The sequence below is a fragment of the Ceratotherium simum genome, chromosome 16 (assembly GCF_057802395.1).
Source record: "Ceratotherium simum simum isolate JZ-2026a chromosome 16, ASM5780239v1, whole genome shotgun sequence".
NCBI lineage: Eukaryota > Metazoa > Chordata > Mammalia > Perissodactyla > Rhinocerotidae > Ceratotherium > Ceratotherium simum.
This window is the reverse complement of record NC_141915.1, coordinates 49,875,777-50,019,955: the sequence shown is the minus strand read 5'-3', so window position 1 is coordinate 50,019,955 and position 144,179 is coordinate 49,875,777. Positions and strand designations below refer to the sequence as shown.

Below are 144,179 nucleotides of genomic sequence, written 5' to 3'. Positions count from 1 at the left end.
CAGCAGGTCAGTCAACCAATGGGTACTAAGAGGCTAGTGTGCGCAGAGCACTGCCCTAGGTACTGGGGTACAGTGATGAACAAAGAAGGCATGGCCCTTCCCTCAAAGGCCCCTGAGGCTCAGTGACCCACCCAAGGGCTGCCCAGCTGTGGGGGATGTGGGCTGACTGAGGACCGGACCCATCACAAGGGACCTTAGGGCACCCCTCATCAGATACACTGACTTTCTGGAGGAGCCAAGCTCACTCAGCCGGCTACTGGCAGAGCTGGAGGGAGATGGTATCAGATGCTGTCAGCATCCTGCCCAGGTCCAGATACTTCCACTGCAAGCACCCAAGCCTCTCTGCTCAGGGGCTTTTCTCTGCCCATAGGAACGTGACTGGCACGTGTGTGGCCAGAGTGCCAGGAAGTGGATGCCGCCCCTCCCCGCCCATCAGCCTGAAGCTGACAGCAATAGGGAGTCGCTCAATACAGAGCTTCCTCCTCTCTCAGTGGGACTGTTCTGAGGGTGTTCCACTCTGTTTCTCTCAGAGGCCCCCAAGAGGATAGAACTCCAGTGGCCCACAGGGGTAACCTGCTCATGAGTGCACCCTCTTTTGCCCTCCTTTCTTTCCCTGGCTCTCCCCAACCCCATACTACTGCTTCCCAGGATCAATCTTGCCACCAGTACTATGAGGTAAGTTCAGTTATTACCCCCATTTTACAGGAAAGGAAACTGAGGCTAGTAAGGGCCAACCCTAGAGGAACTGTCGGTGTGATACAGTGAAGCTGGTCTCTATTGTGGTAGAAACATAAAGTACAGTGTGCAGTGGGAAGGAGCTTCCAATTCTACCATTCTACGTGGGGAGTAGGGGGAGGCACCCCGGAGGAGAGAGCTTTGAAGCTGAGACTGAAGTGTGCCGGGGCTTCCGCTGGGCTGGGAAAAGGCAGAAGGAAGACCCGGCCGTGGGAGCGGCACGTGCCAGAGCAGAGGTGTGTGCGAGTCTGGTGTGTTGGAGGCAAGCCGCTCGCTGTTGCTGAGCTTCCTACACAGGAGGAGTGTGAGCCTGGATGGGCAGGCAAGGATGGGTCATAAAGATCCCCTATGCCTTACAAAGGTCATCTGATTTTTCCCCAAAGAAGCCACTGAGAAATTTGGAGCAGGTGAGTGATGTGGTCAGATTCAAGTTCAAAAGACCACTCTGATGTGAGCAGGAGGAATGGATGGGTGTCTTCTTTTCCCTGAGCTAAGAGAGTTCACTCAGGGTCCTCCTGTGTCCTTTACAACTCCAGCTGCCTAGGAAATGACAGGCTTGTCACAGGGCCTGGGAGAGGTGCTGGTCAGAAGGGCCCTTCTTTTCCTGTGACTCCTATGCCTCTATCTCAGGCCCAGTGCAACCCTGGGTAGACAGGCCCGCCAGCCACACTGCCACCATCTCTGATTTCTGTTGCAAGGCCTGGTGACTGGCACCCCACCAGGAGGGGTCCTGGGCTTGTTTAAGATGTGGTGGACAGAGGTGGAGGGTCCACAGTCCAGAAGCTTTGCCTCGGAGAAGTTAGCTGATGACACACAGTGGACCAAAGAGAATGGCTAGACAGCCTGCTGTGGCCTCTGGCTCTGTTCCACTTCTGGCTTGTTATCTCCTATGTCCTGGCGGCCTTGACCGTCTAGGGGTGAGGTGGGATAGAAGTTCCTCCAGCCCTCTAAAATGCTTTCCTCTTCGGGCTGGCCCCGTGGCTTAGTGGTTAGGTGCGCACGCTCCGCTGCTGGCGGCCCAGGTTCGGATCCCGGGCGCACACCAAAGCACTGCTTCTCCAGCCATGCTGAGGCCGCATCCCACACACAGCAACTAGAAGGATGTGCAGCTATGACATACAACTATCTACTGGGGCTTTGAGGGGGAAAAATAAATAAAAAAAAATAAAAATAAAATTAAAATGCTTTCCTCTTCCATTTAAGGAAACAGTTGGGCCTGAGTGAGGACTACAAGGAATAGGGATCTTCAGGAGGCTTGGGCACATTTAGAATTTCTTCTATCATTTTTATACATTCTTCCATGTAACAAACATTTATTGAGCACCTACTGTGTGTCAGACATTGTTAAACACTGGGATAACAAATATATTCAAGACATGGCCCCTGTACTCAAGTGGCTTCTAGTCTAGTAGTGGGAGACAGCTGCATACCCCAACCCACTGGCACGTCACAGGTGCCATGACAGACACCTGAGGGTAGAGGAAGTGCCTAAGTGGGGGCATTCACTTTATCCTGGGTGGAATATGATGAAAAAATGCTGGTAGTTTCGGTGGTGGTTTAGCTGGGTCTTGAAGGATGTGAGGGTGTTCTTGAGGCACATGGGGTGCTGGAAGAGGGCCTAGACACAGGAGGAGGGACGTGCATTTACCAGTGGATCTCTTGTGTGTCAGTTGTTGACTGAAGCCAGGTGGTGATGGCCAATGGGCAATTCTGTTTCTGGAGGGATGTTCTGGAAGATTTGAGAAGGGTGCTCAATGGTTATTGAGAATGGAACAAAAACGAGGACTTTTTTGAGGCTGGACACAGCCAGCAGGGCATATGGGACTTGGGCATTTGGACTGTCACTGGTAGTTGGGACATGAGCTCCTCCTGGGAAAGAGAGTGCAGTGGTTTTAGATGCTGTCACATCTTTGCATAGCAAAGCATGCGATTGGTATTGTCCCCAGGGAGCCCTCTCTGGTTTGTAGGAGCACTCAGCTCCCTGAGATCTTATGGAGAGTGACAGTCACTGATTGTGAGAAGAAACCGTGAGCCTGGGTGGACCGGATATGGAGCCATCGCTTTCTGATACTTTTAGTAACTGTCTGGATTCTTTGAAATGCTTGATGTCACACCTCAGTCAGCTGGAATCTGAGAGGGGAAACGCGAGGCCTGCTGTGGGGGCCAACGATGACCTCTTTCTTGCAGCTTTTGTTTGTGGCCTCAGGAAATAGTCATGAAGAAGTTGGGATTCTGAGAGAGCCAGGAAGCTGTGGCTGTGGTCTGGTCAACAGTATGTGTGTGTGTGTGTGTGTGTGTGTGTGTGTTGGGGGTGACAGTGGGGAAGGGCCAGGGGGTCTTCACTGGGTCTGATGAAAGGAGATACCTCAGGAGGGATGCACACAGAACACAAAGATGAGAGGGGCCCAGAGAAAGGCCACAGCAGCCCCCTTTCTGGAGAGCTTTAACATCATGGTAGATTTTCTGTTGTAGGTGGACGGGGTTTCCGTGTAAGACAAGGAGATGGCCAAGATCACCTCTTCGAGACCCTACGAGTCAGTCATATTTTTTGCACTTTAGATTTATTATGTTTTTTTAGCGAACCACTTCAGTGAATTTACATGGGAATAAGTCTGAGGAAAATTGTTCTGTACCGTGATAGGAAGACTCCTGTCTTAGTCTGTTCAGGCTGCTATAACAAAATACCACAGGCTGGTGGCTGGGTGGCTTATAAACAACAGGTGTTTATTTCTCACAGTGCTGGAGACTGGAAGTCCGAGATCAGAGGGCCAGGGTGGTCACGTTCTGGTGAGGGCTCTCCTCCCAGTCACAGACTTCTTGTTGAGTCCTCACATGGTAGAGGGGGCGAGGGAGCTCTCTGGGGTCTCCTTTATAAGGGCACTAATCCCATTCACAGGCCTCTGCCCTCATGACCTAAGCATCTCCCAAAGGCCCCACCCCCAGATACCATCACATTGGAGGTTAGGTTTGAACATATGAATTTCAGGGACACGAACATTCAGACATAACCACCCCCTATAAACATACACAGCGCACATGTCCCCTCTTCCTGGCAACACCTTCCTTTGTACAAAGTGGAATCCCCCCTGCTGGAAAGAAATCTGCCTCTGTTGTATTTTTAAAAATAGTTCTTCTTGATCTCCTTTGAAGGTTAGTTTAGTTTCAAATTCTTCATAGGTTGATATGTTTTAACACAAAGGGAAAGGAATGAACGTACTGATGTTTTTATCAGAGAAGTTTGAATTTCTAACTGGCAGAGCAGCTCAGACCCCTCCCTCCACTGTTTAGCTCCCTTGACTCCCCACTGAGAAGATGGTCGTTTCACCCAGTGAAGCACTGCATTTCAGTGAACGTTATTTATAACCCGAAAAGTTACGAGTGAAAAGAGGAGGAAGTTTTAAACCCTGTCATCAGAAACTAGCATAACAGGGTGTGTGTGTGTGTGTGTGTGTGTGTGTGTGTTGGGGAAGAAGGGACAGCTGGCTGCTGCTGGAAGGAGTGACTCCCGCAGCCCGTGGCTCCCTGGTCCCCTGGCCAGGTCCAGGAGAAGGGGGCCGCCTCCCGGCCCCCCACACCCTGCTGGGGTCATCTCTGCCCCCTCGCTGCTGCGGCCTCTCGGCTGCCCCAGGGGCCCGAGACGCTGCCGGGCCCTGACGATGTGGAAGACAAAGGCATGCAGCTCTGAGTGGAGAGTTTCTGTTCCAGAACAATTCTGTGAGCCAAGAGAGTGTCGGTGCGGGTGAAGCTCGCAGTCAGTGTGCACGAGGAGCCCCGGCCGGTCTCCCCGTGGGCTGAGCGGCTGGCGCTGGGCCCGGAGCGGCCTCGACCGCGCACCTGAGCCTGGCTGTTCCCGAGACCGTGGCTCAGCTGCAAAGGCTGGGTTAGCAGCAGAGGTTGAAAGAGGAATCCCCGCCCTCAGCGCTAACTTAGGACATCGTCCCTCACCCCTTCTCTCCTTGGGAGAGTGGGAGCCTTCCAGCTTCAGGAGCAGGCTGGCTGAGTGGGAGGTGGCAGGTGGAATTTTCCAAATCAGGGCTCCCCTGCATGACCCTTCACCTCCAATGCAGCCAGGTCAGTGTACACCTCCTTCCTCTCTACCTGCCTACATCATGGGCTCCCTTCAAAGTCCACTTCCTCCAGGAAGCGTTTCTTGACCATCCCGATGATCTCTGCTCCCTTTGAGCTCCTGTGCAGTTCAGATCTGTACGACCCACATGGGGCATGCTTTATCCTGGGCTGTGTGTTAATCTCTGTCTGTCTACATACTTGGCCTCTCCGGCTCCCAGAGGACAAAGATTATGTTGTTTATTTGTAGCAATCATAGAATTGGATCCATAAGAAGCATTCCACTAAATCTCTCTCTTTGGATGAGGTTGTCTAGCTGAGTTTTTGTTATGTAGCTTTATTGACTGGTCCCTAAAGGGCATATTGTGACAATAACTTCCATCACTCCCACCTCCATCCCAGCTGTCACCGTTCCTATATTGCCCTAGAGATTATAAACTGTTTCACATTCAATGTTTTCATTTGATTCTCACAACTACCCTTTTAAATAGATGGGGAAAGTATTACATTTTTTTCCCCGGTGGATGGAAATACTGAGGTTCAGAGAGGGTATATGACTGGCTCAGGGTCACACAGCTGACATAGAAAGCTTCCCTGATGCTGGGAAAACCAGTGGTCCCATGCAGACCACAGGTACGTTCATGCATGTAAAAGGGCTTTGTGAACGAGGGCTCATACAGTGTTGCATAGAATTATGATAAATTGCAGGAAAATAGCTCCTATAAGATGGAAACAGTTAAATGAAGAGGCAGCAATCTGTTTGGATGGTTCTGGGTTTGATTGGCAGGAGTCAGGGTGTTGGTTGCATTTAGGGCCCTCCGGGTGGATATGGAGCAGGCAGGAGGCAGTGGCTATGAGGAGGGCGGGAAGGGCTGAGGTCACAGGCCAGGAGAGACCTTTGTTCTTACTGTAGTTGTCTGCACGTACCCTGGTGTTTCTTGCCCCTGTCCCTCAGCTGTGCCCTCATCCTGGGCTACCCTTGCTCACTCACCAGAGCTTGAGGTTGTATTTCCAGTTGTTTCCCAGACATTTCTGAGTGTATGTTCTAGCAACAGGGCACAAACAGAAGTCTTTCTCTTCCCAAACAGGCTACTGCTTTTGTGTTTCCTATTTTGGATACTGATACCACTCTTTGCTCAGCAGGGAGGCCGGAAACCTTGGAATTATGATCTCTTTCCCTCACCGAATCGTATCCAGTCATCGAGCACAAGAGTCCACATCTGCGGTGCTCCTAGTCTCCATTCTCTCCTGTTCTCACTGCTTCTGCCTGCACGGTCACTGTCACCAGCTCTCTGGGCTCCTACTCTGCATGCCTTCCCTTTCACTACCATCTATAATCTCATATAACAAGGCAAACTATCATGCTTGTCTCTGACAGCTGCCTATTGTTATGGGCTGAATTGTGTCCCCCCCAAATTGATGAGTTGAAGCCCTAACTCCTAGTACCTCTGAATGTGACTGTATTTGGAGATTGTCTTAGTCTGTTCGAGCTACCATAGTGAAATACCACAGATTGGGTGCCTTAAACAACAGAAACTTATTTTCTCACAGTTCTGGAAGCTTGGAAGTCCAAGATCAGGTGCCAGCAAGGTAGGTTTCATTCTGAGGCCTCTCTCCTTGGCTTGTAGGCAGCTGCCATCTCGCTGTGTCCTCACATGACCCCTTTGTGTATACACAGACAGAGAGGGCTCTCTGTGTCTCTTCTTATAAGCCCCAATCCTATCAGATCAAGGCCCCATCCTTAGGACCTCATTTAACCTTACTTACTTCCTTAGAGGCCCCATCTCCAAATGTAGTCACAATGGGGATTGGGGCTTCAACATATGAATTTTGGGGGGATGCAAACTTTCACCATAACAGATAGAGCCTTTAAAGAGGTGATTAAGGTAAAATGAGGCTGTTAGGGTGGGCTCTAATCCACTTTTACTTGTGTCCTTATAAGAACAGGAGATTAAGACACAGAGAGAGATACCAGGGGCATGTGCACAGAGGGACGACCATCTGCAAGCCAAGGAGAGAGGCCTCAGAAGAAACCAGCCCTGCTGGCACCTTAATCTTGAACTTTCCAGTCTCCAGAACTGTGAGAAAATAAATTTCTCAGGCTAAGCCACTCAATTTGTGGTATTTTGTTATGGCCACCCGAACTGACTAAGACATCTGTGAAATGACATTCAAGACCTGTTGGGTTCTAAATCTATTTGCTCTTCTCCAGGCATATAATGCATTTTTATCCATTTATGCCTTTGCACGTTAGCTCCTCAGTCTGGAATGTCCCTTTTCTCTGTGGCAGAGGCAATAAATTCTCACCAAATATTCCATGTGCTCTCCTAGAACCAACAGGCCAGGAGCATAAGTGATGGGTGTGGCTTCCAGGCTGAAGGCACTGGAAGACAGGTGCGAATTCTCCACATTTTTGTCCCTTCCCCTGCATAGTGACGGTGAAAGCATGTGATGGAATGAGGGATCGGGGTGGTAGCAGCCTGGGTGGCTGAGTCATGACACTGAGGGAGTGCCCTGGACATTGCCCCACTTGAATTAGCATTTGCATAAGAGAAATAAATCTTTGTTGTGTTAAACTTTTGTTATGGTGGCATAACCAAGTCTGTCCTGACTAATATACTCTCATTTTCTGCCGGTTAAAATCTTCATCTTTTCAGTCCCAGTTTAAATGCTACCTCTTTCTCTAAAAGCCTTCCAGAACCAACCCATCCCCAGGCAGAATTAATCTCTTTCCTTTGTGCTTTCACAGCATGTAACTTATGTGTATTTGACACTAATTGCTTAGTATTATGGTTATTTATGTAGATGTGAATTGGTGACACAGAATGATGAAGAGTATGAATTCTGGAGCCAGACTGATTGGGTTCACATCTCAGCCCTGCCATTTCTCAGCAGCGGGACCTCTGATGAGTTACTTAATCTTCCAGGACCTTGGTTCATATTTGGCCCTCTGGTACCTACCAGAGTACCTGGTACAATAATTAATTGTTCAATAGTACTTGCTTGCCAGCCTCCTTCTGTTTTGTCTTGCAGATTCAAGCATCAGTAAAAGACATGCTGACCAGAGATGGGGATCAAAATGCAAAGCGGGAGGATCCTGTGATTTGAGAATCAGGAGCCCTTGCAACATAACACATGGTACAGCCTATGGCTCAGGCCAGGCCTGGAACAGACTACGGTCTTCCACAAATTAATTCAAACTAGAAGGACAGAACTCAGAGAGAGGAAGAAAAGAGGAATCCATTGTCACTTCTTGAAACTACTTTCCCTGAGGTCATCATTTTCATATATCTATCAGGATAGTTTTATGATTTTACTTTTTTTCTACTAATGTGATGACTTACTTTGATTGATTTTAGAATACTGAATCATGCTGGCATTCCTAGCATAAACCCTAGTTGGATGCTTGATTTTATTTGCTAATATTTTATTTAGGATTTTGCATTTATATTCACGAGTGAGGTTTTTTTCTTTCCTCCTGACACCAAGCAAGTCTCCATTCTCTGACGCCAACTGGGTGTCCAACAAGTCAATTTTGACACTAACTTCCTGGACTCATCTGTTTTATGTTCCTTCTTTCTTGCATTCTTTTGGATTAATACAATATTCTCTCTTACTCTACTCTCCACCCTAAACTTGTACGTTAATATTCTGTTGTTACACATTATTTTCTTTTAGATGTTATCCTAGAGATTAGACAACATGTAATCTTGTCTTATTTCTGTCTAATAAAATGAATACTTTTATTAGTTTCCCACTACTGCTAGAAACTTAGAAAACTTTAGCTTCCTGAAAGTTCATCCTCTTCCTCATTTTGTGGTGTTGTCATACATTTTTAATTCTGCACATATAAACTCCATAAGACATGATAATTGTTGGGTTGACATTTAATATTCATTAATAATTACCCATATTTTTGTCCTTTCTGATATTTTCCATTCTTTCTTGCATTTCCATGTTTCTGACTAGGATCGTTCATTTTCATTCTGCAGACCTGTTGAGAATGAATTCTCTCTGGCCTGCTGTGACTGGGAAATTATTTTAAAAATCTTTGCTGGTTGTTTTATGAAATTAATTATCAGAAAAATTACATTTGGCCAAAATATTTGACCCTTTTCTTATCCCCTTCCCTATTCACATCATTCTCAATCATAAAATTAGGGAACAGTGTAAAGCCTCTTATGGGGTAAGGATAAAGGGCCTGGAAAACATCCACTGAGAATCCTGAATGAAGGCGAGGGAGATCAAAGGAAAATGCATTAGGATTAATATGTCGTATGTATGTATATATTTTTATTGAAATATAATATTCACTCAGAAAAGAAAATATGTACAGATTTTTCTGTACATGTTTGCACAAACGTGCTTTTCATAAACAGAATGTGGCACATGTATTTTAAATCATTAAATTCCGTTTAAAGAAGCAGAATTTTGCATAGCATGAACACATTACTTACTGTTCAAGCCGATGGCTTCCTGAAGAAATGGGTGTGAACTTGCACTATGTGGCTGTCTTCATCAGACCTCCCTGACTGCCCTATCACAGTCTCCCTCCCCTCCCCTCCTCTCCTCTCCCTCCACTTCCTTCTTGTCAAGGTGCCTTCCACAATTCAATTCACCTCTGGTTCAGGTAAACTGAGCCAGGGTCTCCCAGTCAGCGTTTGGCTTCCTTTGCCCCTAGGGAGGAAAGTCTCCATCTGACCCCCACTAGCATCTCTTTCTGCATGCTCTTCCCAGAGTCAATTTGGAGCCTTCTCTGGGCTGCTCTGAGAAGTTGCCTAGTCATGGCAGCAAGGCCTCCCTTTGAAGGCACTGTTGTCCCTTGTGCTTCTGCCTCCTGTGGAGAAGGGCTAGAAGGAAAGGCTGGTGACACTGATGACTAATTTGGCAACAAGAGCCCTAAGCTCTTTGGGAGGGAAGACTGAATATTAAAATTTCAGCATTCATTAAGCACCTACTGTTGTTAGGTTCTCTGCCAGAGACTTATGTATGGTGTCACATTAATCGTCACAACAATTCTGTGAAGAAAATGCTATTACTATCCGATTTTACAAATAAGGAAATGGAGGCTCAGAGGAGTTAAGTAATTTGCCTAAGGTCATACACCCAGTAAACTGCAGGGAGCGTTTGGACCAGGCCTAACTCCTGCTCTTTGCTCTATGTCTAGCTATGTCTTCCACTTGTGTCTCAGCTGCTGACACTCCGACTCAGCTATCCCTGGACATTTTCCCTGGAAGTGCAGGAGTGAAAGGGACCTCAGAGGTCATCCAGGCCAACCTTGTCATTTCACTGAGGAAGAGACTGAGACTTGGACCAGGTCAGCGGCCTGACCGTGGTCACACTGCAGACAGCGGCAGGGCCTGTCCCCATCTCTCTGGACACCCTTCTTGTCTGCTCTCAGTTGTGTTCTCCTCCTGGTGGCTGTTGTTGGACGACTACTTCCCTATTGGGGACTTTGTGGATCTAATTATATTCCCAGGGCACAGGAAGCTTGTCAGTCTCTATCTCACCTTCTCACTTCCTTACTCAGAAGGGTGTTAATAATTGTTCACCTTGGGTCATTAGTGCAATGGCTGCTTCTCTGACTCTCAAGCTGGAGTGCTCAGCCCTGACCGTGACCTTCTTTTACCCCATCTTTGGCTTTCTCCACTGCCTTTCTCCTCTTTTGCAAGAGGATGGGGTGAAGATGGCAGCCTTGACCCAAGCTTGCCTTTCTCTGACACTGAACTTCAAGTGTGCCCAGCAGCTCTGGACTCCAGGTCATGCCAGGTTAGGAATGGAGGTGGGGACTGCAGTTTCTCCCTGGGATGTCACCTGTCCTCATCTTCTTTAGGGTGCTGGCGCCTCCCCCATTTTGCTGGCAGTTGCTGAGATTGCAATGCTGGTGCCATCAAGAGTGCCTGTTCCTAAGGCCTGCCTGACAGGACCCAACCAAACCAGAATTACTTGGTCTTTGCTTAATTACCCAGCAAGTTATTCTATGCAATAATACTTTTTGTGGCTTGACAAGAGCTGTAAAAGTGGCATATTGAAAGTGATACTATCCTCTTTGTACCAATGGAAAAAGGGTTCAGTCTCTATCATATTCAAATACCTTATTTTTCAAATTTTTTACAACAAGAAATACATTTTCCCTTGTCATCCAGTACACATAAAATTGAAACAAAGCTTTTATGAAATAATACTTTTGATGTACTTACATGTGACACACTCCAATCCATTAACAAATGCTGGCTCCAAGTTAATTTCAGGACCCATTAATTGAAATTGCACACTAGAAATGGTTGCCTCTGGGTGGTGGAAGCTTGGGAAGGCTTTAGAGGGAAATGATGCTTGGAGTGAACCTTGAAAGCTAAAGAGATAATTAACAGCTTGAAGAGAGGAGAAAGGGGGCTTTAGGCAGAGGGAGCCTTGTTAGCAAAGACAGAGAGGTGGGGAGAACTCGATGCATTTGGAGAAGTGTGTGTAGTGGGGTGGCTGGCACATGGATATGGGGGAGATATTGTGAGAGAGAAGGTTGGCGAGGTCGTCAGTGACCAGATCACGGAGGACTGAGTGTGCCCTGTGGGACTAGACAGGGGTTAGCTGGATGGCTGGAGGTGGAGAGAATTCCAGGCAGAAGGAACAGCGTATGCGAAGATGATGATGGCATGTTCAGGGAACTACAAATATTTGGTATGACTGGAGTGAAGAGTATCTGTGGGGATGTGCTGGAGGCCTGATATGGCTTTCAGCTTTTTTTTTTTCCCGCTAAGAAAATAGACAAGTATATTAGAGCAGTGTTTTCAAAAGGAGAAAGAAACGTGAAGGCAAAACTTTGGGGAGACTGGCACGACAATGACACAAAGGTATGTGCTACGAGTGGGGTCTAGGAAACCCTCTGCCCTAGAGAGAATATTGTTCCTTACTTCTCTTTCCACCTGGATGGAGTTCTCTGTATTCATACTGGATAGTCTCTCACCTTAACTCTTCTCAAAGCAGTCTTTGCTTCTTATCTGTAATGCTTAGATAGAGCTGGGGGTCCTGAAATTCTTGTTTCCATTGGCTTGGGACACATACTTGATGACACATGAGTCTTTTCCAGAAGCAACAACTTCTTGTCCATGCATAGGGAGACTGTAAACAGGTAGTAATGTTGTGCTTGTAAAGGAATCAGCATAGAATTGTAGTGAAAACTCTAGAAGAAAACACAATATCTCCAAGGATACAAGAAAAAAGAAAATGAAGTCAGAATCTTCATTAACTTCCAAGGGCAGTAAGCTTTAGGGCAAGCTTTAAGGGATCAGAGAGACCAATACTTTCAGTCCGGCCTAGCAGAGACCATTTTAGCATCTCTCCTCTCATTATTGGGACTATACACCTTGCTCGAGCTTGGTGGTCCGAGCTCCCTGCACCCCCTCCCTTCCTAACTCTCCACATGCTCAAACCTCCTGCCTTTCACCACTATCCTGCATCATGCTGCATCTCCCCAGAGCTCCTAACACAATCACAGCTCCCTCTGTACTTGCTGGATGATGTTCCACAGGAGTCTGGCATCCTTTGGCAGAATGGTGCAGTGTGAGCAGCTCCAGTATCTGCTCTTCTGTATAAATGTCTGGACTCGGCCTTTCATGACACAGCTCTTGGAGTCTGCTCAAAATCTCATGGGCTGTTGGCATCACCTGTTATGAGAATTTCCTAAAGTTCTGACATAAGATCTCTTGGCTGGCGTTATTTTCTTGGCTGCATTTCCGCCCCCAATTGTCGTCCTTTCCCATCTTCTCTATACCAGGCCCCTCTTTCTCAGGTGGAGCAAGGGGATCCCAGGTTCTTGGGTCCTTGAATTATTCACTTGTCCCAGATGGGTTCTGCTGAGCTCAAACCCCACGAGTTCTTCAAATTCCTGGTGACTTCTCTTTTGGGCCACTCTTCAAATATAATAAATTATTACCAATATAGATAAGTGACAACTGTTGTTGGGGGCACGTATAAAATATACACAAAGCCAGTCACTACTGGAATTTATAATTAGAAATGGAGAAAATACCTAAAAGGTACCAAAATAATGATAGCTATAATATCCCAACAATGAACAAAATGGGTTTTGACCATCTGTCCTGTGGAGTTGAAGGGTATTATTTCATTACAAAGTTATGTGCAGCTAATCTTAACATCAAGTACAATGTCACAGAGGAAAGGAGATTATTAAATAGATTAATACAGGTCTTGGTTCTTGGATGGGTTATATGGGCCCATAGATACTTAAATTTTAGAAAGAGACCAAATATATAGAATGAAATCAGTCATCAATAGAAAGGACCCAAGAGACTGTCTATGAACACCCCAGATCCAAACTTGGTGACCTTCAGGGAGGCACAGCTGGATAGGGGCTATAAAGAGAAAAGGTTAAACTAAGTCAACTGCATTGTACGCTAGCTTGAGAAAGAATATGGGGAGAGCATCTCTGAAAGGGATGTTCAAAGACAAAATGACTTATCTCACCTCGCTTTTTACCCATGAAAATGAATATCTAGCCAAACTGACAGGTACATCTGTAGAGTGAAGACACCTGATGCCATTAGACTTGGTTATCATTCTCCCTGTTCTGGTTCCATGCCGTGTGTCTCCAATGTAATCTACCATAGTATAAGACTCTGGACTCCCATGTAGATCTTCCTTCAAGAAGGAACACACTGTTGGCAAATACAATTATCCAGCTGACTGACAATTGTATTTTTCACCAGAAAAGAATTAATTCACACTCTAGATTTATACATTAGTCCCTTTTGAGTTTGGTTAGCATTAGTGTGTCTTCTGAAGCCTGCTTACGTATGTGAACTAATGCAACTAGGTTTCCAGCCCTGAAGAATGGGTGATCAGACACTGGAACAAGGGCGCTCCAACGTTACTGTCATCCTCAGGCAGGTCTTGCTTGAACCTAAGTTTAGTAACAAACTAGGAAGTCACTTCAAAGCTCTCCTTGACAGAAGTTTGTGCCAAGCATGTGAAACTATCTCAGTAAGAGCTTCTATTGTTACTTCAGTAACTAAGCGATCTTGAATGAAGTTCAAGATAATCCTTTTACTAAATTTTATTTCATGATGTTAGGGCAAGTTTCCAGTGAATGTCACTTAATACAAACATACAACACATTTAAATAGTTTTTAGCTACATTCTATTTATAGGAGAAAATGTTAATCATGTCTTACTCCCGTAGGTCCTTCTAGCAGTCCATGAACAAATTTCCTACGTTTGTCATTAGAAGCCCTGAATTGTAGAATATCCACTTGGAATAATTAATATTTTTTTTCCAAATATTTCAATTGTTTTATAAATAATTATATATTGATCATATTTGCTCAATATTGAGACATCATCTACTGTCCATGATGTATACAGGAGGAACAGCAAGGAGGGCTCACTTCCCTTTCCAAATATTATATGGCTTGTTAGTGCTTCATTAATTATATACCATTTTCTCTAACGTTTGTTAAAACTGAAACTATCCTTACTGAAATCCAGTCGCATGATTTTCAAAAAGTAGTTCTGAAATGTCTCGTGAGAAGTGAGAGTGCCTTTTGAGCAAGTCTGTGCCCAAAGGAATGAATGATTTCTTTATGTGAGCATTTCCCAAAATGTGTTCTGGGAAAAACCAAGTAGCCGAGATATTAATAGGGTGTTACTCAAAAGTTTCTGTGGTCAAAATGCTTGAGCAACACCAGGCTCAACAAAGTTAGGCGAGTTCCCTTAACCGCAGGGCTTCTCAGAACAATTTAATATTCTATTATTAACTGTGCTAAGAGACCATAGCCCAAATCCCACACTTATTTGTCCATCTTTTATTTTCCCCTCAGGAACACAGGATGGTAAAAGCTTCTTTGTATGAAATATTCCCCAACACAATCTTATAAAATAGTGTCAGAGAAGGTAAATCCGTTTATTACAAAAGAACATATACCACCGTACAATCACACAGAGTGGGATAGGATGGCAGACATTATCCTCATTTATACAATTGAGGGCACTCAAGTTCAAAAAGTTTAGGCAGTGAGCGCCTGTGGCAAGTGGCTGCCCTACAAGGCAAAGAACCCAGGCCGGTATTCTGCAAGTAACCTAAAATTGCGATAATCCCATTTCTCCTTGGTAAGAGACCTTGATTTTAATCCACAGGGAGGGCGTTCCGACCCTTTCCACCCAGGTATCTTCTGTCCTCTTTTCAAATTGCACTCTGCGTATTCCCCCTTTACCCCATTCTTCTGCCAGGGCCATAGTTTCTCTTCGTTTGACCTAACTCCGCTCTCCCTTATCTGGCCGCAATCAAATACTAAGGTACATTTTTTTGTTTCAGTTACTTGACTGTTCTTTCTTTCTTTCTTTCTTTTATTGAGGTCATATTGGCTTTTAAACGGGCAAGTCGGTCGTTCTCCCAGATACACAAAAACGGGCCCCAAATTACGTATTTTTAAATTGAGGTGTCGCCATTATTTTCTGCGAGCCAGTCGGCCTCGAGCAGTTACAAAACGGAAATAAGTCCACAGCTCTGAGTATTCAGAGGCCGATCCCGGGGCATCACTCCCGGGAAAAGGATCCCGGCCGTGGCTTCGAGGTGGCGCCTCCGTGAAGCCTCCCCCCCCGCCCCTCAACTCCGCGGCGTGCGGGTCCGGTGGAGCAGGCGCCGCCCGCGGTCCCGAGCCCGGCTTCTGGGGCCGCGCCCACCCCGCACCCTTCCCAAAAGGCCCGAAATACGGACACAGCCTCCCGCCATCAGCCCCAGACAGTCGCAGCTGGGGAGCGGGGCGGGGCCGGAAGTGGGCCGCTAGCGGAAGTCCGTCTCCCGGGAGCCTGCGTTTCCTCTCTAGGAGTTTGGAGGTATCCGCACCTCTATGGTCTGGACCCCGCGCTGCCCTACGCCGGGAAGGAAGGAAAGCTGGTGCCCGGGCCGACGGGGTAGAGCGCCGGTCAGTGTCTTCGGGACACTTTGCTACGCTTTTCTACTTGTGTGTACTTGGCAGCACTACTAGCGGAGAGTCGGAAATTACCCTCCTCAAGACTCTTGAAAATGGAGATACAGGAACACAATAGGACACCCCAAAACTCCTCAACAGTTTTTTTAGCCGTTTTTAATTAGTGTATGCGCACATACATTTTTTATTAACTTTCATGCAATAACACTGCTAAAATGACCCAAAAGAGGCTTTGCATTTGAAGTACCTTTTAAACTTGAACCCCAGGCTGGGCTGGACCTGCTGCTCCTGACACTTCGCACAGACCCAGCTCTCTTGTCGCCTAATACTGCAGGGATGATGGGTACACCTGCTCTTCCCCTCACCTTTGGGGCCCCAACTGGCTCATCTGTTGATTCAGAAGTTCATATTACCAACTTTTATGTACTCTGTTATTTGGATTTTCTGCTCTAAAAAGAGAAAGGGAAAACTATGCAAATATAAATACAGAGTCTAGTAAAATTAGAATTGTCTAGGTTTAAAAAATGTAATAGCATCCAATACAGATAAGGGTGTGGTGAAATTAGTTCATTCTAGGCTAACAGAATGTAAATATGCAATCCTGTTGAAAAACTACTTGGCATTCGATATCAAAACTCATTAAACTTGTTTAGGTTGTGACCAATGAGATATAATCTGTTGTTGGGGAAGAGGGAGAATACCCACCCCCACCTCCCTCCACCCTTTCCTTTAAGGTTCTTATGGTTGGCCAAATAATTAAAAAGGCAGATTACCAGGAGAAAATAAAACAACGTTTAATAGCATGTATACATGGGAGTGACCCAGGGAAACTGAGTAACTCCACAAATGGCAGAGGTTCTCATGCTATTTATCTCGTCATAAATAGCATGTTCAGGTAAAGACAAAGGAGGATGTTGGGGGTGCGGGGAGTCAGCTATGGGAGACTACCAGGAAACCACAGTAAACAAGGGTATGCAGATTTAAGTCCTCGCCTTCCACACTGATAAGAATTTCTACAGATAAGGTCATCCCCCCTTCTTTCTGGTACAGAGAGAGAGATACCTTTAGAAATGGAGATTTCCCTTATAAATGTAAATGTCTCTTACAAAGGGTAACTTATAGTTTTACTTGGTTTTCAGAGCTTTGATAAGAATGGGCTTAGCAAGGACCCTCCCAGTCTATCCATACCCAGAGTTAGCTATGGTAATGGTGCGTACCCAGGAGAATTTGTCCTAAACAAATAATCCAAGAGAAAGGAAAAGCTGTATTTCTGAAGTGATTCTACAATGGACAACTGTTGATTTTGCTTGCCCAATATCCAGTTTTCTTTTTCTCATTTTATTTATTTATTATTTTTTTGTGAGGAAGACTAGCCCTGAGCTAACATCCGATGCCAATCCTCCCCTTTTTTCTTGAGAAAGATTGGCCCTGGGCTAACATCCGTGCCCAACGTCCTCTACTTTATATGGGATGCCGCCACAGCATGGCTTAACAAGTGGTGCATCAGTGCGCGCCTGGGATCTGAACCTGCGAACTCTCGGGCCGCTGCAGCGGATCGTGGGCACTTAACTGCTGTTAAGTCGGCCACCAGGCTGACCCCTTTTTTCTCATTTTAACACAGTGATTTTTCTGTGGGAAACCAGCTAGCTCTCAATCCACTTCCAGGATGGGCACGTGACCCAGGCCTGGCCAATCAGAATATCCCAGAGGGGCATGGAGGTAAGGTATGAAGTCGGAGGCCGGGCTGCCTGGGTCCCAATCCTGGCTCTGCTGCTTAATAGGTGCATGAACTTCAGCTTGTTTTTTATCTTCTCTGAGTCTCAATTTACTTGTTTGTTGAATGGGGATATTGATAATGGGGCTATTGATAGTAGATATCAACCTCATAGGGTTAGGGTGAGGACTAAATGCATGAAGCAGGTATGCTAATACCTGTCGTGTACTGCTATTATCATTTCCTATCTCTATGCCTCTGAACAGGCTCTCACCACCCTTCCTTTATTTACTTTTCTTTTTGCCTTCCACATACTCCACTATCATCTACTGCTTTATCTCAGAATTATATTTTATATCTTTCTTTCCTACTGGAAATACCCTAAAGGCAGGACTGTGTTTTATTCACCTTTATACCTGGGTGCTTAACACAGTTCCTACCCCAGAAACAGTGCCCAATAAAGGTTTGTTGAACAAAACTGAATACTCTCTAACACAAAGCAGAGAAAGTTTGAATAATTAATGAAAATGTAGTAAATCCTGGAGGATAAACAAAAGGGTAATAGAACTACATGAAGCTAGAACAATTTTCTTACCAAAAATGGCTTGATCCCTGAGGATTGCAGACTGCATTTCTTCCTGGCCCTGGACTTGCTCTCATATGGTGGGCAGATGAGTTCCAGCAACAGACTGGTACCTAAAGCCAACTTGCTGAATTACTGCTTCCCTTTTCTGTCTTAGAACCCATCTCTTCCCTTGGGGATTGGCAGGAGAAATGACCATTGCTTTCAGAGAGATCAAATCTACACTCAGGATATCAGATGCCACACTGCAAGCCCAATATTCATGTGTAAAAATTCACACATACAGTGCAAAGTGGAGAGGGGGCTTAAGAGGACAGGCTTCGTTAGGTGCATGGAGGGGGTGGATCGGGCCAGCCAGGAGACCCTTTCCAATGGGTGATTGCCTAGCCTCTGATGATGATACTGAGTGAGTGAGATCAGCATCTATGTCTCTGCCATATGAGACTCCCTTGGAGCCACACCCATCTGAGACTCAAAAATTCTTAAGAGTTGGTAGAGATGGAGAGGAGCATTTGAGAGTAGCGTAGATCTCATCTGCAACATCTTGGGCCATGGCCTCTATGAACACTCCAATGACACCCAGTTCCCTGGTCCATGAGATAACCTATTTAGTTTATGGGACAGTTCTAGTCACTAGAAAGTTTTTCCACTGAGTCCTAAATGTCTTTATGTAAGGATGTCCCAATTCAGGTTTTGCTAATCCTTAGCAATCTTTGGTGCTGCAACATGAATCTAACAGATACAGAAGGACCTCCAACTCCCATCCAGTGACTCTGTGGTCAGCGATGTCACATTAGTAGTATTTACACCACAGAAATCAGCAACGCCACAAATCAGATCTACCCCCTGCCAAAACCAAAACCAAAACCCAGAAACCACTGCTTACAAGCCACTGGCTGCCCATATCCTTGGTGAAACTCACTGATTGGGCGGGATGTAAGATATGCACCAGTTATCACAACCCAAGTCGTAAATGGAAAATGCCACATGTGTGGCACAAACTCAGAGCCGAAGGAGTGAGGGGGAGGGAGGCACGTCCTCAGAGAGTGTACTTGATTTGGGTTCTGAAGCAGGGGCAGCAGAGATAGGATTTCATTTGTCAAAAATACGGATGAGGGGATTTTCAGCAGAACAACTGGCAAGAGAAAAGACCTGAAGGTGAGAAAATCCACCACATGCTGGAGAAAAAGCAAATTTCAGGCCTAGCTAGAAAAGAGACTTCATGTTAAAGAGGAGTGAAACTATGGCTGAAAAATCAGATTGGGCCAGACTCTGAAAGAATGAACCTTATTAGGCAGAGACTGGGAGCCACTGAAGATATTTGAGAAAGAGAGGGGCATTACAATAGCAATGCCTTTGGAAAATTAATTCTCTGAGTTTGCACTTTGAAAAATTGAGATATAATTCACATACCATAAAATTCACCCTTTTAAAGTGTACAATTCAGCAGTTTTAGTATATTCACAAGGTTATGCAGCCATTGCCACTATCTAATTTGAGAGCATTTTCATTACCCCAAGAAATTTCATACTTATTAGCAGTCACTTCCCATTCCTTATTCCCCTAAAGGTTTGTACTTTTTATAAAACACCAGATTTGGTGTCTGTAAAGTGGCTTGAATTTTGAACCCAGAGGGGCTGTCTACCAAAGATAAAGAGAGAAAGGTAAAGAGCAGAACTAGCTTTTTCCAAGGTTCAAGTGATATAACCAGACATCTCTGTCTCTATGCCTCTGTATCTCTTTATCTATTGAGAGAGAGAGAAGAGAGAGAGGAGAGAAAGCAACATTAGATCCATACACAGGAGCAGAGAGAAATGAGCATGGGTGAAGTTGATCTTCAAATGCAACGTTTGAATAAAGTGGAAGTTATGAATGTTAAAAAAAAATTCTTGCAAGGGTTAATGTTTTTATTTTCTTTGCATCTCCTGTATCAGCCGTCTTCCTGTACCCTTCCAGACATTGCTATTCCTGGGAAACCAAGGGAAAAAGCAGAAGGGACAGTTACTTTGGAAAATCCCTTGCTTTGGAAAGCCTTCAGCAAGACATGTGCTCTCTGCTGCCCTCTGGGCTCTCCACAAAGGGCTTTGATGGCTGCTGGAAGCCGGAGGAGGGGCTGGGAACCCGGGGCTGTGGTGCCTGAGCCGCCCCACGTAGGCCGGGGAGTGTCTGGGCGTCAGTAGAGGATCCTCAGCTGGCGTGCAGTCTGTTTAAGCATCCTTCGTAGGATGGGCATGTTTGACAAAAGAAGAGGACTTCACAAGACTAATACAAATGGGGTACACCAAGTAGTGCATTTTCTTGGGGTCTCTTCTCCTAAGATGGGTGCTTCTTGCCCCTCACCCCACTCCTGTCTGATCACTGGTGGTAGGAATAGTTGGGCATGTCGACAGGAGTGCTCGGCTCTTTTGAATGTCTGTCACATGGAATCCCATTTTGGGGTGGCTGGTCGAAGTCCAGAGGGGCCTCGCTTTGTCGGGAGCAGAATCCCACTCTGCCAGCCTTCAGGCTGATTGATCTTTTTATTCTGCTTAGAATACTGAAGTCATATATTTTTAAAATCGGAGAGGACTTTTGAATTCATCAAGTTTGATTCTTTTTTATTACTAGTGAGAAACTAGAGAACCAGAGAGATTAGGTAACTTGATCAAAGTCACCCCTCCAACTAATCCATGGTGACAGAAAGCAGATCAGTGGTTGCCTGGGGATCACAGGGGGAGGGATCAGAAGGACACAAGGTGGCTTTTGGGGGTGATGGATATGTTCCCTATCTTGATCGTGGGTGTAGTTTCACACATATATACACATATCAAAACTTATCAAATTGTACACTTTAAATACGTGCAGTTTAGTATATGTCAATTATACCTCCATAAAGCTGTTAAAAATAGTCACGCATCTGGTCAGAGGCGGAGCAGGGATAGAACACACATCTTGTGCCTTGAGGCCTTCACACTTCCCCTGAACCCCAGCGCTGTCTGAAAACCAAAGCCTATTTCAGTTGTGAAAATGCCTTTTCCCCAATGTGATTTTTTAAAACGTCATAGTTCCAAATTTTCTATAATGAAAAATAGTAACACCCTTGACAAAACAGCAGCAGGTGCCATCCAGCAGTTCCACCCTGACCTGGTCCGTAGATAGAGAGAAGTGTACCCCACGGGGTTGGGAGGAGAGTGGGGCAGAGCAGGGTGTGATTTTGTTCCATTTGCCTATGTTTATCTCGGGCAATGCTTATGAAATGTATCATCTCTGGATGCATCCAGACAATTTAGGAGAAAAAAGATAAGGATGGGTTTTTATAGGACTGTACTTTGTGGTGTAGCTGGTGGCCCCCACTGGGCCAAAATAATTTCTGAACAATCCCTGGATGAGGAAGAGGCAGGAAACCTTCCAGAAACGTTCTAATTCCTCTTTTTCTCCCTCTCTCCCTAGTCAAACGCAGCCAGGGCCATCAGGTGTGGCCAGCTTCCGAGATTTAAAACAGCTTCTTTGTGGGAAAGGTTAAAGAACAGGGAGAAGGGTGGGTGTACTCCACCCACACTTGGCTTTATTGCCGAACTGGCGCTGACCAATGGGTGCCCAGAGAGAGTCTGTCCAGCCGGCCCAGTGTGCTCACTGCATGGAAAATAAGTCTTCTGGTTTCCCTACCAGAATATGTTTTCACGAGCATTTGCCTCTCTGCAGGAGCTAGGAAGAAACATGCATGCATTTTCCTATTATTTTTTAGAATTGCGAATGTAACACACACTTGTAACAAATTCAAACAACACAGAATCATGTGAAATGCAAACAGGGGATAGAGCATGAGCAATGAATGGCCCAGGGGGTCAGATGAATTCACCATGATTTCTGTCCATGTCAGGGAGTCAGGGAGACATTAGCGCAGGCGTGGGAGGTGCTGTTACCAAGTTGTCCGAAGTGCCTGGGGATACAGGATCAACTCTGAGAGCTGTCCTCTGGGTGTCCACACTACCAAAGACATTTAACTCATTGTGCAGCTTCCTCACATTTGCCTCCCCTGAGTCTCCCACCCCGGATCCTTTGCCCTTCTCTGCCTTGCTCTGTGCTCTAGAAGACTGACCCTAACAGATGGCATCACCGGGACTCTATTGCCCTCTGGCACTTGGACTGAACAATGGGAGGCACCAGAAGGAGAGAGAGTCGGGGTATTTATTCCCCCTGTGTCCTCTCTAACAATGGCTGTGTCCCTTCAAGACGACGGCCCTGTGTGGCAGCCCCTTCACCAGGGCTCCAGCCCTCCATCCCTTTGGGCCTGGGTAATGGCAGTGGCTTCCCACAGTTGCTATTCTCTGGTCATCTCAACATCCCTTAGTGTTCCTTAACCCTGCCCCACCTCTAAGAAGGTCTCTGCTTGGAAGTGGTCTGATGCATCCATCATGTTGCAATTAACTGTTTAAGATTCTTCTCCCCTCCCAGTCTGGGAGGAAGACACAAGAGCTGGGAGTGTGACTCTTTAAGCTCTATCTCCTCAGCACTTAGCACAGGGGACTCAACTAACTGTTGAGCTGCCCAGGGGTTTGGGACATTTTACTGGAAGGTGACCTTAGACCTGGGTTTTAAAGGGCACTGCTGTGTGGATGACCACATCATTGTGCCTGATGAGGTTTATCCTACAGGGGACAAGGTCTAGGCCCACCCAGATCTCATTGTATAGTATCCAGGGCAACATGGCCCTAACAATTTAGGTCCTGAATCACACACTTTTGTTGATGATGAGGAGGACACTGACGCCAATAGTGATGACGATGACAATGACGAAGTCCACTTACCTGAATGAGTCACGGGAGATTTCATTTTAGCACTGTGTCCCTCTGCCATAGTGCAAGATATCTGCTTTTTTGGTCAATCTTTTTACTGAGGTGTAGTTTACAGACAATGTCATGTTCCAATTTGAAGAGTACAGTTGGATGAGTTTTGAGAAACTTATTTACTGTGTAACCACCACTCCCATCAAGATATAAGGCATTTCTATCACTCCAGAAAATTCCCTTATGCCCCTTTTCATTTAATCCCTGATCCAAACTCTCCAAACTCCTCTACCATCAAAGCTAACCACTGTCCGATCCCTCCCCACCTCCCTCTCCCCAATCTCCCACCACCTCGTGTCCAACAAATTCCTTGTTGCCACTCTCAAACCGTAGTGATCCCTGCCTCTGTGCCTATTCTTGTGCTTTTCTCTGTGATGTACCTGAATTTTTCCCTTTTCACTGGTTAACTCCCCATCTTCCTTTAAGAATCCTGCTCTAGGAAGTCTCCCTGATCTTCTCTTCTGCTCAGGCTGGATGAGGTGCCCTGCTACAAAGTCCTGTAATGCAGGGACTGGATCTCCACCATATACAGATTGTGTTTTATAACATTTTGTTCAAATGTTCTTCTCCCCTGTAGCCTGTGAGCTCCTAGAGACAGGGACTGGGTCATATTCTGCTTTGAATTCCTGACTCTAGCACAATGCCTGGCATGCAGTATGTCTGTTGTTTAAATGCATAGGGAATGAAGTCAATTATTTTTTTCAGGACGCTAAACTTTTAACACCACATTATGCATTAGGCCCTTTTGATTGCAAGAAACAAAGACTCAAGATATGTAGGAGGATTCGTGAAGATATATGTGCCCTTGGAAAGGCACGGAGCCAGGTTAGCCCCGGGGATGCTCTGTTGGCCTTGTGGCCCCTCGGCTGCTCTCGGACTGTTTAGTTTGTTTGCTTCTCTTTTCTGATTGGCTTCCTCTGCTCACCTTTAGTTTCTGCTTCCTCGTGAATTCACCTTGCATTCGGCCTCAGCTTCCTCCAGTCCCAACTAGACCTCTGCCTGTCTCCAGCTGACATTTGTGAAGGTAATAATCTAACAAGCTCATGTAAGCTTTTCAGATCTATATAATGGTCACATTATGGGCCGGGGACTGGCTGCTGGGTCACATGCTCAGCATCCCTGGTCCAATGAGCTAAGGGGGGGGGGGGTCCCACAAAACGTGGTTGCTTGGAGAGCACGGCCTGATAGAAGAAGCAGTGTGGAGGAGAGTGGCAGGCACTCTGGGGGCCCTCCTATCCTATTACTGAGCAAAGTCCCCTGTATTTTTGCCCCTCTTTGCTCCTGAATAATTTAAATTTTCTCATCCTTGATCTTAGGAAAGCCACTTATCTCCTTTCTGCTTAGGTTTTATAGAATTTAAGGAACGTTGAAGCTGGAAAGAAGCTCATAATTCATCTGTTCCAGCATATCCCAGTGTGTGTTCTTTTTTTTTTTTGTGAGGAAGATCAGCCCTGAGCTAACATCCATACCAATCCTCCTCTTTTTGCTGAGGAAGACTGGCCTTGAGCTAACATCCGTGCCCATCTTCCTCCACTTTATATGGGACGCTGCCACAGCATGGCCTAACAGGAAGTGCGTCGGTGCGCGCCTGGGATCCGAACCCCGGCCGCCAACAGCGGAGCGCATGCACTTAGCTGCTATGCCACCGGGCTGGCCCCCCAGTGTGTGTTCTATATAACACTAGGCCCAAAAGATGCTGCATAAAATAAGTCAGGATATTCCAGCACTTTCCTTGGAGCTTAGCTCACACCAGGAACATACTTCTCAGTGGCCTAGTTTGCTTGGCAGGATCTCTGGTCTTCTGCATGGACGGACCCCTGTAGGGTCCAGCATCCTCTGGATGAGTGAGTGTTGTGTGAATGTGTGTGTGCACACGCACACGTGAGTATGTTTCCTGAGAAAGCATCCATAACTTTCATCAGATTCTTATAGGTATGTATGACCAAAAATATGGATGAGAACCACTCATCTAAAGTGGACATCCATTGACTATGCCTTTCTGAGTCAAAGTCTTCTTTGTTAGCTTCCAATGTAAACTTTTTATCTGCCCCAATTGATAGCCATCCAACTTGTATAAATAGGAAAAGGTGCTTTATATGGCAAAACTGGAAACGTCCTGTTGATTACTTAGGAGGGTCATCCTTTTATTTTCTAGATATGAAAACACTAAGGACCAGAGAAGTAAAATATAATTGCCTAGACCAAGTAGCTGGCCCAGCAGGGACTACAACTTTCTCCTGTACCTCCTTCCTTTCTTTTATTAACCAACATCTCACCAATTCCACTTATGATTTATTTTCTCTATATATTTCCAAACATTTGTTGAGGGCCAAGCACTGTGTTACACATTTCCCGGTTAAATGATATAACCATTCTTCTGTTGGATATTATTATTCCACTTTTTATTGTTACTTTTCAGACAAGGAAATTGAGGCTTAGGGACTTTAAGGAACTTGCCCGAGGTTGCCCAGCTGGCTAGCGGCAGAGCCGGGATAGGAAAGCCCGTTTTTCCCACCGCGCTAATTAATGAGCGGCTTTGTCTCACTTCTGTGCATAACTCCACCCCAGGTTAAAAGGCTCGCCCTCTGCGACAGATCCTTCACTCACGAGTCCGGGACACGCGGGTCTCACCTGAGGCTCCCAGTCCGGGCGGAGCCGGACGCCGCCCCCTGGCGGCAGGTGGGCGCAAGCGCAGCGCATGCTAATAAGCCCGCGGCGCGGCTCGCTGATTGGCTGGCGCGGATTCCAGCTGCTCTCCGGGGGCGTGTGCCGGGCGGGAGTAAAGGGGGCGCCGCCAGCAGCAGCCGCCCCGCCCCGCGCAGCCGGCTCCCCCCGGACGCCAGGGCGTGTGCGGGCTCGCTGGCTCTTGCACTTGGGGGCTTTTCCTTTCCTCTCCCGTCTGTGTTCTGGTTCTGAATTCATCCAGGGTCCAGGATGACAATCCGACACCAGGGCCAGCAGTACAGGCCGAGGATGGCATTTCTCCAGAAGGTGAGCGTGGTCCCCTCTCCGGGACCCTGGGAGGTGCGCAGGGACCCAACTCTGGGAAGTGTCCGAGGAGATGTTGGGAGGCTCGGAGCGTGTGGGCCGCAGTGGAGGAGTGGAGGGCATCCCCTGTGGTCCGTTAGTGTTATTGATGCTATTAAACGACTTATTTGCTGTGTGTGTGTCTTTTAAAGACTATAATGATTAGGTTTCCTTGTAACCTGTTTTTAGTGAAGAACCTGAAGCCAGAGGCGATGGTCTGCTGGAGGCTGAGAACAACCTGTTACTCTGGAGAGGAGGGTGCCAGAAGGCAGTTCCGCCGAGGCTGTGTCAGATTTGAGCCAGTCTCCTGATATTGTTATAAGGCACCCAGATGTTAAATTAACATTTTTGCCATTTTTCTGATCCCAAACTGCAGTATTTTAGAGTAAATGTGTGGTGTGGTGAGTGCGTACACATAGACCATGAAAAAATGGTGTGATTTGTGGGATAAAGGGACACCCCACTTCCAGCACCCCCAGATCCCACATTCGAGTATGTGTGTTTGTGTATCTCCGGTGTCTCTGTGTTGGCAGCAGATGTCAGAACCTTTTCCCTTCTGTTGCAAAGGCTTTCTCAGACCTAGTGGCCAGGCACAGGTGTCCTGTGGACATGTGGGAGGTGGAATGCACCTTGTAGGGTGGTGTGTTTGGGGACGAAGTGGCTCATTTTGTTCTGGGCTTTTGAGATAACCAGTGTCGAAAGAGATTGACAGAGGATTAGGTCCCAGGTCACTTGTCTACCCGTCCCTTCACAGCCACTTTTCACAGTGCAGTGTCCACCTTCTTAGGCTTATCCTGTTGAGTAGAATTAGCTCAATGCTTTGTGACGAGCTGAGCCCTGCCCTGGGCCCCTGGGGCTCAGCAAATTGGCTGATTTACCCAGGACTTTCAGTGCTAAAACCTGGACACTCTCAGGCACATTGGGCAGTTGGTCACACTCGGTCCACCTACTTCCAGAAGCTTGTGCTCATATTCCAGGTGGTAGAGGTGTGGGGATCATCCATAAAATGGAGAGGCGGAGTGTTGTCTCACTCAGAAAGAACCCTTAAAGCCTGTATTGCAGACACCACTTCCTAAGAGCAGAAGAAAGCGCCCAAGCCCAATATCTGCAAGCCATAAGTCACCTTCCAGGATTTTCTCAGGGTCCTTTCTCTCCCAGGCAGAGCAGCTCGGGCTTGGAGGCTCAGAGAGTGATTGTCTGAAGTCCTTCTGTTTGTTTTCTGAATCTTGGACATTCTTTTCCATCATTTTTCTCTCTTTACCTTGGCCTTCTGACTAGTGTCTTGGTCTCCAGCCTCCTCCTCCCACCCCAGCCTCTCCTCCTCTACCCCAGCCTCCCCTCCTCCACCCCAGCCTCCCCTTCTCCATCTCAGCCTCCCTTCCTCCACCCCAGCCTCTCCTCCTCCACCCCAGCCTCCTCCTCCAACCCCAGCCTTCCTTCCCACCCCAGCCTCCCCTTCTCCACCCCAGCCTCCTCTCCTCCACCCCAATCTTCCTTCCTGCCCAGCCTCCCCCTCCCACCCCAGCCTCCCTACCTCCATGACATCCTTTATAAGCACACTGGTTTTCTTTCCTAAACCAACACTTGACCTGAAATCCTCCACTGGCTTCTCATGTTCACAGGATAAAGTCCAACCTTCTGTGCCCGGCCACTCAGGGTCCTGCTCTGACCCCTCTCTCTGGCTTTACCTCCCACTGGCCTTCCACACCTGTCCTCCAGGGAAGTGAAACAAAGCAGCCACAGGCACTCAGTGGGGCTGTTGCTCAACGACCTGCTCACCTTTCTAGGAACCCCACGTCCTTTCGTGCTTCAGGCTCCTCTACTGGGAAAGCCCTTTCTCACCTGCCAAGCTCCCACTTTACCTCCTCCCAGCCAGCTCAGCGGCCTCTCCTCTGTGAAGGCTGGTTCTCCCCACCCCCAAGTCCTGCAGAATGACTTCCTTCTCTGCCCCACAGACTCTGCCCGCACCTCCAGGACTGCTCTTTCCCCTTGTCTTGAGGGGAGGGACCCGTCTGTCTGTGTATTCCGAGGTCCTCAGTCAAGTCACAGAGCTCCTGAGAGCAGGTCTCAAGCCCGTGCCAGGGGGCCTTCACAATGAGCCAGGTGAACTAGATGTCCGGCCTTTTGGAGAAGGACCCAGACCAAAGGAATGTGGACCTGGGTGCAAATGTCCTTCACCACTCAATGAATATTCAATGAATATTTATCAAGTATGCTGTGTCCCCAGTGGGAGCCTTATGTGCATTATCTCATCTATTCCCTAAGATAGAAGTTATTATCACCATTTTACAGAGAAGGAAACTGAAGCTCAGAGAGGTGTAGTGACTTGCCCCAATCATATGGCCACAAAGCGGTGGAAGCAGGACAAATACAGGACTGACCGTCATCTGTCGCCATGTGTGATAAAATGCCATGAGCTCTCCTCTGATGTAGGGTGGAGTGGAGGCTGTGGGATGTACCTGGGGGACCTGGAGCTGAGAACTGAGGGGTAAATGGGGGTTCTAGGCAGAGAGAAAGAGAAGGATGTTCCAGGTAGGGGGAACAGCCTGTGCTAAGTGTGTGTGTGGTGACACACAGTGGCCTGCCTCCTATGGCTCTGGCACCTGTGGGCTCTTGTTCTAGTGCTGGCCCATCCCCCTCTCTGATTTCCAGATCACTATCCCAGCCACTGCCAGTTGCTGCTGCCCTTGGGATTCCCTACAGGATTGACTTTCTTGGTGCCTCGTGGAGAAGCCTTCTGTTAGACTGATTTGCTGTCTTGTGTGGATTCTGGCGTCTCTTTTTGCTTGGGAGAGGAGTGCAGAGACAGGACTATTAGGAGACCTGGGCAGAGTATGGTGTCTTTTGCTGGTATCATTCTTTCACTCAACATGAATACTTAATCGTGTGCTTATGTGCTCAGCTCTGTGCTGGTGCTGGTGACACTGTAGGCCCCTTCCTCCCGGGGCTTAGAATCTAATAGAGAAAGACATGTATAAATAAGGAGAAAGTGTTCCATAGGTCGTGGCAGACATCGTTAGAGCAGATATATGTAACACAAAGCAGGGAGCGGTCTGTTCTACCTGGGCTGGGGGAATCAGGACAGGTTTCACACGCGGGGTTGTAACTGAGGTGAGGTACGAAAAATTAGTAGTTTTTTTTGCCAGGAGGATGGGAAGTGACATTTTAGGCAAATACAAAACACAGAGGTGTGAAAGAGCATGCTGGTGTGGGCGAGTCCTCAGAGGGCTAGCTGGCCCGGAGTGGGCAGGAGGTTGGTGGACGGAAAGGCTGATGGTTAAGAATGTCCCGGAACTGGGGGTCTTGCATGTGGCGCCGAGGAGTTTGATGCCTTCTGTGTTCAGTGAGAAGCCGTTTGATGTTTTAAAATCAGAGATGAATAAAATGAGCTGGTTTAAATGCTAGAAAGATGACTCAGATTAGAGGGTATGAACGCTTCTCTACCCTGGCTGCACTTTAAAAATATTGGTATCAAGTGCCCATCTTTTTTTTTTTTTTTTTTTTTTGTGAGGAAGATCAGCCCTGAGCTAACATCCATGCTAATCCTCCTCTTTTTGCTGAGGAAGACCGGCTCTGAGCTAACATCTATTGCCAATCCTCCTCCTTTTTTTTTTTCCCCCCAAAGCCCCAGTAGATAGCTGTATGTCGTAGTTGCACATCCTTCTAGTTGCTGTATGTGGGACGCGGCCTCAGCATGGCCGGAGAAGCAGTGTGTAGGTGCGCGCCCAGATCCGAACCCCGGCCGCCTGTAACACGCACTTAACCGCTAAGCCACGGGGCCAGCCCTCAAGTCCCCATCTTTAAGAGTTTCTGACTGACTTACGAGGTAATTAAGTCATTAAGTGGGGTGGAGCCCAAGCATTGGCGTTTTTAAAAAGCTTCCAGGTGGTTTGAATGTACAGCGAGATGAAAGCCCCTGGGGTATTGGGCAATGTCTGGAGACGTTTTGGGTAGTCACAGCTGGGGAGGGGGTGCCGCTGGCATCGAGTGGGTAGGGGCAGGGATGCTGCTAGATGTCCTACAGTGCAAGGACAGCCAGCCACACCCAAGAATGATCGGCCCCAATGTCAGTAGAGCTGTGGTTGAGACCCCTGGGCTGGAGGACACCCTGGAGGCTGGAGACGTGCCAGTCGAGAGGTGGATGCCAGGGAGGCAGAACGTGACGGTCCAGAAAGGAGGTGAGGTGTTCCCATGAGGCAGGATTTATTGGGTGCATAAGAGATACCTCAGAAACAAAAGCAGAGTCAACAGAAGTTGGCCGCTATTGGCCCGGTCATCTAGAACGCTCCCCAGGCTTTTGACCGGGTGGGAAGAGCAGATTTGGGGGAAAGCCTACTAAGGACAGATTAGGGTATGGTGCTCGTGAGGGTGAGCGGGACGCTGGGTGAGATGGCCGGGAGGTCAGTGGCCGCTGTGTGGCCAGGCTTATTAGGAGGAGCACCTTCTCCTCTGTTGGGAAAATAACCCCATGATTCTGGGTCACTTTCCCCATCTTTGTACAGAAAAGTACTAATTATTATCATCCCCCTGGGAGCCTTCTCCGGCTCACAGGAAAATTCCAGCCCTGGAGATCTTACACAGTGAGTGACAGCTCCTAATGCAGGAGCGGCGTGGGTGTGGAGGGGGCGGGCCTCAAAGCCATGCCTCTGCTCCTTCGTGATGTCGGAGTTCCCCGACACGCCTGCAGTCATGCCACGGCTCGTTGGCATCTGAGAGAGGAAATGTGGGGCTCACACCCATCATCCCCACCCCCAACACAGGGTCACACGGGGTCCAGTGGTGCCTGGTTACCCGGCATTTGTTTGTTGCCTGGGAATGAGATGTGGTCCTTGCGAGGCACGGGGAAGCAGAGTCTGGGTAGGAGTGGGCCCTGACATTTGGGGTGGGGATGGCCGTCCTCTCCCTCATCTCTGGAGGGACACCCATGGGGCACCAGGAGGAGGGTATGAGGATTGGTAGCAGTTTGGAGCAGAAAGGCAGGGGCTTCTCGCTTTCTGGAGAACTTGGGAAACAGGTCGAATCTCTCCTCTCTGCCATGGGCAAAGGGGTTTTCTGATTGAGGTGAAAGACAGAACCCAGAGGCTGTCTGAGTTTGCTGGGGCTGCCATGACAAAGTACCACACGCTGGTGGCTTAAACAACAGGAGTTTATTACCTCACAACTCTGGAGGCTACAAGTCCAAGAGAAGACCAGGTGTCAGCAGGGTTGGTTTCTTCTGAGGCCTCTCTCCTTGGCTTCAGTGGCCATCTTCTCCTGTGTCTTCATATGGTCTTCCCTCTGTACATGTCTGTGTCCTAATCTCTTCTTATGGGGACACCTGTCCTACTGTATTAGGGCCTACCCTAATGACCTCATTTTAACTTAATTACCACTTTAAAGACCCTGTCTTCAAATACAGTCACATTCCGTGGTGTTGGGGGTTAGAACTTCAACATATGAATTTGTGGAGAGGTGGGGAGAGACACAATTCAGCCCATAACAGTCTCCCCAAATTTCTGTGTTGGGTGAGTGGGAAGACCCCTCAGAGGAATCTATATGAGGAAAGTTCTGAGGCAAATTGATCAGAATCCCAATGGGCCGAGCCCCCTCAAAATGTTCTTGAGGCCCTTGTGATGTTCCCTCCTCCTACCAGCCCTTCCTTTCTGTGAAGGGTGACACACCTACTAGAAAGAAACCTGACTCCCCTCATTGTGTTTTTAAAATAACTCTCATTATTCCTCCTCTGAAGGTTATTTTCAAACTCTATATAACTAGATTTTTTTTTTTGTTTAATGATTAGAGAAGGAATCAAATTCACTTTCTCTCGAGAAACTCAGGTTTCTAACTTGTAAAGCGGGTGTCTCTTTCTTCTTCAATATATGGGCCCCCTGTTTCCGTGGAACGCTGCTGTTTCATCCAAAAAATTTTTTTTTAAACGTGGGATTTCAACTGACAGCTAATGAGGGAAAGGGGAGGCCTGGCTCTCACATCAGGAAGTCGGGCACTTCTTGGAGTAGCGTATAAATCCACCACTCACGGGCATTTGGGAACTCCGGAAGGAGTGACTCCCGTAGCCCGTGGCTCCCTGGTCCCCTGGCCAGGTCCAGGAGAAGGGGGCCGCCTCCCGGCCCCCCACACCCTGCTGGGGTCATCTCTGCCGCCTCGCTGCTGCGGCCTCTCGGCTGCCCCAGGGGCCCGAGACGCTGCCGGGCCCTGACGTTTTGGAAGGCCAAGGCCTGCAGCTCCGAGTGGAGAGTTTCTGTTCCAGAACTATTCTGTGAGCCAAGAGAGTGTCGGTGCGGGTGAAGCTCGCAGTCAGTGTGCACGAGGAGCCCCGGCCGGTCTCCCTGTGGGCTGAGCGGCTGGCGCTGGGCCTGGAGCGGCCTCGACCGCGCACCTGAGCCCGGCTGTTCCCGAGACCGTGGCTCAGCTGCAAAGGCTGGGTTAGCAGCAGAGGTTGAAAGAGGAATCCCCGCCCTCAGCGCTGACTTAAGACATCATCCCTCACCCCTTATCTCCTTGGAAGGGTGGGAGCCTTCCAGCTTCAGGAGCAGGCTGGCTGAGTGGGAGGTGGCAGGTGGAATTTTCCAAATCAGGGCTCCCCTGCATGACCCTTTACCTCCAATGCAGCCAGGTCAATCTGTCTCTCTCTCTCTTTTAGAAATTTTATTTTCTTGTGGTAACACTTAACATGAGACTTAATAACACTTACTATGAGAATCTCCCATCTTAAATTTTTAAGTGTACAAACAATATTGTTAACTCTAGGTACAGTATCATACAGCAGGTCTCTAGAACTTATTCATCTTGCTTAACTGAAACTTTACGCCTGTTGATTAGCAACTCCCCATTTCTCCCTCCTCCCAGCCCCTGGCAACCACCATTCCACTTTGGGATTCTATGACTTTGCCTATTTTAGAACCTCACATAAGTGGACTCATGCAGTCCTTCTGTGACTGGCTTATCTCACTTAGCGTAATATCCTCCATGTTCGTCTATGTTGTCGTATATTGCAGAATTTCCTTCTTTTTAAAAGCTGAATAATATTCCATTGTCTGTATGTGCCAGATTTTCTTTATCTATTCATCCCTCGATGGACATTCAGGTTGTTTCCACATCTTGGCTGTTGTGAATAGGGCTGCAGTGAATATGGGAGTGGTTATATCTCTTCCAGATCCCAATTTCAATTCTTTTCAATAAATACCCAGAAGTCGGGTTGCTGGATCATGTGGTAGTTCTATTTTTAATTTTTTGAGGAACCTCCATGCTGTTTTCCATAGCAGCTGCGCCATTTTGCATTCCCACCAACAAAGTACAAGGGGTCCCATTTCAATCTCTTCACTCTCCTGCATAGAGAAGCCCAAGGCCTTCTCATGCCATCCCTCCCCTGGAGGACAACCCCTTCCTCACTGGCTAGGAAAATCTTCCTCACCCTCTATGCACACTTTTTTTTTGGTCATCTCAGCCATCCTCTTCTCCTGGCTCTTATTTCCATCAGTACTTTCCTTATTGTTTGGTGCAGAATTCAGTCTGCAATTGCTATCTAATAAATACTTGGTACGTAGAACGGAACTGAGTGCTTTATTTATTTATTTATTTATTTATTTATAAGAGTCTTTGAAGATTTTATTTATTTATTTATTTTCCCCCAAAGCCCCAGTAGATAGTTGTATGTCATAGCTGCACATACTTCCAGTTGCTGTATGTGGGACGCAGCCTCAGCATGGCCGGAGAAGCAGTGCGTCGGTGTGCGCCCGGGATCCGAACCCCGGCCGCCAGCAGCGGAGCGCGCGCACTTAACCGCTAAGCCACGGGGCCTGCCCCGGAACTGAGTGCTTTAAATGGTAATCTCATTTAATTTTCACAACATCCGGCTGATGATGTAGGTACTATTGTAATCGCTATTTTACAGAGAAATGAGTCTTAGTGAAATTTAGCAATTTACCCAGCTTATGTGCTGGAGCAGGGATTTGAACTGAGTGTTTTCTGCACTCAGATCCCTAGTGTTTATCTTAGTTAACTTTTTATTTTTGTACAATTGTCTTCCCAGCTCTCCGAGGACTGGGAGTATGTCTTTTACCTTGTTGTGTCCCCCACAGTGCTGGGTACTTAGTATGTGCTCAACAAATACCTATATTTGATTGGTTAGTAGAGCTGGAGTTTTATTCCCAGGCATCTAAACACAGCCCTGCATGCAGAGTTTCAAAGGTGCATTAATTGTACAAATGCTACTAATATTAATGATTCTAACAGTAACCACTAATGTATATCTCTCCTTATAAAGTCTATATCTTTATGCTTATATATCTGTCCTTGTAAAGCATTTTTACACAATTACTGAATTAGATTCTAAGAGATTATGAAACTGTATCAATCAGTTGGGCACGCAATGTCACTGTTCCCATTTTATGATAGAGGAAGGGGATTCAGAGAGGTAAGTGAGATCCTACAGTTAGTAGAGAAGGGAGACCCACTGAGGCTGTGAGAACCTTGGGTTCCTTTTCTCTGGACCACAAGCAACTCCACCCTCTAAAAGGACTTCGTAAACTGTAAAGGGCTGTACAGGTGGGGAGTGTTATTTTATTAAATAGCAGGACAGTAACGATGATGTAACCAAGTTAGTCACATCGGGAGGAAACAGGTGGGTCAGTGAGCTCTCTCGGTTTGGGCGGTGGCTAGAACGTGGACAGGTTGGGTCCGAGGTGAGACCCTCATGAGGATATGTCCAGCTGTGCCTAGCCGCCCTGACCTCAGGAGAGGGCTTCCGGCTGGAGACGGACGGGAAAGGTCTGTGTTCCTGCTTGCTCGTTCATGCTCTGTGTTTCTGCTCCTGCCGCCCCTTGAGCCTGGAACGCCCTCACCCACCATCCTTTTCCCTTTCTGCTGCCTAATTCCTATTTATCTTTTTAAGATTCTCTCTGGGCATCCCCCCTCCTGACTCCCTCCTGGCACTGTCGTGTTCTCGTGACACCATGGACTCGCCTTCCTCATTGTACTTCCCATATTGTCCTATAATATCCTTGCACCAGACAGTGAGCTCCTTGGGCTCAGGGACCACATCTTCTTTGGTTTCCCGGAGTCAATCATGACTGCGTGGTTGTTGAATGACTGACTGACCATTTGCAAGGGAGTCTGGTGGAGTGCAGGGTTTCTCTATCAGTGAGGGGTTTCCTGGGGGAACATGAAGTTTGAAACCTCTGCCTGTGATGCTTTGTCAAAGCCAATCACCAACACTGACAAGAGAAACACTTGGGTTGTCTTTTTATGTCAACCCCTCCAGTTTGTTTTAAAATATCCTTTAGTTGATTTTATTCCCATTTAATTTTTTCATGTGGAAAAACACTGTTTATTAATAAAAATTAAAAAATACTCTAAATACAATCAGGGCTATCCTTGTGGCTGTCTTCCTGCAGTTCAGTCTTCCTTGGGCAGTTCATTGATTCTCTTTGGCTTCAACTCTCTCTTCGATATTCGTGACTTTGATTCATCTCTCTGACCCTTACCTCTTTTGAACTTGGGACATTCATTTCCAGTCAGCTGCCAGGCATTTGTGTACATCTCAGCAGCCCTTCACAGTCAACATTCCAAAGCAGAAGCTTTTGCTTTCAGAAAGTGTTCCTTGTGCATTTTCTATTTTGGTAACTGGCAGCTCTGATCATATAAGTTATAAACTTTGCCACCCTACCTGACCCAGTCAGTCACTTGCAAGTGCAGTTGATTCTAGTTAGCTAGAATTAGAACCAGGGCTCTGGAAACCATGCCTTCTTATCATCTTCCCTGCCGTGGCCTTCATTTATTCATTAATTCAAGCATCAGCTGATGATTGAGTACCACCTGTGTGCCAGGCACTGTTCCAGGCAGGTGAAATACAGCATCAAACAATAACAGACAAAAGACCTGCCCCTGAAGAGTTACTTTCTAGAAGCAAGGGAGACCCACAATAAACAATGTAGTGAATAGGTAAATGATTTCGTATGTTAGAAGGTGAGCACTATAGGAAAAGCGAGTAGGGGATCAGGAATGCCAGGGGTAGAGTTCAAGGTTGCAGCACTAAGTGAGATGGTCAGGGTGGGCCTCCTGAGACTATTAGAAGAGGAAGGAGAGGAGGGAGGGAGCCATGTAGATCTCTTGGGAGGAGTGGTGCAGGCACAGGGAAGGGCCAGAGCAAAAGGCCTGAGGCGGAGGCTGAGAGCGTGCTTGGCATGGTCAGGGAGCAGCAAGGGGGCCAGTGTGGCTGGATTGGAGGGAGCCAGGTGGGCAGTGGTAGGAGAAGAGTCAGGGAGGAAGGGGTCTCAACCACATGGACCAGTAGGGGAACTTTGCCTTTTACTCTGAGTGGAATGGCCCTTGCAGGGTTTTGAGCAGAGGAGTGACACATTCTAAAATAATTGAAAGACTCACTGGCTGCTCCGCTGAGAACAGACCAAGGGATAGAAGTGGCGAGGGCGGAAGCCCCATCATTTCTTGTCTGGTAGGGTGGGAAGTAGCTTTGAACAGATGCCCTGCTTCTCTCTACCGTGGCAAACCTCTTCATACTTCAGTATTCCTCTCTCTGTCGTGGGCCACATTTCCAAAATGCGGGCCAGATTATGCTGTTCTCTAGTAACAGCTGCTGGAACAAAATCCAAACTCTGGGAGTGGCATTCGAGGCCCGTTGTGATCTGGCTACCACCTGCCCTTCCAGCTTCCCCTCCCACTGTTCTCTGTTCCTCTCACACACCGGGCCCTGTCATCCTCCCATGCCTTTGCTCGTGTTATTCTCTCACTTTCTACGCAGCAAAATCCTTTTTTTGGTTAAGTCCCATCTTCTCTTAAAAGCCTCTGCAGAGCCTCCAAGTCAGAATGAATCTCTGAGCTCGCACACCCAGGGGGGAGGGCGTTTGTGTCTGTGAAGCACACATCTAGTTCTGTTGCACTGTAGTTACTCAATGCCTCCTAGGTTGTAAGCTCCTGGTTGTAAGCTTCCTGTGTTCATCTTTGCATCTTTGCGCCCTCAGTCTGCAGAAAGGGCCTAACTCAGCTTTGGAAATGGTTCTAATCACCCAGCTTTTTCGGTTCTTTCTTGCAGATTGAGGTGCTAGTGAAGGACATGCAGAACCCAGAGTCGGGGGTCAAAATGCAGAACCAGAAGGTCCTGGTCACCAGCGTCCCTCATGCCATGACAGGTAATGTATCTCATGATTTAGTCTTGGCCCGGAACAGACCACACGCAGGGGTTGGCAAACTATAGCCCATGGGCCAAATTCGGCCCGCAGCCTGTATTTGTAAATAAAGTTTTATTGGAACACATCCACGTCCCCGTTTATGTATTGTCTTTGGCTGCTTTTACACTACAGTGTTCAGGAGAGTTCAGGAGTTGCGCAGAGACCGGATTATGGCCCAGAAAACCAAAAATATTTGCTTTCTAGCCCTTTACAGAATAAGTTAGCTGGTTCCTGGACCACAGGCTCCTTCTGAGGAAGGGGTCAGAAAGGAAGGAGAAGAGCGCTCAATAGGTCACTTCCTGAAGGCATTCTTCCCAGAAGGTCATTTAAAAAGCGTTTACTGTCACTTTTATTTGTTTGCCTTGTTTGTTTTATTTTCACGAAACTAGGTAGCAGGAAAAAAATACTATTTGGGAGAAAAAAACTGACCTTTGTCTGTTCCACCCTTTCCTACCTTCTAATTCATATTCAGACCCTTCCTAACTGCCCCACGGGGATAGTGCCGATGTCTCCTTTCTCTGGACGTGGGATAGAGAGCTCGTGGAGCATCATTTGAGGATATCAGCAGAAGGGGCCGACCCCAAAATGAGAATGCCTTTTGATTAATATGTTGTGTATGTTTTATGATTTTGGATTTGTAGTGAAGAGTATATTTCCTTCTGGGGCATATCGTACGCAGGAGCAGACTGCTTCTCAAAGCACAAGCCTGGAACTCACTTCCCTGCTGTGCTCCTTGTGAGCCCTCCCTCTCTACCCTACCCATGACCTGACTATTCATTTTTCCTTCAAGGTGCCCTAGTCTTTGCAGAGGCAACCTGGCTAACAGTCTCCCATTTCCCTTTCTGACTGCGTGCGAGAAGGAGTGCCCTGCCAGCAGTGTGTCACTCAGGTTTCCTTGAGTGCAAGCAATCTGGCTAGTTGGAGCAAAAGAGGAATTGATTGGAATGGAACGGGGTAGCTCACAGAGGAAAAGGAATCTCTGACAAACCAGACTTGGGAAAGGCTAGGAACCAGAGTAGCCTAGAAACCCAAAGAGCAGGGATCGATGGGCAGACTTTCCAGGGTGCCGCTGTTCTCCCCCAGCGTTTCAGATGCAGCTGAGGCAATTCTTCCTGACAGCATCCCTGCCCCTGCCCCCTCTCTGCTCCTGGTTGTCATTAATTCTGGCCTGAATTCTCCACTGGATTGGAGAGCCATCCAGGGGAGATAGCTTGTCTTGCTCTTCTGGGTGACCCCAGTGCTTAGTATAGCTGTGGGTCAGGGTGGAGGTTTAATAAAAGTTTATTGAGGGGGCCGGGCTGGTGGCGCAGCGGTTAAGTGCGCGCGCTCAGCTTCGGTGGCCCGGGGTTCGCCAGTTCGGATCCCGGGCGTGGCCCGATGCACCGCTTGTCAAGCCATGCTGTGGCAGCATCCCGTGTAAAGTAGAGGAAGATGGGCTCGGATGTTAGCCCAGGGCCAGTCTTCCTCGGCAAAAAACGAGGATTGGCATCGGATGTTAGCTCAGGGCTAATCTTCCTCACAGACAAAAAAAAAAGTTTATTGAATGTGTGACTCAGTCCTGGTCCAGCACTGTGCAGAGGCACTGGACATCGAGTCAGGCACCCTGGGATTGAATCCTTCAGGTCCCTTTTTCTAGCTGTGTCGCCCTGGTCTCAAATTTCTCATTTTAAAAGCAGAAATAGCAATCCCTGTCTAAGAGAATGGTCGCAAGAATTAAATGAGATAGTACTGTGCAAGTTGTCAGCTCTCAGTGATGCTTGATGGGTGGCGATGGTAGCAATTTTCTGCACTGTGTCAGTTGATACCCACAATAAAGTTAGGGATAGGTATGACCGTCTCCTTTTTGCACTTGGGGCCATGGAGACACAAAGAGGTTCAGTAACTTGTCCCCATGTCACTAAGCTCACACATAGCTGAGCTTGGAGTTGAATCCAGCTTGTGACTCCAGCATCCACGCTCTTGTCCACTGTCTGTATGTGTGAGCTGCTTTCCTTCTCTTTTTTTTGGTGAGGAAGATTGGCCCTGAGCTAACATCTGTTGCCAATCTTCCTCTTTTTGCTGAGGAAGATTGTTGCTGAGCTAACATCTGTGCCCATCTTCCTCTACTTTATATATGGGATGCCGCCACAGCATGGCTTAATGAGCGGTGTGTAGGTCTGTGCCCGGGATCTGAACCCGCAAACCCTGGGCTGCCGAAGTGGAGTGCACGAGCTTAACCACTATGCCACCAGGCCCGCCCCTGCTTTCCTTCTTTGCACATGGGGCGCACTTGGTTCCTGGATTTGGGCGAGGCTTCCCTCCCCCCACCCCGCCACCCTGCCATGTTTTCCCTTGTTCCTCTTGCGTGAGTGACTTCCACCTGCTGTCAGAACAGAACACAGGGAGAAGCCCTATCCTGTAACATCAGCACTAATAAAAGCAAACTTGGGTAATCACATCCAACTCCTCAGATGGCAGGTTACCCAGGGCTTCTGGGGATGAAGGTGGCTGACATGGGAGCCTGCCATGCTGTCAGCACAGACCACATGGTGCAGATGCTGGTGGCCCCGTAATCTCATTTGATCTATTTCAGGAAGCAGTCCAAGTGGATGAGAAAACCCTCGGCTCCTTGGTGGACAGCGCTAATCAGTCCGCCGTCTGCCTGGATCTCGCTTGGTCTGCATTCCACCGCGTAGCACTTAAAGAGAATTGGAGTGGAAAGTCTAAAACACTCAGTTCCAGGGTTTTAAGTAGGATTTTAGATAAAGAGTTTTGCTTTTGAATAGCCAGCCAAGGGCAAATAAAGCTAAGAGCAACAGAGGGGAACGCATTGACAGCAATAATGGTGGGCATGTGGGCCCTGAGAGAGATACGGCTGGACATTTGTGCTCCAGGGTGTGAATAGGAAGGGAAGAGTCACAGGTTGTCCACCCCCAGCCATGCTGTGGGCAGGTAGTTAAGCTCAGATAGCACATGTGTGGGCCATAAGGGCCCTTCCTAGAGGGTACCAGAAGAAATGCCCCTTACTACCTCTGAGGAGGGAAGTATCATTTGCAACAGTCCAGCCACAAGGACACAGGCAGTGGGGTCTCAGACCCTGACCCTCCTGCTTGACGTGTTTTCTGGGCTGGTTCTCTTGCAGGCAGAGGACCCAGCTCAGCCTTTGTAAAACAGGCTAAAGTTGCTGGAAAATGTGGTCATTGGTGTTTGCAAGATGGTGTCTGAGTTGGGGTACTTGGTTCCAGGACTTCTCGTCTTTCTTCTGAGATGCTGCTGCCCTCCTCCTACAAGGAGCATGTTTAGCCAGAGGGCCCAGGTTGAGGAGGAGGTGCACAGCTTCCTTGGGGTCCTGCAACAGCCCTGGACTTGTTGGTGGAACTTGGCTTGCCTTGGTCCTTAGATAAATCTGAATCCCTAGTGGGTGGGTGGGAGGGGTGCACATTTTCTCCTGATCTTTTCCCCGTCTGCCTCTCCTGCTTTTTCTCATGCCAGTCTTCACTCTGCGTTGTTCCCAGGCCAGCCCCTAGGACTTGCCGGGCACAGGGCAAGAGTACAATGGAGCCCACATTCCATTGTCCATACATCAACCTACAAAGTGTTACCAAAATATGTCCCATCCTCCTGCTTTGACACACGTACCTTCACAACGACCTGGAAGGCCAGGTTTGATGCAGAATTCACTGACTCCTGAGAGTTCTGTCCGGGAACATGGGGGCGCCCCTCACCTCCTGCCCACCCCCACTTCTCCTCCCATCCAGGCTCTGATTTACTCCCATGGGTCCAGGCTCCATCCAGAGCCCCACAGAGTCCGATTTTTTTCGGTGTTAAGACCTAGTCTGTTTACTTCCTGTCTGATGAATGGTAGTCCACACACAAATTATTGTGGATAAGAAAATAAGTATCGAGAGAGAGGTAAAGCCTGAGGGGATGTAGTGGGGTTAAGCTGGACATCTGGCCGGAGTTAGGTCATGGATGGCCCTGAATTATGGGCTGCAGGGTTTGGACTGAACATAGTGCGGAGGGTGGAGGGGAGTCCCTGAAAGTGTTGAGCAGAAGAGGGACCAGATTACAGCTGGGCAAGGAGGAGGAAGTGTAGTGGGAGGTGTGGAGGTCAGAGGATGTGTTAGGAGGCTCTGACGATGGCCAAATACTTCTGGTTTACAGGAAATGATGTTCTACAGTGGATCGTCCAGCGACTTTGGATCTCCAATCTGGGTGAGAGCTCAGGCGGAGCTCAGTTACCAAGGACCACTGTGTGTGCACACCGTGTGAGAGTCTCTGGAGGGGAGAAGCTAAATGGAGGCTTAGCCTGTGTCTCTGAGAAATTGACATTTTAATTGGAAAGACAAGGCCTTCCTGTGTAAAACAATCAGAGTCAAAAGTGAAGGCATGATGATTGGGGGACAAAATTGTTGTTTCATACAAAATATCGAGAGCATGTAAACAACAAGGGTAATTGAGGAGGAGTCAGTCAAGAAAGACTTCTTGGAGGGGGTGATGTATACACACACCTGGTCTTGAAAGGAGTGATGCTTGTGAATTGTGGAGGGGAGTTCGGAGGGTCTGCCTTCCTGGAAGGGGAAACTAGCAAGAGCAATGCTGTAGAAATGGAATGAACAAGAAATAGAGTGATAATGAGGGGAAATTGGGAGAAATGATTTCAGCTGAGGGTGGAAGGCAGTGGAGGGATGGGAGTGCATCTGGCGTATTTGCAGATTCCAAGTTTTATCTGGGAGATAGACAATAGGAAGCCATAGGGGATTTTTGAGCATGGTAGTGTGTATGATAATCATATGTAAGCTAGGATGTTTGACAGCAATTTGAAGGGCGGATTAGAGCAGAAAGGATCTGGGGACCAGACTTCCCACTAGAAAAAAGGCTGTTGGTACAATGAGGTACCAAAAATGATCTGGTCTCTGATGGAGGGAGTGGGACATGAAGAGGGAGGGTTGGAGGGGAAGTCTTCCCAAGCCTTGGAGGCCGAGCTATGGGATGGGATGTGGGTTGGATCCTTGGGCAGGGTGGGCCTGGGGGACTGGAGGGATGGAATTCTCTCTTGATGATGGAAAGATGCCTGCTTTCATTGGTGCCTCTGAGAAAGAACCAGGAAGATTTTCCTACAATTAATGCAAATTCAGAAGCAAGGCTATGTTTCCAAACAAACCAGAGGGGTGTGGGAATTAAAGTGAGGTGGGGAGGAGCTGGAGGATCTGGACTTGGGAGGCAGGCAGAGTTGAGCTTGGGATAGAAGTTGATGATAAACATGGCCTCCCTTTCCCTTCTCTCTGAGTGAAGAAGTATCTGTTGGTCAGGCAGAGACATTTTCTTCCTACTTCTGGGGCCGTCTCCAGACCCAAAGGGCCTGAAGAAGCTTCTCTAGGATTTCCCCAGCTGTCACCCCCAACACCTGCTGTGGTCCACCTATGGCATCTGTTAACATTCGGGTTCACTGGCTCTCCTCTGACTTGCTGAGTTGTCATTCCCAGGGGTGGCTGGGGAATCCTCCTGTTAGCATGCTCCCTACTGATACCTGTCCAAAGCCAAGTTCAGGAACCACTGTCCTCACTCCTTGGAGGAAGGGCTATTAGGATGGGGGCATCTCTCCTGGAGTTTGGGGTTTTGTGTAGGGGCTGGACAATGAGCTTCTGCCTTTGGCCTCTGCTCCTAACTCCCATGTCTGATTTGCTTCTTTCCAGAGGCACAGAACTTAGGCAACTTTATTGTCAAGTATGGCTACATTTACCCCTTGCAAGACCCCAAGAATCTCGTTCTCAAACCTGACGGCAGCCTCTACCGATTTCAGGTGAGTTTCGGCCTTGACCTTGGGTGTTAATGTGGGGTTATTCTTATCCAAAAGGATAATTGCTTGGCTTCATATCCTCACAGATCAGGACTTTAGAAACGGTCGAGGGGGCTAAGGTAGTTTCATCTCTTAAGCCACAGGGTTGGGGCTCCAGGGGGTCACAGTGTTTAAGTGTGGTTTCCTGGTTTCTTTTGTAGACGCCGTACTTCTGGCCCACTCAGCAGTGGCCGGCTGAAGACACAGACTATGGTAAACTCCACCCGCCATGCCTTTGGTAGTGCTTAACATGCTGCTTATTTACTCGCTGCATTTTGGTGACATTTGTCTTGCTGTCATCATAACCTTTATGTCAGTTCACATCTGTATTGAGAGTGTTCCCCGGGGAAGGGACCGGGTCTGCTGAGTGTTCTGTTCACCAAGCTGAGCACAGCAGCCTCACACATAGAAAGGCTGCAGATGCCGTTTTGAAATATGACGGCGATAGAAAATGTCATGTCTTCTTTTCCAGCCATCTATCTAGCCAAGCGAAATATCAAGAAGAAAGGGATTTTAGAAGAATATGAAAAGGTACAGAGATACTTTCAAATATAGGTTATTATAATTGAGTGGAATATAGAATATAGTCTTGAGCTGTTTTGTCTTTGTTCCCTCCATTATACATTCATATATACCCTCATCATCCATCCATCCATTCATCCATCCATCCATCCATCCATCCATCCATCTGTCCACCCACCTATCCACCCCACCATCCATCCATCCATCCATCCATCCATCCATCCATCCATCCATCCACCCGTCCGTCCGTCCATCCATCCATCCATCCATCCATCCTTCATCCATCCATTCATCTGCCCACCTACCCATCCACCCATTCATCTATCATCCATCCATCTATTTAGAAGCATCTCGCTGAAGTAAGTTCTTCCCCATGTCAAGCTTCAGTTTTTCCTGCTATAATTTAAGTCCTTGCCTCAGTGGCTACTGGGTACACAGTAGCTACCACCTTCCTTTTGCTGTGCCCAAACAATATGACTTAATTAATATGCACGATAATGTATATTACATGATGAACAGATTTGAATTTGCGTTTGTGATGGGAAAACAATAGTATAGACTTTTGTTTTACTTTAGATGAGTCAGATTTCTTGAACAACAAATCCTAACCCTCAAAAGGCTAAATTTCTGGGCAGATGGCAACAATCTTGCTGTTTTTATTCATTACAAACATGTTTTTAGAAGTGCCAGCATCACACCAACACGAGGGCTTATCTTTGTGGATTTATGATGTTCTGTTGTTGCATATTGAGTTTCCATATTCTTCCCCACCCTGTGCCCCTCTTCCTAGTCAGATTTGGGATACATTTATTAAAAAAAATATCCAGGCCAAGTTGTGGCCTTTCTTGTGGAGGCTCTTTGAGAAGTTGGTGCTAGTTGAATGAACACCTTTGCAAAGCTGGGGCGGGAGGCTGTTTGGCCTTGTCTGTGGTTGCATTAGAGCTAGGGGCAGCCTGGGTGACTTAGGGCTTTCTGCACATGGCACATGTCATGGGGGCAGTGTTCTCACTTTATTTTCCTTCTCTAGGAAAATTACGATTTCTTGAACAAAAAAATTAACTACAAGTGGGATTTTGTCATTATGCAGGCTAAAGAGCAGTACAGGTGAGTGGATGGTCATGTTCGTCCTCTCGTTGTCCTTCCTCCCTCCCTCCTTTCTTTGTTTCCTTTTATTAAAATAAACCTTTATTGGGCATCTCTGTGTCCAACATGGGGCTAGACATAAGGACTACAAAGACACAGTCCAGTGGGTTGGGCAGACGACAAACAGGCCATGGTGCTACGGTGAAATGAGAACCACAGCAGAAGGAGCTGTGGAAACGACGTTGAACCTGGAGGCTGCGTGGGAGGTATCCAGGCATGGGGTGGTGCTGGTGGATGGAGAGGAGAGGTTGGGTAGAAGGAAGGGTGTTCTGAGCAGACAGAACCAGAGTGTGGAGGCAGGAGAGTGCCCCCTTGAAGCTAGAGCAGAGAGTGCAAGGCCTGGAACTGGCAGAAGTGAGGCTGAGATGTTGGCAGGAGCAGGTTGTGAGAGGGCTTTGTGCTGAGGGCCACGGGGAGCCACAGAAAGATTTTAAGCAGGAGAGAGATATAATCAGATTCACATGTTAGAACCACCCACAGGCTCTCATTTGCCTGTGTTCACCTCAGAACTGGAGCTGAGAGTCCCCATGAGGGCTCTGCCTGGTCTATGAGAGGCAGATGTAAGTGCTGAGGAGAGTGTCTTGAGTCAGGACGACGTTAGGCTGTCGTAACAAGCAAATGAACCACCAGGTTCATTTCTTACTCATGTTACATGTCCACTGTGGGTCAGCTGGGGCCCTGACATGCTTTGTGTCCACTCCAGGACCCATGCTGAAGGAGCAGCACCGTCTGGGCTTTGCCTGTTGCTAGAGCAGGGGGAGAAGAAGCCCATGTGGGTCACAAGTGATGCATGTCACTTCTGCTCACAGTGCATTATCCAGAGCAGCTCATCTGGTTATGGCTTGGAATTGGAGTAGTGGTGGATTAGTCAGGGTTCTCTTGAGAGACAGAATCAATAGCATGCACATATATATATATAACGAATTAGCTCACGCATTTATGAGAAGATCCAAGACCTGCAGTGGGCAAGGTAGAGACCAGGAGAGCTGATCGTGTGGTTCTGGTCTGAAAGCTGGCAAACTCGAGACCCAAGAAGAGCCAATGTTTCAGCTTGAATCTGAAGGCAGGAAAGGACCAATGTCCCAGCTCAAGGCCATCAGGCAGGAGGAATTCCTTCTTATTTGCAGGAAGATCAGCCTTTTTGTTCTGTTCGGGTCTTCAACTGAAAATACCCTCATCCAAAAACACCCTCACAGACACACCCAGAATAATGTTTGACCAAATATCTGGGTACCTCATGGCCCACTCAAGTTGACACATAAAATAACCACATTTCTTGTTGTCTTCTTGTAGTCTCTGGGCCCCTCCATGTGGTCTAGCCTGGGCTTCCTCACAGCATGGCAGCATCAGGGCCGTCAGATTGCTCACAGGTGGTTGGAGGCTTCAAGGGCAAATATTCCAGTGAGGAGGGTGGCAGCTGTTCCGCCTTTTACAGCCTAGCCTCACAAATCACAGTACCATTTCCGATGTACTCTATTGATTGGAACAGTCACAAAAACCCACCTGGTTTCAAGGGGGTGGAGTAGAGGACATAGATCTACCTCTCAGTAGAAGGAGTGTCAAAGAATCATAGACCTATTTAAAAACCACTACAGTGGCTCTTCCTGATTCTGCATTATAGTATGTTAAACGTTTACTTGTAGCTCATAATGCAGTCTGTAATTTTATATTTATTTCTTGACTATTTATGTAATGTTTAGACCCAAAGCCACTCAAGGGCAGGGAACATGTCTGTGTATTAGCCAGCTCAGGCTGCCTTAACAAAATACCATAGATGGGGTAACTTAAACGATGGACATTTATTTTCCCACAGTTCTGGAGGCTGGAAAGTACAAGCCCAAGGTTCTGGCAGCGTTTGGTTTCTGGTGAGGACTCTCCTCCTGGCTTGCAGATGGCTGCCTTCTTGTGTCCTCACATGGGGGAGGGAGGGAGGGAGAGAGAGAGAGAAGCTCTCTGGTGTTTCCTATTACTAGGGCACTAATCTCATCATAAGGGCCCCACCTTCATGACCTCATCTGATTACCTCTAAACCCTAATTACCTCTGAAAGCCCCCATCTCCAGATGCCATCACATCTGGTAACACATGAGGTAAGGTCCTCAACATATGAATTTCGAAGGGATACAAACATTCAGTCCATAACAACCTGTTTGGTCCACCAGTATACTCCCAGTGCTTGGAATGTAGTGGGAGATCAATAAATAAATGAATAAATGGATGAATAATTGATTGATTAAGTGATACTGTTGCTAAAAAAATCATAATATGACAAACTAAAATAATTCCTTGTTTACTGGCTCTCTTGGATTCCACTCTTCACAACTCTCCTCCAATAACATCTGTCAGAGAAGCTTAGAAGAGCAAAGCCACAAAGGACCATTAGAGTAGATTAGCCATCAACTCTGTTTACAAGGTGTCCAGCGTTATGGAGATTCCACAGTGCCTCAGGCGTCTGTGGCTCATCATCCTGAGGACGTGGGGCAGTTAACCTAGTGGAAAATCCAGTTAGGTTGGCAAGGGGAAGTTGGAGCGACGGTGTTTATATTTAATTTCCAGAGGTTGGCAATACACCCCAATGGAATGGCACTCTTCACCCGTCTGGCCCTCTGGATGCTCTGGTGTTACTCACGATACATTAGCTGGCAAATCAATCCACCGACTGTCTTGTGGAGGGCGTGTGCGTCATCCCACGTTGCCTGGGAAAACAAGCACTACTGAGTGCGAGCGCAGGTCGCTGTGGAAATGGCGGTGCCTGGGGCCCATGGCACCATAATTAACGTCACCTGGCTCCTATAGGAGGAGAGTGTAACATCATTTCCTATCCATAATGGGAAAGGGGGAGACTGAGAGACCAGAGGGAAGATAAATAGCCTTTTGCAATAATAAGTTGGGCTCAGAAAAAACCCTGACTTGGCACGAACTCTTTGAAGTGACGGAGTGGAACTGACAGGTAGAGAGACATGAGGACTCCCTGAGGCCAGCATTTTCCCTGTCACAAGCTCTGGCATTGCTTGCTGCCTGCTTGTCTAGATGTTGATTATGATGTTTATCAAAGCAGGGAAAAATTAAGAAGCCAAATGGTCAAGTGTTAGCCCAGAATGTGATCCACGGTCACTCCAGGACCGAAGTTGGTGGAGGTGATTCGATTCTAGGGCTGGTCATGGTGGCATGACTGCATCGCAGCACAGTGCTCTCCGGCAGAGCTGGCTCTGGGACCAGACCCCCAGTTTAAGTCCTCCTTCTGCTACTTGCTGACAGCGTGACCCTGGGTGGGGCATTCAACTTCTCTTTGCTTCAGTTCTCTGAACTGTCAAGTGAGAAAAGGACACTGGGAGGATTAAATGAGTTAATACATGTGAAAGAATTTCACAGAGTACCTAGCACATAAGTGTGAGACTAGTGTTTGTTATTTTTATTGTTATTATGGCAAATATAGATTACTTGGGTATATTGAGAGAGTGGTCCAGGTCATCAAGAGTGGACCATCAATGAGCAAAAGATGCAGTCTTATTGGCCTTCAACATGGCTTTTGGCTTTTCAGGACTGGAAAGGAAAGGAATAAAGCAGACAGGTATGCATTGGATTGCCAGGAGAAGGCATATTGGCTGGTCCACCGATGCCCTGTGAGTATTATCCTTCCTGGCTTCACTCATCTCTTTTTGTGCCTCCCCACCCCCACCTTGTATTCACCATCCCTTTTGCTGGCTCATCTCCCTCTGGGGCTAGAATTGAACCAGCAGGAGGAGCTGCTCAGTGTTGGGTTAGCATCCAAGTGCCTCTTGGCTGGAAGAGGAAATACGCTGTCTGGATGGGGTCTGCTTGTGGTTCATCTGTTGCTGTCAGGACTAAGTGAAATTACCTAAGGGAAGGACCTGCGTGAGTTTGTCTTTTATGAGGGCTAGGACTTTTTTGGGGGAGTCAGGATATCTTGGGAAAGGAATATAAGAAGAAAAAACTAGAACACAGGCTCCAAAGCAGAAAAATAAAATACTATAGAGAACTGACACTCTGCAGAGCTAAAGCCGTGCCTCATGTCTCTTGCTCCCTCTCGTTTTCCTCTTCTTGATCCAGTCCCCAGTGCTGAGATGGGAGGAGATGAGAAGGAATAAGTGTGTGCTAAGCCTCATTGCTTAGAGCAATTGCTTCTCTGGCTTTGGGACTTAGTGGCCTAGAGAGACAAGCTGTACGGAGTGATGTAACTTGTCACGGCTCGTCATTGGGAAATGATGGCCTCATTCTCCAGCATAGAGAAGCAGGCTGTAACCCTCCCTCCACCGTGGTTAACTCTGCTGCCTCAGTTTCCTCCTGGGTCAGACCCCTGTGCTGCCTACGGATCATGGGAGGTGGGAGATGTGAAAGGGATTCTGGAAAGTGAAGAGTTCAAAACAAATATTCTTCCTCCTCCTCCTTTAGTTTCCTTGCCTGCCAGGTAACCGAATTCTCAGAACCAGAGAGTGAACTGGGTCAGTTATGGTGCCAAAGCTTATGGATTTTTGAACTGCAAACCCATTAGATTTTGGCCATTTTGCTTATTTTCTTTCTACGTTCAAAACAGATTCCTGGGGCCAGCCCCATGGCACAGTAGTTAAGTTTGGCACATTCTGCTTTGGTGGCCCGGGTTCGCAGACCTACACCACTCATCAGCCATGCTGTGGCGGCAACCCCTGTATAAAGTGGAGGAAGATTGACACAGATGTTAGCTCAGGGCTAATCTTCCTCAAGCGAAAAAAAGGAGGAAGACTGGCAACAGATGATAGCTCAGGGCTAATCTTCCTCAGCAAAAAAACCCCAAAAAACAAAACAGATTCTTGTAAGGAGTCATCTGTGGGGGCATTGGTTTGGATGACTTCTTGCCAAAGTTAAGGTCCTAAGGTTGATCCCCAAGAAGCTTGTTTGGTTTTGTTTTGTTTTAGCGCTCCTTGTCTAGGTAGGCCAGTTAGCCAATGCTCGACACGGGTCCCTGGGGGCTGGGTGACAGAGTGGATCACTGAGCCCAGGGTCCTGGAGAAACGGAACCAAGCACACGTCTCCCTGTTGGTAGCTCAGGAGTGAGATATTTGTACGAGAAGGGAACTGTACATTGTTTGGCCTGCATTTGGGCATCTGTTCCTAAAGGGGGAGCCTTGGTGAGGATAAGGGCAAATGGCAGATAAGCCACTCATTTGGCAAGATGCCCTGGTGCCCAGTGGCACTGATGACTGAGGGAATCCTGCTCCTCACAGGGTGGAGAATGGCTTCCATATGACCTGCAGAGACCCCGGGGTGTGAGAATGCCAATTTGAGTGCGTTCCTTGCAAAGTGACATAGACTGGCTGTGCACACGATCTGCCCCGGGTCCCTGTCCTCTTCTCTGTCCATGCAACTGGGAGGCCTATAGGGCACAAAATGAGAAACAGATTATCTGAGTTCTCCCCAGTTCTCCTGGGGTAAGCTCTCAGCTCTCACACCAGGCAAATGGCTGAGTGGCTCTTCGTGATATGATATAGAAGTACATAAACATGACAACATGTCTCTGTGACCACTACTTCCACCGTCACCACCCCCTTCACCGCCTCCACCTCCCCCACCTACCCCACTTTTTCCACCTCCATCACCTTCATCACCACCATCACCATCAATGTCATTGTCATCGTCATCATCGTCATCATAATGTCTTCGTGCATTTAAGGCCTTTTTGTAACCTCCTTGGTCATTAGAGCATTGCATGAGTCACTGCTGCTCTAACAAACGTGATGCCAGGGTTCAGATGTGCCTGGTGCCTCTTCGATAGCAGAGTGAGGCTTTGATGTATCCGGAGCAGTTGTAAAACTCCTTGGACACAAAACTGCTCTTCACATCCACTCTCTCCCACTGCAGCTCCCTAAGTCAAAACTGGACCAGTGAGTCAAAGATGAGGCCAGAGTGCCTCCAGATCCTGCTCTTCTGGACTTTCTTAAAACACTCAGCCTCTTGGACGCCTGAGAGGTTAGGGTTAGGAACGTGTTCCGTTTGAAGAGTGTCCTGTTTGAAGTCTGTCTCAGCCTAGAAATTGAGCAATCTGACTGACAAACCGAGGAAGCCCAGGAGCTTAGGGACTGTCAGACTGTCTCCAGGAGACCCAAACAAACTGTCAGTCAGTTCAGTGGGAAAAAAGCCAGCCAGGCAGACAGAGCATTTGGCTCTGTGGAGTGTGGAGCAGTCAATATGTGGACTGACTGTAACCAACTGTTGTGTGGGACACAGCTTGCAGCTACTGAACTGATTCATTCCCCTGTTCATTTGACTGTCCATTAATCCACGAAACCTTCATGGGGCCCCGAATCTGTGCCAGCTCAGAGTTAGGTGCTGGGTGTAAAATAACAGCTAACAGTCATTGAGCACCTACTGTGTGCCTGTGTTAAGCTCTTGGCATGGATGATCCCATTTACCTGCTGATGCTGTGAAGTAGGGAGTATCATCATCCCCATTATTCAGACGGGGAGATCAAGGCTCAGAGAGGTTCAGTAGCTTGCCCAGCGCTGGGATGTGAATCTGCATTTGTCTGGCATGCTGCTGCTGTGGAAGGTGCATCCACGTGTGGTCCGCTCTCCTAGCTCAAGGAGCTCAAATTTCAAATTGCCATAGTAGATGAGCAGCACTCTCGCAGACATAAGACCTAAGTGCTGAGGACATGCAGCGAGGGGTGATTGATTAAGAGAGGGGGACGGATGTCGTGCCAGGTGTTGTATCAGGGATATCATCACAGGCAGAGGCCAAGGTCAGATGTGGGTGGTGGTGGCTGAGGGATGTGACCCCAACCCCCATTCTGAGCCCAAATGCCACGTATCGCTCAGCATCCTGTAAGGAAGGAAAGTGATGGTCCTCTCCCAGGTTTTACCCAAATGGAACAAAGTACAGATCTGAGCGGGATACAAACAATAGTTAATTGTGTAAATAAACAGAGGGAGAAACAGTTCCTTTAGAAAAGTCATTTTGGGGCCTTCTGTGCATCTTTGCTGCACCATCTGTGACTTCTGTGTCTCCCGAAGACATGGTCCACTGACATGTGGACCATGGATATGTGGAGGATATGGTCCAGGGACAGAGGCTGCCTTTGGCAGTGTGCACTCTAAATCAAGTGGTCACTTGTCTGAATATCAAGATAAGTGGCCTTTGTTTCAACCACAAACACAGACACTCACCAGAGAAGGAGATGTCTGCCTTCCATTTCCTGTTGAGGTTGGACTAAATGTCCAATGATGGAGAATGGTGAAATAAATTAAGATATATCCACAAGATGGAACACTGTGAAGCTATTAAAATAATATTTTCAAAGGCCATTTATTGACCTAGGCAAATGGTCTGACATATAATGTTACATCAGAAAAACAGGATGGAAAACTCCATATACTCTGATCCAAATTACAAAAAATTTGACGTGTATTTGGTGAATGCCCACTCTGTGCCAGAAGATGACTAGGCAATGGGAGTATTTGAATTGTGAGCTGGGACAGACGCGGCCCATGCCCTCAAGGAGCTTACAGTCTGGTGGAGAGACAAAGACTAAAGCTATTGCACAGATGAGTGTGTACTGTACAGAACGCCAGGACAGCTCGTGAGAGCTGGGGGTCCTGCGTCAGACTGGGGGTCTGGGAACACCTCTCCGTGGAAGTGACATTCAAGCCACCATCTGCTTGGAGCCAACTTCTCCAGCCTTTGAATCGAAACTCGTCTTCCCGTTTCAGCCTCATCTCTCTCTCTTTCTCCTGTTTTATTTTGTTTATAAAACGATTTGGTATTTACTATTTGTTTTCTGTCCCATGCACCAAAATGGTCTGAACTGATATGTTAGGGAAGAGCATGATGATGAGAGAAAGAAAGGAGAACAAGAGAAGGGACGGGAGGGACACGGTAGAGTGTCCCCAAGAAGTGTACATTGGCTCTGCCCGGCCCTGCTCTGAATGCTGCTTCTGGGAATGTGGCCTCCTCGTGGAGCAGCTGTTGGGGGTACAGAGGTCCTTTTCTAATCTGAATTATGAGGCATTTAGCAAATTGCCTCTTTGGCTTGTGCCCAAGGGATGTTGTCAGGGCGTCACACCCTTGTATTCACAGTTCCTTCAGTTGAAGGGGAAGGCCTGGTCGTCCCTGGAGGGCTTCCTGCACATGGCACTGGGGCTGAATGCATCTGCATGCCTCCTTATCTGCTGGCAGCCCGCCGCAGGGACGCTGATTGCCCTGTTTTCTGTGCACTGACTGTCAGTTCTGGGTTATCTTCATTCCAGCATCCTCTTGAGTGCCAGAAACTGCAGCAGCAGCAGCTCTGGTGACCATCTGGGCACAAAGACTTTATGTACCTGATGAATGAGTGAATGAATGAATGGAGCCTGGAAGTTTCCCAAACCAGCAGACAGAAAGACAGCCCCCTGGGAAGTTTTGAAGGTAGGGCACTGAGATAGGACCACAGTTTGATCCAGAACAGCTGAGACTTACAGAGATGCCAAGAGGCTGCAGGAGCCCAGGCAGCGGGACAGCCAAAGGAGCGCGCCTGGATGTTCTGTAGAGCTGAGGAAAGCCACGAGGGGCTGGCACCAGACAGACTGGCAGAATAGTAAAGCCCATTGGGTGGCTACAGCTCTGCGAGTCCAAGGCTGTCTGGTCTGGGCAGCTGAGGGCAGCCCTGTGCCGATTACGGTTATGCAGGTGTACTGTTGAGCACCAGGGCAGCCGAATTTATTTCAGAGCTGGTTCAAGTTCAAAGGAAAGAGTTGGAGAACTAATTCAAGACTCGAGCAGACAATCGCACTGAGGATGCTGAGGCAGTGAGCGCCTGTGGAACAGCAGCCAGCCGGGGGTTATAAGGGCACCATGGGCATGGGCTGTGTGTGTGAGTGTGTCAGTGTGTGCACGTATGTATGTGAGAGTGTGTATGTGTGAGACTTGTGAGGGTGCCAATGTGTGAGCATGTGTGCCTGTGTGTGAGAGTGAGTGCATGCTTTTATGAGTGTGAACATGAGTGTGAGTTGTGTGAGGGTGCATGCATGTAAGTCTTTGAGAGTGTGTGAGACAGTGTGTGTGTGTAAGTATGACTGCATGTGAGCGAATGTAGAGTGTGAGAGTGTGTAAGTGTGAGTTGTATGAGCGTATATAAGTGCATGTGAGTGTGTATGTGTGTGTGACTGCATGCTTTTATGAGTGTGAACATGTGAGTGTGAGTTGTGTGAGAGTGCATGCATGTGAGTGAGTCTGAGAGTATGTGAGATGGTGTGTGTGTGTGTAAGTGTGACTGCATGTGAGAGTGAATGTAGAGTGTAAGTGTGAGTTGTAAGTATGAGAGTATAAAAGTGCGTGTGAGTGAGTGTGTATGTGTGTGTGAGGTCTGTCTTCAGTTACCCTGGAGGACTTTCTTTGTACCAGATGGAGGGGCAATTCCTAGAATCCGCGTTAGGCAAAGGCACTGATTCTGATGACCCCGCCCCCCACCCCCATGCTGGGTTAGATCCCATTGAGGGCTTGCTTCGACTCCTCATTGTCCCTTCATAGCACTTGTCACAACTGTAACTTGTTGTTTGTGTGATTAATTCCTGAGTGGCTGCCTTCTCCAAAAAAGCGGAAGTCCCTTGAGATGCCTGCTGGAGAGGCCTCGAGGCTGAGGTCTCTGTCACATTCACCAGGGCTGAGCACTAAGTCAGCCATAAATATGTGTTGATTGAGGTCCACATGTAACAACAGGGTGAGGATAGCGCTCTCTTTCCCTGTCCTCCTGTAGACCCAATTTTCTGTTTTTTTCTTTTTTCTCTTCTTTGCCTGGGCTGTATGCCCAGTATTTGCCCCTATGGTAGCCCACTAAGCTAAGTTGCCAGATTTAGCGAATAAAATAGAGCATGCTACGTTAAATATGAATTTCAGATAAACAGCAAATGATTTGTGTCCCAATATTTTTATACGTGTTGTATATTTATATGAAAAAACATATGGAATATATTTTTATATGAAATTGTATATCAAAATGATTTGTTGTTTCTCTGAAATTCAGACTTAGCTGGGTGTCATTCATTTTATTTGGCAACCCTGCCTCTGAGCTAAAAATGTGCCTGATCACGTTGACGAGGCTGAATCTGTTGGGGAGAAAGCCCAGTTGCTTCCTGCCTCTGCTGCAGTGTAGTCAGTCTGGTTTATGACATGTGTTGAGCACTTGATGAGTACCTGGCACCCAACTAACAGAGAGGGAAGTGAAAGACCCAAATTGCTGGCCTCAAGGAATTGAGAGAGACAAAGCAAGACTGGCTGGAGAGTTGACTGCCCGATGGAGAAGGGAGCTGACAAAGACTGAGGCCCAGGTTTGAGCCAAGCCTTTACATACATGATCTTAGGATGAATACAAGCCCTTGCTCAGTAATAGCTACCCTCTGTTGAGAGCTTCATAGCCTATCTTGTTAAATCCTCACAAGAACCTGACAGGTAGGAAGGATCGTCTCCATTTCTCAGAAGGGGTAGAGAGTGCAGAGAGGAGAAGTAGTTTCCAAGATCTTCCTCATAGCTAGGAACTGGCAGAACCAGGATTAGAACCCAGAGGTGCTTGACTGAAGCCTGGACTCTCTAAAGCACTGCACTGTAGGGTGGGGAAGAGCACTGTGGGAGGAGTTAGGAGTCCCATGTGCTAATCCCAGTGAACTCTTATTGAGTTTGAGTGTCATCCATCCATCCATCCATCCATCCATCCATCCATCCATCAATCCATGCATGCACCTATCCACCCAAACACCCATCCACCCACTCACCCACCCAAACACTCATCCATCCACCCACCCATCCATCCATCCATCCATCCATCCATCCATCCATCCATCCATCCATCCGTCCCACTGTGTTAAGTTCTGGGGATGCCATGGTGGCAAAAGAGCCCCATGAAGCTCACCAGCTCACCCAGAGGGTCTTACATACCCTTGTAGCTCCCTGTGGGCTAGGCCACAGCTTAGTCTCACAGTTGGCAGCTTAGCCAAGACCCAGAGTTAATCAGAAACTGGAGACTCTCCCAGTAGTGGTCCTTATGTTGTTTTTATTCCATTCAGCCAGGAATGAACAATGTGCTGGACTATGGCCTGGACCGAGTGACCAATCCGAATGAAGTTCAGGTAAACCAGGTAAGTCCCTGCTGCATACTTTGGGGAGGGGCTAGGTCAAGTTCTTAGGCTGGGAAGGTGTCCACATGTCTATTATCTATTTGTGTCTGTTAGCACAATGGTATCTCCTCTTTGAGACTACCAAAGAGAGGGCAACTTTGGGCTCTGTGATGTCAGTGTCGGGGAGTGGGGAGGCCATGGCAAGGGTCTTGGGTAGAGAGAATGTAGAGTGCAGGTCATAGAAAATGGGATCTAGATAGTTTCCAGACTTTTCTGAGTCACTCACCCCTTTGAAAATCTGATGAAAGTTATGAACCATTCCACCCAAAGATGCACAGACAGACGTTTTGCACACAATTTCAGCCAGTTCCCTGACCCTCACAAGACTATAGTCTCCAGGCTCAAAATCCTTGAATCAACTTTGGGTTTCAACCTTAACCCACATGACAGGAACTGGAAGGCCACCCTTTCGTTTGCATCTTAGTGAGGTGGGATCTTTGCAAAGATTCTCCTATGCTTTTTGTTTTAAAAGGACACTTTTCCCAAATAGGCTACCATTTATGATGGATGGCAAATTTCCTGTGATGGCTTTTTATTTAAAGAAATGCAGTTCATAGCTGTGGAAACAGTGAGCATCCAGGTTAGGGTTTCTCAACCATGGCACTATTATTTGGGCCAAGTGATTCTTTGGGAGGCTGTCTTGTGCACTATAGGTTGTTTAGCAGCATCCTTGGCCTCTACGCACTAGATGCCAGGTATCTCCATGCCTTTCCCTGCCTGTCAGGACCTTCCCAGTCCTGACCATCAAAAATGTCTTCAGACGTTGAATGTGCCGTCGGGGGGCAAAATTGCCCTGGTTGAGAACCACTGATCCAGGTAACTAGCCTGGAAACCATTTACATTAGTCTTAGATGGTTTCATTGCTTTCTGTCTGGCATTGTCTTTGGGCAGCAAGGGGTCAGGGATCTCGTTAGCTTAGTGTGTCATCTCTCAGCTTTGGCAGTACCTTAGGCCTGGGTGGGAGCTGGGAGGGATATACCGGGAATGAGGAAGAAGGAAGCTGAAGGGGAAGGAGGAAGGAGCAGGAAAAAGGTGGTGAGGCAGCTCTGAGACAATGTGTACTTTTGTCCACTGAGACCTGGAACTCAAGATGGCTATGGGAACCCCCCACCAGTGCGTGAGACAGAGGCCCAAGTTTAGGGATGGAGGCCATGTGGAGAGAGACGGCGAGTCCCCAGAGGGCGTCACCCCGGGGAATCACTAGGTCCCTTGTCCACAACTCAGAATGACCCTTCCTTTGATATGCATGTGGCACTGTCAGCCTTTAGCGGCCTTTTCTACTTCCCCTCGTCAGATGACAGATAATTGCTGAGGCCTTGTCTGCTTGGTTGCCATGGAAACAGAATCATCAAGGAAAATACTGAACCCCGGGTGGAAGATTTGCTTTTTCTATGGATAACAGGCAGCTCTGGCAACCTCTCTGGTGTGGAGGAGGGGAGGGTAGAGGTGGAAAGAACATCGGTCACTCTGACCACAGCCAGCCAGGATGTCGCTCGTGTGTGTGTGTGTGTGTGTGTGTGTGTGTGTGTGTGTGTGTGTGTGTATGTGTCTTAGTAAACGGAGGGGGGACCTTTAACTTCAGCTCTGGGAGGACAGCTGAGGAGCCCAGCTGCTCCTTCCTTGGTGCTACTTTGGGGTAGCTTCCAAGGAGTGTGGCCAGAGGCCCCCTCACAGAGAAAGCATCTCAGGCTCACCGGCCGTCAGGCTAGGAGGAGAACGTGCCTTCGGCTTTCAAGTCCATTTCTTGCCAGATGCTGGCAGTGCTCTCGGCCCAGTCAGAGCGCATGAGACCGAGGGCCGTCTCCCCCGTGATGACGGGTGATGTTGGACATGGGGTGTGCTTCCTCTCTGTTGACCATTATCTTCTCTGTCTCTCTCTCTTCCGCAGCTCTCTTTCTCCTGTCTGCACTCTGGCTGCTGTGGAGCATTGAGAAGAATAAAGAACCGTAATTCTCATGCAGGGGCTCCCCCCAACCCTCCCCTCGGCCAGCCTCAGCTGGTGTGTCAGATCCAGCTGTTAGGGAAATGGAGGCTGGGTGTTTTATCTGTCTGCAGCATTTCCCACAGTTCGACTAAGGGTCCCCTGTTTTTCCATGAGGGGAGAGGAGAGGGTTGCGAGAACGTGAGGTGTCTCCATGAGGCCCTGGGAGTGCAAAGGTTTCAGATTTTTGTCTCCTTTCAGAGAAGAGCTCACAGTGCTGGTTTGAAGAGAGAGGCTATTTCTGAGACTTACTAAATTCTTGAAAAGATATCTGTTTTCCTTAAATGAAGGCAAATAACCCCAAAGAAATAAATACCATCAAGTGTGAGAAAAGAGGCTGTTATGTTGGCAGATTTCTAGAGCCCTGGGTGACCCACTTCCTCAGGCTGATGGCTGCTGGTCGGTGTGGCTGCCCAGCCCTGGGAGGAACCGACCAGGGGCCAGGGGTCACACCCAGAGAGCGTGTCCTCTCTCAGTTCCCATTCCTTGAGGCATATGGGCGTGCCAAGTATGCAAACCGCCACCTTCCCTTTATTTCAGAGAGAGTCTGGCCCTGCAGTGAGGAGACTGAGTGGTGGCGGGGCTCTAGCCTGGCTGTGGGCAGTGGTGTGCCCCGGGCTGCCCCTTCTTCCCTCAACCCCGACAGGGTTACCATGGTCATTTTGTGATGAGGGTCAGTGGGGTGTGCTGAAGAGAGCTTTGACATCGGAATGAATCCCGGCTCTGCCACTCCCTGGCTGTGTGATCTTGGACAAGATCTTGACCCATTCAAAGCCTCAGGTTCCTCATCTATAAAATGGGCATCGCCGTAGTTCCTTCCTTGGAGGATTAATTGAAATCATGTATGCGAAGTGTCTAGAATGGTATCCAATATGTACAGATGCTCTACAAATAGTAGCTATCATTGTTGTTATCACTGTCACCATGCTGAGAGAGAGAGAATAGACCCTAGACCCCAGACCCCATTTTCGAGGGCTGTTCCTAGCCAGTCTCCTCTTCTGTTCTTACACTTTCTCATACTTCTGCCCTGTTTGGAGGGGGAGGGAGGAAGATACACACCAACTCCAGCCTCCCTGCCTCATCCAAACAGCTGCTGAGAACGGCAGTTTACACAGTTTTGGGTAAAAGACAGGAATGTGGCTTCACCGTATCAAATACCCTGCTCTGCACAGTCCTCAGCCTGGAGCCATCAGTGAGAGAAAGCCCCCCATACACTCTCACCAACAGGGGACAAACAGCTTTCTTCTTGTGGCTCTTGTGTGACTGGCGCTGGCTAGGAAGGGACGACTCTAATGGCTGACTATTTGCTGACCGCTCTGTATGTGCCAGGCGCGGGGCTAAGAGCTTGACACCCGTCACAGCCCAGTTAAGACTCACCTCACGAGGTAACGAGTATCACTAGCATCTCTATTTCACAGATGAAGAGACGGGCTGGGAGAGTAGAACCTCCTCCAGGACACACGGCTCGAACTGGCGAAGCAGCATTTGAACCTCAGCTGGTGGGCACCCGAGCCCACTCCATATCCTGCCTGATGTGTTCTGTGTCCATTATGTGGCTTCTAGAAGCTTTGCTGGATTTCATTAAATGCTTACAGCAGCTTGGTAAGAGAGGTAGTGTCAGTTCCATATGTCATGTAACGAAACAGGAACAGAGAAATTGAGCCCAATTTGCCCAAGCTGGCCCAGCCGGGATTCACATGTAGGCCTTCCTAGTTCTACAGTTCTTGCTCTTCCTTGATATCACTCTTATCCTCCTCCCCCCTTGCCCCGAACCATGCCCTTGGGTCCTGCACCCAGGGCCAGTTTCTTGGGCAGGTGACCTGTTCACTGGCCCAGGGCTCCACACTCAGCAGGGCCCCACACTTGTTTTCATGTTCCCCTGTCACTGTCTTAAAATTCTTAGTACTTTTTTTTCCACTTTGCACTGGGCCTGCAAATTGTGTGGTCCGTCCTGCCTCCACCTGATTGGGAAGGACGTGGGAGGACAGATGCTCACTTCAGATGGTCACAACCTGGAATTTTCGTCTCCTTGGCCAGCTCGCTGCCTCCCTTCTCTTTTCCTGTCTGCCTTGCGTTAACCCCTTTAGTTCCCGGATTTCCAGGTTTCTGACGTTTGACCCTCTCTCTGCTCTCAGCGCCCCTGTGTTGCCGGATTCCTCATCTTGCATTTCACTCTGGCTTGCCCACCCTCACCTCTGTTTCTGCACGATTCCTGCCTGGCTGCCTGATCCCAGGGTCCTCACTTAACCCTCCTCTGCGCTCCTGCACTCCTGTCTGCAGTGGCCCTAGAGCATGGCCCTGACCCCTCCTGCCCTGTGACAATTGTTTGCAGCCTGCATCTGGGTTTCCGGGTCAACAAGCTGCCCCAGAGCTGTGTAAATAAGCTTTAGATGTGTCCCTATTTGGGCAACTCTGCAAGCGAAAAATAATAAGCTAGAATTCCAAGAATGCAGAGCATTTGAAGATTCCTTAGGCAGAGTATCTTACTTTAGCAAAGTGTGTCACTCAGATGAGGAATAAAGAAGTGACTTCACTCCAGGAGGGCCAGCTGTTGAGAAAGCAGCGGATTTGTGCATGAATTCCAGGGTGAAAAAATGTGTTTCTTATTTTATCATGAGGTAGTTTTCTTTGAATTGCTTAGAAATGTGCATGCACGTGCGTGTATTTTTTAATTACTTCACTTTATTTTAAATTAATATTTCTTATGGCCTTGAGCTAAATAATAATAAGATTGATAGGTTTATGAGATTTGGCAAATAAAAACACAGGATGTCCAATTAAATTTGAATTTCAGTATACTGCAAGTAACTTTTTTTAGTGTAAATATGTCCCAAATATTACATGGGCATCCTGTATTTTATCTTGTAATTAGGGCTAAAACTGTAGCATTCATATTCTCAGCAGCAGTATATGAACCCTAATCAATGCCACTGTATGTTGAGTCTCTGCTGTGTGCCAGTCACCTATGTCTATTATCTCATTTAATCCCTTTTTTTTCTATCTCCTTTTATGAATGAGGAAACAGAGGCTTTGAAATGCTAAATAACTCATCCAAAGTCAGGTAGCCAATAAGTGAAAGAACCAGGATTTTGACCTTGGTCTGATCCTAAAGCTGTACCCTTTCCTAAGCCTTTCCCACCCCTCCATCAAATTCTCTCCATCTTTTAGAAGAGTCCAGAACCCTCTCCCCCACAGCTCTAATACACCCCTAAAAGGACAGGGATCCTTGCTTGTCAATCTAGAGGAAGCTGATCCCATGGAAAGCTATTTTTAAAGCTAGAAATAGATGCTAAAATCCATGTGGACAATCCAAGATGGAGATGGAGAAGCCTCAGATTCAGCCAAATCTGCTGTAGTTGTCGGATGATTCTGGGAATCAGACAACCAACAGCAAACCATACCACCAAGGCAGAGTCCGAAAAGAGGAATAAAATCAAGTGAAGTGAATAAAAATATCAAAAATTTTAAAACCCTGAAGACTGAGATAATGGCCCTAGAAGCAAATATATTAGGCCAAAGTCAGATCGTGCTAAGTAGACTAGAAATGAGTGTGTGTGTGACTGACTTACAGGGCCGGCTCCCCGTGAAGTCCAGAGAACATCAAAGCAGACTGAGAATCTGGCTCATTTTATCTGTGTTCGTCCACTCAGGAGCCCATGGTCACAGCACAATGGCCAACAGGAAGCTTTATCCTGCGTCCTGGGCATTTTGAAGGAGGGTATTTATGATGCTGGCTCTGAGCCTAGTGCAATTGCGGTCTTTACCTTCATTAGTGTTTTTTTCCCAGCTTTATTGAGAGATCATTGACGTATAACATATGTAAGTTTAAGGTGTACAATGTGATGATTAGATACATATATATATTGCAAAATGATTACCACAATAAGGTTAGTTAACACTTCTATCGCCTCACATAATTAGGATTTTTTATGTGTGTGTGTGGTGATAACATTTAAGATCTACTCTCTTAATAAGTTTCAAGTATACAATACAGTATTGCTAATTATAGTCACCATGCTGTGCATTAGATTCCCAGATCTGATTTATCTTATAGCTGGGAGTTTGTTTTACCATCATTAGTGTTAATTAAAGAGTGTTTCCGGTGTTTGGGTTTCATTTGTGATTGGGCCTCCAGCTCTCCTTTGGTTTTAATTTTAAATTAAATGGTTGGACAGAGTCATTCCATTCTGTAGCGTACTCAGCTTCAGGGCAAGGAAGGAGTTGGTGATGAGAGCAGGCTATTTTCTGTTTCTCATGGGTCCTTCCTCAGCTTTGTAAAGGGCAGATCTAGGTTTGAATCTTGGCTCAGCCAATTACCAACCAGGAGATGTTGAGAAAATTGCCCGTCACTTCACAGGACCCCGTTTCCTCGACTAAAAATCAGAATAATAAAACCTTCCTCCCTTAAATTTGTAAGGTTCAAAAAGGGGTCAATTTGCTTTGCATTAATTACTAAGTGGTCATTATTATGAAGAAGTCCAGCTTCCGCTTTGAGTAGAGGGCATAGAGCAGTAGATGCTATTCTGAATAATGTACTTCCCCATGACTCTAGCAGAAGACTCTGACTATGTTAGATTTGAATGCAAATCCACTCTGACCCCAGGGTCCTTTTCCGCCTGAAATTGTGTCTTCTAAAACAGTGTCTTAGGGTGGGAGAGAATGGGAACAAATAATCAGTGTGGTTGCCAAAATATTTGAATCATTTGGGGAGTGTTTTCAACTTTTTAAGTGGAAAAGTATTCTATTAAGTTTAGACTACATCTCCATTTTCCTAGACCTCTGAGTGCATGGCAAATGCCTTTTTTTTTAAATATTTATTGAGCATCTACTCTGTACCACGCATCATGCTAGGGAAGATAGACGTAATAGCCCTGCCTAGTGGGTCATATGTGTATTAAGCAAAGAGTCACACAAACAAATGTATAATTAGAATTGTAATAAGTGCTATGAACGAGGAAGTCAGGGTGTGTGCGAGTCCAAAACAGAGACCTGGCTGAGCTTAACGTTTCTGAGATAACTCTCCCTGCTCCTCCACCCAGGAAAAAGGATTTTCTGTGAAGAGCGATTGTATAAAAGCAATCTAATGAAGGAGAATGAAAGCCAGCATGGATTAGGAAGGAGAGACGAGTGTGAGACATTTCGGATTGGACGTTCCTTCATTCCTGGTCGATGGACTCTGGGCCAGTACTTATTTTGCTAACTGGCTAAGGGAAATAGCATTTTCCTTGGACTTCTAACTCTATTCCAAGTGAAGACTTGGTAGTGTTAAGCAGCAAGGATATTAGCAGCCAGGAATTAAGATGATCAACTTAAAGTATAAGAGTCGGCACCAAGCAGCCCCTGGACACAACCAAACCTAGGAAAACTGGGACTAGAATCAGCAACTGTGCCAACCTCCAAGAGTTGCATGGGGCAGAAGAGTGACACCAAGGGAGCATATCAGATTGTAGAAGATTTTAGTAGGAGATGGGTCTGAATGATTTCCAGGAGCTTCTAAGAGCCTAAACATGGAGCCCCTCTTGGAGCCATCCTTTCTCTGCTGTAACTCAGCAAGTCCAGAGAGAGGGTGCTCTGTAGCTCATCCCCAGCATGAACTTGCTTTCGTGAGAGGATGAGCCCCATATGATCTTCCACATTACAGCTCAACTCTGGGACTCAGCTTTCAGTGGATACTGGTCTCAAGTCTTTTAATTATGTGCTTGATTTTGGGCAGTGTGGCTTTTTTTCCCAACTTGTGGTATGGGTCAGGTTGTTATGAATACTGAGGAATGAATCTCACCATTCATTCAGAGCTCTCTCCTGTGAGAAAAGGAGCAAACACTCCAGCTCCATGCTAGTTTCCCCATCTTCATCTCTCAGTCCGTATAAGATGGTTCTGTAGGCACAATGGTAGATTGGGATCAATCCCAAACCTAGTCTTTAACACATCTTGGCTTTTAGGAGAACAGTGTAAAGTTGTGGTGGTGAATCATAGCCCTTCCCTCACCAAGGCTCTTAGTTGATCTGATTCTCCAGTGGTTGTGTAGAATAGAGTGGAGGTGGTGGTGATGGGGAAATTCTATCTTTTAAATGAGAAAAGATGGACAGTTTTATGGGGAAGGATTTTTATTTTTCAAATGGGTATTTGAACTGTAATGATTTAAAGACATCTGTTTAATGCCTTTTGCTTCTTTGTTTTACAGAAACAAACAATCACTGCGGTCAAAAAAGAGGTAATCAGTCCCCCAGTTCCAGGGAAATTTGATTTTAAATTGGCTAACAAATTATATGTGCTTTGGCTTTATGCTCTGCACTCAGAATGAAATGAAAACCATGTGTAATGTTCAAACAATTGTTTCCAAATTAATGGACAGCACGAATGACAAAGCATCTTTTGTAAGATCTGAATGGGACTGATGCTGCGAATCAGGATCTGAAACAGTCTCAGGAGGCACAGATCTGAGGGATGTGGGAGCTAGTGCTGCAGTGTCTGCGTCCCCACCCTGGCCCTCCTCCTCTAGTTACAGGGCCATTTAGAATGTGTCCAGGGTGGGGCCTTCCCTGTTTGGCAAATATTGTATCCAGGGCCCTGGAACAGACTGAGCCCGGGGAAGACAGAGCCCTGGGAAGCATTGGCCATTGGGGTTAGACCTGCTTTTGGCAGAGGCATGTGAGGGAAAAGCTAAGCATCTATCCCCATGTCTTTGTTTAATGCTTCTTAAAAAATTTTTTTATCATTTGGTGCCTTTTCTCAGGCTAACACATGATGGGTTAAGGAGGCCCTTTATTTGGAGTTTGGGGTCACTTTCTACAGTGGGCCTGCACCCTGTTGGTACTGAGGTGGCTGGCTTGAGGGAATGGATTGGGGTGCTGTGATGGTTAAATGGCTTCTGGTTCTGGAGGCCTTATGTATGTGTCAGTGTTAGTGACACTCATGGGTGGGGAAGTTGGATATCTTCTAACAACTGTGTCTCTTGCAGATCATGTATTACCAGCAGGCCTTAATGAGGTCCACGGTGAAGTCTTCGGTGTCCCTTGGAGGGTATGTCCCTGATGTGTTGGTCTTGCTAAGGTTTGAACAGTAGGTTGACAAGAGAAGAACTTCTGCTTGAAGGCAAAGTTGAAGGTCATGGCCTGACTTAAGATCCTAAAGGATTCTGAGGGACAAAACCAGTCTCTTGGGGGTTAAGTTCCTAGTTCTTCACTCACCGTGAGTCTCCAGGTCTCATCTTGGGTTAGGCAAAATCAGGGGTGAGTGAGGTTCTGTACAGGTCTGTTGTCTTTCTTGGAATCCACTAACGTATGAATGGGGAAGGTGGGAAGAGTCAAAAGTTCATGGACTAGAGCCTATGGGGATCCGTGATAGCCTGTGTTCCTATCATTACCCACTCAAATTTGTTAGGGATGTGTAGATTATGTTTACTGGTTCAATGTACTGTTAAAATGTCCATCATTAATTTTTGATTTAAAATCCAATTAGGGTAAATTGGAAATTTATGTTTGATTTATTGAACATTCTGGCTACCCTGATCCAGTCCCCCACAAGACATTATTTGGGAGACACAAAAGGGGTTAGTGTCCCCCAAATGTAAGCAGTTATCCTTTTGAAATGTGAAATTCATTTTGGGACCGCCTTATTGACTCTGAGATTTTTCTGCACACATGAAAATGGACTTGGCTGATTCCTGGGGAGGCACAACGTGACAAATCATTTATTCTGACTGTGTGAGACACGGGGAGTGGTACTGATCAAGATGGAAGATGCTGTGATTTGTCCAGTGCCTTTCTTCCAATGCTGTTAGGAATTAGGCTCTTGTAAAAACCTTCTTGTATCTTTTTACATCTTCCCAAATCCCTAGTTTGCAAAAATACTGCCTGCCTGAGATAATGTGCCCGGACCTCACTTGCATTTTTCAACCACTTCTGTCTACTGCTGCTGAGCTGGTCACAGATGAGAGGGCACCGTGCACTCAGCGGGCATCCACTTTGGGTTATAATGATACTCATTTTTCTGTGATAATGTCACAACTGCCTACTCTGATGTTCCAGAAACCCAGCTTCGTGAAACCAAACAGAAAAGATAATGAAGGAGACTCAGAGGCTATTGGATGCTTCTTAGACCCACTTTCCAATTTTTATTTGTCTGAGAGCCTCATTACCCATAATTTTGAAATCATTAGTGTTTGGACCTGTGGGCGAGTTTTTTTTTCCTTCTCTTCCGCTTCTCCACTCTAAGGGTCTGATTGAAGAATAAAAGAGTCTTGGGAGAAATTAAGCCAAGGGGCTTGAGTTCTGCACAGAATGCAAACCCAGCGCTCTGGTTTATCTCTAGGGCATCAAAATCCTGTGGCCGTGGGCAGGCTTCATGGCAGATGCATTATGTGTATACCTTGGATGCAATTCCCCACCTATGGGGTGCAGGCCTGGCGGGGTTTTCCAGACTGCCAGACCACCAGGAAATGTGTTGACTCAGAAGGTCTAACTCAAATAGAAGGAATTAGTTCTTGCCCACCTTTGTGAGTGTGGGATTCATACCTCGATGAGACCACAGGTTTTGAATAGTGGGTCTAGGTTCCCACACCTAGGCCTTATCCTGACAAAGGGTGCAACCCAGTGAGGCAGCAGAATCTCAGCGAGTCCATGGCAACCTCATGCTTCCAAGATGGCGCCGAGACACCTGTTTGAAGACGTGCAAACTGTGTTGGCTTTGAATTTTGAAAATTCATGATAAAATGTGAAGAGGCCATATTTTAATGAAATAGGTACAGAGATACTACAAAGGGACTTGGTTGGGAGACAACATCGCATTTCACAAGTAGAATAGGGACAGATCTTGTCAAATTCCCGCCAATCTCAAGGGCCGTTAGAGCATTTTTCTAAGAAGACAGTAATAAGTATGTAACTAAATCGATAAAGGGAAAGGAGGACAGGCTGGTCAATCAACCTGAGTGTTGATTTAGTCTCTTGGGTGTTGAACTTCTAAGAAATCGTTTTCCATTTGCTTTTCAGGATCGTCAAATACAGTGAGCAGTTTTCATCCAATGATGCCATCATGTCAGGCTGCCTCCCCAGCAATCCTTGGATAACAGATGACACCCAGTTCTGGGATTTAAATGCCAAATTGTATGTATTTGATATATTGGTTTTTTTAATAGCTTTTTGAGTTATAATTAACGTGCCATACAATTCACCCATTTAAAGTATATAATTCAATGGTTTTTACTATATTCATAGTCATGCAACCATCACCACAGTCCATTTTAAAACATTTTCATTACCCAATTAAGAAAGCCCATGCCGTTGAGCTGTCTCCCCCCAATACGCTTCCAGTTCTAGGCAACCACTAAACTACTTTCTGTCTCTATGGATTTGCTGTTCTGGACATCCCATATAAATGGAATCAAACTGGCTTCTTTTGCTTAGTATAATGTTTTCAGGTTCACCCATGCTGTAGCATGTAACAATACTTTGTTCCTTTTTATTGCTGAAGAATATTCCATTGTATGGATAGACCACATTTTGTTTATCCATTCTTCAGTTGATGGACATTTGGGTTGTCTCTGCCTTTTAGCTATTATAAATAATAGTAATTAAGCTGTTATGAACATTCATGTACAGGTTTTTGTATGGACATATGTTTTCATTTCTCTTGGGTGTATACCTGGGAGTGGAATTGCTGGGTCAAATGATAACTGTTTAGCAATATATTGTTTTTGAAAAGAAGATAATCATCTTTATGGCTTTGCATGTTGGTATCTAATTAGAGTCAGGATGAGTTCATGGAGGAAGGGCCCTGAACCTGCCTTGACAATTACACCACTTGCTCCTTGGATCTGTTGGTGAATTTTGAACAGTTATTGCTGCTGACTGGGCCTGCATAAATCTCTTGTTTGGAAGAGGGGCAAAGACAGAAATGCAGAGGGAGAGTCCAAACTAACAAAGGAAGGAAGAAGAGAAGGGCATAGATGTCAAGTCAGAGGGAAAGGTAGAGGAGAGGGAGAGGGGAGAAGGGGCTGGTATGAGGGTATAAGACCACAGCTTAGGTCAATGCCAAGGCCATCACCACCTGAGCCGTGAGGAACATACAGGTAGCACAGATCCAGCCGGGTAAGCAGGGACCCCTTTCACCTGTCCATGTAGCCTGCTGTGGGCAGCTGAGGGGTTACAGAGGGCACTCCTCTGGGCTTTGGGGTCACTTGTCTACTAGTGTCAACTGCAGAGCTGAAGACTCTAGAACCACCTTCTGGGGAGTCTTCCCTCCCTCTCTTGGGGCTCTAGTTATTAGGATGGTTTTCTGGAGCCTATGCCTGTCTCCCAGTGTGTCAGATAAGAGAGGTGAATCTCCTTGTGGACAAGGTTGGGCAGAGTTTGACTCTCCATGGAGAAGGCAGAGCCACCTGGCTGAGAAAAGGGTTTCCCGGGAGGGCTTGGGAAGAAGATGTGGGCAGCTGCTGGATTTTAAATGAAATGGAGAGCATGGTCTAGACACGAGAGGTAGAGATTTGCTGGTGAAAAGAAGAGGGGTGATGTTTTATGTAGGAGCCATGATCAGAGGGGACTCGGTGGATGTCAAATGAATGCCCCATTCAAAACGGGAAGTCTTCTTAATGGTTTAGATTTTAGAGCAATATTAAAATTACCTAGGAAGCTTAAAAAAGCAAGCAAAAACCAATGTCCAGCCCTTACCCCGGAAGCCTCTTATTTGATTGGCCTGGGTTACTCCCTCACCCCCAGCAGTGGTTTTTAAAAGCTCCCATTGATTTTAATGAGCAGCCAGGGTTCACAAGACTGATTTACAGCTTTGGCCCCAGAGTGGGCCCCGGACCAACAGCATCAGCATCCCCAGGGAACTTGTTAGAAATGCAGATGCCTGGGTCCCACCCTGAATCCAGACCCCTACTGAATCAGAAACTCAGGATGGGACCCAGCAATCTGTGTTTTAATGAGTCTTCCAGGTGATTCTGGTGCACGCTGAAGTTTGCATACCGCTGTTTTACTCCAGGCTCTGCTTCTACTGTGTGAGCCTGGCCAAGTATTTAACCTCTCTGAGCTTTGGTCTTCTCAGACATAAAGTGGGGATGACAATATCCAGCTCACGGTGTTCTCGTAAGGATCCAATGAGGGATGCGTAAAGCATGGTGCCTCACGAATGGTGACACTCTGTAAATGGCAGCTGTTAATGTTACTGTGGTTTTCTTATTGTTTTCACGCTGTCATTAGGGAAAGTGTAAACTTGCTTGGCTGACGTTAGATCCCATAGACATGAATTGTACCTGGTCACGGTTCCAGCTTCTACGTCAGTGGGAAACGTGGTGTTACGGACTTGGAAACCTGTGTTTCCAAAGGGCTGTGTTGGGTTACAGAGAAGTCCATTAGGAATAGGAGAAAAACTATTTTCCTGATTTTCTGGAATGTTAGACCTCAGCTAGCTGGGCTCGAATGGCCTACCTGGGATCAGGGAGACCTTTCAAAACATGGGAGTGGAGTGGGACTTGCATCTTAGAGGAAGCTCTGGGACAGGGTGCATAGATGACAAATAGCGTCTACTGGGGGCGTATGGCCTGACACAGGTACAGGAGGAACCGCCCGATGCTGGTCTGTCCCATGGGGAGGGGCAGCTGTGCGGTCGGTGGGTGACAGGCAGTGGCCACAGCGCCCGTAGTCTGTGCTGTCTGGAATTCTCTCCTGGTCTGGTGTGGCAGCCTGACTCAGCTGGCCTGTCTCCACAGGCCTGGAGGAGCTATTCGTGTTCTTTTGCCATGAAGGCTAAGGGAGCGGCCAGAGTGGGAGGCTCTCCTTGTGGGTGTCCTTCTCACCTTTGGAGTGGCCAGCTCCTGATACGAGGCCCAGGGGACTTGTCCGAGGCTGTATTTTCCTAGCAAGTGATGACTTGGGTTGTACGTTTGTGCAGGGATGGGGAGGGGGGGTTGGAGTGGGTTGAGCCCTGGGCTGTGGGATTAATGGAGATTACAGGGCCTAAGGCCCCCACCCTGACCCAGACCACCGCCCAGCACAGTGCCTCCTCTCATTGAGTGTCTGGTGCATTTACGAATCATCGTCCTTGCAGGGTGGAGATCCCAACCAAGATGCGGGTAGAGCGATGGGCCTTCAACTTCAGTGAATTGATCCGAGACCCCAAGGGTCGACAGAGCTTCCAGTACTTTCTTAAGAAAGAATTCAGTGGTGGGTCTTTGATTTTTTTACTAAAATTTTTACTTTCAGAAACACTCCTGTAATGTCTAGCAGAGGGTTTCAAGGATTGCTCAGCAGATGTTTTCACACCTTTGCTTGTGCGTGCTCTTAAACAGGCGCTTCTCGGACCCGTCCCTTCCATCGGTTCCAAGAGGTTCCGCAGCCATCTGCTCACCAAATCCACGTTAGCATTATTCGCGTTTCCAAGGGCTCTGTCCCCTCTGGCTGTCCTCGCCTCAGGTCACCAGCCCCAGAGCTCCTGCCTCCCTTGCCGCTAAGGGTAGCTCCTCAGGGAAACTTGACAAGGAGGGAAGCGGAGAAAAGCTTTCTCTTTTTGTCTCACAGCCTGGTTTTCTTCACCTCGGTGCTTCTCTCCCCTGGCTGCACATTCAGTTCACTTGGGGATATTTTAAAACACGTTTGCCTGGATCCCATCCCCAGCGGTTCCTTTTTTATTGGTTTGGGGTGGAATCTCCGAAGTTTTGCAAACTCCCCAGGTGATTCTAATATGTGGCCGTGGTTGAGAACCACTGTCCCCGCTCCTGGTCTGCTTCCTTCAGGGTCTTAGGAGTGTGCGGATTTAATGGGTGGGGCCACGCTTTATATCTCATCTCTGGATGTCTCACCGTGGTAGGCACTTGCAGCTTCTTAAATATGTTGCACTGAGGAACCCGTGGGGAAACCAAGAGGCCAGATTAGAACCAGTTTCATTAGGCTGCGCATTCAGTTGGCTTCCCCACCTTTGTTGAAATGTTTACTCTTATGGGATTTGTTTACTTCCTTACTGAGTCCCCAGCCCTGGGGAGCGTCACATTTGAGTCTCGACACTGCTCACTACATAAGACCTGCTCGTCTGTGGGGTTGCTCCTGAAACTAATCCCACGGTACATGCCATTAGCCCATTTGACTAATGCAGCACATTACATAATAATATGAACTCTTGAAAATCCTTCTCTTTAATCAAGCCTAATTGCCATGATATAATAAAACCCAGAAAAGATGGATGGGAAAGGGAGGTTCTCTTAGCGTGGGGCCAGAAGCAACTGTCAAATGAGTGGATAGGGTGCCACCTAGTGGCAAAGTGACAAACCACACCCTGAGCTTATGGCACCCACACATGAGTTAGTAACAGTGAGAATCCATCGAAAAGATTTCCCAGCATTATTAAAATAGTACTACCGTGATATCCTCATGAGATTCCCGAGGCTTCGGGTATGAACATGGCAGATGAATCATCAGTTGATTTGATTAAAATTTTTTAGTTGAGCTATAATTCACATACCATAAAATTTACTCTTAAAATGTACAGTTCAGTGGTTTTCAGTATATTCATAAAGTTATGCAACCATCACTACTATATAATTCCAGAACATTTTCACTATCTCAAAAAGAAACCCCTTACCCATTAGAAGTCATTCTCTATTCCTCTGCTCCCCACTTCCTCCCTCCCCACCAGTCCTAGGCAACACTGATCTACTTTCTATCTTGATAGATATGCCTATTCTGGACATTTCATATAAGTGGAATAATACAATATATGGGGCTGTTGTCTTCTTTAACTTAGCATAGTATTTTCAAGGGTCATCCATGTGGTAGCACGTAACAGCCCTCCATTTTGTGGCTGAATAATATTCCATGGTATGGATACACCACATTTTGTCTATCCATTCCTCTGCTGATGGGCGTTTGGGTTGTTTCCACCTTTTGGCTATTGTGAATAATTGCTCATTTAATTTTAACCCTGAGCAATGAACTGTCTTTTACCATGGGCAAGGTGGTCTACATTGCACTTGATGTAAGATGATTGGCTGTCACTAAGAGCATCGCTGGCCTGTTTACTCCTGCCTGTGATCTCAGTCCTAAGAACACGCTGAGGAGGAAGGACCTGTATAGGGGTAATGGGACAGACCTCAACTAGTTTAGAATTCTGCAGCCTTTTCCCATCTGAAATACCTGGGAGCTTTCCAGAAAATACTGCGAAAGGAGAGGAGAGGATGCTGTCGTCCATTTCCCCACGTCACGGCATTCCGTGATTTACACACAAACACACACACGCACGCACCCACATACACACGCATGCACATACACACGTGCACACACACATACATGCGCACACATGCGCATACAGGCTCTTGCTCTCCCACTAGTGTGACCATCTTTATTTTTTCAGGCAAAAATTTCCACCTGGGATGACTGTACCAAGGTATTCACAATATACTTAGGTGCTGGGGAGAACGGGTTAGAGAACTTCAAGTTGGAAGAGAATGAAGGTTTGGGAGGAGTTGGGCTTTCCTTCTGGGCCCAGAGGAGCAGAGTCTCTCTGGCTCAGGTGAGCCCCTGTGGCCAGGCCTTCCCTGAGAGTCAATTCCTCAGCATCGCTGCTCCAGCAGCCTGTCTCTAACCAGCTGGAATATGCCCTGTGAGGGGCATAAAAGATGGGGTCTCTATGCACAAATAAAGGAGGCAGAAGTCATGCACAGTCATTGGACATGAGCAAGATTTAACAGGGGCCTTTGTGAAGAAAACCTATTGCACCTATAGCGGTAGGTGTGTACAAGCCTAATCTGTGAGAACTTGTTCAAACGATATTTGCTACAGCCGAATACCCGGACCAAAAAAACATGACAGACTGGGGGTCAGTAGGAGCTCTGACATGTGTATCGTTGAGGAAAGAGCCGGGTTCACAGCAGACACGTACGGCTGCGAGCATGGTGGGTACCAGACTAGTTCATTTCAGAGAACATGTGTGGAGCCATCAGTAGGTTAACAACGCTCTCCTGGGCCCTGGGAGTAAGATGTGGCTCCTTCTCTCAAGGAGTGTTTTGTCCAACCTCACAATGTACCGTGGGTTGTTTTCCGGAAGGGATGATGTTCACCACGCCGGGGAACTGAGGCTATCCCAGCTGATCCATTTCTTTTCTTTCCCCTTTTCTTCTCCCACCTTGTTTCCTGTCTGTCCTTCGTCTGCGTGGACCCCTCCTCCCCACGCAGGGGAGAATCTGGGATTCTGGGAAGCCTGTGAGGATCTGAAGTATGGAGATCAGTCCAAGGTCAAGGAGAAAGCAGAAGAGATTTACAAGTGAGGATTAGCCAGATTGTTGGGGGCACCTCCCCTTGGGCCCCCACTGGCCACACCACGGTGTTTGAGGTGGGGATGGAACAAGAGGTACCACATGCCTCATGTCAGCGTCAGTCGCTGCCCCTGTCAGGCTTGGGAAGGCTTGCGGTTCCTCTGAAGAAGCCCTGGTGTGGTGCGTGACGGGATGCCCCTGCTTCTAGGGGATGTGCTTAGGAGTCTAAAAAGCCAGCTGCCCTGAATTACAGCCCAAAGTGCTTTGACTGAACCCCCTTAGGCCTCCTGAGAGAGGTGTGTGTGTGTGTGTGTGTGTGTGTGTGTGTGTGTTTGAGAAAGAGCAGAGAGACAGTAGGTAAGATGGGAAAACCCATTCCCCAGGCCTTCTTAGAGAAGTGAAGACCATGAGGGAAGGGAGGTTCCCCCCAGTGTCAGCGACAGTGAGTCCAGCTTGGGGTACAAATGTGGGCCATCTCTTTTTTCTCACTAAGTGGCTCTAGTCCCCACTTGCTCAGTGTAGCAGTAAGTCTGTCCTTCTCCAGGCCTGCCTCTCTTCCAAATTACCCAAGAGCCCAAGGGTTCTGCTTCTAGTGGCCAGGTAGAGGGAAGGGGAGGTGTGATGAGACCACCGGTGTTGCTGAGATGCAGAGCTGCTGTAACCTGCGCCCATACCCGCCCCCGCAGCTGGGAGGGTGCTCTGGTGTTGCTGTGGTGGTATCCCTGCCAGTCCTTCTCTCTGCACCAGCCATAGTGGACACCAGCCTTGGGCTCTGAGGGCCCAGCGCATTTAGTTCATCCTCACATGCTTAGCTGTGGTTCTTGAAGCCCAGCCACCATGCTGGGCTGGAACCAGCCCTCTGCAGCCACCAGACTGTGGTGCTGAGCTTTGGGCAGCAGGCCAGACACACCCCTCACCCCGCCCCCTCCCGGGCACTTATCCTTTTGGACCTCTGGGGTCTGTCCTTCAAATGGACTCAGGATGGACCATCCCACTTTTCAGAGAGGTGCTAGCAATCTTGCAGTCTCACTCCTCATACTTAGAGGCTCCTGTACTTTCTCAAAAATTTGCCCACCTCCTCCCACAGTGGGGGACTCTGCACACCAAGAGAAAAGAGGGAGAGGGGTCATTGCCGTTCCAGGAGGGTCCTGTGACATCCTTGACCAGAACAGTGGTGCCCGATGGCTTCGCACACTACGACACACGTGTGACTCCTAATTCCAAAAATCTGCTGCAAGGAAGCTTCCTGCCTCCACCGTTACAGCAGCTTCCTTCCTCCCCAGGCTCCCTGGTTGTGTAATCTTAGTTTGAATTCCACAATTTTAATGTACAATTAGGAGTGTGGCCAAATATCCACATGAGTATTTCTAACCCCACAACAGCTCAGAATGGGAAATATCAGAGAGCTCCGAGGGCCAGCATCCCAGCTGGAGCTGCAGGACTCAGGCAGTGTGGCCGAGTCAGGTTCTCATGGGGGCCATTGGCAAGGATGCTCAGGTCATGAAACCTCTGGGTACTGGGATTATGGGCTGCCTCCCAACTCAGCATTTGAGATTCATCACCCGACACTCTAGACTGAGCCAAGGGAGAGTAGAGGCCCCAGAACACCTGTTTGGAGGTGTCCTAGCCTGGTTCCAGGTGGGCCTCAAAACCTGCTGAATAAGTTGGAGGCTGCATTCGTCACCCTGACGGCTAGGGCCTAACCCAACCTGGGTTACCCCACCCCCCTTTTGCTCTCTCTCCTAGAGGTCGGGAACACCAAAGTTAAATATTAATGTTCCCAATACTGGCTGTTTTCTTGCTTCTAGGAAATGTTGCTTGACAGCCTGTTCAAACTCTTTGGTGTTTCTTATAAAGGGACCACTTTTATCCTGATGACCTGAGCCATGTCCAGCCCTCCATCCCAAGCAGCTGTGAACTTTTTATTAACTGACTTGGTTTAGCATCTTTCGCTCACATTTTCCTCCCTGGCCCAGGCTATTCCTGGCCCCAGGGGCGAGGCGCTGGATCAACATAGACGGCAAAACCATGGACATCACTGTCAAGGGGCTGAGGCATCCCCACCGCTACGTGCTGGATGCTGCGCAAACCCACATTTACATGCTCATGAAGAAGGTAGGTGGGATCTGTGCCGAGGATACTCGGGCCAGGAAGCCCTTCCCGCCCCCGGTACCTGGAGAGTTCTTTAGATATGGGAAAAAGGAAGATAATACGTGGTTACTGCTTTGCTGGTTTTGGGATGCAGGTCTCTTCCTCCTGTCCTGGGCTGGGACCTCCTTGTGCCCCCAAGCTCACTGGCCAGGGAGGACCACCTGCAGAAGCTGTGTGCATTCTTACAGGCCTCTCCCTCTGCAGTTGTGGTACAGGCAGTAATGATGTTGGTCATTGGTGCTCAAAGACAACCCATGAGGTTGGCATCAATTCTCCAGAGTCCAGTAGTTTGCCCAGTCTCAAAGAGGTGGAGCTGGGGTTCAAACTCGGGTCTGCCTGAGTCCAAAGCCTGAGCTCTTAGCTGCTACAATAGAGTGGTGGCAGTTCTGGTGGCCCTGGCCCCAAGCAAATGTAACATGTGGGGGGTTCAGTATCTGAAGGAGAAAAATTAGGTGTGATGATGGCAAAACCCTGTGAGAATTCAGATTACCTTCCAGATTGTTAGTAAAAAGTGAACATGGTGAAAATTTTCGGGAAATTGTTAAAAAAAAAATAAAGGGAACTTGAAAGAAATGTCTTAAGAAATTAGAATTTGGGCCTCAGAGTTAGCGTTAGAGAGGTTGTCTAGTGTGGCTCCTATGTGGTGCCATCCCCAACAAGACTTTCTTCAGTAGCTTCAACTTCTCAATTACTCCTTTTATGGCAGAGTATCTCTAGAAATTTCATTATTCTGATGTAAGTTTGTGCAAATGGCCAACTTTTATTAGCTTCCTGTTTTTATATTTCTTTTATTTCATCTTCTATGTGTATTTTGTTATAAGAATATGTGTATAAATACAATTTTATATGTGTATTTTGTTTTTATGTGTGTTTTGTGTATTTTTACTTTACTTTTAAAATGTGTAATAATTTAGAATTTTCACCAAGCCAGATCAGCCATATTTTTTTTACTATTTATTTTTCATCAGTGGATTTTCTCTGTGTTTACCATATTAGAAAATTCACAGCAAAGTTTCTTTAATAACGGTCTTCCTTAATGTATTTTAAAATACATTTTGATTCTTAAAAATGTGGTTTTCATACACCCTTTTAGGGAGACACCCAGAGAAGCCAGCTACTAGCCAGGACAAAACAGAGTCATGGATAACTTAAGAAAAGAATGGTATATATGTTTATTGGACTCTCTGTCGCTATAGGCCATGTCTGTAAACTCAGCATGACCCAATGTTTCCATAATCCTTACTCCTAGACTGTTTCCTGGTTCTCACTTAGTCTTTAGAATGGTACCGTTTCAATAAATTAAAAAAAATTCTCAATTTGTTGTTGAGAAATTCTCACAGTTGTTGCTGTGGGCTTCATCCCATATTTGTTACAACTAGAGTTTTCGGTTGGCTTAGAAGTAGCCAGTGTTCATGAAGCCACTTCTCTGAACCTGCCCAGGGTCCCAGGAAATATGCACACAAGAGGAGTCTGAGCCTGGGTCTTTTTTTTTTTTTTTTGTATTTTCTTGCCTTTATGCCCAAATTCAGGGCAGAAAGGGATGTTAGTGGGCTTCGAAGTGGGTTCCATGCTCGTGACTGCTCATTTTCCTTGGAAGAAGGTGTGTGGAGGAGGTTGGGCACAGGTGTCCTCTTCTCCCATGCTTGCTTCACTGGAACCCCAGCTGGATTTTAGTGGGGGGTGCTATAGACCACGGTTCTCTAACCTCAAGTGCAGCAGAATCACTCGGAGGCCTGTTAAGACTCAATTGTCCCACCCCCAGAGTTTCTGATTCGGTAGGACTGGGTTTGGTCCGAGAATGTGCATTTCCAGCAAGTTGCCAGGTGAAATTGATGCTTTTGGTCTGGGGACCACACTTGAGAACCATTGCTTCAGACACACACCGAAACGCCTTTCACACAAGGAGACACATTCTCTTAACTTCGCCATCTGACTGCCAAGAGAGGGCTTGAAAATGGCAAGTGTATTCGTTTTGACACTTTCCCGCTTGTAATTACTGTTTTCCTCTTGTTCCCACTAGGATTCTTATGCTCGCTATTTAAAATCTCCAATCTATAAGGAAATGCTGGCCAAAGCTATTGAACCTCAGGAAACCACCAAGAGAAGGCAAGTGGAATGGTCTGTAATTACTGGTTGCCTGCTGTTTTGTTTACAGAGAAGTGAGGGACTCTTTCAACCAAATGGCCGTCATTGAGATATTTGCTTGATGAAAATATTGGAGACTAGGAAGTATATCTAAGGGTGTGATTGCCTCATTGGCTTCATAATGCCCTGAAATCACCCTAGCAAGATTTCCTTAGTAATTACTGCCAGTAAGTTTTGTTTCCGTAATGCTGATTTGAAAGTGTTTTGATTATCAGACTGATAATTATCCTTATCACAAATGGAAGCATCTCATTGGTGTTTTAATTGTTATACTTCTCCACCTCCAAGCTGATGTATGGGAATTAATTTAGCCACATCCTGGTATCCGTAACATCCTAAGACCTTAGAGAGAATAGCAGATTGCACCCCAAGAGAAAATGGTAGACTGTCTAAGCCCATTTTGAAGTCCTTAGACATTCTAAGGATCCTGCCTTTTAGCAAGTCTGTTAGTTAACTCGCTTCTTCTCATCTTCCTCATTGGAGATATAGATCATCTCATCTGGCTGAGCCCTTGGGCAAAGGATGAGATAATGTTCAGAGAGGTAGTTTGAACTCTTCTTTTGGGGGAAAAAGAAAACTCTGTAGGGATTGAAGATTCAAAAGAGTAACCAAATGACTGCTTGAAAAGGACGTGGGACTTTGGCGGAGGTTTTCCCAGCGCCAGCGCGTGTCCTGTCCAGCCATGGTTAGTAAACGTTCCTGCGCGTGCCAGCTCAGCCCACGCTGGGCTCTTTTCCAGCATCTCCAGTCAATTCAAAAGAGGGTGATTGGACCAGAGCCTTTATCAAAGGAGCTGTAAAAAAACTTCCAACTTGTTTTCATTCTTGAGGATAATGGCCCTGTTATGAAAAGGAGAGAAAGGAGGTCTTTGTGGTGCTGTTCTTCTAGGTTTACCCAGTAAGGAAGAGAGTTGAGCGTCTTGAAAGCTTCTCCTTTAAGCCGCAAGAAAGGGCCGTAATAGCTCCATTGGTTCTGCCAGAAAGTAGGGGAAAGAGAGAGGAGTCTCGTACTCTCTCTCCAGATATTTCATAAGTTGGGGCAGACCTGAGAAATCAGCTGGTATCTTCTCCTGGGCCCCCTGGGTGCTTTGAGTGCTGGGGTGGCACTAGACCATGGAGGCAGTGCTTGGCTGTGGGGTGGGGTGTTGCGGTCTGGCAATGTCACTGATACCGTCAGTGAGAATGCACGTGTGAATGCTTTTCTGAGGTGTGAAGCTCGACCTGTAAACACGTGGGGATTACAGTGGGTGTGAGTTTGTTACATGACTCACAGATGAAAGACAATGTATAAAATTTAACTTTTCCGGAACAAGTTAAATCGAGCTCCAAGCCTCCCCCTTGGCAGGGCTAGTGGGAGACCCAATATCAGGCATCACCTACTGGTGGGGGAGCCCTCTTCCTCCCTAGGGTGGATACAAGAGTTCTAGGGGCTTATGTTGTCCAGAAATATGGGGAGGTCCTGAGTTTTAAGTCTGCCATTGCTGCTAAAATGCTTGTTTTCCAAGCCTATAGGGGGCTAGGCTGCTCACCATCCCCTGCATCCCTCAGGCGCCTGGAGCTTTGTCCTGACCCCCAAGCCGTGGTAGAGAGAGTTTGGTCCCAGGAATCCACGTTTGGCTTCTATAGAAGGTTCTGACTTGTCCGGCACATGCGTACAGTACCACCAGCTCACCAACCCTCTTCAGGCCCCTTCCGCCTTTCTTTGCCCATGGAGCCCTCTTGGGCAGCCCAGTTCTCTCCCTCCTTCTCAGAACCTTCGCTTTTGAAAACAAATGCTGCAACTCTCCCCTGAGGCAGGAACCCTGGGCTTCCAGTATCCAAGCCCTTCTTGCCCCTTCTTTCAGGAAGAGCCTACAGGAAGTTGAGATGACAAATTGATTTCTAAACATTGTAGAAGGTATGTCTGTAATCATCACCATCCAAGCAGTCTTCCTGAGCCTAACCTAAAATCTGATGGCAGTTGAGACTCGCTCTGGTCCCATCCTCCAAGGGGGGAGAAAAGAGCTAAGATTGGACACGCGTCTGAGGACCCCACTTGAGGTTCACAGGAGAATGAGGGGACAAGTCCAGATTCTGGCCTCCAGCCCTACTTCCCACCAGGTGTTAGTGTCATTGTTAGGCAAGCAATGTGACTTTCTGCCACCCACCAATCCTGTCCTTCCTTCCAGCTCCGGCCTCCCGTTTATGCGGCGTCACCTGCGCTCCAGCCCAAGCCCTGTCATCCTGAGGCAGCTGGAAGAAGAAGCCAAGGCTCGAGAAGCAGCCAACACGGTGGACATCACCCAGGTCATGAGCAAGCTGGACCGTAGGAGCCAACTCAAAAGAGAGCCGCCTCCTAAATAAATCTGCAATTCTGGGGTGGGGTGGGGTGGGGGTATGCACTTGGGAGAGGCAAAGAAAGAAAGACAGAGTCAGAGTCTAGAGGATTCCCTTCCCCGTTATTGGGGTGGTGGGGTAGTCAGGTTCACCCCATATTCCTCTGACTTCCATCGTGGAGGACTTCTCAATACCACAGCAACTAGAGCTAGTCTTCCCTCCAACTCACCAACGGATGGGGTTGGCAATCGTGGGGGGAGGTCACCTGATGCAGCTGCTGTGTGACACCTGTCTTACCTTAGGGAGTTCTTGTGGTGAGAACCAGAGAGAGAACAGGTTGCTTCGGATGCCACCATTTGCTTTGAAAATTAAAAAGAAGGCCTCTCTCCACCCTCAAGGATAGTTCTTTCAGGCATGTTTGTTTAAAACAGCTTAGTGAAGCTGCTCATCCCATCTCTCCAGTTAAACTCTGCTTCTAAAGCAGTCTGAGCTCCTCCAAGGGCTAGTTGCAGGGTTGCCCCAAAGATGTGCTTCCCCAAGACTCCCCTGTCACACCTGCCTGGAAAGGCCCTGCTGAGATGTTTCTGTTCAGCTTGTTCTCAGTCACAGTTATTGAGGGCCGATGGGCTCCCTCCTTCTGTCTTGTCTCCCCATTCCCTCATACATGCTAGCGGGATAGGTACTTGTAGGAATGAAGGGCTCAGGCCCGAGGCCTCCAGAGCAGTCAAGGTGAGATGGCCTTCTGAGGAGCATCATTTTGGGTAAAGGAGAAAGGCGCTGATGTCTCATTCACGGAGGAGGGATGGTAGATATCTGCGACATTTTCAAGATGAGTCAGAGTCAAAGATAATACTCTCCAGGATATTTTCTAAATGTTGGTGCTTCCCTCCTCTGTAGCTGTAGACTAGGCCAGCCCTGTGGTCAAGGGTGGAGGGGAAGACAGTTAGAACTCTGACCTTGGGAGGCCTACAAGGTAATTCTTGAAGTTAGCCTTACCTCATACACCTCTGTAAGAATGCAAAGGAGACGGAACAAGTTGGTGAGCCAGGGACCGACCTTGCACGAGAAGACTCGCTTATTCAACACATTTACTGAGCTCCTCCTATGTGCCAGACGTTAGTGAATAAAATAGACGTGGTCCCTGGCTCATGGAGCCTATAGTCTAGGACTGACAAAAAATAACAAAGCCGGCTATGTCAGGTAGCTGTTACTGTGTAACAAACGACCATACAACTAGAGTGGCATACAACAATAAGTGTTTATTGTTCATGCATATAGGGTCATCTCTGTGGCTCTGTTGATCTTGCTGGGGCTCATTCCTATGCCTAGGGGTTGATCTGCAGTGGCCTAGGCTGGGATGAGTGGAAAGATTCTGCTCTGCTTCCCATGTCTCTCATCCTCTAACAGCCTAGCCTAAGCATGAGCCTATGGTGATGGCAGAATTGCAAAGGAGTGAGTAGAAACACGTAAGATTCTTGAGGGGTAGGCTTGGAACTGGCACGTGGTCTCTTCTACCTCATTTTCTTGACCAAAGCAAGTCACAAAGCCAGCCTAGAATCAAGGGATGGGGAAGTAGACTTTATCTCTTTAGTAATAGAAATTTCAAAGTCTCATAGCAGAAGACATGGAGATAGGGAGGGGTGAAGAATTGGGGCCATCATTGCAATCAACAATATAAGCAAATATGTGATAAAACCTGTAGAATGTGTTATAAAGGAAACGGATGTGGTGCTGTGATAGGGAAGATGGGGGTATGTAGACTAAGGAGGCCTCTTCAAGGTGGTAATAGATAAGCAGAGGTTGAGAGAGAGTTGGCCATACAAAGGATGTGGGCTGGGTGGGGAGAAGTTCCCAAGCAGAGGGGACTGCATCGGCAAAGGCCCAGCAGTGGGAAATGGCCCAGAGTGAACTGAAAGGGCAGGGGAATGGAGCCTGATGGACAATGGGGAATGGTACAAGAGGAGGTTAGAGAGGTGGGCAGGGCCAGGTCATGGAGGACTTTCTAGGCCATTGTAAGGAGTTTGTGGCTCTTGGTTTCGTGTTAGCAAAATGATTCCATCACTCTTTCCATTTTCCATGCTCATGGACTAGATTATATTCTGAAAGAGCAACTAGAGATACACTCTGTTCATCTCTCTTTTGAAGACTGTTGGAGTCCCCCAACTCAGTGAGGGCACCCCAAGCAGAAATTTCAGGTAATGAACCATTGTAAACTGAGTGACAGGAGGGGAGGGACCATATCTATCTTACTCACCACTTGGAGCCTAATGCCTGAGTCCTAGCAGTCCTAGTCTGCATAAACGTGTGTTACATGAATGAATGAACGAATGGATGAATGAATGAATAATTGGAAAGAGCCTTGGATTTAGAGAAGGTCTCTTGGGCTCTGGTCCTGGTTCTACCACTAGCCTTGTGGTCTTGAGCAGGTCACTTCACCTCTCTGCTTCCTGATTTGTGAAATGAGGGGTTGGGACCAGATCCAAGCTTCTTAGAACAGATTTTGTGAATTCCAGGAGGGTACCCAGCCTGAGGCATCAATTTTACTTGAAGATTTGGATTGAGAGGAAAGTTAGGTAATTTTTAAAATTTCACATTAAAATAATCATGAATATATTATGAATTAGAATGCAAAATGTACATGAATTTTTTAAGATAAAATTTGAGACATCAAAGATAGTTCATGCTTGGCTGTGGCAGGTTCAGGTGTTGCCCTCAGACTCCTGGGAGAGCATGGTTACCCCAGCTCTCCTACTGTTTGTCCTACTTTTGTGGGAAAGTTTGAGAAGCACGAAACCAGAGATATTTGCTATCCCTTCTAGTTACCTCCTATGAGCTGAGATTACACACCTAGCAAAATGGTAGTGAGGATGGTGGGGGTGTGGAATACTTCATGAATTCTCCAGGTTACATACTGTGTCTTGTTCATCTTTGCTCAACCATCCACCATCCCATTCCCCACATGTGAGACATGTCTGCTTCACATGTCTCTCATCCTCCAACAGACTACCAGGTGCTCTGTGTCAGACACATAGTAGGTATGCCACACATATTGATAGAAACCTTCTCAATGTCAGACACACAAGGATCCCACAATCTAATGAGAGATGCAGGCATGTAAACAAAGTAGGTTGTCGTTCTTTATTGGATGAATGAGTAAATAAGTGTTTCAACATTAGCCATCTAAAGGGAGGTAGATGATAAATGGCTTCACTCCTGGATGGTGGCAGTTTTGTTGCGCAAGTGTATTTTAAACACCTGTTTTGTGTAAGGACCAGTGGTGGGTGCTATGGCAGATATAAAAATGGACAAGATGTTCTCTGCCTTCAAGGGGCTGACAAGGGTGCACAGAAGCAAATGGCTGTAACAAGAGGCAGAATGCAATCGAGGCTGGGGGATGTCCAACATGTTAGAAGAGCACAGAGATGGGAAAGTATGGTTTGGCCTGGGGGATTGAGGGAATCTACCAGGAAATGCTCATGTTTGGTTGTAAAGGAGCCACAGGTCCTACCCAGTTTTGAGGTTTTGTAAGTGTCTGCTGCTAGACTCCAGCAGGTGGCAGCTGCTCCTGCTGGCTTTGTTTCTGTGCATCAAACATAACAGTAGCCCTACATGGCCCATTCGAATCTCAAATAGCGTCAAAAATAGTATTTATTTGGACATTATTATTGATACATTTAAATCATTATGATATTCTCTATTATGCCATATACTTAGGCACCATCTTAATTCCTTAATGCCATATTTTAAATAGCTTGAGTTTCTCTACCCATAGTAGTGTATATCTTATGCTAGGATATAAGTTATGCTATAAGGCACCAAGATTTCCTATGTAGAATTTCATTTTCAAGCTTGGCTTTTAGAGAAAGACTGTGTTTGTTGTGAGAGTTGAGTGGAGATACAAGGGCTCGGGACAAAAAAATACAAGTAGAGTGCTTGGGACAATGCCTGGCATGTAGTAAGTGCTCAATATATGCCTGCTGCTGTCATCATCACAACCATTATTGCCATCACCATCACCATTACCGTCATCCTCACCATCACCATCATCATCCTCACCACCATCATCACCATCACCACCATCATCCTCACTGTCACCATCACCATCATCATCAGAACCCTCATCATCATCAGCACCATCATCACTGTCATCATCACCATCATCATCAACATTTCCTAGTAGTTTCCTGGTCTTAGAGTAAGCTTGTGCTTTCTTGCATCTGTCAGTGTTGTCCAATACAGTAATTGGTTATTATTTATTATGTAAGGCATTATCTGAGATGTATTTAAAGCATTGTTGACCTTTTACTTTTTTTCTCAGAGTCTTGTATAGCTCTGAGGGACCCAGGGACCTCCCAGCTCTCCAGGGACCATTAAGAGATATTTCAGGGGAGGAGAATGGGGAGTTAATGTCATGTCCTCTGTCTGCAGCTCCTAAGAGAGGGCTGAGCAGTAACAGTGTAGGGGCTGGTCAGTCCTTTGGTCTGAATTTCATGGCTGCAGTAAGGGTCAGTTCTAACTGGGAAGGTCTTGTACTGGGCTGTGACAAATGAGATGACTGTAGGAGAAATGATGTGTTCACCCACGAGGACTTTTCTCCATGAGGCCAATTTTGCTCATTTGCTTTTGGGAACAGTGGGGAAAGGGAGACTGAGAAGGCACTGGGAGGGGAGACTGTGCACACTGCATGCTGAACATGAATGCAGCCCTTTCCTCACCTGCCTGCTCCCAGGAAGTGGGAGTTCAGGTGGCCACAAGTCCCCTTAAAATTCTCAGCCAGTTTCTGGACAGAAAGTGAGTTGCATCTCTTTGCACCATCTGCTTTGCCTTTCATTGAAAAGCCTGTGACTGTGTCCTCATGTCAATGTACCTGCTCCATTCCGTGCTCCTCTCCCCCTTCCGTTGGTTCCCTTGCATAATAAAACAGCAGCACAAAACCAAACCAAACCACGCTCTCCTTCACTGTGTCTCTGCCGTGTCACATTTCTTTGCCATGTGCCTTGCATGCCACTGCTTTGCTGCCTCATGCCAATGGTGGGTGTGCCACAGGCTGGAGGAGCTGGGTCTCCACGCACAAGCCCCTGGAGTCTGTGGGAGGGGCCAGGCTCATGGTGGGAGCAGGTGGAAAAGGCATCCTGCTTAGAGTGTCCGTGGCCAGTTGGGCTAATGGGTATTTGCCCAGAAGAAAGGACCTTCTTGGGCAGGTAAGTGAAGTAGGACAGTGACCACCTTCCTCACCTGTCCTGTCGTTCTTCCTGGAAAAGAGCCGGTGCTGGGGGAGGAGTAGGGAGGGGAGGAGGGCACAGAACTGGGTGGGACTATATGGAGTGGCTTGCCCTGTCATAAGCGGTATAATCTTGGTCAAGTTATATCATCTCCATGAGCCTCAGTTTTCTTATCTGTAAAGTAGGGATTATAACAGGAGTTTATCACAAATTCTGGGTAACTAGGATTTAAGTTAATGAACCGGTGGCGGGGGTGTCAGTCAATTTGTTGAAGGAGGAGAACTTTGATGCCCCTCTCTCTCTCTTAACAAAGCCTGTTTCCTAGTTTTGGTGTTTCGGCCCACTCTCCAGGACCCCAAGTCCTATCCGAGACCCATAGGCAACAAGATGGCAATATGAATCAGAAGAAAAGCAAGGACTTTTGGGTTATCCAGACTTGGGATCAGATCCTCACTTAGTCACTGTACTAGTTATCTATTGCCGCGTAACAAATCAGCACAAACAACCACCATTTATTAGCTCCCAGCTGGCCAGGGGAGACGCAGCTGTGTTCTCTGCTCAGGGTCTCAGGCTCACGGTGTTGCCAAGCTTTTCATGTTCTTATCTGGAGGCTCTTGGGAACAATCTGCTTCCGAGCTCATTCAAGATGTTGGTAAGACCCAGTTATCTTGTTGTGGGACTGACGGCTCCATTTTTTTGCTAGCTGTTAGCAGTGGGCTGCTCTCAGCTTCTGGAAGCTGTTCGAATTCCTTGCCATGTGGACTCCCTCCATCTTCAAAGCCAACAATGGGGAATTTCTCCCTCACTGAACTCCTATCGTGCTTCAAACCTCTCTGATTTGTGTCTCTGGTCTCTAGTCTCAGGTTCATGTGATGAGGTGAGGCTCACCCACATAATCCTTTTTTAAAGTCACCTATGCCGTGTGACATAGCCTGACATTCACAGTTCACACCCTCACTGAAGGACAGGGGTAGGAATCTTAGAATTCAATGTACACAGTCACTGGTTTTGAGAGCCTGGGGAGGGTAATGAACCCCTCTGGACCTCAACGTTCTGATCCTGAAAATGGGGTGGTTATAGATTCGCAGAGTACCTAGCACATAGTAGATGCTTAATAAATTATAGGCCATACTCTTTGAACCAACAGTTGTCTCCCAAATCTTTAATCAGGGCCCAGCCTTCACCCCTATTATTATTATTATTCTTTGCAGACTGTGTCTAAGTGGAGACACATGTCCTATGGGAAGGGAGGCGTTAGAAGCATCGTGCAGAGCTCCACAAACTTACTGGGTGTAATAACAAAACAACGACCTTGGGTGCTGGTTAGAAGATGCTTTCCCTGAGTCACACCCCCTGAGAGTCCCCTTCAGTGGGTCTGGGGTGGGGATGGGATCTGCATTTGTAGTGGGCACCCTGGGTGATTCTGATGTGCTGATCTACAGGCCTCACTGAGACATCAGCCAGCAGTTACACGTGAGCCCTGTGGAGTCAGCGACCCTGATTTCAAAGCCTGTGCCCCAGTTCCCAGCAGCATGTCCTTGGGGCTCGGCTTCTCAAAGCATTAGTTTCCTCATCTGTGAAATGGGTATAATAATAGCTGCCTTGCCAAGGGGCTTGGGGGAGTAAATGCGATAATCCGTGTAAAGTGCTCAGCCCAGAACCTCACATTTGCTGAGTTCTCACTGCATATTAACAATAATAATAATTATGATTCGTATAATAATGCAGTGGCCCCAGGCCTGGGCCTTGGCTCTGATTTGTCGGTCTGTGGATGTCTGAGCAGGGAAACAGAATCAGTGGCTCCCAGATGCTGTTTCAGAATGGAATCCTGCTTGAACTTCAGGGACCTGATGGGAGAGAATGAAGACCGCCCCCCCCGCCCCCACAGCAAAGCCCTCTGTGGCCTCCTGGGCTTTCTTTTCCTCCAAAAGCCATTCTTGGATATGCCTGTCCTTTCCTTGTCAGGTTGGGCCTGGCACACTCAGGTGACCTGGAAACTGGGCCACACTCTGCGGAAGCAAGCGGCCTCCAGCTCAGTGCCCGGAGCCGCCCTCCTTCAGCCCCAGGGCATTGCCCGGGCCCCGGGGGCAGGCAGGTCCCTCTAAGCAGGACGTCCATGTGGCTGTGGCAGTTTCAAAGAGGGTTTGTTCTTCACTGAAGTCATTTCCGATTCTCTCTTGGAGGCGGTCTTGGTGCCACTATCCCAGGGAGCCGCCCTCCCTGCCAGGACCAGCATGTCCTCCAGCTCTGCTCATGCTGGGCTTTGATGTGATGCATGGCCACAGCAGGCCTTTAGGAGGCGACACAACAAGCCAGGCCGGTGGGTCCATGCCCTCTGTGAAGGCCTGGTGACAGCAGAGAGCCTTCCTGAAAATTCCCATTTTAACTTTCTCTGTGGGCTCAGACAAAGCTCTCTCGGGCTCCTTGCACTGAAGACATGGCTGACCCTGCGCTCCTGCCCCAGTGCTCCAGGACTCGGTGGCCACGGCGGCCCAGGAGGTTGAGACATTCCCCTGACTCCACCAGTAAACTCCTTGTCCTGTATTTCCTGTTTCCTCCTCCCGGCTTGTCCCAGTTCCACACTCAGCCTTTCTTCCCGGCCCCTGCTCTGCCCGTGGTGGGCCTGGCAAGTGCTGGGGCAAGAGCATCCCCACAACGTGGACAGTGTGGACATGGGTTGGGGTTCTGGACAAGGTGGGTGGTCTCAGGCCTGGAAGAGTCAGCAAGGCACGAGCTGGCACTTCTGCCACCTCCACTGCTCTGTTAGAAGTGTTTTAAATGCCTCCAGTCCTTAGTGTGGAAACCAAGGACAGAGAAGGGATGAGATGGCATGTGGTGGATACTAACGAGCAATGGTTCATTGGGGGACGGGAGTGGAGGGGCGATTGGAAAGTCAGCCTGACCATACCCCAGGCCTGGGGTATGGACCATACCCCGGGCCTGACCAGGCCCGGAAGAAGGTCAGTCTGTGCCCTAGGATGCAACTGCCCAGCTCTGGGGACCGTGGCTAGGGCTTGGGGACAGGCAGGCCACTTGGCAGGAGGCCTCTGCATGACTGTGCCATCATCATAGGTGGCTTGAGGTATCCTTCCCAACTCCCCAGCAGGCAGCCATACCAGGCCTGTGCCCTGGGCACTGGAAAGGGCCAAGTTAGCAGGGGGCGGCCCACGGGCCCGTCGACTAGCCGCACCACTCACTCTGAGCGTTCTCTTTCCTTCTCTGCAGCCAGGCCAGCACGCTGCTCCCAGCCCCCACCTGGCTGTGTACACCGGGACCTGCGTGCCCCCCTCTCCTTCCAGCCCCTTCTCCCCCTCCTACCGCTCCCCCAAGAGGCCCTTCCCCTCACCAGGCCGCTTCATCCGGCGGCCCAGCAGCACCGTCTGCCCCTCGCCCATTAGAGTGGCCTTGGAGAGTTCCCCGGGCTCGGAGCAGAAGGCGGAGGCCAGCGGATCCAAGGCCCAAGGTGGGCCTGCCAACACCGAGAGCAGCGAGGCCTCCATCGACCACTCCCAGCCCCGGCCCCCACCCAGGGCCCCTCCCAAGGCCCGCATGGCTCTGTCCTTCAGCAGGTTTCTGAGACGAGGCTGTTTGGCTTCACCAGGCTTTGCCAGGCTCTCACCCAAGTGCCCCCCTGTGTCCCATGGGAAGGTGCAGCCCCTGGGGGACGTGGGCCAGCAGCTGCCCCGGCTGAAACCCAGGAGAGTAGCAAAGTAAGAACCAGAGGGGATTGTGCTGTGTGTGTGTGTTTGTGTGCGTATGTCTCTGTGTGTGCATGTAGTATGTCTGTGGTGTGTGTGCATGCATGTCTCTCTGTGTGCACGTATGTCTGTGGTGTGTGCATGCATGTCTCTGTGTGTGCATGTATGTCTGTGTGCATGTATGTCTGTGGTGTGGACCAAGGCCCTGTGTTGTGAACATGGTCTAGAACGAGGGGCTGGGGGGCTGGGTAACGAGGAGGATTCTGGGCAAGCAGACACCACAAATAGGCCATTTAAACCCCTTGGCCACTAGACCGCTTCCAGAAACTCAGCGTTGTCCTCCCCTCTTCCTGAGAAAGAGGAGAAGGAATGGGTGTCTTTCTTTTCCACCTTGTTTTTCCTTCTATACTCTTCCACCCACCCCGCCCCACCCCAAGAACATTAGTCTAATGAACCCATTGCCTCGTTCAAGCGCAGGCAAGGTCAGGGGCAGCAGTGGGAGCCACGGGTGGTGGGAGGCTCGGGGCATGTTCTGGGGGCCCCCTCCCCTGCCTTAGGTGCCCTCGCCTCACCCGCAGCCCTCCTGCGTTCACCCGCACAGACTCTCAGAGGGGCGTGCAGGGTCTTGCTCCCGCAGTGGTTTCTGTGAAAACGACAGTGTCCAGTCTCTGCTGGGAGGAGGCCCCTCTACCTCCATTTTGGGTGGGGCTGCAAGCCTGACCTCTGAGAACCCCAGGTGCCCTGAGACAGCTCCCTGGGGCAGAACAAAGGCGCCAGGGGGCACATGGTAACTCCTGGACCAGTGACAGAAAGAGAAGTTGTAGACAATGCAAAACAGAGAATCAACCCCCCGCTTTGTTTGGTTTTTGGGGACACAGTCAAGGGCACCCCTGCACCCATCAACGTGCTCCTGGGTTTGGCCCTGCCTGGTCTTGGAGAAGGAAGGCACCACACGAAGTCTTAGGTTGCCATGGATACCTGAGTATCCACAGGCTCTGCTGTGCAGTATGCTTGAGGGGACAGCCAGGAGCAGAGGATATGACCCACTCCTGCCTGTGTCAGTTGGGGGAGGAATAGGGGGAGTCAGGATCCAGGGTGAGCATGTCTATTGATTCTTCCCAACTAACCCTACTCAGGGAATGTTCTAGATTTGCAGCCACTGCCATGCCCCCACATGGGCTTGGGGCTTTTAAAAGGCTCTTTTCTCAGGGGCCACTACTTCATCAGAGGCAGTTTAAAAGGGTTGAGGATTAAGTACTGGTATGTCCTATAGGAACATCCCGAATTCATCAAAATCATAAAAATTCAAGCCTCTGAGAAATGAAAATAAAGTGTCTTCTGAATTATCCTACTTCAGCATGAAAATATGAGTCCCCTCTCCACTCCACTAGAAGGGATCTAATGAGCCCATGGCTGCACACACAGCTCTTGGCAAATGCACCTGTGTGTCACTCTTCTCCAGCGACATCAGGGTAAGGTGGGGATGTGCTGTCCCTCTGCCCCCACACATTTGCTTTCCTTTTGTGCCTGAAGCTTTTTCCAGATCAAAATGGACCTGCCTACGGAGAGTGGGACCTGCCTGATGGACTCGGAGGACACTGGGACAGGAGAATCGGGTGACCAGGCCACAGAAAAGGAGGTCGTCTGTCCCTGGGAGATCCCGGCCGAGGGGAAAGCTGGCTGAGCCTGGGGCCTTGGACCAAGAAGATGCTCCTGGCAGATGCCACTGGATGGGGCCTCAGGGCACGCTTGCTCTAGAACCAAAGTGCATTAAGATCATATTTCGGGGCCGGAGAGACAAGATGGGGTGGCTTATGGGGAAGAGTGTGCTAGCTGGTCTCCCAACAGCTGACTCGTTCCCTTCCTCCTGACATTCCCTCCCTTGGGCAGAAGAAAGGCATGTGGACCAGAAGACATTCCTTGCTGCCTTAAAACCGATAAAAGGTTAACTTGTAAGAGTCTCCTGGATTGGAATGTTAGTGTGTGTCTGGTATTATTAGTTATTTATGAGCTATTAATTATGTGTTAAACTCATGTCTTCTTTGGTTTTCTGGGCAAAGGGACATTGAGTTCCAAGAACTCCTTCCCTGTCTAAATTGGTATGTGCATGATATTTTATCAATGGAGCTCCCCAGGGGGATGCCCCAGGGTGTGGCATCAGGCAGGAAGCGGGGAGCTGGGGAAATTCATCTTTCTAGAATGCCAAGTATGTTGTTCAGATCCACCAAGAAGCAGATGCCAAGATGGGATTAGATAGGCAAGGGATTTGTTGGGGGAAACGCCTGTGAAGGATACAGGATGGGAGCTGGCGAAGGGGCAAGGGCTTTCAGACCATGCAGGTGCAGGGCTGACCCCTGGGGAAGGAGGAATAGGCAGGAAGAGTCTCAGATAGCAGCGCAGTTCCAAGAAAGTTTTGGCCACGCTGCTGGGGTGTCCTTGAGCCAAGTCACTATTGGAGGGGTCCTGTGTCTTATGGGAATGGTTCTGCGTTAGTACCTTCACCACGCAAGGTCATTGTCTGGGAGTGCCTTTGGGAAGCCTGGCCCTGGCATGGACATGCTGGTGGCCATCAGTCCACATGCTCTTTGCAGCAGGAAATCTGAGCTGCATTTTCATGTCTGCTGCACCCAGCCAGTAGGCACCTCTGGAGGTTTGGGCCTCAGTGCACCCCTCCCACCTCTTCTCCAGTTATTCACTAGACAAATATTTATTGAGCCCCTACCATGTGTCAGGCACTGTGCTAGGCCCTGGGGATGCAGCTGTGGGTAAGGCTCTTTGCCTCATGGAATTCATCTAGAGCAGTGGTTCTCAACCAAGGGACACCTTTGCCCCCAGGGGACATGGAACAGTGTTTGGAGACATTTTTGGTTGTCAAGATTAGGGTAGGGAGTGCTACTGGTGTCTAGTGGGTAGAGGCCAGAGGGCTGTCCTCCTGCACAGTGCACAGGACAGCACCCTACCCCTCCACAACACAAGATTATCTGGTTCAAAATATCAGTGCCGCTGCTGAGAAATGCCCTATGCTGCTGGGCATGTGCCCCTTGTCATTGGTTTCTGCCCAAAGTCCTGGAGTGTTGCTCCAAAGGGTCCTGCTGGGATTGTAATTGGATTGGACAGTGGGTTGAGATAAAGGGCTACTTGGTGAATAAAATAGTTCTTAAAAGTTGCATGGAAAGTCCTCATAGGAAAAAAATTCAAATGGTTTGCCAAACCACTCATTATGCCCCTCCCTTTAAGTCTCAGCTTCATCAGAATTCAATTAGTAGATAAGAGCCCCTCATTTGCTTTTAACCTTGGACAACTTACCTTATTAGTCTGTAAATACTGGGGCTGCTGAGTCATCTCTGTGCACTTCTCAAGATGAATGGTGGGTAGGTGCATGGCCAAGAGCTGGACTTGCTAACCTGAAGGGAAACACAGCTGCTTCACTACTGAAAGAGCATCTCATTTTCGATTCTATAGAATCCACTCCATTGGGCTCACAAAAGAGTCACTTATCCAGGGGTAAGGAAACTTTTCTCCCAGAGAGTAAGTGAAATAGGCTAGGTCTTTCTTGGAAGGTGAGTGGGCCAATTAATTTGATGTCTTGATTTGCAAAGCTGGTCTAAAATGAGATTAAAGGCAAGGCAATCCAGACCCTTAGTCTACCAGCAGCCTGTGTGTCTGGAAATAAGAAGAATCTCAACCCTGGACTTGCGTGCTAGTGTTTCTGGGGCTCTACTCCCAAGCCCCCAGGGTCCTAAAGAGAAACCAAGCCCCCGTGGATCCCCAGGATCAATGACTGAGGCTGCAGGACTCACTGGTTGGCTTAGGTAAGGTCCACTCCAAAGTGCAGTAACAAAGAGACCCCAGAAGGAAGAGGTCCGGACATGAAGGAGTTTCTGCCTCTGTCACATAATTGTCCAAAGGCAGGAGGCAGTCCAGGGCAACTGGAGTCCAGAGAGGAGAGGAAATCCAGGAACCAATATTTTTTTATCTCGTTGCTCCACTTAACCTCTAGTCACCAGTATGATGATTCTCCATCTTGTGTGGACATTAGAATCCACTGGGGAACTTGAAAAATCCCGATGCCCAGGGGCCGGCTCCGTGGCTTAGCGGTTAAGTGCGTGCGCTCTGATGCTGGCGGCCCGGGTTCGGATCCTGGGTGCGCCCCGAGGCATCACTTCTCCGTCCAACGTGAGGCCGAGTCCCACGTACAGCAACTAGAAGGATGTGAACCTATGACATACAACTATCTACTGGGGCTTTGGGGGGAAAAACTGAATAAATAAAATCTTTAAAAAAAAAAAAAAAATCCCGATGCCCAGGCCACACCTGGTCCAATCATGTCAGAATCTCTGGAGGTAGAGCCCTGGTATCTGGATTTTTTAAGAGTCTTTCCCAGATGATTGCAAGGTTGAGAAACTCTGCCCTGGGGTAGTGATCCAATGTCCAGTCTAGGGTAGTGATTGAAGCTGGTTCACCATCCCCACATCCATGTTCATTCCCAGGGAGACAACAGGAAAAGAAGAAGTGGTGGGAAGGCAGCTTCTTAAGTTCATAACCTGGAAGTAGTTTGTGCCATTTTCACATTGGTCTGCACATGGTCACATGGCCACACCTAGCTGCAAAGGAGGCTGGGAAATGTAGTCTCTAGTTAGGCCAGCTTGTGAATAGTTAAACCTCTGGAGGTTCTAATACCAGGAAGGAAGATGGGGAGCCTGGATATTGGTGGTCACTTTGTCTCTCCCACACTGGAACTATTGCGCAGTCTTGGCAGGGAATGGAAAGTAGCATGGGAAAAGGGAGAACATAGGAGGCAGGGCAAAAGAAGACAGCAGTGGCTGATTAGTTTTTGTTTGGCCAAATATTTGGTAAATATCTATAAAACGCAGCTATGCTCTATTCCATGGTTGAGTGGCTTTTCATTCATTCAGACTGAATACCTGCTAGTTGCCAAACACTAAGCGAGGTACTGGGAGTAAAGCTGATTCCCTCATGGAGTGCTATCATTGCTCAGAAGCAAACTGGGGAAGTTGGATCTATGGGTCACTGGTGGAGCACAGGGTTGAGGGATGCTCGAGTCCTGCCCTGCCCCTTCCAGCTTGGGATAGCTTCTTGATTTCCTCATTTGGGAACTGGAGGTGACAACTGGACCTTCTTCATAGGGTTATTTGGAGACACATAAAATGTTTTGTTGTTAGTGCTGTTGAGTCGATTCTGACTCCTAATGGCCCTGTGTACAGCAGAGAGGAACCCTGTCCAGTCTTTTTGTGCCATCCTCTCACTTTCTGGCACTGTATCAGATAGTACTGCACTGCTATTCATAAGATTTTCATGGCCAATTTTTTCGGAATTGGGTGGCCAGGTCCTTCTTCCTAGTCTGTCTTAGTCTGGAAGCTCCACTGAAACCTGTCCACCATGGGTGACCCTGATGGTATTTGAAATACCGGTGGCATAGCTTTCAGCATCACAGCAACATGCAGTCACCACAGTACGACAACAAACAGACAGGTGGTGTGGCTCCCTGACCAGGAAACAAACCTGGGCCTCGGCAGTGAGAATAATGAATCTCAACCACTAGACCACCAGGGCTGGCTACATAAAATGAGATGAAACGTATATAACTTTTTGCCTCTTCAGAACTTCATAGGGTGCAAGAAGAAAACAACTTTATTTTTCCCCCCAACTCTCCCTTTACACCTACAGTGTGAGTTATTTCTTTTCCTAATCCTGGATGAAAGCTCTGAGGAGTCCCATTACTTTTCTGGTCGTTGTCAGATAATAAATCCCCCAAGCACTGTCAGTGGCAAGAGCAATCTTGATTTAGCTCTGTGCGCAGTTCAAATGTTAGTGTAATGAGCAAAACATGGAACTCCATCCAAAGGTGAAGTTCCTTCCCTCCTCCAGCTTGGACTGTTCCAGGCTGGGACGCCTGTGGTGGTGGGGATGGGGAGAAGAGGGTCGGCTTCTTCTCTCTTCCCTGCCTTGCGCTTCTTGTCTTCCTTCCCTGCTCAAGTAGTCTCTGGCTCCTGGAAGGCTCGGTGGGAGAACCAGGAAGTTCTTAGTTGACTGACACAGAAACCAACCTTCATGGTGCTCGCTGGGATTTCCCTGCTGGCTCTTACTTAGATGGAGGTTTTCCTAGAATCTTGGGGCCTCCTGGCCTCAGCTTCCTTGGTCAGAAGGACCACGAGTCTCCTGCAGCGGCTGCATGAAGATCTCTCTTGGCCCTTGAGCATCCCATGGCCCACATCTTGGTTGTGGTCACATCCCTGGTTGCCTGGGGCAAGATTTAAATGGCTGCAGACCAGCTCCCTTCTGTGCAGCCCCTTCGGACCCTGGCATCCTCAGCCAACAGGGCAGCCCTGTCCTCTTTCTTTCCTCTCTGCTTCATGGCCTCATCTGCCCTCAGCTTCATCCAGTTCTTTCCCGGTCGCTCTGGCAGCAAAAGTCAAGCCCTCTGAATGGCCCTGTGAAACCTCCTCACTTAGCTTAAGAGAGGGCAAAGCACCCTCTTCCCCAACAGGTGGGATTGCAAGAATGACTTTCAGACCACCACCAAGGCTAGTCCCACCCACATGTCCAGCACCTTATTTTGAACTCGGCAAGTGGTTGGTACCTACTGTTTTATTCTCAGCCTTTGGGGCCACTGCAGAAATGGAGACAGAAAGAATCTTATTTTAACATCCCGTTACATCTGTCAAAGTTTCAGGAATGTATTTATTTTCCTTCTCTTGAAAATCTACGAGCAGGGCAATTTCTCCAGGAGTCCTAAGGCCATTGTCCCTTTGCCCTCTGGGGCGGGGATGCTTGGTGGCCACTTTGAGGCTGTGAATTCATTGATTCTAAGAGGTGACAGTGCTGCCCCTTGCTTATTTGCTAGGACAGAGAAGAAGGATCTTTAAGGAGTCTGTACTGGCCGAGTACTCCAGGGTCCCTGGGTGCCCAGAAGGTGAGCTGGGGAGGTGAGGGGACATGGGGCCTTGGCTCACCTCAGCCTCAGAGGCCAGCCTTCTGGTCTGGGTGCAGTCTCCTCCTCACACTTCACCAGAAGAGGGAGTCCGAGGCTCACCGATCCCCAAAGAGACGGGGCTGGGATTTCCCCTTAGACTTGTGCTGGAGAAGAAGGGAGACAGATTGGCAAGAGGTACTTTCCTGGTTGGAAAGCCAGATTGAGGTGGGGTTGGGGAGCAGCAGAAGGGACTGGGGCTGCCCTTTGCGCTTTGTCCTCCTGTCCTCAGCCCCAGAGCCCCTGGAGCTGGCCGAGGTGGAGGCTGGTGAGAGGGAAGCCTCTTGCTGGGCCTCATGCTCCCTGTGGCCCTTTGCCACTGGGGCCCCTGCAGGGTTCTCCTGGCTGCTGTGCCCTGATGGGGATGAGAGGCCGGTGCTCTCTTCCCAGTGGCTTTGGGTGAGGGTTGAGACTCTCTGCAGAAAAACTCCTGCAGAAAGAAAACTCCCTCCCTCACCTGTAGACCATGACCAACAGAATTCCACCCTTTGAGGGTCATCTCTTTGTGTCAAGCTCTGACTCCTAGGACTGGAAACCGATTAAGCTTCATTCATCTTCCACTCCTCAGCCTGAGGGATTTGTCAGCTCCTCTGTTGAGCAGGTGAGGCTGGAGGGCTGGGGCATCCAGAGGATCCAGAATGGGGTGATATACAGGGGGAAAAAATGATATCAGAAAATAGCTTTTCAACTTCTCTGCTGATGGGAGGGACTGGTGTATGGCCATGTGACAGGGAACTGAGGGAGGAGCGGCTTATTTTCTTTTCAAGAAGTGGAACAAGGATATTCAAAAGCCCCTGTGAGTAGGAGGAGTATATTAGGGATGCTGGGTTAGGGTATAGGCAACCGTCTTATCAGCATCAGCCATGTGTAAGGAGGGGAGGGAGCCTGCCCATGTGCATAGAGGTGTGTGTGTACACACACGTGCATACACAAGCACCCAGGACCATGTGTGTACCCCCTGTTCTGCGTGTGCAGGGAGTGTCTGTGTGGTGCATGCAAGGGATGCTATGGATGTGGATCTGGTACTGGCTGCAGTGGGGACACAATGGACACCCCGACACAACAGTAAATTGATGGTGAACTTGGAGACCACGATGCATGTGGAAAGCATCACAGGGTGTGTCCTTGAGAAGCCCGATGTTTATGAAGAATGCCTCTGACTCCTTGACGCCACAATGTTTAGGGAGGGATGAGCACAGCATGTTAGACGAGGGTGCTGGGGTGTAGCGAGGTTCAACTGATATGACCATGGCTGTGCTCTGGGCTGGTCCCGGGCAGAATTATAGTAGGTCACTTCTCCGAATCTTTAGAAAGAAATCCTTTTTCATAGTCCATCTTCTAACCAGCTTTGTACCCCCTGTTCCCCCTGTTCAACCAAGTTGTCTTGTCCTGGAGTTCTCAGACAACCACAGCTTATGGGCTTACATTTAAAGAGTCCCTCCATGAATTCCTGCTTGCATTTAATCCTCACCACATTGCTGCGGGGAGACAACATCACTTCCCTCATTTTGCAGATGTGATCTCCCTACTTAGAACTGGTAGAAACTCTCCAATTGAAGTGTAAAGCACTTTATTTTCTTCGTATATATACGTGTCGGTTAGTGAATATTTTAGACCTTGCAAGCTACATTTGGTCTTTGCCACATCTTCTTCTTCTTTTTTTAAAAAGAAACATTAAAAATATAAAATCTATCATATATCTGATAAGGGGTTAATATCCAGAAAGTATAAAGAACTCCTACAACTCGACAACATAAAAACGTACAACTCAATTAAAAAATTGACAAAGGACTTGAATAGATATTTCTCCAAAGAAGATATACAAATAGACAATAAAGCTATGAAAAGATGCTCAACATCACTAAGTGTTAGGTAAATGAAAATCTAAACCACAACGAGATACCATTTCACATCAGTTAGGATGGCTACTATAAAAAAACCCCAGAAAACAAGTGTTGGCGAGGATGTGGAGAAATTGGAACCCTCATGCATTGTTGGTGGGAATGTAAAATAGGCAGCCCCCATGGAAAACGTATGATTGTTCCCCCAAAATTAAAAACAGAATTACCATATGATCCAGCAGCTCAGTTTCTTAGTATATACCCAAAAGAATTGAAAGCGGGAACTTGAACAGATATTTGCACACTCGTGTTCATAGCAGCATTATTCACAATAGCCAAAAGGTGGAAACAACCCAGTGTCCATCAATGGATGAATGGATAAGCAGAATGTGGTATATCCATACAACAGAATAGTAAAAAGGAAAGAAATTCTGTCATATGCTACAACATGGATGAACCTTGAAGACACTATGCTAAGTGAAATAAGCCAATCACAAAGAACAAATACTGTATGATTGCACTTGTGTGAGGTCCCTAGAGTAGTCAAATTTATGGAAACAGAAAGTAGAATGGTGGTTGCCGAGGGCTGAGGGGAGAGGGAAATGGGGAATTATTGTTTAAAGGGCATAGAGTTTTGGTTTGGGAAGATGGGAAAAGTTCTGGAGATGGATGGTGGTAATAGTTGGACAACATTGTGAATGTACTCAATGCCACTGAACTGTAGTTTTCAGAATGGTCAAAATGGTAAGTTTTATGTCATGTATATTTTACCAGAATAAAAAAACGTAAAAACCATTCTTACCACAAGGGCCTTATAAAAACAGGCTGCTGACTGGATTTAGTCCAGGGCCAAGGTTTGCTGACCTTTATTCAGTGTTATTATTAGTATCTTTACGGTTTTACACAAAGGAGTCATTATGATTGTTTTTAGTGTGTGTTATAGTCAATGTTTATTTAACTTCAACTACATGTTTACCCAACTCTCTGCTCACCATTGCCCCTAGGATCCCACTTTCTCCTTCCAGGTACAGTTTTCTTTGTACTGAAGTGCGTCCTTTAGTGATTCTTTTATGGATGGCTTTGAGGAGTAAACTGGCTTTTTTGTCTGGAAATGTCTTCCTTTTACCCTCATTATTATTGTACCCTATTACTATTTTCATCATTACTGTTAGATGATTGTTTAGCTGAATAGAGAATGATAGGTGGGAGTAGTTTCCCCTCTGCACTTCAGACATTACTTCGGCATCTTCTGCCCTGTCTTGTGGAGAAGTCCAATTGCTGTTCCTTTTATAGATTTTCTTCCAAGAACTGGCCTTTCTCGAGTGTTCTGCGGTTTCCTTGCAGCGTGTCTAGGTGTGGATGTTCTTGTGTGTATCCTGCTTGGGCTGGTGTTCCTTCAACCTGAGGACTCGTGTCTTGTTTCCATTCTCAAACTTCTCATCCATTGCCTCTTTGAATAATGGTCCCCCCTCCTCTCCATTCTCTCTGTTTTCCCTCTTGATAGCTCCTATTATATGTTGGTTATACCTTGGAGAGAAATCTCTCCTTTTTTCTGGGTCCTCCTCTCCTTTCCTGGGCAGCGCTTCAGTTATCGCAACTTGATGGAAGTGTCTGAGGTCTGGTCCTCCAAATCTTTAGGTCCCCAGCCACCTCTTGTTGTTCTCTGCTGGGGCCTGTGTAATTGTTTTCTTCACTCAGTATTATTTCTACATTTTATAACAAAGGGGAGACCATGTTAGCTCAGTTGTCTATTCAGAGCCTTCTTTTCCACCACAACACGGCTGCCTGCCTCTATGTCTCTATATCTATATCTCACATTATCACACACATATATATTCATATGTGAATAAATACTGCTCCAAGTTGTCAAATTATAGTATTTCCCTCTCCCATGGGGTTCCCTTTTAACAGGGACCTCTGGCTCAAGGAAACGCATCTCCAAACTTAGAATTGTAGGCACCACAACAAGCTGTGGATATAATTTGGGGGCAGAGAGATTTACACTCCTTGGTGAACGTCTTATGAGGCTGATTCCGGCTCTGGCCCTGCTGTGAAATGCCTCTTCACTCTCCATCCTAGACACACAAATGAGTCCACACCATCCACCTTCATCATTCCCTCCAATCATCCATCCGTCCATCCATCATCTATCCATTCATCCACCCATCCATTCATCTATCCATCTATCTGATTGGATCCACTTGAACCCACCAATGTGGTATGAAGCTTATTTTAAGCTGAAAACATCTGAACAAACAGCAGCCACAGAAAAAAAAACCTTATCTAAACTTTTGTTTTTTGCTGGCTTAAGCAAAGCCTCTCAAATATACAGCCTCTATAAATCCCCTATCTGGGAGGTTTATAGCCAGAAAGGAGATGGACCACTCACACCTGGATGAGAAATTACATAAACAAAACCTTACCAAAATGTTCTGTATCCTTTGCTTGTTTTCTCTTACTTGTTTCTCATTACTTCTCAACTTTTGATTTCCCTTGAAATCCTAACCCCTCTTCTTAAGATGATAGATAAACCCTTAACTGTAGCTGTTCAAGGAGCCATTTCTTTGTGTGCTTTTATGTAAATGAATAAATTTTGTCTTTTCTCTGTTAATCTGAGAATTAATCTCCATTAATTAATCTGTTAATCTGTCTTTTGTCAGTTAATTTGCAGGCCTCCAAGCACTGAACATAAGTTGGTAGAGGGAAAAGTTTTTTCTTCCCTTACATGTCCATGCATGCATCCATTCATCCATCCAAGTTTTACGGAAGGCCGACTAGGCATTGAGTATGTTGTCATGAACGAAATTAGATTCTGCTCTCAAGGATTCATAGTTCAGTTGGGGAGCATACTTTTAAACTAAGAATTAGAATACACTGTATTAGGAGGGGGTGCAGAGCACGACAGCTAAGAGCACATTGCCTGGTGCACACTGCCTCAGATCAGATCTAGGCTCTACCCTCTCCTAGCTGAGTGACCTTGCGCATTTTATGAAAGCTCTCCAAACTTCTCATCTATAAAGTTGGGATCAGAGTAATACCTGCCTCCTAGGAGAGTGTAAATATTATGAGCTAATTTATGTAAAAAGCTCAGATGAGTGCCGGTGAATGCTCGATAAATATTTGCCATTTTTATATACAAGGTGGTATTGACGCAAAAAGGAGCCTTGAGAAAGTCTTGTTGGCCCCAGAATGTGGCTCTGTGTGTGTGTGTGTGTGTGTGTGTGTGTGTGTGTGTGTTGGGCTAGTGTGTGGAAAGCTTTGGTTCCCTTGAGGAACATGTAGTAGGGAAGGCCAGAAACATATGAAAATAATCTCAGAACACTTACCTTCAATAAAACGCAAAAGAACATGGTGAGATATTATCCATATGAAACGAGAATGCACAGAATGAAGGAGATATCTACCTGTGTAAGGAGCTGACATAAAACATCTTCTGGGATCCAGTTCTGGAGGCCCAGGGAACGAGGAAAGAGCAGATCCTATTTCAGCCATCAGGGAAACATGGTTCCCTATTCCAGGAGTACAGCAAGCTTCATACCCAGTAGGGCCCAAACACTTGACCCATCATTAGCTTCTATTGTCTGTGTTATTAATTAGATATTTGAAAGACCTAGATTACTGCGTTATCTGCCTTCCTTGCAGAGCCTCCAGCTCTGGTCCTTCCCTGTGTGAAGCCTCCATGTTCTCTCATTCTTCTTTGGCTTTAAGACAAAGAGAATTTGGAGCATCGTAGTAAGATGACGCTCCTGAGATTTTCAGCCTAGACTCTGGACTACTGCAGGACAGGCCTCTGTCACACTGTCATCGTTATTGAATCTTATTTGTACAGCTCATTACTCTCATCTCCATAAATTTCAACAATGGGAGCTTTTAAAGGGCAGGAGTCATGTCTACAGCCTCATCTTTGTACAGAGCCCAAGGCCAAGCCACATTCAGTTTGAGGTCTGGAGTCCTGAAGATGTTCTATCACCTATTAAGATAAAAATCACCTGATTATACAGCAAACGTCCAGATACAGTCATGTGTCTCTTAACGACAGGGATACATTCTGAGAAACGCGTCATTAGGCGATTTTGTCATTGTGAAAAAAATCATAGCGTGTACTTCCACAAACCTGGATGGTATAGCCCACTACACACCCAGCCTGTATGGTGCTAATCTTATGGGACCACCATCATATATGTGGTCTGTCGTTGATCGAAACGTTATGCGGCACATGACTATATATCACTTTATAAACTGCACTAATATTGTGAATCATAGGCCATTTTATTGCTTGACTTTTACATTTCTCATTAATCTCTAGCATTTTTGTTGGAACGGGGTGAAAAGTCAATGACTTCATAGCAGTTATGGTCTGAATTTTGCAGTGTCTTTTTTTTAAATCGCTAATGGTGATTTTACTGAACTACTTACTAGTCCTACTGGATTAGAGTGGGCCCTAAACCCAATGACTGGAATCCTTCTAAGAAGAGGAGAGGACACACAAAGACACACAAAGGGAAGAAGGCCGTGTGAAGAGGGGGTCAGAGATCAGAGCAACGAAGCTACAAGCCAAGGAATGCTGAGGGTTGCCGGGGCTACCAGAACTGGAAGAGGAAAGGAAAAATCCTCCCCTAGAGCCTTCAGAGGGAGCATCACCATGCTGACACCTTGATTTTGGACTTCTGGCTTCCAGAACCAGGAGAGAATAAATTTGCGTTGTTTTAAGTTACCTCAATTGTGGCGCTGTGTTACAGCAGCTCTAGGAAACTAATGGTTTGATTAGATGAACAGTAAGTTGTTTTCAATTTTTCATGTAAACAAACAATGTTGTAATGAACATCCTGGTGCATTCCTCTCTGTGCACATCTACAAGTACCTCCTCAGGACAGAAATAAAAAAGAGGAGTCGCTGAGTTAAAGAGTGTGCGTACTTTTAAGACTAATCCACTGTGTTAAATTGTCTTCTTAAAAGTCTATGCTAATTTAGATTTCTACCAACATGAATGTATGAGAGCAATCGTTTCCTTACATCGTAGACAGAACTGATATTGACACAGTTATATAGTCCATGCTAGTGTTTACTCAGCAGTGACACCACCTGGGGTCAACCACATTCCACTAGAGGCCAGGATGTGAGGCCGAATATGCCAGGGCTCCGGTCCACCTCCGCACTCCTAACCCCAGGAGGACGGGACAGTGAGGACAATCACAGAGACTGTCGGGCACGTGCCTCCCTGCCTGTCCTCTGGGCACCCCAGCCTGGCAAAGATGAATCAGCCTCACTGGAGCTTTGAGTGTTTGCTGGTTTCTTTGGTGCCACCATCGTCAGTGGTCCCAGTGTAGAGCTTAACAGGAAATGAGGGAATCTTTATTATGACCTCAGTTACAAAACGCTTTGTGTCATTTCAATACGTGATTTACCTCCCTGAGAGATGGTGACGTCCTTGGTGGACGCAAAAGATACAGAAGAGCCTGGGGTCCTGGAGGGGAGAGAAGTGAGGTGCTGTTTTCAGCCTCCTTGTGGGGGTTCTGCCCTTGAGGCTTCTGGTGCTCCCACGCCTTCCCCAGCAATGCATCCTATCTCTGGAGATGTGAGTGTGATCCAGCCCCTCCCCCCGTATCAGGCCTCAGAATATCAGCTACTGGGTCGTCCTGACCCCAGAAAATGACTCAGGTCCCTCAGGTGTACCCCAGACCCTCATTGTGGGGAGTCCCATCCTGGAGAGGTTGGATGCAGTGTTGCTGAAATAGAAGAGGCAGGTTCTGCCAATGACTGCTTAAAATTCATGTTGCCATAGCAGCGTGGCATTAGGCCACGGGTGATCCGGCTGCACAGAGCTTTGATCTGGGGGAAAGCAGGGTTTCTTTTGCTCTTGAGCTGGTTCCGAGGGGACACAGCCTTGGGGTCAAGCTTTGGCTTGCTCCTTGGCCTGGGGATTGTCCCAGAAGAGGAAAGCTGGGGACAGGAAGACAGAGGACGAGGCCCTCAGAAGGCGGATAAGCCCTGAGATTGAGTTGGCTTAAAACCCTCAGGGCAAGAGATCTGGGTCTGAAGAGAGAGCAGTCGGATGGGTCTGTAATGAGGGGATGCGTATGCACTGCTTGACTTGAGAGGAAAGCAAAATGAGATGGTTTGTGTGTGTTTTAGCAGCAGAGCTAAGGAAGGGAGTGGCCCAGCTCAGCAAGTCTCAGCAACGTAAATAACATAAGGATTCATCCAATACCTCTTTTTTTGTGTGTGTGAGGAAGATCGGCCTTGAGCTAACATCCATGCTAATCCTCCTCTTTTTTTTTGCTGAGGAAGACCCGCCCTGAGCTAACATCTATTGCCAATCCTCCTCCTTTTTTTCCCTTTTTCTCCCCAAAGCCCCAGGAGATAGTTGTATGTCATAGCTGCACATCCTTCTAGTTGCTGCATGTGGGATGCCGCCACAGCATGGCTGGACAAGTGGTGCATCGGTGCGCGCCCGGGATCCGGAACCCGGGCCGCCAGTAGTGGAGCGCGTGCACTTAACCGCTAAGCCACGGGGCCGGCCCCCCATCCAACACCTCTTACGATGACTGACGGTCTGGTTGGTGCTGGGGGGGTGCGAGAATGGCTCGCTCAGCTTCAGTCCTCGAGGACTTTCCAAGTTGTCAGGACACTAAAACGTGCATCGAATAATACAAAGCAGAACGTGGCTAATTACCTGGAGAATATGGAGTTTCAGAGGGAGGAGAATCACCCCACTAGTGTCATCGGGGTTTCATAGATGAGTTTAGGTTGAACCTTAAATGACAAGGAGAGGAAAAGGAAAGCCTTCCGGTTGGAGGGAACCACAAAGAGATGGGTGTGGCAAGAGGATGGAGAGAGGATGCATTCAAGAACAACAGGGAGTCTAGTTTATCAAAGGGATAGTAGGAGATAGTCTTGTAAATTTAGGTTGATCCCAGAGCTGAGCTAAGAAGGATAGACTTAATTCGATAGGCAATTGGAGAGCCATGGAGGCTTTTGCGCCTGACAGTGGCTGATCAGAGCCACATTTTAGAAAACTAAATCTGGGGGCAGGGTTTGGGTTAGACTGAGAAGTGAGGCAACAGTAAGTTTTTGCAATTTCCAAAGGACTGGAGAAGTGAGGGGACTGCGCTGGGGTGACAGCAATGGGATTGGAAAGGAAAGAAAAGAGGTTGAACAGACCTGGAACACGACCTCAGGGGAAAGGAGAGGGCAAAGTCAAAGATGGCTGAGACTGTGAAACCCGGTGGGTTAGAGAATGAAGCTTCCATTTGACAGGCCCAGGAGATCAAGAGGAAGTGGTTTGGGGAAGATAAATTCATAACATTGAGTTTGAAAATGCTAAATGGGTCCCTGGGAGAGGAGACAGGAATGGGGATGTAGCTTTTGTGGAGATCCTCATAGACATAATGAAAATATTGAAGCCCTGGGAATACATGAGAGTATTGAGGGGCAGAGTAGGGGGAGAGAAGACATGAGACAGAAAAGCAGAATCTGGAGGAGTGTGGGAGTGAAAATAGGCCAGAGGAATGCAGAGGGTTGCCGGGCAGTGCTGAGGACCTGCTGGTGGTTATAGAGCAAGAGTTTCTTGGAGGGTACCAGAGAGGTTGTGAGTTGTGTGGCTGCTCCATGTCACAAGAGTTTTTGTAGGCAAATGCCTCAGCCCCATTGCTAACTTATGGGTCCAAATACAAGCCCTTCAGTCTGTTCTTCCTGTAGGCTCACTCTACGTGTTTGACCTCATAAGTCACATTTTTGGTGGCTTTCAAACCTTCTCCTTTTTTTCCAAGGCATAGTTGAAATTCCCTGGTAACGTCACTCCTACGTAGTATGTAGAAAAAAAGTTTTATCCTTAAACAACTTTTTCTTTCACATTTCTCCCCACCCGCTTGACCCACCACGTGTGATGAGGAGCATACAAGTAATAATGTTATTTTCCCTTCCCTCATACATATTTATGATCATTTATGTTCCATCTGTATTTCGGTGGTTCCTAAACTTTGCACCACTAAAGACCTGTTTATTATTCCATTCCACTGACGTTTACCAAGTTTAAAAGGAATTAAGAAATGGAGTTTATTTAGTATTCATATGTTTTCCATTTTATTAATTAAAAGTTATGTAGCTCCCAATCAGCTCTTCTCTTCTGATATTTTCATGATGCTGTAAGCTACTCATATGGCCAGAAACTGGCATGAGGGATGGAAGGACCAGGGGTAAAACTAGAGGGGAAGCCAGATTATGAGTATTATTCTAAATATGACACTTTTCTATGAATACGATGGAAAGTCATCAAAAGATTTCAAATCAGGAATGACATGACACGATTTGTACGGTTGAAAGTTCTCTCTAGAAGCAATGTGGAAAATGGATTAGCTCAACTAAGGAAGTGGCAATGAAGGAGAGAAATACAGAGATTTAGGAGATATGTAGGTGGTAGAATCAACAGGACTTGGGGGACCATTTGGATTCAAGAGTGTGAAAGTTAAGGATAAAAAAACAGTGTTTGGTGGAATGGGATTCAGGTCTGGAAGGTAGCAAAGTAAGGTCATATCAAATTCCAAAGAAGCAGTCTACACAGAGAGGGAGCACTATTTGACAGAAGGAATATACATCTGCAGGGAAATTTATCAGCCAGGGCATAAATTCATTCATTCAAGTATCAATGCCATAAATATTGATTGAACACCACATATATAGGAAACTCTCCCTTCCCTTGAGGAACTGAATATCTCCTTAGGAAGACAGACATGTAAATAAATAAATGTTAATACAATCTACTAATAAAAATATATACCAAGTTAATTTTGACATATTTCCCTCAAGTTATATTTTTTGCATAAATAACACTTTCTCAAAAATTTTACTAGATCCTTCTGCTGTCCCTACACCAATATCATGATATTTTACTTATTGCAGCTAATTTTACTATCATCTTTATCATTTTACTCTCCTTAACAATGCAGCCGGTGTTGAGACAGGAGTTGGAAATGTAGGGGAAAAGTGTTATTTGTATATAATATGATTGTAAATATAGAAAACTCAAAAGAATCACCTAAAATTATTTAAATTAATTAAGAATTTAGTAAGAGGGTTAGATCAAAAACAATAATTCGAAATTCTGTAATTTCTGGTTTACCAGTGTGGTAGATTCATTATTTGTGTAAAATTCCTCTTTCCTTCCCATTCTTGCTATGACTTTCCTGAAGTCAGCATATATTTCCCACCCTGTGGGCCACGTGACTTGCTTTGACCAATGGGAATGTGGAACAAAGTGACAATGTGCCACTTCCTAGCTGAGGCCTTAAGATGTACAGCAAGTTTCCAACAGGCTCTCTTGGAGCTCTGCCCTGAGAAGAGTATATCCCAGGTACCCAATGCTCTTTTGGACAGCGTCCAGGAATGAAGACACATGGAGTAAAGCTGACCTCAACTGAAGGCTGGAGTCTAGCCTAGTTCATCTAATCCTGGACAAGATTAGACAAACTGCAGCTGACCTATAGACTATGAGATACACATTAGCAGGTGCAAGCCACTATGATTTTTAGAGTTGTTTGTTATGCAGAATAATCACCCACACACAAAAACTGACTAATACAACCAGCAATAACCAGTTGGAAAATGTAGTAACAGAATAGATTACATTTACAAGAGTTCCCCAATTCCAATTCTTAGGATTAACTGTAATGAGAAAGGCATTTGACTTAAATAAAAAATACCATCAAAATTCACTGAGATTTGTAAAAGAAGACTTGAATGAATTGACTTGAATAAGCTATATCATATTTCTCAATAGAAAGAACTTGATGAGTATTAATTCTACCAAAGTTAATATTTTATGCTCTTAATTAAGCGCATCTTAAGCAAGCCCTTTAAATTTTTAGGATAAAAACATACACAGTTAAGAATTGTTAAAATAAGTTGAAAAGAAGGAATGGCAATGGAGAAGAGGAGTTGGCACTTCTAGATATTAAAACATACTATAAAATATGTTTATATCATATTACAAACACTGTGGTACTTGCGCAAATTGAACGCTACCATAAATGGCCAAAATATGGCTATAGGAGTAGTTAAGAATTTAAGAAAAAGAGGATTACTCAATAAATGGTGCTAGAATAATTAGTTCTATGTGGAAAAATATATATTTACATACGTCTCACACATCAAGTAGCAAATTAAATTCCAGGCCAATTAAGCAGTTAAACATAAAAATTAAATCAAATTAAAATAGAAGAAAATATAGACAAGTTTTAAAAAATTTCTGGATCAGAAAGAACTTTTTCTGGTTAAAACTATATAAGACAAATGGTGCCAGATGAAATAGTTATTTATATGAAAAAAACAAATCTTATTCCCTACCTCACACCATACACAAAATCAATTTAAGATGGGTCATAGGGCCGGCCCCGTGGCTTAACGGTTAAGTGCACACGCTCCGCTGCTGGCGGCCCGGGTTGGGACCCCGGGCGCACACCGAGGCACCGCTTCTCTGGCCATGCTGAGGCCGTGTCCCACATACAGCAACTAGAAGGACGTGCAACTATGACGTACAACTATCTACTGGGGCTTTGGTGGGGGAAAAAAAAAAGGAGGAGGATTGGCAATAGATGTTAGCTCAGGGCCGGTCTTCCTCAGCAAAAAGAGGAGGATTAGCATGGATGTTAGCTCAGAGCTGATCTTCCTCACACACACAAAAAAAAGATGGGTCATAGCCCCAAACATAAAAGCTAAAATAATAAAGCTACTAGAAGAAAATACAAGAGAATATTTTCATGACTTTGGGGTAAATGATTTCTTATAGAGTTCATAGAAAACATATACCATATAATAAAAAATTGATAAATTGGATTTCATCAAAGTTTAAAACTTCAGCTTATCACAAAAAAAACACAAAAAACAAAACACCAGCAAGAAAATAAATAGGCAGGCCATAAGTTGGGAGAAAATATTTGCAACACATTGTATGTGACAAAGGACTTGCACCCAGAATATATAAACTCAGAATATATAAACTCCTACAACTCAATAATAAAAAGATGAATAATCCAATTAAACATGGGCAAAAGACCTGAATAGACACTTCACAAAATGATATACACAAATAGCCAAGAAGCAAGTTAAAACCACAGTGAGATACCATTGTCATACCCTAGAACCGCTAAAATGAAAAAGATCGACAACACCAATGTGGAGAGACCGGGGAGCAACTGGAACTCGCATACATTGATCACGGAGTGTAAAATGGTCACACGCTTTGGAAAACTGTTCAGAAGCTTCTTAAGAAGGTAAACATATATCTGTCTTATGAGCCAACAACTCCACTCCTAGGTATTTGTCTTAGGGAAATGAAAGCATATATTCTCAGAAAGGCTTATGTAGAATGTTCTTAGCATCTTTATTCATAACAGCTCAAATCTAGAAACTACTCTGGTGTCCATCAATAGAAGAATGGATAATCAAACTTTGGTATATTCATACAATAGAATACTACTCAGCACATAAAAAGGAATGAACTATTGACATATGCAATAGCATTTATGAATCTTGATATGAATTTAGAGTTTAAAAAAAGTTCTTAACCAGTAATTCCACATCTAGGAGTCTAGTTGGAGGAAATTATCTGAAATACAGTGCTATTTACTAAAGCAAAAAATCCCCAGCAGTCTAAGTTATCAGATATGGAGAACTGGTTAAGTGAATCACGGTACTTCAGCAATGTAGCCATTAAAGTTATTTTTATGAATGGCATTTAATGATGTAAGAAAATTCTTATAATATGGTAAAGAATATAGTAGAATATAAAACGGACTATACAATATACTTTTAGCATTAGAGTAATGCAATTATAAGCTAACTTGTGCAAGGTAGTTCTTTTGGTGGCTTATCTGAAGAGCATGCGTTATTTTTCCCTGTTGAAAAGCGGTTGCAAATTATCAGTCATGAGTTGAATTTGGCCCACAGTCATATTTGTTTGGCCTAGTGGTTTTTTTTTTTAAATTGAGTTAACAGTGGTTTAAGACATTATATAAATTTCATGTGTACATCATTATATTTCAACTTCTGTATAGACTACACTGTTCACTACCAAAAGTCTAGTTTCCATCCGTCACCATACAAATGTTCCCCTTTACCTTTTTCACCCTCCCCTCACCCACCTTCCCTTCTGGTAACTACCAATCTGTTCTAGCTATTTATGTGGGTTTTTTTTTTTAAATCTTCCATATATGAGTGAAATCATATGCTATTTGTCTTTCTCCATCTGACTTACTTTGCTTATCATAATACCCTCAAGGTCCATCCGTGTTCTTGCAAATGGCAAGGTTTCATCTTTTTTATGGCTGAATAGTATTCTATTGCATAATGTCTTCTTTACCCACTCATCAGATAAAGTGTTGATGGGCACTTAAGGTGTTTCCACGTCTCGGCTATTGTGAATAATGCTGCAACGAGCATAGGGGTGCATACATCTTTTTGAATTAGTGTTTTTGTATTCTTTGGATAAATACTCAGAAGTGGAATAGCTAGACTATGTGGTAGTTCTATTTTTAATTTTTTGAGCAATATCCATACTGTTTTCCATACTGGCTGCGCCAATTTACGTCACCACCAGCAGTGTACGAGGGTTCTCTTTTCTCTGCATCCTCTCTAACACTTGTTATTTCTTGTTTTTTTAATAATAGCCATTCTGATGGGTGTGAGCTGATAATTCATTGTGGTTTTTATTTGCGTTTCCCTGACAATTAATGACATTAAACATCTTTTCATGTGCCTATTGGTCATCTCTGTATCTTCTTTGGAAAAATGTCTGTTCAGATCTTCTGCCCATTTTTTAACAGGGGTGTTTTTTTGTTGTTGTTGAGTTGTGTGAGTTCTTTATATATTTTGGATATTAACCACTTATAGGATATATGTTTTGTAAATACCTTTTCCCAGTTGGCGGGTTGTCTTTTCATTTTGTTGATGGTTTCTGTTGCTGTGCAGAAGCTTTTTAGTTTGATGTAGTCCCATTTGTTTATTTTTTCTTTTGTTTCTCTTGCCTGAGGAGACATATCCAAAAAGATATCACTAAGACCAACTTCAAAGAGCATACTGCCTATGTTTTCTTCTAGAAGTTTTATGATTTTAGGTCTTACATTCAAGTCTTTAATCCATTTTGAGTTAATTTTTGTGTATGGTTTAACATAGTAGTCCAGTTTCATTCTTTTGCATGTGGCCATCCAGTTTCCGCAACACCATTTATTGAAAAGGCTTTACTTTCTCCATTGTACATTTTTGGCTCCTTTGTTGAACATTAGCTGTCCATAAATGTGTGAGTTTATTTCTGGGCTTTCAATTCTGTTCCATTGATCTGTGTGTCTGTTTTTCTGCCAGTACCATGCTGTTTTGATTACTATAGCTTTGTAGTATACTTTGAAATCAGGGAGTGTGATACCTCCAGCTTTGTTCTTTTTTTTCAGAATTGCTTTGGCTATTTGGGGTCTTTTGTTGTTCCATATAAATTTTAGGAGTCCTTGTTTTATTTCTGTGAAACGTGTCATTGGGATTCTGATTGGGATTGCATTAAGTCTGTAGATTGCTTTAGGTAATATGGATATTTTTAACTATGTCAATTCTTCCAGTCCATGAGCCCAAAATATCTTTCCATTTCTTTGTCTTCTTTGATTTCTTTCAATAATGTCTTATAGTTTTCAGTGTATAAGTATTTCACCTCCTTGGTTAAATTTATTCCTAGGTATTTTATTTTTTTGTTGCAATCATAGATGGGATTGTATTCTCTATTTATCTTTCTGCTAGTTCATTGTTAGTGTATAGAAACACAACTGATTTTTGTATGTTGTTTTTGTACCTTGCAACTTTGCTGTATTTGTCTATTATTTTAATAGTTTTTTGGTGGATTCTTTAGGGTTTCCTATATATAAAATATGTCATCTGCAAATAATGACAGTTTTACTTCTTCCTTTCTAATTTGGATACCTTTCATTTCCTTTTCTTGCCTAATTGCTCTTGCTAGAGCTCCCAACACTACGTTGAATCAGAGTGCCAAGAGTGGGCATCCGTGTCTTGTTCCTGTTCTTAGGGAGATAGCTTTAAGTTTTTCACCATTGAGTATGATGTTAGCTATGGGTTTGTCATATTTGGCCTTTATTATGTTGAGGTATTTTTCTTCTATACCCATTTCATTGAGAGTTTTTATCATAAATGGATGCTGAATCTTGTCAAATGCTCTCTTTGCATCTACTAAGATGATCATATGATTTTTACTCTTCATTTTATTAATGTGGTGTATCATGTTGGTTGATTTGTGGATGTTGAACCATCCTTGTATCCCCAGAATAAATCCTACTTGATTGTGGTGTATGATCCTTTTAGTGTATTGTTGTATTTGATTTGCTAATATTTTGCTGAGGATTTTTGCATCTATAATCATCAGTTATATTGGCCTGTAATTTTCTTTTCTGTTGTTCTTGTCTGGTTTTGGTAATAGAGTAGTGTTGGCCTCATAAAATAAGTTAGGAAGCATTCCTTCCTTTTCAATTTTTTGGAAGAGTTTGATAAGGATAGGTATTAAATCTTCTTTGAATATTTGGTAGAATTCACCAGGGAAGATGACTGGTCCTGGACTTTTGTTTTTGGGGAGGTTTTTGATTACTGTTTCAATCTTCTTACTAGTGATTGATCTATTCAGATTCTCTATTCTTGATTCAGTTTTAGAAGGTTGTATGATTCTAAGAATTTATTCATTTCTTTCTGGGTTATCCAATTTGTTGGCATATAGCTCTTCATAGTATTATCTAAAAATCCTTTGTATTCCTGTAGCATCTGTTGTAATTTCTCCTCTTTCATTTCTGATTTTATTTATTTGAGCCTTCTCTCTTTTTTTTCTTAGTGAGTCTAGCTAAAGGTTTGTCAATTTTGTTTATCTTTTCGAAGAACCAGCTCTTAGTTTCATTGATCCTTTCTATTGTCCTTTTAGTCACAATTTTACTTATTTCTGCTCTGATTTTATTATTTCCTTCCTTCTTCTGATTTTGGGCTTCATTTCTTCTTCTTTTTTCTAGTTTCTTTAGGTGTAATGTTAGATTGTTTATTTGATATTTTTCTTGTTTATTGAGGTAGGCCTGTACTGCTATAAACTTCACTCTTAGTACTGCTTTTGCTGTATCCCATAGATTTTTGTATGTTGTGTTATCGTTTTCATTTTCATTTGTCTCCAGGTATTTTTTGATTTTTCCTTTGATTTCTTCATTGATCTAATAGTTGTTCAGTAGCATGTTATTTAGTCTAGACATTTTTGTGACTTTTCCAGCTTTCTCCTTGTAGTTGATTTCTAGTTTCATACCATTGTGGTCAGAAAAGATGCTTGATATGGTTTCAATCTTCTTAAATTTATTGAGACTTGTTTTGTTTCCCAACGTGTGGTCTATCTTTGAGAATGTCCCATGTGCACTTGAGAAAAATGCATATTCTGCTGCTTTTGGATAGAAAGTTCTATATATATCTATTAAATTCATCTAGTCTAATGTTTCATTTAAGGCTGATGTTTCCTCATTGCCTTCCTGTCTGGATGATCTATCCATTGATGTAAGTGGGACATTAAAGTCCCCTACTATTACTGTGTTGCTATCAATTTCTCCCTCTAGGTCTGTTCATAATTGCTTTATATACTTTGGTGCTCTTTTGTTAGGTGCATATATACTAATAAATATTATGTATTCTTGATTGTTTGTCCCTTTTATCATTATATAATGTCCATCTTTGTCTCTTGTTATCTTTTTTGACTTAAGTCTATTTTGTCTGATATGAGTATGGCTACATCTGCTTTCTTTTGTTTGCCATTTGCTTGGAGTATCATCTTCCATCCCGTCACTTTGAGCCTATGTTTGTCTTTAGAGCTGAGTTGAGTCTCCTAGAGGCAGCACATTGCTGGGTCTTGTATTTTTAATCCATCCAAGAACTCTGTGTCTTTTGATTGGTAAATTCAGTCCATTTACATTTAGGGAGACTACTGATATATGAGGACTTCATATGGCTATTTTATATTTTGTTTTCTGATTGCTCTATATTTCCTTTGTTTCTTTTTTCTTGTGTTTCTGTCTGCCATTTCAGTTTGGTGGTTTTCTGTGATGTGTTTCTCAGTTTCTTCTTTTTTTTGTGTTTCATGACTCTGCTCTGAATTTTCGTTTTGTGGTCACCATGAGGTTTGAATAAAAGGTCTCATAGACAAAATAGTCCTTTTTCTGCTGATAGCATCTTATCTTCATTTGCCTAAGAAGGTTCTGTCCTTTTCTTCTTCTCTGTCTGTTTTTGTTGTCACAAATTATTCCTTTTTGTGTTGTGAGTTTGTTACCATATTGAAGTGGCTGTAGTTATTTTTAATGCTTCCTTGCCCTTTAAACTTTGTTATAATTAAGTCTTTATTATCCTATTCTGACACAGAGTTGCAATTTTCTGATTCCGTCTATCTATTTATCATCTTGCTCAAAGCATTGTATACCTTTGCCTTTTTGTATCAGGTAGGAAAGCGCCTTTCAACATTCTTTGTAAGGCAGGTCTAGTGGTGATGAACTCCCTCAGCCTATGTTTGTCTAGTAAAGCCTTTATTTCTCCTTCATATCTAGAAGATGACTTTGCTGGATAGAGTATTCCTGACTGACAGTTTTTATCTTTCAATATTTAGAATATATCTTTCTACTCTCTCCTTGCCTGTAGGGTTTCTGCTGAGAAGTCTACTGATGGGGGTTCCCTTGTAGGTTATTGTCTTTTTCCCCCTGGTTGCCTTTAATATTCTTTTTTATTTTCTTTTTGGTGAGGAAGATTTGCTCTGAGCTAACATCTGGTACCAATCTTCCTCCTTTTTTGCTTGAGGAAGGTTATCCCTGAGCTAACATCCACTCCATTCTTCCTCTCTTTTGTATGTGGGTCACTGCCACAGCATGGCTTGATGAGTGGTGTAGGTCCATGCCTGGGATCCAAACTCACGAACTCAGGCTGCTAAAATGAAGTGCACCAGACATTACCACTACACCATGGGGCACGCCTCTAATAGTCTTTCTTTGTCATTGATTTTTGAGTTTTATTATCATGTGTCTTGGAGAAGGTCTTTTTATTTTGTGACAATTGGATGTTCTATTAACTTCATGGATTTGTATATCCAGTTCCTTTCCCAGGCTTGGGAAGTTCTCAGCTATTCTTTCTTTCTTTTTTTCTTGTGGTAATATTGGTTTATAACATTATATAAATTTCAAATATACATCATTGTATTTCAATTTTGTGTAGACTACATCACGTTTACCACCCAAAGACTAATTCCCATCCATCACTGTACACATATACCCTATTACCCCTTTTGTCCTCCTCCCTCTCCTTCCCCTCTGGTAACTACCAATCTAATCTCTGTATCTATGTGTTTGTTTGTTGTTGTTGTTTTTATTTTCCACTTATGAGTGAAACTATATGGTATTTGACTTTCTGCATCTGACTTATTTCCCTTAGCACAATACCTTCAAGGTCTATCCATGTTGCTGCAAATGGCAAGATTTCATCCTTTTATGGCTGAGTAGTGTTTCATTGTGTATATATACCACATCTTCTTTATCCATTCATCTATTGATGGACAGTTAGGTTGTTTCTAAGTCTTGGCTATTGTGAATAATGCTGCAATGAACACAAGGGTGCAAATATCTTTTTGAATTCTTGTTTACGAGTTCTTTGGGTAAATACCCAGAAGTAGAATAAGTAGATCATCTGGTAGTTCTATTCTTGATTTTCTGAGGAATATCCATACTGTTTTCCACAGTGTATGCACCAGTTTGCACTCCCACCAGCAGTGTGTGAGGGTCCCCTTTTCTCCATATCCTCTCCAACACTAGTCATTTCTTGTCTTATTAATTATAGCCGTTCTGACTGGCATGAGGTGATATCTCATTGTTTTGATTTGCATTTCCCTAATAATTAGTGATGTTGAACATCTTTTCATGTGTCTGTTGGCCATCTATATATCTTCTTTGGAAAAATGTCTGTTCAGATCCTTTGCCCATTTTTTAATTGGTTTTTTTGTTGTTGAGTTGTGTGAGTTCTTTATATATTTTAGATATTAACCCCTTATGGGATATAAGATTTGCAAATATCTTCTCCCAATCAGTAGGTTGTCTTTTTATTTTGTTGATGGTTTCTTCTGCTGTGCAGGAGATTTTTAGTTTGATGTAGTCCCATTTGTTTTTTTCTTGTTTCCCTTGCCTAGTGAGACATGATATTCAAAAAGATACAGCTAAGACTGATGTCAAAGAGTGTACTGCCTATGTTTTTCTTCTAGAATATTTATGGTTTCAGGTCTTACATTCAAGTCTTTAATCCATTTTGAGTTAATTTTTGTGTATGGTATAAGATAATGGTCTATTTTCATTATTTTGCATGAGGCTGTCCAGTCTATTCAATAAATGTTGTTGGGAAAACTGCTCAGCTATTCTTTCTTTAAATAAGCTCCCTGCTCCCTTCTTTTGCTGTTCTCCTTCTGGGATATCCGTTATCCTTATGTTGCTCTTTCTAATGGAGTCAGATAATTCTTGTAGAATTTCTACATTTTTTAAAATAAATTTCTACATTTCTTTTAAGATGTAGTAATAAAGGAAATTTCTACATTCCTTTTTAAGTCTTAGTTCTCTCTCCTCTTCTACCTGCATCATTTCTATGTTTCTATTTTCAAGCTCACTAATTCTTTCTTCCATATGATCTGCTCTATTTCCAATGCTTTCCAATGCACTCCTTATCTCATTTACTGAGTTCTTCAGCTCCAAAATTTGTTTGGTCCTTTTTTTAGAGTTTCAATCTCTTTGGTAAAGTATTCCTTCTGTTGGTTGATTTTATTTCTGAGCTCATTTCTTGTAGCTCACTGAGTTTCTTCATGGCAGCTCTTTTGAATTCTTTATCAGGTAGATCACAATCTTCCACGACTTCACATTTGGTTTCTGGAGAATTGTTGTTTTCTTTTTGTGGTGCCATGTTACCATGGATTTTTGTGGTGCTTGCTTAGTTATTCCTCTGCTGGTGCATTTGTCATAGCAAACACGTTTCTTATTAGGTATAGCTGTATTTGTTTTGATTCAAAATTTTCAACTGCTTAGAGATTAGAAGCCTTTCTTTTGTTTTTCAGTAGGTGGCTCTACAGCACTAGTTTCTGTTTTTCTCACTTGCACTGCCTCTGGATATATTTGAAGATCTGCACTCCATCCTCCATCAAGTCTATTTGGGGTGTTGCCAGTACTTTTGTTGTCACTGCCTGTGCCTCTGGGGGTCACTGATGCCTTGCTGTTGCTGGTGTCACTGCAGTTGCCAGCTTCACCACTAGGGGCACAGGGACGGCTGACGCCTCGTCCAAGTCCAGGATCATCTGGGTCAGAAGCTCCACCACTGTGGCAGGGGGAGGGAGAGTGGGGAGGGAGCCAGGTTCACATGGCAATATCTCAGCTGTTGCATTTTACCTTGTGGCTGCAGGTGCCACTGCAGCTGGCTGGCCAGAGTTGCATGTGTACCTCCACTGCTGCTCACTCAGTGTTCTGGGGCCAGCTGCCACAGCCAGGGATCCAGGGTCCTGGGCTCTGCCTTTGCTGTTGCCCTATTTAGCCTCCTCTATGTGCTCCAATCCACCACCTTCATATGTACTGATGTGTGGGTCTCTCTGGTGTCCTGCTGTGTTGGGCAATGTAGCCTGTGATGGGTTATAGATGTTTTATTCACAGTAGATTGAAGGGGAGAGACAAAGGGATTCTCTCACACCAACCTGATGGTAATATCAGACCCAATGTTTTAAAAATAATAAGAATTCATTTCCGGTATTTAAAAAATGAAAAATTTTACATATAAATTCTGTTTTCCAGGTCCTCTTGAAAATTCCATGTCCTCTTGAAGATCTGGCAACTATGTTCCCACATAGAAACTCCCAATTAGAGCTGAGTAGTGGCTCCCTCAGACAGGAAATGTGCCCTTCAATTAGTTTTTTTCTTACATGGTGCCTCATTTACATTACCCGCCTAGCCCCTGTAGGCATTTGCTTGTGCAATCCCTGATTACATGCTGAATTTAATCCTTGGATTTTGTCAGAGCATCAGAGAGCTCTTCCCCTCAACCACAGGACTTTGGCTCTTTGCCGGCAGCTTATGGAATTTCATTACTACGATTATTGCAGGAAGTTGTTGAGGATGTGGTTCTCTACAATCCACAGGACAAATTTTTCTCTGCACTCAATGTCAGAAATTACCTCTTTTTCTCCCTAGCCATGAATTTTTTTAAATCCCATGGGTGCCATGAATCATGTGGCCAATCATGGCTCTCTCAGCACTGGCTTCTGAGAAGATCAGACCCAAATCTTCCATAAAGCACAATGTATTGGAGCCTCACGATGTGCATTGTCGTATAGAGAAAAGAATGGAAGGAGTTGCATTAAAGTATCAACAGCAACGTCATAGGCAATTTTCCTAAAAGCAGACCCTAAGATGAGGATTCATGTGCAAGTGGTTTATTATGGAAGTGCTTCTGGGTGAAACCAGTCAGGGAGTGAGAGAAGAAGCCAAGTAAGGATGTGATTTCAGTACCACAGAGAGTAGTTTCAGTTTTCTCCCACTCCTTACTCCGGAGTGTAAGTTATGCCTTGCAGGATTTTGTATTCCTGTGCATATAATCAGCCCAGCAACTTCCACCCTCTGTACATTTGGGCAAAGCAGCTCAAGTATCCTGAATATAGTCCTTCAAAGAGAGTTACAGGTGCTGGTGGTTAGAAGCAAAACCACGTTGAACCCAGTAGAGGAGCTCCAGAAATGGTAAAGGGGATCTGGGGGACTTCATTGGAGCACCAGAGTGCCCACTTCCCAGTGATCATTTCTGAGAAGCAAGATTATGTGTGACTGTTATACTTTTTAATACATTATTGTAATGTTCAGATTTTCTACATAATTGGAATATGCTATTTTATGACCAGAATAAAGACTAAAATAAAATGTTAAACCATCCCTTGACACTATTTTCCTCTACCCACTAGTCTTTCTTTTTTCCCTCTTTGCTAAGTTTCCCTTAAAGAATATTTAACATAAATTTAAAATAAAATTTATTTATTTTTATTATTCCAAAAGCAATACATACTCATTGTAGAAAATATGGAAAATACAGATAAGTAAAAAATAGAAAATAAAAACCCCCCAATCCTGCCATGCAGAGATAACCACTGTGATCACCTTCAAGTATATTCTTCTAGGTCTGTGTGTCAAATAAAAATGAGATAGTATAAACACCTGCTTTTTAAAATATTTAGATAAACTTTAAAATTTGAGAATAGTTTTAGATTTACAGAAAAGTCACAAAGATAGTACAGAGTTCCTGTATACCCCTCATCCAGTTTAATACCTGCTTTTTTCACTTAACTTGTCATGGACACTTTCTCATGACAATAAACATTCATCTCAACATCATTTTTAACAATGGGATTGTATTAAATTGTAGGGATATAGCATAATTTGTTTAATTTATCCCATTTTGTTGGCTATTTGGGATATTTTTAATTTTTCACTTCTGTAGGTGTTTCTTACAAAAAGTTCCCAGAAGTAGAATTGCTGGTCAAATGGGAGAAAAATTTTTAAGGCTCTTGATACCTGTTGATCATCTGCCTTCCAGGAGAATACTCTCAGCAGAATATGTGTGCACCCGTTTCACCTACTGGGATAGTTGACAAGGTAAATATAGTAAGCTAGTACATGTAGTTAATTAGAAAAGTCTAGAAGGCTTAAAGAATATTTCAGTGGTGTGGGTAGTGCCTCTCCTACTTTTATCTGTTTGGGCATGGGCATTCAAACTCTTCTGACTTCCATCCATGATAAGAAATACATTTTATGTGGCCGAGCAGACACTGTTGATGCTACATCTAGATGCCCTTGGTCTACCCTGAGGTCACTACACACAGTTCCTCTGCGTTCTGACAGCTGCCCCATCTCTCTGTCTGAAGGTGTTCTCTGGCCATGGGGGCATACTTGGTCTATATGGGGGGCATCCTAGAAGTACCAGGGAACTAATGCCCAGCTGAGACTCTGACCAATGGAGGATGGGCGTTTGTGGACCAATGCTCCAGCTCCCTCACCTCTGGTGGGACAACTCTGAGGCATGTTCCACAGAGCCTCTCAGAATGTCCCCAGAAGGACTGAGCTCCAGTGGCTCATATTGGTAGCCCAGTCATTAACACACACTTTATTGGCTTTCCTCCCTTCCTATTGCGTTTACCCTACTACCTCACAGTACTTTCTAGAATCAGTCCCCCATATAAAAGATTCAAAAAACAATACCTTAATACCTCAAACACACTCTGATATTTTCTTTTTGTTTTCTAATCTATTCTGCTGGACACGATCCACTAAATTGATTGGGCAACGCACTCACGGGTCTCAGTCTGTAGTTGGAAAATCACCATCCCAGAGGGTGGGTGTATTAAGGAGAACTGCGCCTTGATCATAAGGGCAATTTGATAGTTGAACATTTCCTTGGGAGGCACAGTGAGCAGCTAAGGTCAGCTGAGAGAGCTCCTAACAGCCTGTGGACGCCTCTACTTTGTCAGATTTCAAACTGACACTTCTTGTCAAGGGGGCTACTTCATCGGCCTCTGCTGACCATTCTGGCATGAAGCCAAACAGAAACAATGCTCCGCTTTTCTCTGAACAGTCTTTCGGGTCACCTCAGAGAAGACCAGGGCTGGGAGTGAGGGTGGGGAGAGCAATTAGGAAGGAGCAGGGGGAGGAGTAGATGTGGATTTTCAAAGGTCAGCTGGAGTATGATTAGTGAACACTTAGAGATTTATTCCAAGTGCCTTTTCTGACTGGAAAAACAACAATAAAAGAAAGAAAGAAAAAAAAAAAACCCAAACCCACAAGTGGGGTAGAAGTTGAAGAACACTTTAATTCATAGGGAAAAGGGCTTGAATAATTGATGCTCCCGCCATGCCAAAGATAATTTCAGCTCTCTCTCTATCTCACAAAGACATTTAGCATTGATTGAGATCAAAGGATCTAGAACCCCTGCTGCGGGGCTGAAAGGCAAAACTCGCAGCGGCCTTTCCCCGCTCTGATAATGTCGTCTTTATGTAGTTAATAAACTGCACACTTCAGTCAAACTATATCATTACAGAAGACTTAGGGAGCTAACAATTTAAAAGCAAAGAATTGCCTCTGTTCTTTGCTTTGAACTAAACAACATTCTGTTGAATGAGGTGGACATCAAAGTCTCGTCACTATTACCAGTGTGGATTGAGCAAAGGCCGCACAGAGTGGGTACTTCAGTCATCAAGAAAAAAAAAAAAAAACAGAAAGAAAGAGAAAGATTAAAGATATCGGCTTATCAACCCAAAGGCAGTACCAGGTGTTTTATTATTATTTTTTCTACCAGGCAAGCATCAGGTGGTTTGCTTATGCAATGAGTGTCCTTGTTAAACGGATGTACGGGAACTGGGTCAGACTGTCCGTTTTTCACCTTGGCCCTGTTCTGAACTTGGTCTCAACTACCTTCACGTTCATCTTCAGCCTGCCCGCCCCTCTCGCCACTCCCGGTGCCCCGGGTTCTGTGTTCCTGCTTCCTCAGCCTTTCTTTGTGAAGGGCAGTAAACACCGCATCTCCCTCTCTTAGTGCTGGCTTGTCTGTCATGGCACGGCTTGCCTGCCCTGATTCTGCCTCTGAGACTCCACTGGCTGGCTGGGCGAGGGCATCCTGTGCACAGGGCGTGTTTGGGGAGATGCACCCATTTGGAGCAGGGATGTTCTGGGATCGAGAACCCCATCCCACCAGCACACACACTCATGCTGCCAGGCTCTGTTGTCGGGTAGTTTTAAAGAGTGACACCACATACAGCATCTAACCTCCCACCTCACCACCCCGACCCTCACCCCCATACACTGCTATAGGAAGAGTGTCTCAGGATGGATTCACTAGAAGGGATTCTCAGGCAAGTGATTTACTTATTGAGGGAGGCTCTTAGGAGAAAAACCTTTGAGGAAGTGAAGGAAGCAGGATAGAGGAAGAAGCTCAGCAAAGATGGGGCTCAGCGGAAGTCTGGTCTTAACCTGATCCCACAGGAAGCATAAATGGCACCACAGATTGCCCCACCTTGAGGCAAGGGGGCTGGCCTTTGCACCCTGTATCAGTCAGCCATTGGCTGTGGGCTGCCCTGGGGGGCGGGCTAACATTCCAGGCACTCTCCAGGTAGGAGGCTCCCACAGGCCAAGGGCAATTCTGCAGATAATAGTGCAGTTATGAGCTCTTGGCAGTCAACACGCACGACAGCTGGGAGATGGCCACACCAGCCCGGCAATAGGCTCTGGGTAGGGTTCTATGGAGGGTAATTCGAATTATTTATCAGAAGACTTTAGAAAATGTACATATCATTTAACCCAGCAGTTTTGTTTTTAGGTTTTTATCTGGAGGAACACATGGATGTGTCAGAAGTTGTGTTGTTGTCATCATGAGCATCATAATCATCTTCATCATCCCTTGTTGAACACGTATTTGCTGAGTACTTTCCATCTTTACATATAGTATCTCATTTAATTTTTTCAACAATTCTGTGTGGTATGGCCAACGTTTTATAAATCAAGAAACCGAGGCTGAGGGAGGTTGTTATCCTTGCCTTAGAACCCACAGCTTGAGAATGGCATGCCCCTGGAATGTTCATTGCAATGTTATGGTAATAAGGACTTAAAAATAATCCACTTCTCCAACACTAGGAACAGTAAGGTAAATTACTGTACTTCCATACAATGGCATAGTATGCAGTCAATAAAAATGCCATAACAATACAGCGATGGGTCCATAATACATTGTTAAGGGGAAGAACTAGATCACAAAGCTGCATTGTGTGTGTGTGTACGTGTGTGTGTGTGTGTGTGTGTGCATGTGTGTATATGGGCATAGACAATATCTTTAAAACATTAAGGGATATTTTTGTATCTGCATTTCCCCTTACCATTTACTGAACCTCCTCCCTAACCACTATCCACGGTATTGAAGTTCAGCTCTTTGGTGTTGATTGCCTCAGGAAAGGGACATGAAATAGAAAGCAGTGGAAAAGGAAAGGAAAGTCAGTTGTCAGGGTTTGAGGCTTAAAAACAGAAAGATCTCAGGGTTGAGACAACAGAAGATGTGAGGGATAAATTTTCCCTCAGCCCCACCTAGAAAAAGATCCTCTGGGGTTAGGGTGAGGACGGGATGGAGGTATGTTGGGGAGTGGGGAGAGGGAGAGAGGCTGAGAGCTTAGATCTGGAGAAAAAGCCCCGAGCCTTGCCAGTCACTTGGCCGAGGCTGCGGGGGGCTATGCAGAGGTGGAGGGTACTTCAAATACTGCAAGAACCAAGGGGATCTGAGGCCAGTTCCTGAGAGGCCTTTGACCTCAGAGAAGGAATGTTGTGTGGAGAGGATCCTCAGGCAGCCCCTATGGCACACCCTGGCTTGCCACACCCATGAAGCTGAGACACTGGACTCAGGGGGCCTGAGGATGGGAGTGAGGGGCAGTGGGCAGCAAACCGCTTAGGTGGATGCCTGGATCTATGGATCAGATCCTTTTGCCCCTGAATCCTCCACCTCCTCATCTTCTTTCTTCGCCTCTCCTCCACCCTCCATGGGAATTTGGACAAAACTCCAGGGAAAGGAGGGGATTTGAGTTGACGAGATTGAGTTCCTGCCTACAATGGATAGTGGGCTCATAGCAGAAATCAAGTTGAGCTAAAGGAAATAAAGATCTATTTCTTGTCCATCTGAAGCTGTGGATGGGGATTTATGCCCAGGAAAGGAGTAAAAGACAGATCGCAGAATTACAACTCAGTGGTTATTGCTGAGAGATTTCTGTTTCCTTATCGGTGCTTACCTGTGTTTTTCATGTTTTTTTTTTTTTTTGCAATATCGCATTCATTACTTTTGAAATTAGAGAAAAAATGTCATTTCACCTCCTTATCCAACAGCAACGATAGTAGTTTACATTCACTAAGGATCTCAACATGGAGGGCATTGGGCTGGCCACCTTATATTATTCCATTCATTCCTCACAACTGCCCTATGGGGTAGGTACTGTCATGGTCGCATTTTACAGAAATTTGAGACTTGTAGAATTTAAGCAACTTACCCAAAGTGGCAGAAATGTGTAATAGTACAGGTCTAGCTGACTTCCAGTCCTGCGCTCTTTCTATCTCACCCCGTTGTCTATCAGGGGAACTTTTTCTGCTAAACACAAAACTAGCCAAAACATCGGCGATGGGGTTAGAGATTTCAAGTGAGCACAGGTGCTGAGCAGAGCTGGCCTTGCCAATAAACAGAAGAGTCCATACAAAGGGCTGGCCAGCATGGGGCCTGAGGACACAGCTGTCTGTACAGTGTGAAAGGAAAACTTGCCATGATGAATTATATTGATACAACAATGAAAGAATCGTTTTTGAAAGAAATGAACTGTTGTTAAAAGACAAAGGCACATGAATCACATCAACATTGATCTACTCAGTGTAATTTCTGAACTAGGCAGTATTTCTTTTTTAAGGTACATTCTCATTGAAGTTTGACCTAAATAGAGAAGCTCACCCAGGAAACCAGGGTACAGCTTGAAGAATTTTCACAAAGTGAGCATGCCCATGTAACCAGCTCCCAGATCAAGAAACAAACATTCCAAGGACCCCAGAAGCCCACCTCCTGCTCTTTTCCAGTTACTTCCTCCTCAATAAAGCTAACAACCGTCCTGACTTCTAACATCTCAGATTAGTTTTGCCTGTTTTTGAAATTTATGTAGACAGAACTTTCTGAACATTATATATGGATCATACAGTATGTTTATGAGATTTATCCATGATGTTTAAGTAAAATTTTTTTATTCTCATGGACATATAGTATTCCATATTCCATATTCATATTAGGTAACTATATTTATCGTATGTAAATATTTGGGTAGAATTTACCCATTCTCCTGCTGATGGGCATTTGATTGTTTCTATTTTTTTTTTCATGTTGTTTGGTGAACATATGTATGAATTTCTTTGATGCATATACCTAGGAGTGGAATTGATCGGTCGTAGGGTATACGTATGTTCTGCTTTGGTGGATACTATCAAACAGTCTTCCAAAGTTGTACCACGGTGCATACCCACTCAGAGTGGTAAGAGTTTCCAGTTCCTTTACTTCTTTGCCAACATTTGGTATTTTCTATTTTAGGTGCGTGTAATGGTATGTCATTGCCTTAATGAAGTTGAGTACCTGAACACATTTTCATGTGTTTATTGGCATTTGGATATCCTTTTATGTGAAGTCCTGTTCAAGTCTTTAGTAGAGAATGCTATCTTAAGGAAGAATTACTATAATCCTTTGTATGTGGTAGAATTCTGATACTATTGGTTAAGTTGGACACTGTATCTGTGGTATGACTTTTGATGTTTCTTTGCTCAAAAGTATATGTACCCACTAGTGTTTTCACTGATGCCGAAATGTCTACATCACTCTTTCTTTTGAATTAAGACATTAGCTACCTAGCCTAAAAATGCACATGTTAGAGGAAGAGGGGTATAGCATATAACAAGTTCTTTTCGGCTGTAAGGAATGGGGGAATGTTCAGGTTTCCATGGACAATGGGGTTTATGATGAGCGAATTTAGAGAGACAGGAATTGTTTCAGCAGTCCCATAGCCAGGCCCCACAAAGAATGGAAACATCTTCTATCATAATAGGACTCCTGGTATTTCAGTAGCAGCTCCGGTCATCCAGCAGAGTGACCTGGTCATATTATTGCCCTCTGAGCAGAAGGCATCAGTTATCAGCCTCTTGGCCAGTAGGTTCCTACTGCCACTGACAAAGCAGCATCAGACTTTCTTTCTTCCCACTGCCCTGATTCTGCCATGTTAAGGCTTCTCCGATCTCAGAGCATCTATGGCATCTAATGTCTTCTCTTCACGTGTCTTTCAATGGCTTCCTCCACTCTATTAATCACATCTCTCTCTCTCTCTTTCTTTGTGGGCCTCATTTTGCAGTGAGAGAATCTGATTTGATGGCCACTGTAGGGCACTCTTGAAGAGCAGAGCTCTTGCACCAAGCTGCCTCAAGGGCCACTGGCTAGCCAAGATGGCTGCTCATGTTAGTCACCTGTGTCAGCATCACGTGGTACAAAACACAGCAACACATGCGCAGGGACCATTTCTGACCACTTTGTTTAGAAGGGGGTGGTGGGCATAGCAGAAGTGCAGAGGTACATGGACTCTCCAGTAGGTCAAGTCATCATTAGGTATTAATACTTCAGTTCCAATTAGTCAGATCAGCTGGGCTCATAGAGAGAAAGACATGGTGAAAAGAATTTTTGTGAGGCAATTCTATAATTGTTGGAGACATTTCACATATATTTATCTCATTTATAATAACAATTACTAGAAGGGAACAGAGATTGTGTTATTTTCACTTTAAAGAGGAGAAGACTGAATGCCAGAACACTTCAGTGGCTTCTGTAATTTACATCTTGTATATGGCAGACCTGGGGTTTGAATTCATCTCTGTTATTTTCATTCATTCATTGATTCCGCAAATATTTATTGAATTCTTACAACGACTCAGGCACCATTCCCGACACTTGGGCTAGATACATCAGTGAATGAAGCTGACTTACCAGCTGTCAAAGAACCCCGCACCACTAAGGAGGCCAAGCCTCAGCAGGGAGCTGTATTAGTCAGGACTCTTAGCTGCGAGGGACAGAATCCAACTCAAAACAGCTTAAAGGAAAGTGAGTTTTGATTTGAACAGAAAGTAACATGGCAGCTCTGAGGACCTCACACTCATAGGCCCAGGGACTTTGCTCACAGACTCTCGCTCTGCCTCCCGTCTCTGCTTCTCTCTTGGAGCAGGTCCTTTCACTCAGTAAGAGAGTATGGCTACTGGTAGCTCTGGGGTCCCATTCCTTACCATAGGATGGGGTTCTATGATGAGACTGTTCTATCAAACATGTCCCCTCAGCAACCAGGGAATTGAGGTCTTTCATGAGAAGTTGGGGGTAGGGAACAATGCTGAGAAGACAAAAACTATAGTTACCCAGGTGCCTCAGACGGGCGTCCCTAAGTAGCCAGGAGTAGGTAAGAAGTCTGGATTCATAAGGGATGTGGGAAAGGAGGAGCATGGGAGGACTCCAAAGTGAACTTGGTCTTCATTCAGGCAATATTTATTGAGTTCCTTCAAAGTATCAGGCTTTGGATGTGGTGCTGGGAACAGAGGGGTGAGTAAAATACTATTCTTCTCCTCGAAAAACTCAGTCCAGCAGGGAAGATAGTCATATATATAACTAACAATTATATTATGCGATAACAGACAAGAAAAACCCTGTTGTGACCACATTCTTACGACAGGTGGGCCCCTCCCAGTCCCAAGGGATAAATCATGATTGGACCTAGCCAAGTGTAATCCCCACTTTGAGGAATTGGTCTAGGGTGACAGTGACCAGACCTGGCCAATGAGGCACTAAGGGAGCTCTTCTGGGGAGAGATCTGGCACCATTTTCCTGACTGGAGAATGGGTGTGTATAGATATGGCATTTGGAGAGAAAGTAGCTATACTGGGGACATACTTGGGACAAGACCAAGGATGAAAAGCCAAATGCTGAGTTTCACAATATGGAAACAAAGAAAGAGCCAGATACCCAGAGGGCCTTGTTGAATTGCTGTGCCAACCTCAGAACCACCTACCCCTGGACTTCTTGTTAGGTGAAATAATCAGATCACTTCAGCCACCGTCAGGCACTCTATAAGTGGGAGCAGGGCACATCCCAATGGACACGCATGTGCACAGGGCTGCAGGAGCATGGAGTCAAGAGGTGGGTATTCAAAGTGGAAAGGATCACAAAAGGCATCTTGTGGAGGAAATTTCTGAGGTGAGTCACGCAAGATAGATAGAAGTGTTAGAGAAAGGGTCGGGGAGAGAGAAGAAACATTCCAAAAGAACAAGGCAGAAGTGCATGGCATTTTTATGACTTAGCCTTGGATGTCACGAAGTGTCACTTCTGATGTACTTTACTGGTCAGGCAGCCACCAGGCCCACTCAGGCTCAAGGGGAGATAGAGGGGGAAGGTTCTAGACGAGCATGTGAGAAAGAAGATATTGTTGCAGCTGTCTTTGGAAAACGCAATCTGCCGCGATCCTTTGCCGTGGGCTCCAGAACTACCACAAGTCCTACGGCTTTTATGAAGGTAAGTGTATCCTAGGGAGAAGTGGAGAAAAACATAGTTGCATCCAGAAACAGAATAGTTAAGTCAGTGTAGTAGCCAGGTGGCATTTTTGTGTCCTCCATATCTCTCCCTCTAGACAAAGAACCCACCTCTCCATTTTGCTCGCTGTCAGTCAGCCACCACCATACACCTGGCCTGACCAATCAGAATATTTATTCTATTTTTCTGGTCACAGCGATTGGTTCAGGAATAGTCACCTGACCCAAGTCAGACCTATCAGAGTTAGCCCTACCTCAGCTAGAACTACTGGGAAAGAATCTCAGTCTTTTCACTGTGACCATTTGCTCTAAGGACCAAACAAGCTTGGAGCTACTTGGTGTGCAGTATGTTTTTAAGGCTCTATGTCTAAGAGCCTGCTTAAGAATGAAGCCAAAACAGAGGAAAGCAAAGCTGAGAGATGAAGAGAAAGATCTCTGATCATATTTTTATGGACCTATTTCAGCTCTATGAAGAGGTAAATTTCCCTCTGGAGTTTTTATTTACGTATACCAATAAATTCCCTTTGGGGTAAGCCAGGTTGAGTTGAGTTTCTGGCATTTGCAACCAAAAGTGTTCTGATTAACATAGTGAGCTTCCTACATAAATATTATCATGGAGAAATTGAATCAGAAGTTTGCAATATTCTCCATGGAAAAAAGATTCAAGGTTCCAAGGACATCAAATCACCGTGTAAAATATCTCTTCCTCCTCCAGAATGGACAGGTTAGAGGCAAGGCTGGGCCTGAAAGAAATGAACCTATGGCTGGGGGAGACTTATATGGCCAAGAAAAGATGGGCCACATTGGATTGGTTCTGCTGTGTTTCTGACATCTGCTTTTGGCATTTTTTTTTTTTTTTGTGAGGAAGATCAGCCCTGAGCTAACGTCCGATGCCAATCCTCCTCTTTTTGCTGAGGAAGATTGGCCCTGGGCTAACATCCGTGCCCATCTTCCTCTACTTTATATGGGACGCTGCCACAGCATGGCTTGACAAGTGGTGCCTCGTGGGCACCCGGGATCCGAACCTGCAAACCCTTGGACCTCTGAAGCGGAGCATGTGCACTTAACCGCTGCGCCACCGGGCTGGCCCCTGGTATTGGTCATTTTTGTTGAAATATTGAACCCTGGGCAGGATAGAAAACATTTGTTAGTCTGATTGAGTTTCCCTCCATCCATTCATCTATTCATCCATCCATCTCCACATTTGTCCATTAATTATCTATTGAGTTTAAGTAACTGGCACAAGGCCTTCTAAGAGAGAGGGCTTGATGCCCTAGGTCAAGGTCAAATAGCAAGACACTTCTGTACCTGGAGGCCAGGGCTCAGCCAGATACCCTCTTTTTCATCAGAAAATCAGAAAATGTAATTTAGATACTTGTTCACATCCCTTCAAGAGCTATTACTTGATGATTCAAATAATTTTCAAAATGGATGATAACTTAAAGTGTTATGTGGTCCAGTTTTCCCATGTCTGGGATGAGAAAACCCAAACTGGGAGAGCTTGAGGGATTTGTGCACAGATCTGACATCCACTTCACCCGGTCTTGGCTCCATGTCTTGATGATGCTGTGATGGCTGGTGGGCAGGAGAGAAGAGAGACTGTGGGCAGAACACGAAGGTTATGGGGCAGCGGGGCCAGTTAAGAACCAGAAGCAGCTGATGTGATGAGGAGGGTGGAGGGCCAGCCCCACACAGGCACAAAAGTGGAAAAGAGAGCTGGGAGCCACAGAAAAGCTGCCCCTGTGGGTTTTCCCCCCAACAATGGAAACACAGTGCATATCTGCGTAAACTCCTTAAGGAAACAGGTTCAGCAGCCTTTCGGGGTGCCATTTCTGAGCAGTGGCCCCAGGAGCATGTGAAACGTCTGCTCCAGGGAGGCTCACGGTGGGCGCCAGGCGGCCCTGCCCAATAGCTGTGTCTCTGACATCTCTCCTCCAAAAAGGAAATTGCAGGCATGTTACTGCTTTGCTCAAGACCGGGGATTACGGAGCTTAAATTCTCTCCTCCAAGCCATGTTCAAGTTTTTGACTTAAAAGGGAAATGTTTCATTTTAGGCCAAATGCATCCCCCTCTTTCCCCCTTCCTGGAATGAGAACAAAGCAATTCAAATCAGAAAACAGAGGGAACTCCATGCCCACCGTCCACAGGGACCCGGCTCCCAACTGGATGCGACGGAATTTGATTGAAGTACAACTGAACCCCTCCGCGTTTGTTCAAATGTCATTTAAATAGAAATGTTTCAAATCTCTGCCAAGGCACTGCCCAGGGGGTGGCGTGGAATGGAGTCGGGCCCTCACTGCTCTGCGGGCGGCTTGGGCCGGAGACCACAGGGGCGGGCCCAGGCGAGGCTGACTCAACCCAGCTTAAAGCGGGGAATAAAGTAGTGGGAAAAGAGAGGAGGTGGGAAAGAGGAAGGAAAGAAGAGGGGTGGAGGTGGACTTTCTGGGCAGTTTTTACACTTCAGATACAAGATATAAATGAGACACAAAATGCCTGCATTTTGGCATCCATTTTTACCTTTTTTTTTTTTTTTTTGACATAGACAAATTCGAAGCCTGGAAAAATTCATGATCAGGAGAGAGGTGAGTCTTCAAGACTTGGTGAGTCACCCTCTTTGGTGTCATAAATGATCCCAATGTGAATGCACCATGCAGCTGCTGTCTTAACTTATCAATTTGGAAAGAGGACAACTTGTCTGGCTTGCTGGGCTTTGTCAAGACAATTGGGTAGGATTTGGTATGAGGCCAGGGCCTTAGGATGTGAGCCTTGGTTTTCTTACCCTGTGGAGTAAAGGTGGCCATGAGGTCAGGGGTTTGATGCTGTTGGTTTCCAGCCCTGAGAATCTGCAAGCAAAGCCATGGTGGACCCTGATGATGCCCAACGAGAAGGAGTCTGGGTACCCCATCCTCCCCTCAACTGAATGGCTACTCTTTTATGTTTTTTATTTTGTAGTTCTGGGTAAAATTTTATAGCAAGAAGAAATCTGCTACTACCAGCACTGTTTGAGAACCATTGAAGTAGACATTTCGAAGGGCCCTCTGCTCTGACATTCTGAGGCCAAAATTGGAAAGAGAGTAGAGTGAGGTCATTCCCTCATCCCTGGGGACCCATTAGCATGGGATGGAGTTAATTTACTGCGTTAAGACCTCCTTTCCCAAGACAGTAGGCTTACCTGGCTGTTGGAAAAACCACATTGATGCCAGGATGCACCATAAGCAACTCGCTCAGCATATTTGACTCGAGTCAAACCATCATGACAGGATTACGTCGCATGCCTCTGGTTGTCCTTCAGCCTTTGCTCATGGGAAAGCTACAAAGCAGTGGAGTCCACATTTCTCAGAATGAGGACACCTTTTAAATATCAAAAGGTTCTTGCGGACCCTCATATAGTAGCAGCTGGCCTTTCCTCATCTGTGGACAGAAAACATGTATGACAAAAGAAATCCACTCTGAATTGAATAATCCTTTGAAATAAGCTTGCATTTTATTACTATATCTACTTGTATTTGAAAAATTCATTGCACATATATGTGTAAGATATCATTTATTCATTCTAGAAATAATGCTCAGTATAAAGACAATTTGAGTGTCTTTACAGTTACTTCAGCGTTCACAGATTGGTGAACATACATATATACAAACTTGCTGTTGTATATAGATGAGGGATGGAAAATATGTGGAATCTATGCCTCCAGGCCCCTATCCGTGCTTACTCCGTCATCCCACTTTTTTCCTGCTGAACCTGAAACTCAGCCTCAGAATCCTTCTCAACAGAGTCCTCTCAGAAATCACTACCAACCTATGGGAGTTGGCACGTGAGGTCACACAAACTTATTTCCTTCCTCTGATATAGACTGAAAGTTTCTAGAGGATAGGGGTCAGGGGATACTTACTTGGCATTGTTCTGAACCTAAAGACAATAATGAAAGACTTCTAGAACTTGGGAAGGATTCACATGGGACTAGTTTCACCAGGCTGGTCAGTGGCTTATGCAGATGGAGTTATAAAACTCCAAGAAAGCTCAGTATCGGTGATCCTACAAGATGAGCCTCCCCTGAATTGAAATTATTAACGTAAAGATGTATGAGAAGAGCAGCCCAAGAGCCACTAAAGTGAGGTCTCCCCATCTCTTATAGACATCTGCTCTCTTATCTTAGAGACCCTCCTATAGCAGCAGGATACGCTCAAACAGAGCACATCCCCTTTCATCACTGTGTTCAGCCAAGAAGTAGCTCTGAGGAGTCCTTTTCAATGAGGATCACCAATGGAGGTGATGGCTCAAGCAACTGAGAACGGACTCGAGATACACAGGGGCTGCTCACTGTAACCCAGCCAATCATTGAAATCATAGAACTTCAGAGCTGAGAGAGCCCTAAGAATCATCTCTGTTTACAGATGAGAAAACTGAGACCCACATCAATGAGGGTTCATCTATAATTAACTGTTGCTTTAATTAATTAACAGTGATCTAATTTGGCACAATCATATTTCCATAACCTTGGTCAAATTTCAGTAACTTTGGTTAACAATCACAGAAGATATGCCATTTAATTTCAAGATGGTGTGCTAAACGCCAAATCAAACTCATTATGCATCTTGACCCTCTTGGTGATGAATTAAATTGGATGAAAATCAGTTCATTCCTTTGCAAGTGGCCATAGAATAATGGATAGGCAAATGTAGAATGCTCCCCCATTGGGGTGGCTTGGATGAAACCAAGTGCAGTGTATAATTCAGCTCGTTATTAGCCCGTGAAAGACAATTCATCTGGAAGACAGACGTTGTCCTGTTCCCGTTGTTGATGTGCTAAGAAAGTTCCCTTACCTGCCCATAGCTTTTCTTCCTTTCCTTTTTCAGAGATAAAAGGCCACAGGTTCGAAATCCCAGCTGGCCTTTTTGTAGAAATTGGCAAGCTAATCCCAAAATTCACATGGAAATGTAAGCGACCCAGAAGAGCCAAAACAATCTTGAAAAAGAAGAACAAAGATGGAAGACTCATACTTTCTCAGTTTCAAAATGTACTACAAAGCTAGTAATCAAGACTGTGTGGTCCTGGCATAAGGATAGACTTATGCGTTGACAGAATAGAATTGAGATCCCAGAAATAGACCCATATACTCATGGTCAATTGATTTTAGACAAATGTGTTAAGACAATTCAATGGGGAAAGAATAGTCTTTTCAACAAATGATGCTGGAACAACTGGATATCCACATGCAAAAGAATGAAGCTGGACCCCTACCTTACATCATAGATAAAAATTACCTCAAAATGGTCAAAGATCTAAATGCAAGAGCTAAGACTTCTAGAAGAAAGCATAGGTGTAAATCTTCGTGACCTTAGATTAGGCAATGGTTTCTTAGATATGACACCAAAGGCAGAAGCAACCAAAAAAAATTGGACTTCTTCAAAATTAAGTGCTTCAAAGGACACCATCAAGAAAGTTAAAAGACAATCTACAGAACAAGAAAAATATCTGCAAATCCTATATCTGATAAGGGTCTAGTATCCAGAGCTCTTGCAAATCAAAAATAAAAAGACAACCAAATTTAAAAAATGGATAAAAGATTTGAACAGACATTTGTCCAAAGAAGATGTACAAATGGCCAATAAGCACATGATACTCAACATCATTAGTCGTTAGAGCAATGCATGTAAAAACCACAATGAGATATTACTTCACATCCACTAGGATGGCTATAATAAAAAAGACAGACAATAATAAATGTTGCTGAAGATGTGGAGAAATTGGAACTTCCATGCATTGCTGGCAGGAATGTAAAATGGTGTAGCCACTTTGGAAAACAGTTTAGCAGTTCCCCAAAAAGTTAAACATAGAGTTACCATAAGACCCAGCAATTCTTCTCTTAGGTGTATACCCAAGAGAATCAAAAATAAATGTCCACACAAAAACTTGTACTCAGATGTTCATAATAACATTATTCATAATGGCCAAAAGGTGAAAGAATTCCACATATCCATCAACTGATGAAGGGATAAAAAATATTTCTACGATGAAATATTTTTCAGCCATAAAAAAGGAACGGAGTACTGATACAAGCTACAACATGGATGAACTTTGAAAATGTTATGCTATATGAAAGAAGCCAGACACAACAGGCAACATATTATATGACTCCATTTATATGAATGTCCAAACAGGCAAATCCAAAGAGACAGAAAATAGATTAGGGGTTTGCAAGGGCTGAGGGTTGGGGATGGGGTATGGAATTTCTTTTAGGGGTGATGAAAATATTCTGGAATTATATAGTGGTGATGGTTGAACAACTTTGTGAATATACTAAAAACCACAGAATTGTGCACTTTTAATGGGTGAATTTATGGTATGTGAATTATATCTCAAATTTTTTAAAAGGCCATGAGGATGAATTTGGGGGATGGATTAAGAGAGCTAAGAGGGCAAGTGAAAGCTTAGGAGGCATCAAGACTCATTTCTATTGGCCACATTAGGATTTTCCTTAACCATTAAATGTAAGTGAGGCATGTAAGAGGTCATCTGTCCATAGTGACAGTGGCTCAAACTAGGTGGCTGGAGCATACATGTTTTGGTCTCATTTCTTCCACTGCTGAGTGACTTTAATCTGGTCATTGGACATCTCCTTATGTTTCTTATACCTACAGGGGGCTCAGTACAGAAGAAAAAACATGAGCTTCAGAGCTAGACAGAGTTGTGTTGAATCTTGGTTCTGCCCTCTACTCGTTGGGGGACCTTGGGCAGGTTACTTGGCCCTCAACCTGATTTCCTCATCTGCAACATGGGTTGGTGGGAAGACTCAATGTCAAGTTCCAGGCACCTGGTGCAAACCCCATCAATGTTAATGCCTTGCTTTTCCCTTCTCATCTTCCCAGGGTGGTGAGAGCTCTGTTTCTACATGAGCCAGCATGAGTAGGGGAAGGATAGGTGAAGAGGCAAATTGCACCCCCGTGTGCCCTCACCCAAGATGTAACAGGAAGGGCATCTGATCACAGCCAAATCCCTCAGGTCTAGATTTTGTCTGAAGGCAACTTCCCATGAGCCCTACAAGAATCAGCTGGACCACAGGGCTCAGGGCTGGATGAATTTCCCAAATCAGCAAACCACCATTCACCAGATACCTACAATGAATTTCCAGGAACCCAAGCTTCTGTTGCTTCCTCTCCTCCTGTGGAAAAATTCAGATTGCTCACCAGGTTCCTAGGTACCTGCACCATTGCACTGGCTGCCATGATGTCACCGGACTTCCCCTAGTGACCTCCCTGCCACTCCCTCCTTAACATCAGAGAGAGCCCTCAGCAGAGGCAGAAACTAAGTCAGATGGTTCCTTCTGGAAGCCATCCCCCTCTCTTCGCTTTCCCTCCACACACTCTGACCTGCAAGCTGGTTTTCATTCTCCCTCTCTCTCAAGCTGCAAAGAGTATCTCTTCCTATCACTTGTCAAAAATTAAGGCGAGACCTGCTTTCAAATGTTCTGTCTGTACTTGCCGGCCAGGAAGGCAAGTCTGTCTCCAAAGAATTTGCATTTACAATTCCAAATATGCACTTGTGCTAAGACGAAAGAATGTCTTCTCGCTTTCAAGCTGGGTTTGGCATGACCTCTAGGTTTTAATATTTTCAACAAAATGTCATTTGATGATTCAACCACATTCGGAAAGAGGAGAAAAGTGAATGTCCTTTCACATACGTGCCGACTGGATTGCGAGTCAGATGAGAAGACTTAGCCCGGAGCTATCTGCTTATTTTATCTTTTGTTTTTGCTTCTATTTAATTAAAAAAATCTCCACAGAAACATTATTGTTTTCATTTCTAGGTTGTAGCTTCTGTTTTGGTTAAGAAGGTCAACAGCACCCTTCTTAAGAAGACCAAGGTGTCTGCGTTTCCCAACACAAAAGCATCAGCCAAGTCATTGATCCTGTCTCTCTCCATCTCTCCCATCCAACCCAGGACCCCATGCACCCTGGGCCCAGCTCCTACAGCAAGGGAGTCTGATCACAGCAATCCCCAAGGTCTAGAGTTTGTCTGAGGGCAACTTCCCACAGATCCTACAAGAATTCTACTGACTGGGCTCTTTCTAGGGCTGCCCCCAACAATGGTGAACAGTCCTGTTCCCAAAGCCAGCTCAGAGTGGTGGGCTCTGGGCCACCCCACAGACAGGGAGCCCTGAAGCTGCCGTGACAGGCGCAGTCCCGCGGGAGGCCAGGAGGGGGTGTCTTGTGCTTCACAAGTCCTGGTTATGGGCCATGGTGCCCCCTGGTTCTTCAGCTCTGTTATTCCTCCTCCCCTTCCCACACAGAAGGCTCCATCTTGACAAATATGCGGCGGTCACTCCACGACTCAGCCTGTAGATCAGCTTGTCACAATAATCAGTGCTGCCCCAGGCCATGCCACGGAGCCCCGGCTTCTCTTAGAAGTCGGCTGAACAGTGGGATTTCTCGCGACAGCTTCATTCAACACTCTGACAGGCCTGTGGGCACAGGACGAGGCAGGTTTACACAGATGCTAGCCCCTCTGGCACACCAAGCAGGTGTCTGATAACCTCACTCAGACCACCCTCGCAGTCAAGAGACCCCTCGGGCTTGAGGTATGGAGAAGACTTCGGGGGGAATTCCCTACCTGCCTAGTGCCCATGGGCTGGTTGGGGCAGGACTTGAGCGGACATTGGAGGACGATGACATAGGGTCCAGCACTGGTGGAGCACATGGGTGCTTTGCACAACCCTTCATTGATTCATCATGGTCGCCCCTTGGCATACCCACCTGCCCCATGGCATACACACTTACCCCCCAGGAAACAGGCTCAGGTCAATGAAGTGCTTTGCCAAAGGTCACAAAACCAGTAGGCTGCAGAGCCAGGGCCTGATTGGAGGCCCTCTGAGCTCTTAGCCCGCCCTTGTCCCACTGCACCACCTGTCAAAACAGAGGTGACCCCTCGGAGGCCAAGGAAATAACCAACCATCATCGTGTGCTTTAAACTTGTAAAAGCCTTTTCACATCTACTTCTGTTATCTCCTTTGCTTCTCCCAATAGATCTCTGATGGCGTGGTTGGGGGAATGCCAGACCTGGCGATCGCCTCTCCTCCCTGCTGACTTCTCGCCCAAGGGACCCCACCAGCAGTGTCGCACAGCCTGCTCCCAGGAGTGTGTGGGCGGCCATCCTCTCCCAGGAAGGCTGCCTGGGCCTAAGGCCTTCGTTTGCACCGTGAACCGATGGGACTCCCCTGTACCAAAGAGGAATGCGATTGAACGACTTCCTCAGAGCGTGGGAAAAGCTCTCACTTGGTGCTGGCTGTGCAGCGCTTCTCGACAGCTTCCATCTATGTGTCCTTAACAGCAGGGGAGAGGGGAGATGTCTGAAAATTTTTTGAAGTGTTATATTTTATCTAAAAAAAAGTTCTTGGAAAATTACTTTTTACTTCACCACATATCTGTTTCTTTCTGTTTTAAAAATTGTAGTAAAATGCACATAACATAAAATTGACCATTTTAACCCCTTTTAAATGTACAGTTCAGTGGCATTAAGTACATTCACATTGTTGTGCAACCATCACCACCATCCATCCTCAGAACTTTTTCATCTTCCCAAACTGAACCTCTCTCCCCAGTAAACACTAACTCTCCATTCTCCTTCCCCCTAGCTCCTGACAACCACCATTCTACTTTCTGTCTCTATGAATTTGACTACTCTAAGGACCTCATGTAAGTGGAATCATACAGTGTTTGTCTTTTTATGACTGGCTTTTTCACTTAGCATAATGTCCTCAAGTTTCATCCACGTTGTAGCATATGTCAGAATTTCCTTCCTTTTTAAGGCTGAATAATATATCATATATATACATCAAATCTTGTTTATCCATTCTTGTATATCAGTTGCTTTTAAATAAAATGTCTTAAATTACTTATTAGTTAAACGAATTATTCACACTGTAATAAGGCCTGACATGTAGCGCCAGTGGTTGACAAACTTTTCCTTAAAGGGCTAGATAGTAAACATTATAGGCTTTACGGGCCATATGGTCTCCATTGCAATCACACAACTACAAAACTCTGCTGTGGTACTATGGCTGCCATTGACCAGACATAAATGAATGGGTGTGTCTGTGTTCCAATAAAACTTTATTTACAAAAACAGGCAGTGGCTGGGATTTGGCCTGCAGTCAGTGGTTTGCAGACCCCTGGTCTGAGGGTCAATATAATATATCATTAAGAGCACGGACTTTGGTGTCAGTGGGATGATTCAGTTCAAACAAAACGACGGTTTCCTCCCCAGGAGCTGGGGCCAACACCCAGCCGGCGTGCTCTGCCCCAAACTACCCTCAGCCCTGCTCTGCAGGTCCTGTGGCTGAGTCTTGCACCCTCTGGCCATACTCTTTCTCCCAACATGTCTGATTTTCAGATGATCTGAGTCCTTCCCAGCACTACCACCCAAAGTTTGCCAAATATGTCTGAGGATGACTGAACAACGATTGTGTACAAGAAGGTTCTTACCCAGGAGGTCTTCAGCCCCTCTGTAGACCCGGATGGAGATAGACATTGGGGGAATTGGGTGTTGCAACTCTAGATGCCAGTCCAAACAAGAACAAGCACTCTATGTCACTCTGTCTCAGTAAAATCATCGTAGTCACTTACAAAGTATCTATGTTCATTTTCCTTTCTTGGAAGAGATTTTACCTGGGACACTTGGCATTTGACCCTGGGCTCCTGGAGATGCTCTCTCCAAACTGAGAATGCCGAGCTGCATGTCTGATGCCTTCTGCCAATGTCTCAGGAGCAGAACACATGAGCCTGGGCACCAGGAAAATTGTGCAACCTCAAAAACAAGATTTCCAAGTGGAGACTTTCTCCTCTGCCTTCTGGAGAGACATTTTTAAAAACAACTTTATTCAGGCATATTTGACATACAATAAGCTGCACATAAAATGTACAGTTGGGCAGATTTTCACGTATATGTATGTGTGTGTATACCCATGAACCCATCACAACCAAGACAGTGAACGGATCTCTCTCCTAAAGTTTCCTCATGACCCTTATTAATCGCTTCCTCTCCCTCCTCCCCACGCCTTTCTCTCCAAGTAACCGCTGATCTGCTTTCTGTCATTATAGATTAGTTTGCATTTTCTAGAGCTTTGGTTCCCTTCTTTTACTAAGCGTAATTGAGATTCATCCATGTCATTGAGTGATTAACAGTTCTTTCTTTTTTGTTGCAGGTAGTATTCCACTGTATGCATATACCACAATTTGTTTATTTATTCCCTATTGATGGGCATTTGGGTTATTTCCAGTTAATTAGGTCAAGTTGGTGGATAGTGTTGTCCAAGCCTACTATATCTTTTCTGATTTTCTGTCCACATGGTTTGTCAGTTATTGAGAGAGGAGTGTCGGAAGCTCCAATTACAACTGTAATTTGTCTATTTGTCAATCTGTAATTTTCTTCTTGCACTTCTATCAGATTTTGCTTCATGTATTTTGAAGCTCTGCTATTAGGAGCATAAATGTTCAGGATTGTTATGTCCTCTGGATTAAGTGATCCCTTTATCATTAGGAAATGATCTTGTTTATCCCTGGCCCATGGCTCACAAGGCAACATTTTTGTTGCTTCAGCTTGGTTTCACCAATTAAGACTGTGGGGACGAGGGTATGTCCAATCCGTTGTGGGAGGCTAAGTCACACTCATGACTGGCTTACACTGATGGGCTGTGCAATGCACCATCTCCAGTTTCTTTCCCATGTTCTCCACTGGGAGGGGCTTAATGGAAGCCAGATCCAGGGTGGGGTGGGGTTAGGGTTGGGGGTCCATGACCTGGAATATCTTGGTTTATCACTGGGCACACTCCCAATCTGGTGACATATGAAGACCCTGGGGTGACAAGGAGGTCATGCGGACCTTGTCTAGACTGTAAATTTATTTTTAAGAGACAATTTTGTTGGAACCAGGGCCCAGCCTGTTCAGTGTATTCTGAGCTGGTGCTAAAAGGATCTACTGTACAGAGGCAATGTCCTAGGTTTACAGTTTCCTGACTAATTCCACCATAAACTTAATTGCCTTTTCTTTGGCTTTGAAGACCAAAGACTCCCCTTGGCACAGGGCTTCCTCCCACACACACTCCCAGACTCCTGGCAGGAAGCAATGACTGAACGCCCAAGTGCCAGGGTTCCTTGACTCACTCTCCAAATGGTTACTTCTGCCTGGCCCAGGAGCTGGACTCTCCCTCTTCAGGAGGTGATGTCAGGGAGAAGCCACTTTGCCAACAACACGCTGGAGCATTTGGGAGCTAATGCCAGGAGCTGCCACTTTTAAGCCTTGTCCTGAGTGCTGTCCTGAGCACTAGGGATTCCCACTCATCATCTCATCTGCCAGGGACGAGCCCTCTGCGACGGAGGAGCTCTGCCAACTCTGCCCCACAGTTTACCTGCATTGTCTCAGATCTCATTTCATTCTTACTATAACCCTGGAAGCCAGGTTACAGCGCCCTCATTCCACAAAGGAGGACACTGAGGCCTGGGTGAAAGTAAAGGGGTTGTGTGAGGATACATGGCTGGGAGGTGTAGAGCTACGGCTCAAATTCAAGTCGTCTGATTCTAAATTCAGAGCTCATTCCATTACTCTACATAAATCTGTGTTTGTTTCCTAGGGCCGCCATAATAAATTACAAACTTGGTGGCTTAAAACAACAGGAATTTATTTTTTCTACAGTTCTGGAGGCCAGAAGCCCAAAATCAAGGTGTTGGCAGGATAGGTTCCTTCTGGAGGCTCTGAGGGAGAATCTGTTCCACGCATTTCTCCAAGGTTCTGGCGGCTGCTGGCAATCCTTGGTGTCTGTTGGCTTGTAGATGCATCACTTCAGTCTGAGCCTCTGTCTTCACATGGGTCTTTATGTGACCTTCTGCTTGTGATGACAACGAAATAAGCCAGAGCGTTGAAGGCACTGCAGGAAAGGTAGCTAAGACTGAAGGAGGATTTTGAGTCTGAGGCTGGGTCCTGGGCAATAAACTCAGGCTTTCTATGCCTGAGTTTCCTCATCTGGAAAATAGGGATAGTAATGGTATGCACCCCATGGAGTTCTCATAAGAGTTAAATGTATATAAAGCTTAGCCATAATTAAGAGCCCAATTAATATCAGTAATAAAAAAATACGATTAATAAGATGGCTCTCATCTCACCGTGAGTAAAACCCAGAGCCCTCACTGGGGTGGACAAGACCTTCCGTGATCTGGGCGTAGTTCTTTCTGATCTCACCTCCGACCCCTCCCTCCCCGTTCTCTACATTTCAGCTGCCCTGACCTCATGGCTGTTCCCTGTGTCTGGCCAGGGCCTTTGCATTTGTAGTTCTTTCTGCCTGGCTTGATTCTGGCCTCTCTTCGAAGGTCATCTGATTTGAGACCTTCTCTGACATCCCTAATTAAAATGCCACCCCATAAAAAAATAATAAATAAAATAAAATTCCACCCATGTGTCCCCCTTCCCAGCACTTCTGGCCCTGTGGGCTGCTTTATTTTCTCTTAGCACTTATCATTAACTGATATATTATATATTTATTTATCTGATTATTTATTTCCGTCTCCCTCTCCCAGAGTGTAAGCTTCTGTTTGGTTCATTGCCGAATCCCCAGTGCCCATGGCAGTGACTGGTTGATAGCAGTTCTCAATAACTATTTGCTACATGCATGAATGAATGAATGAATGAATGAAATCTGACTGGTCAGCCCCAGTTGGTAGTGTGGTCCATGTAGACAATCCTGCCCTATTAGCCATCTTTTGAAGAGGGAAATGACAAAAGCGAGCATCTATCATATACGCCAGGTACTGTATTCAGTGCCTCAATTAATTTTAGATCTACTTTTATAGGTGAAGAAAGGGCTCAGAGAGGTTAAGTCATTTGCCTAAGATCACACACTTTGTAAAGGGGGAGATGGAATTCAAATCCATGTCTGCTTGTCTCAGCGCCTGCCTGTTTTCCACCACCCCAAGCTGGGGTCTCCCTCAGCTTTGGATTCTAGAGGAGGAAAATATGGGTAAAGATGGAATTTGCCCCCATCAGGGGGCTCCATGGGAAACTCTCCAACCTCAGCTCCCACAAGAGGGTCCCGCCCTCTGGAATTCTTGGCAGGAGGCATGAGATGTGCCTGGATCCTCCTGTCGCTGACCTTGAAGACATGTCTTCGGAAATTCTTTTAATCTAAAATCCCCTGCAGCTTTCAGCCACCCACATCTTAAATCGCGTCCACAGAACTCTCTCATATTTGACATTCTTTCCCGGAGTTCCTGACCCCGGCATTCTCCAGCACGGCTCTCTTCTGCATTCCCACCTCTGTGGTCTGTGGTGCCTTGGGGAAGGAAGGGTGGGGGGTGGGAGGGACCAGAAGACTTCAGCCACTCCACTGGGACAGGGAGCAACAGTTCCTCTGCAGCTTTGTCTCAGAAAACCCACCTCTGGGAAAGACCCCAGAAGCTGCCATGAGAAGCTGGAGTGGTTCGAGGGCTGTCTGGAGTCAGAGGCCACAGGATTGTGGCTCAGCATGTGCTAGTCCAACTTCAGGGGCAATCGGCCCAACACACAAGCCAGCAGAGTCATCCTCCCACTGTAGGTGGGTCTGTGCTCAGGCAATGGGACCCCCACACCCTAGATCTCTGAGTCTACCCTACATGGCTCCCTACTCTGCCATAGCGTCTCCATTAGAACCAAGTTGAAAGTGTTTGTGGAGCCAACATGCAACTTGCTCCTGGCTCTAGGCCCTTTGTGCCCACCTGGAATGTCCACCCCACCTTCCCTGCCAATCCATTGTCTGGTCAAGACTTAGCAAAGATCTCAAATCCATTCTGAAGCCTTCTCAGGTTAACTTGCCTCATATTCTGACACCAATTCCAATGTGTGGGGGTTTCTACTGCCACCAAACAACTCTCTGTGACACCAGCTGGGTGTCCTACAATTTAACTCAATTCTGACACTATCCATCCGAATATAGCGTCAGATCCCACGGGTTCAGGGCTCAGCCCTATAGGACTGCCACCTTCCCCCGCTTCAGAGGCCAACTGCAAGTCCAGGTTGTTACCTGTGCTTCTGACCTACTGGCTATAGATCAGAGGTTCCCAAGACCCCTCCTTGGGTTCAATTAATTTGCTAGAGTGGCTCACAGAACTCAGGAAACATTTTACTTTCTAGATTACTGGTTTATTGTAAAATGATATAACACAGGAACAGGCAGATGGAAGAGATGCATGGGGCAAGGCATGAGGAAAGGGTGTGGAGCGCCCATGCCCTCTCCAGGCACACCACTCTCCCTGTGTTCACCAACCCGGAAGCCCTTCGAACCCCATCCTTTTGGGTTTTTATGGAGGCTTCATTACATAGGCATGGTTGATTAAATTGTTGGCAATTGGTGGTTGATTCAACCTCCAGCCCTTTTCCCCTTCCCAGAGGTGGGGTGGGGGAGAGTTGGGAGTGGTGGGACTGAATGTTCCAACCCTCTGATCACATGGTTGGTTCTCCTGGCAACCAGCCCCCATCCTTAGGTGGGTCCAAAAGTCATCTCATTAACATAACAAGAGACACCTTTGTTGCTCTCATCATTTAGGAAATTCCAAGGGTTTTGAGAGCTCTGTGCCAGAAACAAGACAAAGACCAAATATATATTTCTTATTGTAAATCACAACATCACATTGCCCAACTCAGATCCCTCCAATCTGTATTCCACGCAGGTGCTGAGGGTCTCTCTAGAGCACAGATCTGATGAGAGCCCTCACTCCTCCCTTAGGATCAGCTCCTAGGATTTGGAAGCTCTTGGGGTCCCCCGTCACTTTCTCTCCAGCCTCATCTTTGCTGCTGCTGACCTCAAGAGCCACTCTGGCCACTTTCTTTGGCCAGCTTTCTCTTTCTTTTTCCAGGCCTTTGCCCATCTGTTCCTCCTGTGTACTGGGTTGAATAGTGTTCCCCAAAACTCATGTCCTTCCCAGAACCTCAGAATGTGACTCATTTGGAAATAGGGTGTTACAGATGTAATTCGTGAGGATGAGGTCATACTGGAGCAGGGTGGGCCCTTGATCCAATATGACTAGTGTCTTTATAAGAAGAGACACAGAAACATGCAGGGGAGAAGGCCATGTGAAGACAGAGGCAGAGATTGGAGTAATGCAGATACAAGCCAAGGAACACCAAAGATTGCCCTCAACCATGGGAAGTTAGGATAAGGCAAGGAAGTCTCCTCCCCTAGAGCGTGGCCCTGCTGACCCCTTGATTTTGAACTTGTGGACTCCAGAACTGTGAGAGAATGAATTTCTGTTGTTTTAAGACACCAGTTCATGGTACTTTGTTACAGTGGCCCTAGGGAACTCACACCCCCTGTCATGGACACTGCCTCTCTGCTCCCCAATCCCATGCTCACTCCATCTTGTGTTGACCACCCATCTCCTACTGATCCTTCAGCCTCACCACCGCCTACCTCACTTTCTGACCTCCCCAAACTGGGTAGTGTCCTCCCAAAACACTTCACATTTTTTCACATTGTAGCAATTTCCTTGCGGTTCCTTGAGGGCAAGGATTCGGGAATGCAGCTCTCTGAGCCATTCCAGGCAGATCTAAGCATGTTTCCCAGAGCGCCTACCAAGAGATTTCCTCCAGTGGGTTCTGTGGTGGTACTTGCTGTGAAACCATGTGCCTTCTCAGACTCCCTTGACTGTCCCCTTCTTGCCTCCTCTGG

General features: G+C 46.1%; 1 protein-coding gene and 1 long non-coding RNA gene across 4 annotated transcripts in view; both read left to right on the top strand.

The window, feature by feature from the left end:
* The window catches only part of LOC106802208 (uncharacterized), a 9,386-nt gene extending 712 nt beyond the window's left edge, over nucleotides 1-8,674 (top strand). The window contains exon 3 of the long non-coding RNA XR_015554596.1: nucleotides 7,834-8,674. This is a non-coding gene — a long non-coding RNA (uncharacterized LOC106802208). The remainder of the gene's footprint in view (nucleotides 1-7,833) is intronic.
* Nucleotides 8,675-25,735: 17,061 nt separating this feature from the next.
* RGS9 (regulator of G protein signaling 9) lies at nucleotides 25,736-90,134 on the top strand. Of its 3 annotated transcripts, XM_087441476.1 has the most exons (20): nucleotides 25,736-25,857; nucleotides 36,941-37,037; nucleotides 41,220-41,270; nucleotides 42,752-42,858; nucleotides 43,056-43,107; nucleotides 43,367-43,425; nucleotides 44,444-44,520; nucleotides 48,100-48,181; nucleotides 55,586-55,648; nucleotides 59,241-59,288; nucleotides 63,860-63,889; nucleotides 64,637-64,698; nucleotides 66,666-66,779; nucleotides 69,724-69,839; nucleotides 72,840-72,927; nucleotides 74,896-75,034; nucleotides 77,091-77,176; nucleotides 79,383-79,500; nucleotides 87,978-88,462; nucleotides 89,984-90,134. In XM_087441476.1, the coding sequence occupies exons 1-20, from the start codon at nucleotides 25,801-25,803 to the stop codon at nucleotides 90,132-90,134; spliced, it is 2,082 nt and encodes a 693-aa protein (XP_087297602.1). In that variant the 5' UTR covers nucleotides 25,736-25,800. The 3 variants fall into 3 exon arrangements, with proteins under 3 accessions (XP_087297602.1, XP_004432742.1, XP_014644676.1); XM_004432685.3 differs by lacking the exon at nucleotides 59,241-59,288; XM_014789190.2 differs by lacking the exon at nucleotides 59,241-59,288 and having other exon boundaries at nucleotides 55,586-55,657.
* Nucleotides 90,135-144,179: the final 54,045 nt, after the last annotated feature.

Bases quoted from the DNA above. Each gene is read 5' to 3' on its own strand.
- RGS9 (XM_087441476.1), top strand. From the start codon at position 25,801: ATGACAATCCGACACCAGGGCCAGCAGTACAGGCCGAGGATGGCATTT. The intron at 79,501-87,977 runs GTCATGAGCAAG...CCTTCTCTGCAG, and splicing joins ACACGGTGGACATCACCCAG to CCAGGCCAGCACGCTGCTCC. The intron at 88,463-89,983 runs GTAAGAACCAGA...TTGTGCCTGAAG, and splicing joins AAACCCAGGAGAGTAGCAAA to CTTTTTCCAGATCAAAATGG.